At 33.7% G+C, this 144,179-nt stretch overlaps 2 protein-coding genes across 10 annotated transcripts; one reads left to right on the forward strand and one right to left on the reverse strand.

Annotated features, from left to right (window-relative positions):
- Positions 1-6,757: 6,757 nt before the first annotated feature.
- Positions 6,758-115,361, reverse strand: LOC106873536 (rab11 family-interacting protein 4A). Of its 9 annotated transcripts, XM_014920940.3 has the most exons (18): positions 114,758-115,353; positions 87,065-87,164; positions 83,948-84,006; positions 75,737-75,936; positions 73,575-73,679; positions 67,741-67,809; positions 56,047-56,082; positions 52,797-52,899; positions 51,777-51,880; positions 50,098-50,112; positions 41,912-42,002; positions 37,913-37,962; positions 34,981-35,062; positions 33,583-33,720; positions 31,837-31,980; positions 24,763-24,774; positions 17,325-17,465; positions 6,758-15,438 (listed from the first exon to the last, which is right to left on the reverse strand). In XM_014920940.3, the coding sequence occupies exons 1-18, from the start codon at positions 114,929-114,931 to the stop codon at positions 15,322-15,324; spliced, it is 1,740 nt and encodes a 579-aa protein (XP_014776426.1). In that variant the 5' UTR covers positions 114,932-115,353; the 3' UTR covers positions 6,758-15,321. The 9 variants fall into 9 exon arrangements, with proteins under 9 accessions (XP_014776426.1, XP_052824825.1, XP_052824827.1 ...); XM_052968865.2 differs by lacking the exon at positions 50,098-50,112 and having other exon boundaries at positions 114,758-115,361; XM_052968867.2 differs by lacking the exon at positions 67,741-67,809.
- Positions 93,391-94,260, forward strand: LOC149135045 (biogenesis of lysosome-related organelles complex 1 subunit 2-like). Its single transcript, XM_089353830.1, has one exon. It carries the CDS (start codon positions 93,394-93,396, stop codon positions 93,778-93,780), a length of 387 nt encoding a protein of 128 aa, XP_089209956.1. The 5' UTR covers positions 93,391-93,393; the 3' UTR covers positions 93,781-94,260.
- Positions 115,362-144,179: the final 28,818 nt, after the last annotated feature.

A 144,179-nucleotide genomic window follows, 5' to 3' on the forward strand; every position in this document is an offset into this window, starting at 1 on the left:
ATTTTATAATAAAAAATATATATTATAAAATTCAGTTTGGTATTACTAAATTGAATATCCTTGTAAGTTTGGATTTTGACATTCCTTAATATTATAATATGTCCCTCACCACCGCTTGACAACTGGTGTTGGTATGTTTACGTCTCGGTAACTTAGTGGTTTGGTAAAAGAAGCTGATAGAATGAATAGCAAGATTAAAACAAATAAGCACTGGTGTTGATTTGTTCAACTAAACTTCTTCAAGGTGGTGCCCCATCATGGCTGCAGTCTAAAGACTGAAACAAGTAAATGACTAAAAGACTAATATATATATACACACACTGTGGCAAGAAGCTTGCTTCCCAACCACATGGTGCCAGGTTCAGTCCCACTGTGTGGCACCTTAGCAGGTGTGTTCTACTATAGCCTTGGGCTGACCAAAGCCTTGTGAGTTGATTTGGTAGACAGAAACTGAAAGAAGTCCGTAGTGTATGTACATATACAAATGTGTGTGTGTGTGTCTTCTGTCTGTCTTTGTCCTCCCACCTTTGCTTGATGACCGATGTTGATGTGTTTACGTCCCTAAAACTTAGTCGTTCGGTAAAAGAGAACGACAGAATAAGTCCTGGAGTCGATTTATTCAACTAAAACTCTTTAAGGTGGTGCTCCAGCATGGCCTCAGTCAAATGACTGAAACATGTAAAAGAATGAATATATATTGGGGTAGACTTGGAAAGGAAAAAAAAACCAATCCAAGGGACATAACTCTGTAGGACTAATTAAACCAATCTCTTTCATTTTGCATTTGATGTGTGTGCTTTCAACTGATTACCGTTTCGATTTTTTTTACGTCTCTCTAACCCATTAACTGGATATGATGCATTCAGTCCAGGCTGCACTGTTTCATTCAGCTATTCCTGTTAAATGCTGGATTTGCTTCTTCATTTCTGACATGAAATCGTTATCACGAGACTATAGTATTCCGACGGGCAAAATGTTTAGCAAAATTTCGTCCAGCCTTATGCTCTGAGTTCAAATTCCGTTGAGGTCGACTTTGCCTTTCATCCTTTCGGGGCTGATAAAATAAGTAACTGGGGTCGATGTATCCCCTCCACTGAAATTGCTGGCCTTGTGCCAAAATCTGAAACCAGTATTATACAAATAATAACATACCCATTCTATTACTTAATATATGAGTATTTGTTTTTTTTTAGTCAGAATTTTGCACAACTGTGTGTGTGCGTGCGTATTCCTCACATTCAACTGCTGTAATGATCTGATAGCGGAATATATACATATTTATTTCCCTTTATACCACTAGTTATCTCCTCCTCTCCCTGGAGCCTGGAACCTGGACTCTTATCCAAACAGCAAAGATATTAGTATGCATTTAACATCCATTCCTCTTTCTCAATGTTATTCCTTCCCAAGGCAGCTAGCTGGCAGAGAGGTTAGCACGCCGGGCGAAATGCTTAGTGATATTTCGTCTGTCTTCTGAGTTTAAATTCCACCGAGGTCGACTTTGCCATTCATCCTTTCGAGGTCGATAAAATAAGTACAAGTTTACGTACTGGGGTCGATCTAATCGACTGGCCCCTCCCCCAAAATTTCGAGCCTTGTGCCTAGAGTAGAAAAGAATATAATCCCTTCCCACTTTGTTTTCCACTGCTCACCTCTTTCTCTGCCTCCAAGTATTTCTCCCTCTCTACTGAACAACATCTTAGGACTGCCATACTTCATCTTTAAAAGCTTCTTTTCACTTATTTACTATTGACCACACCTCCACCCTTGTACACCATTAACAATATTAACTTCTGACCCCATCCATAACTACCTGTCACTCTCCTCTCACACTCCTATGAACTTATTCACTCACACCCCCCATCCCAATTGGATATTCTCTCTTATCACTTTTTTGTACTGACACCTGACACCTAATCACCACCATCTTCATCTTCTTTCCACCGATTCCTACCCATTCCTGTATAATATGAGGTAGCCACCTATGTCTTCTATAGCAAGACAACTGGGTCAGTCCTGCCATCATACTTTAGCTTTTTAACACCTGGCCTAAAGTAGTTTTACATCACTTGTTAAAATTATCTCTACAGAGATTCTATAGAAATTATAGCCAGCACTAATTTTTGTTACTATGTTTCATATCTGAATACAAAATGTAGTAACAAAAGTCAGTGATGGCTATAATTTCTATACAATATCTGTACAGATAACCTTAACAAAATTTGCCTATGGTTTCAGCTTGGATATTAATGTCATACATGATTTGCAATATTAGCTGCTCAGTCCAATCTATGCATCTTTTCTACATTTGATACTACAACTTCTGCTCATTTACACATCCTGACTGTATAATAGCTTCCACCTCAATCCTGTAGTTTAACAACTCACCATGTAGGCAATTGTGTTTGCTTCATTCAATACCAAAAGTACTTTTTTTACCCAGCTTTTCCTTTATAAACGTATTTTTTTCTATGAACGTCTGTATATGTTAAGTAATGTTTAGACATAGGTGCAGGCATGGGTGTGTGGTAAGAGGCTTACTTTCCAGCCATTTAGTTTTAGGTTCAGTCTCACTCCCTGACACATTGAGCAAGTGTCTTCTACTATAGTCTCAGGTTGATCAAAGCCTTGTGTGTGGATTTGGTAGGCAGAAACAGAAAGAAGCCCATTGTATATATATATATATATATATCATCATCATCATCGTTTAACATCTTCTTTCCATGCTGGCATGGGTTGGACGGCTTGACTGAGGACTGGCAAGCCAGTCTGATCTGGATGCACTTCCTAACACCAACCACTCTGAGAGTGTAGTGGGTGCTTAATACGGGCCCACTAGCACGGGGACAAGTCAGGCAGCACTGGCATCGGCCATGTTCGAATGCTGCTTGTTACATGCCACCAACATGGGAGCCAGTCAGGCGGCACTGGCATCGACTACACTTGAATGGTACTTTTTACATGCCACTGGCACTGGCATTGGCCACACTTGAATGGTGCTTTTTACATGCCATCGGCATGGGTACCAGCCAGGTGGCACTGCTATCGGCCATGACTACGGTTGCATTTGACTCAACAGGTCTTCTCAAGCACAGCATATTGCTCGACAATTGAAGGGTAGTTTTAAACAGGCCGGTTATGCAACACTGGCATCAGCCGCAGGTATGATCTCACTTGGCTTAACGAGTCTTCTCAAGCACAGCATATCTCCAAAGGTCTCAATCGCTTATCATTGTCTCTGTGAGGCCCAACATTCAAAGGCTGTGCTTCACCACTTCATCCCATGTCTTCCTGGGTTTATCTCTTCCACAGGTTCCCTCCACTGTTAGGGTGTGACACTTCTTCATACAGTTGTTCTCATCCATATGCAACACATGACCATTCCAGCACAGTCGTCTCTCTTGCACACCACTTCTGATGCTTCTTATGTCCAACTTTTCTCTCAGGGCGCTTATACTCTGTCGTATATACACACTGACATTACACATCCAGCAGAGCATACTAGCTTCATTTCTTTCAAGCCTACACATGTCCTCAGCAGTCACAGCCCCTGTTTCACTGCCATGTAGCATGGCTGTTTGTACACAAGCGTCATGCAGTGTACCTTTCACTCTGAGCAAGAGACCATCAGTCAACAGCAGAAGTAGGAGCTCTCTGAACTTTGGCCAGGCTATTTTTATTCTAGCAGCAACGCTCTCAGAACACCCACTTCCACTCCTGACTTTTCTACCATTGTAACTCTTCATTTTAATGGGAGATAACTCTAGTCAAAATAATTTGTATGCAGTTATTGTTCTTTACCTTTTTACTTTTAGTTTCGACATCTGTTATAGTTTAGCTCTCATCCAACAAACCCACGATTAAAGATGATTAAGCTGTCTTTATGTTCTGAGTGCAAATTCTGCCGAGGTCAACTTTGCCTTTCATCCTTCCGGAGTCAATAAAATAAGTACTTGTTGAGCCCTGGAGTAGATGTTATGAACTTACCTCCCCTGAAATTGCTGGCCTTGTGCCAAAATTTACAACTAATATGGTCGGCTAAAAAGTTCATAGGCTGACCAAATGACTCTCATGGAAAGTGAACAAATGAGGTTTCTTTTTTAACATAGTCCCCCACGCAGTCTACATACTTCTTACATCGGTGTTGCAGTACTTCGGTCCCATTAGTGAGGAAGCTTTCATCCTGTTGCTCAAAAAAAAAATCATCAACAATAAATTATGTCACCATCACTGTGATACTGGTTCTCAGTCAAGTGTGTTTTCATGTTGGGGAATAGATGATAGTAAGATGGGACCAAATAAGAAGAATAGGGAGGATGATCAGTCAGTTCAAAGCCAGTCATTTACAGCACCCATTGAGACCATGAAGAAATCAAGGATTTGTGTGCTGGAGTATTGTGCTGATGAAACAAGACCACTTCCATCAGTTTTCCCAAGCATTTGGTTTAGTTAGCCTTTTGTAACTGCCTCAGCAGTTGGCATAGTACTCTCCATTAATGGTGTAGCTCTACTAAGATAGTCTGTAAACTCAATATCTTTTGCAACCCAAAAACCTGAGGCCATCATCTTTCCTGCAGATGAAACCACCTTGCACTTCTTTGGAGCAGGTAAAGAGAGGTGTTTCCACTGAATGTATTGTCTCTGGCTCAACACTCATCCTGAGTTAGGAAATGTTCAAGGAAACCAGCTGTATCTGCCTCAAACAATATCAAATTTTCCTGTAATGTGATCAGCCTGGTGCACTTTTGATCAGGTGTCATGAGATGCAGAACCCATCGCACAGAAACCTTTGCCATATCAAGTTCATTGCACAGAATATTCTCAGTTCTCTCACGGGATATGCTAATAGCATTGGCTATTTGATTTGTAGTCAATCGCCTATTTCCCATCGATATGTGGTTTACATGATCAACGTTTTCCTCACTGGTTGCAATTTCAGGACGTCCAGACTTTGGTTCATCATGAAGATTCTCTCTTCCCCTTCTAAATTCAGCTGCTCATTTTTTCACCATGGAGAAAGATGGAGCATCATCCCTAATGTAGCAACCATGACAGCATGAATCTCCTTAGGGACAAAACCATTTTTCTGTTGGTACTTGATAACACCACAATGCCCAATTTTGCCCATTTTCAAGAAAAGTTGCCACTAGTTACTTATGAAATCTTCTTTGAACACTCAGATGTTAGTTTAGTAGGAAATAAACAATGCAGTTATTAATAAGTAGGGTTGAAATTAATGCATGTAAGATTTCCCAGCTCTAGTATCACTCCTTCATAATCAGCCTATGAACTTTTCAGCCCACCCTCATCATCATCATCATCATCGTTTAACGTCCGCTCTCCATGCTAGCATGGGTTGGACGATTTGACTGAGGACTGGTGAAACCGGATGGCAACACCAGGCTCCAATCTAATTTGGCAGAGTTTCCACAGCTGGATGCCCTTCCCAACGCCAACCACTCAGAGAGTGTAGTGGGTGCTTTTACGTGTCACCCGCATGAAAACGGCCAAGCTCGAAATGGTGTCTTTTATGTGCCACCCGCACAAGCCAGTCCAGGGGCACTGGCAACGATCTCACTCGAAAATCCTACGGGAGCCAGTCAGGCGGTACTGGCAACGGCCATGCTCAAAATGGTGCATCTCATGTGCCACCCACACAAGAGCCAGTCCAGGGGCACTGGCAACGATCTTACTTGGCTTGCCGGGTCTTCTCTCATGTATTATGAAATAAAACACTTCTTATATTTTGCAATAGTATTTTGCAACAGTTCTGAAATCATCTACCCAAACTATTTATCATGTCATATATATGTACACTGTTTCCACTGCTAAAGTGCCTAATATTTTTTGACTACATAACAGAAAACAAAAGTTCGACCTTTGCATGACTCTTGGAACAGACAACTAAATAATCATAGAGATCAGACCAATAAAACATTGTATGCATGCAATATGAACAGACATTTTATATAGTTCAAACTCTTTGCACAATATCTATTCTCTAAGGCAGCGAGCTAGCAGAAATGTTAGCAGGCCAGGCGCAATGCTTAGCGTTATTTCGTCTATTTTTATGTTGAATTAAAATTCCACTGAGGTCAACTTTGCCTTTCATCCTTTCGGAGTCAATAGATTAAGTACTAGTTGCATACCGAGGTCAATCTGATCGACTACCCCGCCTCCCCCAAAATTTCAGGCTTTTTGCCTTGAGTGGAAAAGAATATCTATTCTCTGACAATCTCTGAAGATTATCTTAACATTATGAATGCATTTTGTTTATCTTTTACTTGTTTGTCATTGCACTACAATGATGTTGGGCACCACCTTTAGGGGGTTTACTCATACAGATCAACCTCAGTATTTATCTTTTAAGACTGGTACTTATTCTATTGGTCTCTTTCACCAAACTGATAAACTACTAAGTTACAGGGATGTAAATAAACCAATACTGATTGTCAAATAGTGGTGGTGGACAAACATTATAAAGACAATCATCATATATATATATATATATATATATATATACACACACACATACATACATACACACACACACACACACACACAATGTCAGTTTCCACTTAACAAATTCATCCTCAAGGCTTTAGTCTGCCTGTGGCTATTAGTACAAGATACTAGCCCAAAGTGCCACGAAATAAATCTGAAACCAGAGCCTGTGCATATGTTGAAACATAATCACAAATGGTAATATAAAAATAAAATAGGAGTAAAGGTGGAGAATAAAAAAACAAAGATCAACTTTCTTCTTAGCAATTTATTTGAAAACAATGAAATTTAACAATGATGAAGTAATGTCAGTAACAATATATTTCATAGGTTCTATAAATGAGTTATATAACAAATCAAATTGTTTGATGCTTTTCAACATAATTAAAAATGTCACATTCAAGCAATCAAATTTTTTTCAAGTATTTAAAAGAAGCAGAAAGTATATATTGTTAAAAAAACAAAACAAAACAAAACAAGGCTTCATTTGCTAACTTAGAATAAAAATGAAATCAAATAAAAACGTGGGTCGACATTGGTTTAAATAAATGTTTAAATTAAATCCACTTTATAAAAATGTATGACTGGTCAATATAATTTAATTGGATCTAAAATTAAAAACACTTTTAACATGACACACATGTATAGATTGATTATATGTGTATATATATATATATATATATATATATATATATCACAATTTATAGAAATTTGCTTTTGCGAGAATTTTATAACCTCAAATTCACAAATATATGAAAATATTCTATAAATTTTGGCAGACCAATTCATAGCAGGATATGGAATATGAGTTATCAAATGTACATTCTTAGATATATCAGAACTAAAATAGATCTTGAAGAAATAACTTGTATATCACAGTCTGGATGTTAAAAGATGTTAAAATAAAGAATAGTGTATATCTCATAGGCTTACATCAAATCAAAACATATACCACGCATATTTAGCAATTAAAGTATCATTTTATGTTTCACAATCTCTCATTTTGGTTTTAATGTTTACATTATTAAATTGTTGAAAATTTATTTCATTTTCTTTTAATAAAAAAAAAAAAAAAAAAAATCACCTGAGAACTGTTTGGTACCTAAATTCAACATTGTCAGAAAATGCTATTAAAAAATATAGAATGTGATTATTTGATAATTTCCATGTCATTAACTAAAATTACTTTATGTTTATTTACTAATTATCTTTAATTAATGTTAATATACAAGAGACTAATTAATCATGAAATTATTTCATAACATTTTAACATAATAAACTGAAGGATTTAAATGAAAGATAGTCTGCAAACTTGAGAAAAATTCTAATTTCTGTGATGAATTATGAAGAATCTCTTCATAATGTCATCTACTATCTGAAGAAATATTAATCATCTCAACATATTGTCTGAAAAGAAAATTCATATTTATCTTTTAAATTGTAAAAAGTATTATTTACTAATTTTAAAGATGAAAGTCTACACAGTATCTATATACATACATACACACACACACACACACACGTTTAAGAATGAACCATTTTTACAAGCTAAAAAAAGAACAAAGTGCTATCTAAAAATTCCTTAAAAGATTTCAATGGACAAGAGAAAAATATATTTTGTTGAAGAGACTGGCCAGAAAATTGGATTGGCAGTCTGTAAGTCTGACCCTATTACCTTTTAATCGTTTTGATATCAACATGACTGAAATCACCCCTGGTTCTATAGTACAAACTCCCTGTTTTAAAATGACCTAAATTAAAACCTTCCAATAAATTTTCATGTTATGTTCCATCATGAGGTTAACCATTTTTACAATCTAAAAACAGAACAAAAGTGCTATCTAAAAATGTAATTTTATTAAATTTCCCAATATCTTTAATGCTAACTGAAACAAACAGTGTATTTCAACAGAAATATGGTAATGAAAGAGTTAAGGATTAAAAAACATCCTATTTCTAAATTTCCTTGACTATTTAATGCAAGCAAAGTTTGTTGCTTTGACAGAAGAAGGCAATAACAAAGGAGATTTATTTTTGACCTGTCAACCACATCTCATTTTATCAACTACTCTCCTTATATATATATATATATATATAATGGAGGCGCATGGCTCAGTGGTTAGAGCGCTGAACTTACAACTGTGAGGCTGTGAGTTCGATTCCCGGACAGGGCTGCGTATTGTGTTCTTGAGCAAGACACTTTATTTCATGTTGCTCCAGTTTACTCAGCTGTAGAAATGAGTTGTGACATCACTGATGCCAAGCTGTCTCAGCCTTTGCCTTTCCCTTGGATAACATCGGTGGCATGGAGAGGGGAGGCTGGTATGCATGGGTGACTGCTGGTCTTCCATAAACAACCTTGCCCAGACTTGTGCCTTGGAGGGTAACTTTCTAGGTGCAATCCCATGGTCATTCTTGACCGAAGGGCATCTCCGTATATATATATATATATATATATATATATATATATATCTGTGTTTTTTTTTTAAAGATATATTTTATCCTTCATCTAAGCAATTTCAAAGAATTTTTTTGTTCAGTTTCCATTGGAAACATTAATTAATAAATTAGGTGAAATGTAGACCTTTCAGAAAAGGAGTGTGACATTAACAAAAATTTAAAATCAAAACATGAAAATAAATTATGTTAGTATTTCTTTCTCACATTCACACAGTTAAAGAAAATATGTATATACAGAAGATAATGATAATCAGCATATAATGTTTGACTTTCTTATAAATGAAAGCAAAGCCAAGTGTTTAATTATATATATTCAAATAGGACAAACTCTTCATTGGAATATGGCAAATATGTTTAGAGGAGAGGTATAGTTTGATAAACATCAACCCCAGTATATGCCTGGTATTTGTATTATCAATCTTAGAGGAATGAAAGACAATATTGAGTTCAGTAAAATTTGAATTTGAGACATGAATGCCAATTGTGAGTTTATCTTTTTGTTGCTAGTCATATATACTGGTGGAAACAAGACAAAGTTAATTTTTCTGAACTACCATTTTGTTTGCAGGAAATTACAGCCAAACAATAATATATTTTTGCTGATTTAATTGTTACTTTAATGTAGATTTCTATTTAGGTCTAATTACAGAGGGTTAGATTGTGGAGTGTTCATAGCTTTCTCAGGAGCATTAGCCAATATAAAATGTCTTTAATTGGGAAATTGAAATTTATTTGCAAAGTCAGTTAGGATCCCTGCATAAATTACATTGTTGCTATAATACAGCAATCTGTTCTAAATAAGAGGGAGAGAGAGAGAACACTGTAGGATATCAGAAGTATTTTTGAAAACATCTTTAGGTAATAATTAGATTTAAATGATGTAACCGAAATGAAAATCTTTTCTTTTACTTATATATATAGGTGCAGGAGTGGCTGTGTGGTAAGTAGCTTGCTTACCAACCACATGGTTCCGGGTTCAATCCCACTGTGTGGCACCTTGGGTAAGTGTCTTCAACTATAGCCTTGGGCCAACTAAAGCCTTGTAAGTGGATTTGGTAGACGGAAACTGAAAAAAGCTTGTCATATATATATAATGTGTGCGTGTGTGTGTGTGTGTGTGTATGTCTGTGTTTGTCCCCTCACCATCGCTTGATAACCGATGTTGGTCTGTTCACGTCTCCGTAACTTAGCAGTTTGGCAAAAGAGACCGATAGAATAAGTACTAGGCTTACAAAGAATAAATACTGGGGTCGATTTGTTCGACTAAAGGCAGTGCTCCAGCATGGCCGCAGTCAAATGACTGAAACAAATAAAAGAATATATATATATATATATATATATATATATATATATATATATATTGTCATCATTGTTTGACATTTGTTTTCCATGCTCGCAATTGGTTGGACCATATTCCATGGCTCTCAAAATTATTACAAATCAGAAACCACTATTACCTATTAATTGCTAGCAAGGATGCGCTAATGATATGTTCATGTAGTGTGAAAAGTCTACCAGACAGTAGAAAGAGGGAAGGCAAGTGTGTATGTGAGAGCCAGGGAGAGAGGGATTAAAATTAACGTTAATGGCATGTGTGCACATAAACTTACATGAATGCTATTGATATATACACAAATGACAATTAGCTGTGTCTGAGAGTGGGGTGGGTGCATATATATGTGCACATGCAATTAGTATTTGTATGTGTGTGTGTGTGTGTATGTTTATGCCAACTATATAATATCAAGTATTTCTTAAATTATTTTATTATTGAAACAGAGTTTGGAGTGTGACAGTGGACGATGATCATCACATATGACAACAAGGATTGAGTTGAGAAAAGCAGAGAAGATACAGGGAAAGATTGGGGAAAGGCTAAAGAGAAGAAATAAGAAGTAGGAACAAAGAAAGGAGAGTCAAGAATGATGAGAAGCATTAATCAGGAGGAAAGGAATAAAATTACTGTAAGAAATGAAACTAGGTGTTGTAAGATGAACAATGAAGCTGAAGTTAATAGGGAAAGAATGAGAATTGCTAATCAAGAAAGAAGGTAAAATATCAACAAAGATGACAGGCAAGAATATTTTGCATAAGCCAGAAGACAAAAAACAAGATTTCCAAGAAATTAATTGAAGTTATTTATGAAGGAAATGACAAAATATTATTATTGAATGGGGAGATGTTTATGCCAGACAGAACCACAAAATGGGTCGTGTAATTTCCATGGGTATTACTAATTATTAAAGTTCTTGTACTCATCTAAGTTGTTACCATGACCCAGCTCTTTTCTTTTTTTTTTGTCTAGATTCACAAAATTTCAATTTCAAATTACATTTCTTGAAAATTAATGTTTTAACTAAAAGTGTTATGCTACTTTAAGCTAATCTTCAATATAGAAAGTTTAGCAGATGTTGTTGTGATATGATTCCAGTTAAATAGAAAATATCAGAGGTCATCAATTCAAAAGATAACATTAAGTTCAAGAAGCTGTTTCAGATCTGAAATAAATACCATCTACAAATATAAAGTAGTTATGATAATTAATTCAATTAAAAAGTGAAACTAAACTTAAGAATCTCTAAGAAAATCCTCTTTTTGGAGATTTAAACCAGAGAAAACTTTTTTACAGCATTTTTCAGTTATACAGTTACTTTCTATGAAAACAATATTTCACTACGTATTTCTTAAAACCAATTTTTAGAGGATTTTATTTGCACATGACAATAACAACTATTTCTAGATTTGTTTACAAGGTACATTTTTTGATAAACTATTTTCTCAAACAGTTGGTTTGAAACTAAATGATAAAAGTTACAGTTTACAAACTTTAATTGAAAGCTTAATTTGTACATATGTAACGAAATATACTCCATATATTTGCACTAATTTTGTAACTAATCAAGAACTTGGAGGGATTTAGTAAAATAAAATTCTTATTATCAAATTATTATTTGAAACAAAACTTAATCAAACAGTTCTTTACAGGACATAAAGTGATGTACAAGAAGGCACCATGGGATGGTGATAAGAAGCTAGACTTGTGGCTTGTTTAATTCTGGTTGAACTATATCTGATAGTGTATAACACCAACTTTTACAGGAACTTATCACATCAACCTTACATGTCTTTACTACATTAACTTCATATGTCCTTATTTAAGTAAATAAGAAAGAAAGGGGGGTAAAATGGAATGATTTGTTTGCATGATGATCATGAACTTATAAAACTACTGAAAATATTTTCTATTGGGGTAGAAATGCACACTTCTAAAGCAGAAAATTTTTTTCTGTTTGGCTGCCAAGGTAAATTTATGTTTGAATTGATTTCATATTCAGCGTAATGAAACACTTTCATATGCTAATCAATGCCATGAAAATCATTTTTGCCATAAATCAATAAATAAAGAGTTATTAGTTATTAAAGCTTGAAAATTTTGGGTAATCTTAGCCAATTGTAAGCCACAGACACATTCATGCCTGTTTCCATAGTAACAAGTCAAACATGAAAACTCTTTTGTCTGTGAGAAAGCATGTGTTGACTAATATGTTCCAGTCATTGAGATGGTTGTCATATATACTAAAAATAGCAGCCAAAGAGGCCTTAAATCATGCACTAGAGGAGGATGCGGTTTCGTACTTGCAAGAAAAGGCTATTATACCCAAAAGAGAATTATGCAAAATGAAGAAGCATTTTATGAGCACAAGAAAACGTAGGAATATGTATTGGTGATGCATGTGCCAAGGATGCATAGAGTCTGTATCAGTAAAGAAAGACACATGGTCTGAAGGTGGCACCCTTCCTCTTATGACTGTAGTGTTTTTCCTTTTCTCATGGGTTAAAGAATTGACTTTAGTCCGGTTTTGTGTTGAAAAACTGGGGATGAGTCATTGACCAGCTGTTGATTATAACAGCTATGTTAAGGAAGTATGTGCAGAGGACTTGCTCCATTATCCAGGTAAGATGGTTGGAGATGTTTGTTTTTTAAAAATATTTAATTTGTAATGTACTATTTTGTTTTTGGATAAATCTTTTAAGTTTGTGCCATAAGTTTCTCATTTTGAAAAATATTTTATTTGTAATGTGCTGTTTATCGCATTAAATGCATATTGAATGCTTAAAACTACAAAATACGTGTTGTTTACTTGTCTTTTTTTTTGTCATTGAGGTGGTTGTGAGGTGTGCTAAAAATAACAGCTAAATTGGCCTTAAATCACGCACCACCACAGTTTTATTTTTTTTTTTGGTATAATCATATGAAATCCTGTGTGTAGAATATAAATTTGCAAAATTTTCTGAAAACTCAAGAAAATAAAAAAGTTATGAGTGGTTATATGTCGTGCATAATTCATTTGTTCACAGTTTTATATAAAAACACAAGTGCTATTTTTAGGACATTGACAAAATATGCAGTCAATGCATATGCACAAAATGACAGCTTCCAAATCCTGTTTCCCGACTGGGTGAAAATGATCAAACTTTAAACCTCTATAACTTTTTAAAAATATTTTTCTGGTAAAAGTGAAATAACTCCAGCAATTCAGCTTGGAAAACTACATTAATATACCAAATTTTAAAATTTTCAATAAATTTTGATTTTTGAAATCTTGGCAGCCAAACAGAAAAGATTCCTGGTATTCAACTTAGTAACTTCACAACTTTTGATCTTCTAACATTTTCTGTTTAAAATATTTATAGCTAGACTATATTACCACTTAGAGTTTGAAAATGATTTAGCTTATTTCAAGAGTAGGATTTAAAGATATAATGCAGAACAAAATGTTATGTTTGTAAAATAATAGAAATTAAAAATAAAATAAAATAAAAGAGAAAGCAACTATATAAAAAACAACAACATTTTACAAAAAAAAAAATCTAAAAAAAATTAAGAATTACTAAGAACTTCTCTTAGTATCTCAAAATAACTGTTTTGATTAAAATTAAAACCTAATTATTATCCATTATATTTTTTGAGGAAAAATAATAAAAATTATAAGTATATTCACCAAAGGATATACATGACAGTAAAATTATATAAAAGTATCTAAAAACAATTAACAATGAAAGACTTTGTATACACAAATGGTATAAAATACATACATCTTTAGTACATGTGTGATATATATATATATATATATATATATGCAGACACAATATATACACATATCCATATGCACACAAACATACATACTACGTATTTACACAAACATACACAGGAGATACTGCAACTTCACATAACATTTAAGGATTTTTAATTGAAAAATAAAAATTGAAAAAATGTTTTTAATTTTTGAAAGATGAGGTCAATGTAATTTATAGACGGAAAGATCACATTCAACCACTGCAACCTGTTCATGTTTTACATTCTTAATTTATGTTGGTTTAAAAAAAAAATGATCTCACTAAATAAAACCAGGGATTCTGATTTTCTATGAAAACAACTATGATTCATAAGGCAGGATAGAAATCAATAAATTTTCTCTTTCCAAGAATTTGTATTTTAAATAAATGAAGTAGCATTTTTCATTAATAAATGAAAGTTTATACACTATATATGACTAGACATAAAAAAATGTGCTTTAACTGAAAAGCTAGCTAAATCAAAACCAGAAAGCCTGAGAAAGTACTTTGGAAACAGTATGTGTGCGTATATATACATATATAATATATATAAAATACCCACATACACTCTATACACTTACAAACAATAACTAAAAATAAAGCATTCCAAATAAGTTATGAAAGTTGATAATTAATCACACTGCCTGAAAAGTATTCTGATCAACATAGCATTTGTCCAACTGAAAGACAGAGTATGCCAGTGCTAGAGAGCAGCATTTGTTTTATTTAGGCCTTTGTGAAGCTTAATACCAACTATTATCCAATACCAACAGTTTCAAAATTACATACACACACATACATACACTTTTCATACACGTTACTCGTGAATAAAATTCAAATTATATTTTTTTTTGCTTATGCTCACCAAGGAAAAGAATTGAAAGTGGAACAAATCCAAGTACCTATTTTGTTTTCTTAATAACGAGCAGTAATTTTCTTTCAGAATAATAGTTCCTGAAGGTAAAGTCTTTATTGAATGCAGTTTAGGGATTTTTTTTTAAAAAAAAATAACCCTGATTTGAAAATTCTTTATGAAAAATTTAAAGCATTTTCTCTTATCTGAGTATCGATGTTTTAAAATTTCAAGATAAAGGAGAGAATGAAGAAATGCTGAAAATGAGTAAATTTGGAGGGCTATTTTTTGGTATGTGCTGCAGTTGTGTTGAAGTTGGAGATGTTGGTACCATTGTCTCAACATTATTCATGGTGAAAATAAAGATAAAATAAAGACCATTTTAATCATTGGTTGATTTCAAGTAAAGACTGGTTCTTCTCTAATATCTTAAGGATGATTTTATCAACATACTTCTTGAGGCGATCATTCACATCTTGTTGTTCTTTCAAAGCATTCATTAGCTGAAATAAAATTAAACCAGACAATGTAAACAGAATAAAAATTGTTAATACCAAATGGTATTTGCTAGGTCTTGCCGAACACACACACATATTATATATATACTGATTTCAAATTTCGGCACAAAGCCAGCAATTTCAGTGGAAGTGGGTTAGTCAATTACATTGATCCTCAGTACTCAATAGGTACTTATTTTATTGAGTCTGAAAGGATGAAGGTCAAAGCTGACCTTGGTGGAATTTGAACTCAGAACACAAAGACAGATGAAATTCCACTAAGCATTTCACCTGGCGTGCTAACAATTCTACTAGTGCACTGCCTTTATCTCTCTACATATGCCCCGTTATAATAAAAAGAATTTTACTTTAAACTGAAGGATTACTCATTAGCTTTTGTAGAATACATGTTTATCATTCTTTAACAAATAGTGTTGATAGTAATTTCGAAGTTTTGGTCTGCTTAACCTTCACTGGACTCAGATGAAGGCCGAAACTTCAAAGTCAGTGACAACACTATACAGGATGCGATTGGTAAATTGTCGCTATTTTATATTTTTAGTTTTGTCAACTACACAGTATAGTATGGTCAGTTGGGCACCATGTGTGAGAAAAACAACACCATGATGGAATTCACTCTGCCAGAAATTTGGAAACAACATGTACTGCTTGGCAATCACACTGGAAGCTCCAATGCAAACATTTCAGAGTGTTTGGGGGTCAATCTCAGGACAGTGCAATCAGAGGACTTATGCTGAGAGTAATAAAAATCAAACATCCAGACATCATGGTGTTTGGAGTGATCACTAGTGATGGTGACATTATGCCTCCATTCATCTTCCCACATGGTGTCAGACTCAACATGGAGGTCTACATCAAGTGCCTGGAGGAAGTAGTGCTGCCCTGGGTCAAGAGGGTGGCTGCTGGAAGACCACCACACAAGCAAGAGAACCCAGTTGTGGCTGTCAGACAGTTTCTGCAACCACATCACCCCTAACATCTGACCACCTAACTCCCCAGACTGCAATCCCCTTGATTATCATGTGTGGGGTGCTGTTGAGCAAGAGACCAATAAAACTTCTTGTAAAACCAAAGATGAACTGAAGGCAAGGATTATGGCAGCATTCAGCTATTTAAACAAGAAGACCATCCACAAGAATTTCAGGAGATTCCAAAGTTGGTAGGAGGCTGTGGTTGAAGCCAATGACAATTTTATCGAATAAATTTACTCTTTACTATTTCAAGATATTTTTATGTAATTTTGGTAAATATATCTGTTAAAATGAGATGTCAGTGTTATTTTCATTTTTGTATAATTTAGACAACAGTTTATTCACTGCACCCTGTATATATTAAATCACATTCCTTTCTCTCTATATATATATATCTTGAAGGTGCATGGTTTAGTGCTTAAGGTATTCAGCTCACAATTGTAAGGTCATGAATTCGATTCCCAGCAGTGCATTGTGTCCTTGAGCAAGACACTTTGTTTTATGTTGCTTGGCTTGCAAAAATGAGTTGCAAGCCATGTCACATTCTGTGTCACACTGAATCTCCCTGAGAAGTATGTTAAGGATACATGTGTTTGCGAAGTGCTCAGCAACTTGCACATTAATTTCATAAGCAGGCTGTTCCTTTGACCAGGTCAACTGGAACCCTTGTCTTTGTAACTGATGGAGTGCTACTTACATATGAATAAATGCAAGAAGAAACACAATTTAAAATTTAGCATTATTATATAACTTGTCCAAGTGTTAAGTATTAGCTTCTCTGGTAGAAAAACAAAGATTAACAGTACAAATTTGTTGATCTACAACTTCAGACTAATTAGCAGTTTCATAACTCTATTCTTATAGCTGTTTTTCTTATTTGGATTTATAATCAGTACATACCTCTTCTTTACTTAAGTTATCAATTTCATCTGCTAGTGAAATGGCTCCATTATACTTAAGTAGTCGTCGACCTTCCTCCATACAACGATTTAATAACTGAACATTTAAATCATCATTAGAATCCCGAAGAGTACGATTCTCCTAAAAAAGAATGGAAAAGCATTAAAGAAACTTTTGTCACATTTGAAGATCTAAAAAACATATGAAATATAAAACTTTATATCAAATTTGATCCTATTATTTAATATTTTTGCAATAGACAGTCTCACTGTAGCACTGTATAGCTCTGTCCACATGAATTTTTTTGGTTTCAGAGCTTCAAATGAAGACCAGTTTTCTTTAAAACGACAATTTGTAATGTTGACAATACTAATTCATTCAAAAATACAATACTAATTCACTCAAACATAACATAAAATATTTAGTTACTAAAGATTTACATTGCATAATTTGAAAATCAAATATTTCTTTTTCTAATTAATAATTATGTACAAGTATGCAGTCTGTGGATGTTCTCAATTAGCATTACATAATTAGACAAACCAGCAAAATGAACATGCCATGCATTAAAACTGATTGACAGAACAACTAAATTGGGGTTAAAAAGTGCAGATGGCAATGGTCTGGAACATGCTCCAAGACTGTAAGTGGTTACCACTTAAGAAAAGGAAGAAAAAACAATCAAATTCTGCTTGGATGAAGAGATAATTGCAGGATTTGAGATGAACTAGGGGAGGAGGAGTAAAGAGGGAGGGAGGAACAAAAAAGTGTAAAAAAGTCATAACTGGAAACTGAGAACAAAAAATAAGGTATTGTAAAAGCTCCATTTTTAAAAAAACTTTTGATGGGACACAAACAGGAGAAAATTAGAAAAAAAATTTATGTAACTCTGGAAAATACAAGGCATGTTAGAAACCAACAAGTTGCTGAATTACAGACAATTTCTTGATATATAAGAAGGGGAAAAAAAAAAAGAGATTATGATACTTCTTTTTCCTTAATTACAAAGCTGGTATGAAACACTTGTTTATCCCCAAGTCAACCTTTTCTAATGACTTTATTTTTAAGACAGTTAAGTTTGATTTCAGAGAGATTTGGTTGCTATGTTTAGCAGATCAAGTGACCACATAGAGGCTCCTTCATTGGTTCAACAAAACTAGACTATTTATAGATATGTATAAAAGCTAATTTTACCTTGCAAACTGTTGAAAAGATTTCAAAATTAAATCCCAGAAAAACATCTCCATTTTGTTCTATCCTTACATTCCCATCTTAAACTCATCTTTTCCATCATATTTAACCATGTATTTCTCGTTTTTTTCCCTTTCCTCTACTTTTTTTTTCACATTTATTTTCATCACTCCTTGACTCAGTTACTTTCATCCCTTCTCAGCATGACCTGACTCTGTCATTTCATTCCATTTCTCTATATAATGTCAATCACAGATCTATCTCATTTCTCTTAGTTTGTTGTCTTCATCTCTCTCTCAGCAAAACTCTACTCATCCACTAAACAATTCACATTTTTTTCTAGGCTTCTATGCTGCTCTACATTCATTACTCATGTCTATCTCCCGTAAGTCATAGCACTTCACACATGCAGCATACACCTTCCCCTCCTCATCATCAAGCTCAATCTATCTTCTCCTAGGTAACAAAATGCTTTCACACCTTCCATCTTCACATCATTTCCTAGATCTGGCATAACATTCCCTCTATCTGCAGCTCCCTCAATACACACCTTATATTTAACAGTAGCTGCCACCTTGGATAATAATCCTCTACCATCACTACACTTTTGATAGACCCCACCAGTAGATATTGTACATTTAATGGAATTTACTCCAAAACATTTCCTGCATACTGCACATACCACTTCCCTATTCTCTCTCCTTCACCACATGCCACCACCTTTGTCATTCTAGAGACATTCATCTTCATACCTCTTACTTCATTAAATTCTTTTCATTTGTTCATCTTTTCCTTCAATCCATCCATACTCTCTTATTAACACCAGATCATCTGCATACAGCAACCCACAGGGTAAACCCTCCTTTACACTTTGAATCAGTACTTCCATCACGATTACAAATGATTCCCTGAACTATTCTAATCAACTATTTCTGTTGTTTATAGCTGATTTATGAGAGTATGAGTGCTATATATCAAATTTTATCAATAATTATGCAAAATCAGGGAACCTCTCTAGGTCAAGCAGCTGCCCCTCTGCATTGAGAGGTCACAACTCTGATACTATGGACATGTAATGACAATGTTGCAGAAAAGAGTTGCAAGATAAATTCAAGCCAAGCCAGCTTGCAGGAGACCTAAAGGTAGACCAAAGACAATAAGGTTGGATAATATCCACAGTCTTAGTCGGGCACACTTGGGAATCCAGCCAGAAAGTGTAATGATGGTTGCGTCTGATGGATCCTGTAGAGATGCCTGAGGGTTCTATTTCGATGACCTACCCAGCAATAGTGGGAAGAGAAGATGAATGGACAGATAGTCTAACAATTGAACCATGAAAAAGAACAGAAAAATAGCGTAAGATGAACAAATTTTGTCCAAGTAAAGAACCTATACCAATCTATGACAGAATGAAGACAACAAAAAAAAGAGAAGGGTACAGAAAACTTCTCCTCCCTATCCCAATACATGCCTGGTATTTCATAAACCCAGGAAGTAAGAGATTTAAAATTGACCCAAGTACTATTTTAGCTTGGGTTACAGAAGAATAAAACAAAATCTTTTAAGCATTTAGACCAGTAAAAGACATTGAAGATGGTAGAGACATCTGGTCCAGAGTTGCAACATGTGACTCAACAAAGCTTGCATGGTTGTGAGGGAGTTTTGTTGCCTACATCTGTCAGTGGCCCTGGGCAGCTCTGGTGTCACAGTGGAAAGGGCTGAAACAACTACAGAGCTGTTTCACCGTCTAGTGGGACATCGACTCCTGCATTTGGAGATGGAGTACATCAGCAGCTTCAATACACAAGTGATTATCCTAAATGCTTTCTATTTTGTAGTAAAAGAATGTACGTTGACATACAAAACTGAATCCATACCCCATCCCACCACCAATCATTAGTAAAGCAACAATACATTAAAAGAAAGAACGGGTGGGTCTCATTTACTATTTCTAATTTTTTTTTATATATTTCATATATTTATACTTGTATTATGTTTAGAACATAATATTAAAGTTGAGCCACTGAGAGAATCTTTATAGGGTTGCTTAACTTGTTAAAAATAGCAGCTATATTTCCTTTAAATTACATTTTGCAGGCATGACTAGAGACACAAGCATAGCTGCATAATTACAAAGTTCCAGGTTTGGTCACACAGAGTGACACATTGAACAATTGTCTTTTATTATAGCCTTGAGCTGACCAATGCTTTGCGAGAGAAATTGGTAGATGGAAGCTTACTGTGTTTGTGTGTGAATTGTTACCAGTGTCCTCATTAACAACACATAAAAATGGGTGTAAAAATGGTGATGACTATATTGATATAAAAAGAGTCAGGATGGTCACGGCTGGTATTGTTTGGATGATCAGTGTTGATCAAGGACTAAACAACAGCCATATCTGTGTTGCTATTCTCATAAACAGAATTATTTTCTCTAAGATTAATAAAATATATAACAATAATATTCCGTTGTTAATTCAGTCAGCCATGACACTTTCTAACAAAACTTGGACTTGCATCTAAGAGAGACTTATCATTGTGGGTTTTTTTTTTTCCGTCTTCACATTCTGAGTTCAAATTCTAAGATCGACTTTGCCTTTCATCTTTTTGGAGTTGATGAAATAAGTACCAGTCAAGCACTGAGGTTTATGTACTCAACTAGCCTCCTCCCACCAAATTTCAGGCCTTGTGCCTATACTAAAAAGCATTATTATTATTATTATTATTAGGCAGAGTCATCAGAGCATGAGACAAAATGCCTAGTGGTATTTGTTCTGACTTATTACATTCTGAGTTCAAATTCTGCTGGGGTCAACTTTCCCGTTCATCTTTCTGGAAGTGCTGCGGTTTATCATGCCAATTAACCTCCTTCTCAGAATTACAGGCCTTGTGTCAAAAGTTTGAAACCAGGGCTACTGTTATTAAGGTGGAGAGCTGGCAGAATTGTTAGTACACAAGACAAAATGCTTAGTGGCATTTCTTCTGGCTTTATGTTCTGAGATAAAATTTCACCGTGATCAGTTTTGTCTTTCATTCTTTTGAGGTCGATAAAATAAGTACCAGTCAAGTACCAATGTCAATGTAATCAACAGACCCCTTCCCCTAAAATTGTTGGCCTTGTGTCAGAATTTGAAACTATTAATGATATTCTTCTTTTGGGATCAATAAAATAAGTACTGGGGTCATGGCAACTGACTTGCCCCATCCCTCAAAGTTGCTGGCCTTGTATTATTATTATTATTATTATTATCATCATTATTAAGATGACAAACTGGTAGAATAGGTAATGCATTGAACAAAATGCTGAGTGGCATTTCTTCTCATTATTTATATTCTGAGTTCAATGTTACCTTTCATTCATTTGAAGTTAATAAAATACTTTCCCCTTCCCCTCAAAATAGCTGGCTTTGAAGCAAAATTAAAAAGATTTATTTATGAAACCTGTATTATTTACAGATTTCAATTAGCTAGAGAGCCAATTTAAAGCAGATTTAATTAACATTAGTGTATAGCTGGTATTATTTTTATTAACCCCAAAGTATGAAAAGGCTGAGTAACTCAGTCTAGTTTCAACTCAACAGTAAAGTGTTCTGTCAGATATTATCTTAGGCTTTCCATCTCTGTTCAATATAATTAAATTTAAGACTCATCATTCAGAAATTTTAAACCTATATGAGGTGTTTTCAAGTAAAACATTCCCTGAAATGCTTAGCAGTAACTTATAGGCTTTGCATACCATATATGTTGTTGGTTATAACTATCTAACCCCAGGCTGATCTGATTAAGCAGCTTGTGATCAAAAACTCAAAAGGTATGCCAAGACAAGACCATTTTGTCTTATCCAGGAGTGTTTTAGGACTACACTGTCTAATGGGTATCTTAAGATAGTAGGGTGTAATTTCAAGGAGATTTGGTTGAATAACCATATACAGACTCCCTCATTGTCGTGTTAGTCTGGCATTTTGCTGCACACCATGCACTGGTCATCCTGTAAGGCTTATTAATGTGGCTGTCATTTAAACTTTTTGGATTTGTTTTATCCATTTTGTGTCTGTTTTCATTTTTATGAAACAGTATCCACAGTAAAAATCAAGGCAACTCAGCAAATGTATAGTGATTCAAATAATCAAAATTCAGAATCTGAGTTTAGTTTAACTTTCAATGTTGAAGTTTGGTGTATTTTGGTCTAAATCCTGTAACAAAGATATCTTTTTGAAAGTAGTTAGGTACTTGTTCATATTAAAATACATACGAGGGTTATAACAAACATGTGCTCACCACATGTCTAAATAACATTTTGATTTAAGCATTTTTGATTTGGTGTAGGTGGGTCATGGGGTATGCAGTGTGCAGACAGTGATAACACAGATCATGCTGTTTTAGTTTAATTTGCTGTATTTTCTTTATTCTAGGAGAAATAACTTGCAGGGAAAAAAGATGTTTCTTTTAATGAGTTCACCAGACATAACAGTTACAGAAAATAAATCATGACTTAACAGGACTTGGATCATTTTGTAAAGCAGGAATAATGCTACTGAGGATATGATTTAGCCATTTGCTAAAGCAGAATGTGAATATAATGAAAGGAACTTTAATTATTACAATATTCTTGCAGATAGCCAGAAAGGTGGTAAAGCACTTAATTGTATATAGGGAAGTCAAGGATGACTAGAAAAATGAACAATAACAAAAGCATGCAAAAGGATTGTCACAAAACAAAATACAAGCTCAAATATGCAACAGTATAAAAGCAGATGTAGCATTCACAAAATTGTTGGTTTCAAACATGCAAAAATTGAAATAAAATAAATAAAACTAATAAAATATTTTTTTCTAAATTAGATGTTAAGATGCCTTACCTTATAAAAAAGTTATAAAAACAAAAACTTCTAGAGTAAGGTATGAACTAATGCACCAGGAGTTCAATATTTGTTATATTCAATCATCACATCTCACTCATTAATGTAATGAATATTCACAGTAATACTTATGGAATTCAAATTAGATTAATACAGATATAGTCTATGAAACTAAAACTCCCTCCAAAGAGCATCCACACAGTTTCTATCAAATAAATTCCACTAACAAAGTTTTGGTGAATTCAAAGTTATAATGGAAGAAACTTATTCAAGGTGTCACATAAGGGGCATTGGATTTGAAACTGTAGAGTTGTAAGCAAGTCAATCTAAAGCAAAATTAATTTTCACAAGAAATTGAACTCCTAATATATTAATTCAACTTAGCCTGCTGCTCTAACACTAAACTATCATCTTATGATACCAAGAAGATTATAACAGCATGTAAAATAACATGTGAATGAAGTGTTCTTATATGAAAAAAATATGGTTAAATTTAGTTTCAACAGTTTATTTAAATGAAACCATATTCTTCAATGTTTTAATCAGATTCTATCTTATAATGAATGGTATTTCACTGTCATATAAGTGCTATCTTTTGTATAGTGTAAGAAATACTTTGTGCTCACTACACTAGTATTGGTTCTATCCCCATTATTAACTAAAATACTTAGAAGATCTACTCACATCTTATCTTTAATCTTGGTTTAATGAAGTTGTTATAATATAATGAAATACTAAATAACAAAATCTTTTCAATTTCACTAGATGTTAAAAGTGAAATGAAATTGAAAATGTAAAAAACATTTTTTTTTGTACAAATTCTATCTTATTATCAGGCACCAGTTTTTATAAAAATTGGTTAAACTACTCTTACCTTTCTAGAAATTAAATTTTACTATTAAACCCTTTTGAAGTCATAACAACTTGATATGAAAGCTTGTGTTGAAATTGAAACAATTACATTGCAGCGGAGACGTTTTAATCATCTAAGATTACAATGCCCACCAATGTATTTACTTTCCATTTATTTCTTGATAGTACTGTTTATTATTATGAAATGTCAAAAAGTTTTTTTGTGCCTTGGGACCTGTCATTGATACACTTCCATTATACAGTGGTACTGTATCAGTGATACTGTTCCAGAAGAGTACAAAAACTTTTTGACACTTCTTAATAGGCAGTACTATTTAGAAATACATGGAAAGTGAATTATACAGGAGTGGGGTTGTACTTTTGGATGGCTAAAAGGACTTTACCAAGATATAATTTAATTCTTTTGCAATCTATCAGACTAAAGTTTAATATTTATACAAAACCAACAATCATGAGTGTGCCCAATCCATTATGCTGATGTTTGGTGCCATTCAGATAAAATTAGGATTACTAACCTGCCGTAAAACCTTTGAAGCAAAGTAAATATAAACAATTATTTTAAACAGAAATTGTAATTACTTTGAATAAAACAGAGATTAACAAAAATAACATACCTGTACCTAAACAAATTCATATTGACTATGTATGTATATTGATATATATTGTATATATATAAATATAGATATATTGTGTATGGGTGTCTGTATGCATATGTATATATATATATATATATATATATATATATATATATATATATATATATATATATATATATATATATATTGTGGTTCTTTGAAAATAAAATATTATCCATGTTATTTCAATGAATATGTAGAATAAGAAGACAAATGTCACAATAAACATTTGTTTTATTTTAAATTCAGTTTGCCTTTTTTAATAATTTTCTTTATATATAAGGCTGTTATGTAAATTATATATAAAATAAGTAGACCTTTTGCTACAATTGTTTCATATTGCCAACCATAGCTGTATAAAGGATACTTTGATACAAGAAAATCCAATTCTTTTTACACTTCACATGTATAGGTTAGATCATCAAACTGAGGCAATATATGTTATGGGAGCATATGGGTGTTTCCTCACAGCATGAAACACCATTGAAAACTGGTTAAGGATACATTTTCTAACATAGACAGGCTTATGCAATGCCTGCAATATTTAAGTCCACTGCATCTTACCTTCCAAGATTACAACTAACTTCTTTACTCCAAAATATATTGGATCTAAGTCTGCTTTTTTAAATTTTTTTATTATAAACACTTATCAAACAAAACCTAACAAATTCCAGCTCAAATATTAATATCAGTATTTTTACAGCCCATCTGCTTTGGAGCTAACATATTTCAACTTTCTCAACAATTCTGGTGTAATGCTGTTTTTCAAATCTCAACTCCCTTAATCAAATTCTACACTATAACAAGTAATGTTTTACTGACACATAATGAAAACTTATCTTTTGTTTGGTGCAAGAAAGACTTTGTGTCCACTACACTGGTATTCATTCTAACCCCAACATTAATTAAAATACTTAATTCATCTATTCACGTTTGTCACTTTTAATCCTAATCATTACTCTGAAGAAATCTTTGTAATGTTTATATCGGACATGTTCATGAAGTAAACTGTAAAACATGACTATAACTCAGTGACTGTCATACTTCCACAGAATACTCATTCAACACAATACTCTTATAGAACTCTCATTGACAACAATGCTCCTACAAAGCACTGATTATAATGCTCTTACAAAACAATACAATACTTGCTTCTGTAAAACATTCGTTCAATACAATAATTTTATAAAACACTCAGTATGACACTCCTATAGACCACTCATTTACTACAATACTCCTTAGTACATCCACTAAAAACAACAACCTATCAGTCCTAAAACATTTCATGTTATGAGAATCAAGAAAATATGATGTAAATATAATAGTTATTAGAGGAGAGAATCGCCGTTTTAAGTAGAAGTCAAAAAATAACTAAGTTGCTACTGAAAATAGTTTGACAATTTTTATTTTTTATACTTATGCCAATTTAAAATTTTTTCTCACACTATTAATGGTTGAATATTTTTACCTAAAGTTTTTTATTTTGGACATGTAAAAATTATTTTTTTTACTAAGTAAAATAAGTCATAAATAAATTTGAATACTTTTGTCCATATTTCTATGTTATGGTCATGAAGTTAAGCATCTTAACCCTGCAACTATTGCATATTTCAACCTATATATATCATCATAGCAAATACAGTGAATGATAGAGCATGCAATTGAAAAGAAAACGAAATGCAACAAAGACAAAGGGACTGAAACATAACAGAGATAAGTGGTAAAACAAAAACAAAATATTGCAGATGATGTTAATGGAATGCCAATGGAACACCTTAAATTTTTCAACATAAAAGAGTTGTTATTTATTTATAAGTTAATGAATGGCAATACATGTGTGTATGTATGAATGTGCATATGTATGTACAGGTATGCATATATGTGCGTGAACAATGTGTAAACATTACGTCTAGTTTGAAAACAGAAATTAAGAAATAGTTGTGTTATTTCTCTATTCCATGAAAGCACAATTATATTTACACATCATCAATTAACATCTGGCTTCCAAGCTGGTAAGAGTAGGACAATGTGACAAGATCTGATGAATCAGCGGACTGTGCCATACTCAAACATCTGCTTTTGTAAGGTTTCTTTAGCTGGATGCCCTTCTTAATAACCACTTCCCAGAGTGTACCAAGTGCTTTTTGTTTTACATGGTACTAGCACTGGTGAAAATCACCTCATATCTTGCAAGGTTAAAGGCCTAAAGTGGATCTATAACTGAGGGAAAATAAAGGAGAGTGGGCAATAGTCCTAGGCAAGGGGATGGAGGGTGATTAAAGATGATGAAAGGAACAGATTTATAATTATTCTCAATTACAATTATTGTGGTAAAATAAAAGTGAAAAACAAAAAACAAATAAAAGAAATATCAAATTTTCAAATATTAAAGAAATTTCTTTTTCATTGTATGAATGTTTACCTTTTAGCATATGTAGAAATATACAAAAGCTAAAAAATTAGGAAAATAAAGTAACTCTCATAAGTGGTCTATAAATCTTAACTTCATCATCGCTTTCCTAAAAATATGCTATAATTTATTGCACATTTACAAAAACACAGTTTATTTAAACTGACTTTTGTTTGTCACTGTTCTACAACCAACATTTTGGGAGAGGGGCCAGTCAATTAGATCGACCCCAATATGCAACTGGTACTTATTTTATCAACCCTGAAAGAATGAAAGGCAAAGTCGACCTCGGCAGAATTTGAACTCAGAATGTAAGGACAGATGAATACAGCTAAGCATTTTGCTAATGATTCTACCTGCTTGCCTGGTAACAAAAGTGGACTTGGACCACATAACATCCATGTCTGCTGACATAGACAGGTTTCAAATCCACATTTAGAATTTTAGAAAATTATCTAAAATTTTTTTTGTTATAAAAATTATTAAAAGAAATCTAATTGAAAATATTAATCAAAACACACTTCACAATATTTCATTACTGAAAAATGCAAATTCACACGAAACATTAAGCAAAAAGTTGTTTTTTCTCCCTCAATTTAATCATATGCTTGTGTTGTATTTTGCATACATAAAAAGAAGAAACAAATTTCCGTAAAATTCCTCTTACTTGTCAACTTATTTAAATATGAATTAAAAATTTAAACATAAAACCTTATTTTAATGACATTGGTTCTGTAAAAATATTCAAGATAATGATCAAACAATAACAGTCAAGAAATGAAAAACAATACATTCTCTTTAAAGAGTTATGGCAAAACAAACAGGCCATGCATTAAATACTATAATGGTTTCTGAATATATTTAGGAATAGATAACCCTTCATTATTATTTATTATTAATATGAGAACCTTTATGAATGACTAATATGAGAAGCTAGTGAGGAAATCCATTAGAATCCCATTTCAAGGACAACTAAAATAAAGATTTAGCATATTAGTTTAATACCTTCTCTACAAACAGAATATTAAAGGTGAACAGAATGCTCCATTTCATATTTTAACTGAAAATCAAATTGCTTGAATCCCAACTATAACCTAGAACAGCCCTATGATAAAAATCACGATGAGGAATTTTTAGCATGATTGTTATTGTATGTTGTCTATTATATCAACATTCTTAAGTCTTTTTCTAGTGTGTTAGGGACTCAGTCTGCATAACCAGCTAGAGACATCCATAAAAGTACTAGCAGTAATAAATTAATGATCCTGAAGACTTATATATGGTGAAGTCTAACACATGATTTTGGAGAGTTGATAAATTTTACCTCATGGTGGCTATGAAAATGTACCATAAGTATGAATCCTTCAAGCTGGCTAAGCCAATTTAGTAAAGCTACCTCAAGCTAGCTATAACCCAGTTCTCTAATATAGGTACAACATTGACTTTCTGGACACTGATGGTCCAGAACCTCTTGTAATCTGCACTCATTTACAGCCAGAAACTTCAGATTCCTGTGGCCACCAGAGTAGTTTATTTGTACCTTGCACAGTAAAGTATTAACTGACTTGTATCATTTACACTAATGTAGAAGCATCTGTCATTCATTTAATTATTTAAGTAAACTGAATACTTGTTAAATTTAGACTGTGTTGATCAAGGTGACCAACCCTGGTTTGGAAGAATCAGTGATCTGAAAAGACCTTGAAACTGAAGGTGCCTGAAAATCGATGTTGCATTTATATGAAATGAGAAATGTGTGCCCACATGTATCCCGTTCTCCAACCTTTCTTTTCCTTTATAACTTCTCTCATACTTATATGTCATAGTGAGAACTTATTTTGTGCAACACCATTGACTGTGAGGAAATAGATTTGTGTGTAAGCACATATGCATGCATATTTATGCACATCTTCATTTGGATATGTGTGTGTGTATACATGGGTTTCATATATATACATGTATGTATTCCTGCAGAGAGCTTATACAGATGGACAAACTCCAAGGTGATCAAAGGTTCTTTGACTGTATGAGTTTCTTGGCATTCTTTATAAGTTCAACAATGATAGTGGTGGTAGTAGTACCACTGCCAAAAGGATGGTCATTATTGGAATGCTTTTGAACATAAACAATAGTAGAGGATGACACAAAGGATGCTTTACTTATATTTTAACATTGTTAAGTATGTGTGGTGCAGATCACAAGACATCAACTATCACTACTGCAATCACCATCATTATTGGTATTGGTGGGAGTGTAAGTGAAAGAGAGCATACATTTGTTTTATACATCCTTTGATCTTTTATTTTAATTCTCTCACATTGTCTTTTCCTCTTAAATATACACAAACATATACAAATGTGCATGCAATTTGTTTGATCTTATGTTCTTAATAACACACATTTGCTCTTTCTCTCTCTTCTTTCCTGATCTATTTTATCCTTGTTGCTGTGATATACATGAGGGGAAATAAAATAGCTGTACATTATAGACATGTGGGTGGGGTGTATACATAGACAGATAAAAACTTATATATATCTACAAATTTCTTAACCATAAGATCTTCATAAATTCCAGTAATATATTTGTAGACATACTCAACTACAAGTAAATAAATGTGTCTTATGTACAAAATGTTTAAGATGGAGGGGAGCCTCAGCTAAATTTCTCACAGAGAAGAAACACCAATGCAAATTCTTCTGGGTGGATAAAAGCGCTAGGATGAGTGCAGGAAGCATGATGTTGGCTGAGAAATGAATAAAGTAATAAAGGTAGTAAGAATATGTGAAAGAATAATTTAATTTAGATGAGTCATAGGTAACATAATGACAACAATTACCTCTGCATCTACAGCATAATCTACTAACAGACAAAGAAAAAGACCATTTTTATAAGGAGTTCTTACAGAGTACTTTGATAACAGATGACAACTGTCTTGTAATCATAATTGAATACAACAATGGCTATTCCAGTAAACAAAGAAGCTGTGGATATGATACAAGGAATAAAAAGGAATCTAGGCTCTTGAGTTTTCTTTAACTGGAAAGAAGGCAGAATTCAACGGGGAGACAACTATGTTTCAAATGCAGAAAAAGAGTGGTGAAAAACTCTGTACTGTGTACTCAAAGTAAATTATGAGTGCACAAGAAGTGTAATGAGATCACAGGCAGGCTGGTAAAATAGAAAGACTTTGTTTGTAGTAAATGTGTAGGAGTAGTTAGCAGTAAGAACATTCATAAAATAGTTTCTTGCAAATACTTGTAAGACTTCCTTGCAACAGTTGATAGCTTTGTTATGTAGTAACCTCATTAGCAATGGAGGCAAGTGCTCCAAAAGTATAGTAGCCAGAGTAAGACTGAGGGAGCTGTTAGCTTTGCTGACAACAAAAAGATTATCTCTCCAAATGAAAAGCAGATTGTATGATACTTATGATAGCTGGAAAGAAATTAAGCAAGTAAGCTCTTCTGGATGTGAAATTTCAGTGTACATAAATGACAGAGCACAAACAGCTGAGAGAAAAATTGCATATAAAAAGATTAAGATGTACCAGATTAGAGAGGAGACTGCACTGGTGTGTACATATATATATATATATATATAAATATAATTAAGGGATCAGCAAAATATTTGCTTCACCATATACCGAAGTTCAGAAAATAGCAGCTAAAAAAGCTGAGAATCTCACAGATAGCATCACTTGTAACTCACTTGCCTTTGTGAGTTACAAGTGATGCTATCTGTGAGATTCTCAGCTTTTTTAGCTGCTATTTTCTGAACTTCGGTATATGGTGAAGCAAATATTTTGCTGATCCCTTAATTATATTTATAAATATATGAGCTTTTGAATAAGTTCTCCACCAATAAATGGTGCTTTCATACCGATGGGCTTGGTAAAAATTATTAATTGTAAATTGATTTATTAATTAATAAATTAATAATCCTTTACCCTTTTAATTTGTAATTAATTTGTAATAATTATATATATATATATATATATATATATATATATATATATATATATATATATATATATGACAAAGAGGTCTTGGGCCAATAGGTTTTGGAATCTGACAATACACCATAAAGCTAAACTCTTTATGGATGGGAAACCTAAAGTAATCCCATAAACTGGCCTTCCCCATTTTAAAAATATATATATATATATCTTTACTTGGGTGTCAAGCAATCTAGTGGAAGAAATTTGTGGAAGGGAAAGTAGACATAAGAAGAAACGGTAAACGCTGATTTCAAGAGGCTTAACCTGAAGGAGGATATGACAAAGAACTGGAATAAATGGTATAACGCTGTATTAACAAAGAAAAAGGGAAAAAATCTGTCCAACCTATGCAAGTATGGAAACATGAATATAAAAATGATGATGATTTAAAATTACTGCTGCAAGAAGACTTGTTTCATTTTTCTAAGTACTTATAAAAATGAGAATATTTAGAAAAAATATATTTGCATTCCTAATATTTTAAACATAGAGTGCACTTTAGTGTTTTGTAAATCTCAGTATCATTTTCAAATCACTCAAAGATACTAACCTCTTGCAATTTCTTTATTTCTTCTTCTAATTCTCGACATTTGTCTGGCAATTCTAATGCATTTTTCTGTGTTTGACGAATATGCTCAGTTTCAATTTTATATTGCCTAAGTTCTTTTAATTCTTTCCCTAATTCGTCAAGAAGCTGAAATATAGTAAAAATATGAATAAGTGTTTCTTTAATACACAAAGTAATTTATACAGCGAATATGATTATAATCAATATTTACAAAAGTGCAACCAACGCTATAGCCATAATAAAATTGCTTTCATTCATTCATTAAGTGTTCATCAGTCAACATAGTTTAATTTTCTTTGAAAAGTTAAGTTGACCCTGACAGGATCTGAACTCAATGCACAAAGATATGTTCATCATTTGTTGGTAAGACTGAATCATAACATTTCTTCTCAATGACTTCAGCTCATTCACTCCTGCAAACATTTATTTTGTAGAAATCCATCCATTCTTTAATTAAAATACAATGCCAGCTTTCTCTTGCATCATAAAGCTGGCTTCCCATAAGAAGTAATTCCTTAAACTGCTCTTGTTCATCTTATAATACAGACATTACTCTCATGTCTAATACTAATTATATCATATAATTAACAAATTCAATTAAAACATATTTAGAATTGTTCATCATAGATTCACGAGAATTACCATTTTTGCATTTCATTTTGTCAGAATGACTCTTTAATATATCATCTCTATATGCATCTCATAAAAAATCCCAGTATTTTCAGGTTCATTGTAACTATTACTATCTGATCTTTCTCACATTGCATTTCATGTCCATACTAACATAGTTATCTCTTCTGCATACATCTGCCAACATTTAATGGTCAACTGATTTGTCAACATGTTTGTATTCAGGTTTACTTGTAAGTTAATACGATATATCCAATAACATACATACTTACAACCAGTCCTTAATTGAAACCCTTCATATTTCAGGGTTATAAACCAGCATGTTATCTCAAGAAGATTATAACACTAACATTGTTTTACAACTACACTAAAAGATACTTTTTGTAATGTAGAAAGACTAAACCCTTTTTTTAATGAGGGAAATAAAACCAAGTAAAGAAAGCATCTTGTTTAAGGACAAAATATTTGAAACAGAATGAGAACATTACTAAAGAGTTCAACATTTTGAACAGTTGATCATTGCTATTTAATTCAACATGAAAATTGTTATAGTTTTGGAAAGAAGCAAATATTATTGCAAGCTATAAAATTCATTGTTTTCATTGACTTTATTTTTTTTCAGTCTTTTATTTAAAAGGGAAGGCTGTGCCCTTAACTCTTCAAAGGGTCTCTGAGTCTGGTGAGAGAAAAGGAAGGGGGGGGGGTATTGTCAAACTGAATATCAGACCTGAATGGTAGCAAAAAGACTGGTCTAACAAAGATATCCAAGGTACCAAATAATGGTGTTAAACCAACTGGACAATGGATTAAATAAACTACCCTAGTGAGTCACAGTGGGATTTGAAGTCAGAATGCAAATAACCAGAACAAATACTCCAAGTCATCCAATCTGACATTTCTGCCAATTCATTACCCAAGTCTGGAATTTTTTATCAACCTTTCAAGGTTGAAATATAAAGCTGACCTCTGCAGGATCTGAACTCAAAGCACCAAGAGTTAGAAAAATACTGTGAGGCATTCTAGCTGTCACTCTACTGTTTCTGCCAATTCCAGAAAGAAAGACAATGAAACGACAAAAGTTACGAAATAATGTTCTACCTGAGCAGTTGCTTTACGTTCATGTTCAAAATTGTCACTTTGTGTTGCCATTTCAGCCTGCTGCTTTTCATTGTCTTCCAGTAATGTGGCATAAGAGTATTGAGTTTCAGCTAATTTATCATGTAATTCTAACTTTTCCTAAAATAAACAAAATATATATTATTTAGCTTCAAATAACACAGAAATGTTAAAAAAAAAAAGTAAATTCAGAGTTCCTCAATTTTAAGATATTTACAATGCAAGAGAAATCTAACTAATTTTAAGCAATATCTACTTTTCTTCTAATTATTACAAATTACCTTTTGGAAAACTTAGATACAATTAAAATTAAAGAGTAAATTAAATTTATAAGAACAAATTTAAGGAAAAGTATTTTCTGACAAAGCGTATCACTATCAAATGTAGGAACTTTGTAGTTGTGATGTAACATCATCTATACAAATATGATATATAGCAACATAAATTTATATAATAATTAGCAGTCCAGAAATATAATAAAAAAAAAGACACATTCAATAACAACCTCATTAAATCAATGCAACATTATAATATAGCACCAACATTTTTTCATAATTTCTCTGGGATAAGAATATATTAGTCTTAAATGATTTAAAAATATTTTTGATACAATGTCAGTTCTTAGTAACCTTTAAACATTTGAAGTTTAAAGTAGACTGCCAGATGAGAAAACTTTCTATTATGATTGTACTGTCAACATTTTTAAAAATCACAGAACAAATACAAGTATCTAAATTGATCCAGTAATGTTATACTTCACATTTATGATTCTGCAGTTTCAGTTTTAGGCTCACAGAAATTGTTGAATTTAGAAAGGATTCAACAGAAGTACCATGAGGAGAAACATAACCAAGAATTAACTGGAGTTAAGTAGTTCATGGAATGGCTTCAGAATCGGATTTGGTGAAATTGTTCAAATATTTCTTTCCATTTAAATAAAGAAATAAAGTATTGTCTCAAATTCAAATTTCTGTTTTTTTTTTCTTTAGAAAAAGAAATTCTTTTGTATTTTTTTTGTTAATTATATAATCCAAAATGAACAAGAGCATTCTGCATCATCAGATTTCAAAAGTTTAGTTTCTTTGACTTTCTTTCTGTGCCAGTATGTTTCAAACACTTCCACCAACTGTAATCCATTCTAATATTCAATCATTCGTTATGACAACAAGTTTCATAATAGTACAACAACAATTACTTCATACAGAACTACCTCATGTTCCTGGGATGAAAGGAAGTATTTAATTGAGAAATTCTTATTTGAACAAATACATGGGATGCTAACAATTATATTAGCCAAATATACTATTTAAAACTAATCCTTTGATTAATTAGGTAGAGTTTACTTTATTTTATCAGAAAATATAGTTACTATCTCCATACCGATTTTAATTTCTCTACTTCACTTCTAAGTCGGGCGGCTTCTTCCTTGGTGGTTTCATAATGTCGATCTACATCTTGTAATCTGCGAGATATCAGAAAAATATTAAGTTAACTAATAGAAGGTGTTACAATCATTTCCCTAAGTATCTAGTTTTAAAAAAAAATGAATGTATTTGATGAAAATATATATATAAAAATTATTTATACATTTCAATTCAAATACATTTCTTAGAACATAAAATACAGGGTGTCCCAGAATTAACAATTTATTTCAGTGAAATCAGACAATTAAAAAAAAAAAAATTCACTTTTATTTATGTTTATCATATCTTAAAAAGTGTATAAATTTTTAATTTTATTTATAATTTTATAACTTAAACAACCTTTAATAATTTTATTTTCATTTCTGTTGAAACCTACTTATCTGTCCACGACAGCTTTTTTTTCAATTTGGCTGCAATCATTTTCTCTACCCCACCCCCAGATTGGAGCAATAGTTTAGCTGAACTTAAAAGAATGCATTCAGTTAGCAGTGCAGGAGCTAACTCCTGAAATGCTTCAATATGTGTTTTGCAATGCTAAGGACAGTTTTGAAATTTGCAGGGATATAGATGGAGAACCTGTTGAAAATTTTCAATAAAGTTTTGACCTAAGGTTTATAAATCTATATGTTTTGGTATGCATAATTAAGTAATAAATGTAAAATTCTGTCAGTTTTTTTTTTAAATCTGCCTAATTTTATTGAAATAGATAATTAATTCTGGGACACCCTGTATTAATAGAAAAAACCCAGTTAATTTGTGTGGCAGTATAAACTGATAAAACATAAATAGCAGAAACAGAGTTGTAACCGTTAATTCAATTATGGCACTTTACTTTTTTTTCTATTCAATAAAACTGAAAATCGGTCGTTATGCATGGACACACTGAATATTTCCCTGGGGACTTCACAGGTTTTGAGGCTGAATGCAAACCAATGTATGCTTTAGTTAAATATGGATAAAGTGATTCCCTAGTGCATTGCTTTACTCAGATGTCTATATAGCTGTTAAGATAGGCCTGCCAAAGATATGAATTAATACTGACCTTCAATTGAATAACTGGCAGACATCCTTTCAAATATTTAGAACTAATCATGTAAATATTGCTGTTGATAACAGTAATGATAATAATGGTTTCAAAATTTAGCATAGAGCCAGCAGTTTTAAGAAGAGTGGGCAAGTTGACTGTATCAACCCTAGTGCTCAGACTCCAAAAGGATGGAAGACAAAGTCAACCTGAGAAGAATTTGAACACCAAACATAATGAGTCTTTAATAACTGTGCTAGCTTGTTGCCTTAATATTACTACTACTACTACTCCTACTACTACTAATAATAATAATAATCCTCTCCACTATAGGCACAAGGCCTGAAATTTGAGGGAGGTGAATAGTCAATTACACTGACCCCAGTACTCAACTGGTATTTATTTTATTGACCCTGAAAGGATGAAAGGCAAAGTTGACCTCGGTATAATGATGATGATGATAATAATAATAATAATAATCCTTTCTACTATAGGCATAAAGCCTGAAATTACATTGACTCCCAATGCTCAACTGGTATTATTCAATTGACCCTGAATGGATGAAATACAAAATCGATCTTGGTAGAATTTGAACTTAGAACATAAATCTGGAAGAAATGCTGTGAGGTACTTTTTTTTTTCACTGTGTGCTAAAGGTTCTGCCAGCTTACCACCTTAATAAAAATTCATTCAAATTTTGGCACAAGGACAACAATTTTAGTGGGGAGTTAAGTTGGCTACATTGATTCTAGTATCTTAATTTTATTGACCAGGAAAAGTTGAATGGTAAAGTTGACTTCAGCAGGACTTGCACTCAGAATGCAAAAAGCCAGTACAAATTCCACATAACATTCTTTCCAAAGCTCTAACTGTCTTCTTAATGGTTTCTAATTTAGGTACAAGAGTAGCAATTCTGAGGGGAGGGGTAAATTAATTACACTTACTCCAGTACATGAATGATACATTATTTTATCAACCATGACAGATGAAAAGGAAAACTGACCTTGGCGGGATTTCAACTCAGAATGTAAAAGTAGGAACAAATATAACAAGGCATTTTGTCAGGTGTGTTAACAATTATGTCTGCTCACCATCTCTTAATGATTTCTATTTTAGGTAAAAGCCAGGAATTTTGAGGCGATGGGTTAGTCGATTATATCAATTCCAGCTGTGATTTATAGATACTGGACCATGCAAGGCGAAGTATACACTAAAGGGATTTGAATTTAGGATGCTACAGAAAGTTATGAAATATATGGCATTTTATCCAGTAATCCACAACTATTGCTTGTCTTTTATAATAAAAAATTAGGATTTGGGAAATTTAGAAGTAATTAAATAATAGTTTCCATCATATTAATGTCTGACTCAATGAATGTTAAAATTGTAATAACTATTAAAGAGCAATAAAAGCTATCAGAAATACACATTACAATTTCTATGCACTTTTGTCACCATCATCATATTTAGTGTCCACTTTTTCCATGCTTGCATTGATCAGACAGAGTTTATTGAAGCAAGAGAGGGTTGGTGACAAGAAGAGCATCAAACCATAGAATGTCTGCTGCCATTCCAGTCACACTATAAGGAACCACACTTTCAACCAATATACATTTATTCCTATTTAATTCATACAAGCTTATTACTTGTATTGTGGACATTAGCACTGAGTATTTCTATTTCATTCTAGCTTCTTTCATTCCTTTTGGCTATCACAACTTAGGCCACATAGGACCATTACCTTCAATAGCCTTTTCTTTCATTTGTAAGTTCAATAGTGCACTATCAAAAGTCATGGTATATTAAATGATTCAGTTTATATATCTATTAAATATCAAAGATTAAAAAAAAAAAAAATACTGACCTGTGACTTAAGTATAGTAACTGTTCAGCTTTATCTCGGTCATGCCGACCCTAGAATATGACAAAATATATTGTATATTTTACAACAAATCTTTTTTGTGAATAAAGTACTGACATAAAGATTTATTTCTTTATTTATAAAAATATTGCTTTTAATAAATACGTTATGCAAGAAGATGAAAATTTATGTTGTCATAAAAGTAAAGGAAAAAAAACAGCTTTATTTTAATTTGGAAGAATAGAGCAAGTAAATAGCTCAACTGTTTTTTGCTCTAATTTAAAGAAAGGAGAGGTTAATGATTTAAAATTTAAAATTCACTTCCTTGTTCATTTATTATTATATCAAATGGAAAATGTTTTATCTGAGATTAAAATTAAAAATAAAATGGAGTATATAATTAAGCAAATGGGGGAAAAACTTGTAAAGCTAGTAGTGTATATAGCACATGAAATATATGTGAACAACAAAGTCATTTCATGAAGCACAGCAATCACAAGTTATAACATGATGTTAATATATGTTCCCATATGCAATCTGACAACATATATTCTAATGATATAGAGATACTAACAATTTACAAGAAATATCCTTTATTTATTCATATATGCATTTAATCATTTACTAATTTAAAAGAAGTAATCTTATTTATGAAATTTACATACTGATAAAATAACAGTATTTCTTAATTAAAAGAGAACCCTGAACTTATAAATGACTGAATAATTAGAACTTCTTTTTAATAACAGTTTTTTTCTTCATTATTTTTCTTTAAAATTTAAATTCATTTTATTATACTGATACATTCTCTTTGTTAAACGGATACTAATCTAAAACGAGCTAAACCAATATGTTTTCTTTAAAGTTTTATACAGCCAAATATGTAAACACTAATACATACAAACACAAAATGTACCAACAAAGCAGTGTGAAAGAAAAAAATATATAGTAAAAACAAATCCCTGAATTATAGAAATATCTGTAAAACATGTTTAAATAAATAAGAGCCAGAATAAAATGTAAAGAGTAGTAAGTAAAGAATATTCATAAAAAGAAATGTCTAATAATATCAGAAATGGTTACCAGATACGGTATCCTGTATAGGTTGTGGAGAGTTTCAAACATATTGACAATTTCGTAATTAAATGTCAACCTGACTAGAAGCAAGCTTACAATAAACAGATTAAAGCCAAAACTAATCTACAACTAAACAGATTTAGTTGGGTTATATAAGGGATTTAATGTCAGTATAATATCAATCCATCCAATTTACCATGATATAAGCTTTAACACATAGATCTAATAAGTGCTAAACACAAACAAGTGCTTCAGCTTACCTGTCTCTATCAAATGATGTATTAGATGAAAAGTAAGGAAAAATATCTTATAATATTTTATTAAAATACACTCATTAACCCTTTAGCATTTAGACCGGTATATCTGGCCAAAGTATTCTACCTGTTTAATATTCAAACTGGCCATATCTGGCCTCCTAGAAAAACCCTACAATATCATTCTAAAAATCAACAGTTGCCTCATCAAAATTTCAGAGCTACAAGATACTGCATGATTAATTCAAAACAAAACGATTTAAAAAGCATTACTTTTAAGAGAATAATGTGAATGCTAAAGGGTTAAGTCAATGTTAATCAATAATTACTAACTTTGATGAATTAAAAACTATGATAAATTACTTCACTCAAATGTTTGATGACAGCTTTGAAATGAGTACAAAGATTTTAATGATGCAGATCATATTTTAAGATGTTAGTGGATAAGATAAAAATGTTTACAAAATGAAATCTGATTTTCTAAAATATTTGAAAAAAGTATTTGTTGTAGAAATGAGAGTAGATGTTTCTGATTGGATCCTGTGGAGAAGGTACCTGGAAACTCCAGTCCACCATCTCAGGAATAGCAGATGGTAAAGATGGATGGATGGAAATGAAAGTAACAAAGGGAACTTTATAATCAAATACAAAAAGTAAAAGAGATAAAAATGAATACTCATACTGAGATTGAAATGTCAAATTTTGAGAATCCACAGATTTGTTTATATAAAGATGCATTTCAAACTATGCATTGATAAGGCAATTTTTTAAAGACAATAAAAACAGAATCAGTAACATATTGTCAGTTAAATTCCATAAAGAGAAACTCTTATTTTGAGCTGCTACATTAATTCAGAAATGAACAATAAAGCAACATTAATAAAAAAAAATTTTTTTTAAAAAGAGACCAAAACCCACAAAGAAAATTATGGTATGCCACTGATAAGATCAGCTTTTGATATAACGTAGTGCTAACTGATGAGACAGAAGTATATGTACTTAGATAGATTAGTATCACCATGTGCATAGAATAGACTAAGCATACTTTTAAGAAGCTAATTTATTTAATAAATATACAAGTTAAGGTATGTATCACTCATGTGTCTAAGTTTCACTGACCAAAGTTTACTTAAATGATTTGCAATAACATTTTTATCACCATTCAAGACTGATTGATATTTGTCATGTGTGACTCATAATCAATGACATTAAAAAGGCTGACTCATACTGAAGGGAAATAACTTTCATTTACATGTATCTTGTTTCATTTCAATATTGCTGAATTTTTTTTTATTTCATGAATGGCACACATTAAAATCAGTTCAACAGAACTAGGGTGAACTTAAAGCTAACTTTACATTTAAATCAGCAGATTGATAAATATGTTGTTTGTTGATTAAAAGTTTTAATTTTCTTGCTTTGTCAAGTTTTTCTTCATATAGTTTCAAAACTATTTTCATTATTCAAAAAAGATGCAAAATTTTTATATTATTTTTAGGAATCAAAACAATTAAACAAGGTTGAAACATATAAAAACGAGTGCAAAATTGTTTCGGTTTAGTAGTAAATAACTAGTATGTGAGAAGCCAAAATAAACATTTTTATAAAGTTATTTTGTGTGATATGTGTATCACATATCACACAAATTGTGCAGTTTGGCACACACGAACACATTGCCTATGTGTGTCAGTCATACACACACAAAACACTGTATGTATACGAATGCAAACATGCTCATATTTAGATTTAATATAAACCCAAGTCTATATGATGTTCCTCACAGTACAGTTATTTAACAGCTTTATTTTGTAGATAACATTTTTTGATTAATCTTTCAAGATGTATAGGACTGGACAACATTTGAAGATGGACTTGTGAGAAGGAAGCTATTTTTACTAAAATTAAGAACTTTCACTGTTGGTGTTCTAGAAAAATGATCAATAAATTTGTCTATTTCTAATGCAATATCTGTTTGATTATTAGAAATCTCCAAGTTAGCATCATTTAGCTGTTTGTTAGAGTCAATATTTAGATTTCATTCAGCCATGTTGAAGCAAATGAAATTTCATTGATTAAAAACTCATTTTCTGTTAATTTGCTGTTGACTGATAGGCTTTTGATGCCTGTCATATTCTTTCCTTATATATCAGCATCATAGTCATCATTTAAATGTTGATTTTTCCATGCTTGCATGGGTTAGATAGAATTCATTGAGGCACATTTTCTCTTCTTGTTGCTAACCCCCACTTGTTTCCAAGCAAGCTAATCATCCTCTCGTCTGTTAAACAATGAACAGCCTGGACGTAGTTACACAGTGAACTGGAAACAAACAACACTGTTTGAATGAGCCTATTGTGTGTTTACAATCAGTGAGCACATTCCACAAATGCACACAAAATTCATTAAAGTGGTGAATTCAAGGATTTAAAATTTAAAAAAAAAAAGACTAACAAAAACAATTTTAAAATAGCAATTAAAAATTGTTTTCATCATTCAAAAGGGACATAATATTGTAAAGAGATACAGTTAACAACAAACATGATGGCTGACTGACTCTAAGCAATTTACAAAAATATTTTTTTAAATTGCTTCAACTATGCGAAAGGTGACAGTAAATAGTAGATTCTGTCCCATCAAAAATAGGGAAAGAAATATATATGCATATACACACTGTATATTCCTTGTGTTTCCTTTGCTCAACTTTTACTTGTTCATCAGACCGAATTTCCATCTCCCGGAGCTGCTCCTCCAAAATGTGAACCCTGTGAAAGAAAACAATACAATTCAGGTATAAACATAAAGAGATGTATAGATGTTTACTTTTTATTCAGTGATGCAACAATTTTGATCAGAAATAGAAATTTTTAATATAATTCTACCTTTCTCAAATAAATTTTAGCTTGATAAAAAGTTTCCACCAACCTACATACCAGAGACTTGAAAGATGTAAAAACTAAAACTGACTTGGATACATTATTTTGGTGTACAAATTTGTTTTTTTTTTCACTGATTTCAATTAGAGTTTGAGGTTCTATTTCAGATATTTCACCCCTGTTTAACCTCTCCAATGCCAGCCATTGGGAGATCAGCCTTCAGTGTGCTGCCTGTCTGCCATGAACCGCTCATATTAAACTGTTTGTATCTTAAATGAAATTTATTATATGAAAATGAACTTGAAATTTTAGTTGAAAGTTTCATCATTTTATCTAAGAACTTTTTCCTTCTGAAACTGTATTTCTAATACCAACTCAATAGATAAATATTTTTTTTCTATATCTTGAATATTTCATTATTATTTTCATCATTCTGAAAGGTATGTTCTATCAGTTAGGACGTGATAGTACATCAGTGTGACTGAAAAATGACCTCAGTTTGATTGAGATATGTTAATATGACTGATGATATGCCAATGTGACTAAGAGAATACTGTATGACTAAGATAACATGAGGCCAAGACAGGGACACACACACAAAATGAGCTTTTTCTCAGTTTCCATCAACCAAATCCACTAACAAGGCTTTGGTTGAAGGTATAAGCCCAAGGTGTCTTTCAGGGGGACTGAATCCAAAAACCACATGTGATTGGGAAGCAAACATAGCTACACAACCACATTTATGTGTTAATATATACTATATGGTCTGGTCACGAGTCAAAATTTGGAAAAAAATATATATAGTATAGAGCATAATATTATATATATATATATATATATATATATATATATATATATACATACACAAACTAGATATACTACACAATACTATATATACTAACTCAAGATAATAAATTTTATTAGAATGTATTAAAAGTTTTACAGCTATCAAGCAAAAATTGTGTCAGGCTAGATTACAGAAATACTTTTGCCTGTGAGGTAATATTTAAACAAAAACAAACTGTGACTATTTCTGGAATGATCAAATTATAGCCATGAAGTAGGTATGCAGAGAAAGATGTCGGCAAACTAGTTGAACATCTTTTAAATCATAGTAGTAGAAGAGCTTTTGAACCATTTACACATTCTCCACTATAATTACTTTAAGTAGGCAAAGTATTTCACAGAAAGAGAATTTTAAAAGGTAGGATATCAAAATAATTTTATTGATAATCAGTTCAGTCTTATAAGACAAAAATGAAACTAATCTTTTCTAGAATAATATTTGATTGTAGCCAAACTAAATATGTGTGAATATGCATGTGGATGTGGATATATGTGTGTGAGAGTGAGAAAGAAACTAATGTTTGAAGGTTGTTTGAGTTTTCTGAGTCTAAGCAGGAAAACTTGCTAAAGTTTGTACAGTAATACATGAGAATTTGAAATCAAATACAAAGAAAAGATAAGAAAAAAAACTGAAGCAAACTTTTGCCAACCACAACACCACTCATAATTTCAGAAGTTAAAACATATTTTGTAATGCGTTTTATTTTTAGCAGTTCTTAATAAAAATAAGATGAACAATATATATATATATATATATATATATATATATATGTATATATATATACATATATAAAACCAGAGTTAAATGTTCTAGTTTATACCAAAATATGCATATAATAAAACATTTCTAATACACATACATTACAATGAACTGAATATATAAACTGTTTAAACAAACCTTTGTCCCACCATAATTTAAACTTTTTCTATCTACCTGTTTCCTATACCAAAGCAACAGCCAATGCAGAAAGCTAGTGTACTTCAACTGTACTGATTGTACTTAAAGTAATTTTCTTCTTTAAATACCTTTTTCAAAATCTCACCGCATACTTTCTAACAACCCACTACATACAGCGAGCAGTCAGCTACTATTTTGGAGCAGTTTATTTTTCAAAATTAAACTACTGTCCTATCTAATTTAACTATGACAGTGAAAGATACATGCATTACAGCAGTCTAATATCTCATGTGCAGGTAACTTAATACACATATAACATTACATAGATAACAGGTAGTAAATAGTAAAAGGGTAATTAAAATAATGGAAAAAGATAAAATTCTCAGATATTTTGTTACTTAAAATGTTAAATTATATGAGTATTTAAAAAATGCTTTCTAAATTAGGAATGAAGACCAGCTAGATGAGATGGAAAACTATAGCATTCATATTTTCCCAATGATATTAACACACACCATTTAAATAATACAGTACAAGTAAGGTAAATAAAGTAACTAACTGTAGCTACCAATAATTGAAAAGCTCCTTTAAACTCTATTACTTATGTCAGTAACATTTTGTGGACTCTAATCAGATACAAATTAACAAAGTATTTATTATGAAAACAAGGAAATTTCTTTAATACATTTATCATTGGCCAATCTTTAACTCATTAATAAATTTATCATCAACCAACCTTAATCAATTTTATAAAGTTGATAACGAGGATCTATTATTAACCCCAATATTCAGTTAGTTTATCAATAACCTGTCAATTACTATCAACACCAAACACTTTTATTCTGATAAATTATCTCCATTTCTTCAAGATCATACTTTGCTTCTTGCAAGTAATAATTGATTCTACCAGCTATTCATCTTTATCAATAAAAATCCTTCATGGTAATCTCCAACTGAAATTTGACCAAATGATAGCATTCAACTACACAAAACTGCATGTGTTCTTTTCCACCTTAACCTTCAGAATGACAATATCACTCTGAACACTTTGAATTCTAATGTTGTTCTCATATTAACATTGGTCGAATTTCTTCACAATTTAACTTGTACTTAATAGCCAAGAAGTGTTTCAGTTGATACAGTTATGGTTAAATTACAAACCAGAACAGAGTACTGCATACATATTGAAAACATCTTAAATAATATTCAAATTAATTCATCAGCCTGGTTGATTCAACCCATGCGAGCATGGAAAAAGGACACTGAACACTGATGATGATGATTTATTCTCAACTTTATCTCATAGCCACCAACTATCTTAATTTTGCATCTTCTCCAAATACAATTATGAACCTAGGTACATGCCATTCATGCTCAAATCTATCCATTCCTTCTACTTATTGCTCTTCACAATATATTTTTCTTCCTATTTACATTTAATCTATTCCTATAACTATTGCATTGTTGGATTCCCTTCAATGCTATGTATTTCAACCAAGTACTAACTTCACTAATTTTTTATAAGCCACAAATTAAGTGCACCAATCTAAAGCTTTCTACTTCTGAGCCATAACATGAAATGTACCTTGTTATATATAATATCAATTTTTCTTAGAGATACCACTTAGCAATACTTAATTTCTATTTCAACTATAAATTTCTAAACTTAACTACCACATTTTATACATACTTGTTTTATAATGAGTAAAATTACAATACAGAGTGTCTTTAAAATTATATTACATATGATTAATTGAAAGTGTAGTTAAGCAAATCTTTAAGAAAAAGATTAAGTTTTCAAACTTTTCTAGTTCAAAACATCTCTTTTCAAGATTTGTTTTATTTACACTACAAGTTTATTTATATTTCAACTATACCATAAATAAAAGTATCTTAAAAACTATCTATTTACATTATATTTTGCCAAAGCTTTAAGCTTAGCAATCTGTTATATCTAAAGAGGTAATAAAACAAATAATTTGTGACATTAAAAGATATAGCAACAAAGCCAAACCTAGTAATTTCATCCAATTAAATAAATAGAATGAGTAATTCCCTGTATACTCATAACCCTCCAATTCTACAAAAAATTTAGTATTTATTCAATATCACAAGCTAATAGTAGCCTTTTAGCACTCAAAATGCTCTATTCAGAATTTATATGCTAAGTTTTTAAAGCAGCTAATTTTAATGGAAATGTTGATTTTCACTAATAAAAATGACTCATAAATATAATTTAGGCTTTGTTAATTTTTTTTTTTTTTAGTATTTCCAGATAACTGTTTTCCTATTGGGGAAGCATTCTTGTTGGTAAATTGTGAACAGGAGTAGAAAAGTTACAATAGAGTTTCTTTACCTGGAGTTCTTTTGAAAACTTTATTTATGAAACATTTGCACAAAGAAATGTATTTAGTTGTGGCTGACTGATTAGAAAGTGATACATTCAAATATTGGTTTCAAAATTTGGCACAAGACTAACAAGTTTGAGAGAGGGGGTAAGCCCAGTGCTCAACTGGTACTTATTTTATCAACCCCAAAAAGATGAAAGGCAAAGTTGACCTTGGCAAAATTTGAACTCAGAATGTAAAGGCAGATGAAATGCTGCTAAGTATTTTGCCTGATGATACATTCAAATATTGATACCAATTTGATATTGTGTCAGACAAAACAGAGAACTGCTTAATATCATAGTTTTGACATCGCAGTCAAGTTCGCATAAAAATTAAAAAAATAAATCACAAAACAAATATATGAAGGACTTTATAATTTAGAGAAGCTGAATTGAGCAAATCCTTTAAAATATTCTAGATATAAATGTCAAAAAAACTTTAAATTTAAGCTACAGTTAAGAGATTGCTGTTAAAAGTTGTTGACTTTTACAAAAGAAGAAAATACTATTATACCAAACAATTAGAAATTATTAAACAACCAAATGTGAAGAAAAAAAATCCTTAAAAATAATTATGTTCCACAAAAGGAACATATAACTGAATGCCTGACATTAATCACATTAAATATAAAATACATATAAAAAAATGTGATTTATCAAAAATACTTTAGAGAGCTGTTTTTGAGGAGACTATAGACTCATTTCAATTACCATAATCCTAATTTGAAGAGATACTGCTGGAAGTCAAATTAACTATATTTTATGTAGACTAAAATCAATCTATCTTCTATCATAATACAACAGTTAAAAATAGAAAACAATTTTACATTGATATCAAGACTGTTTATTTCTGCAACTAAAATCAGGATCTTGGTTTTATTTAATATCATTATTATGGAGAAAATATGTGAAATGTTAGCAGTAAACAAAGGGAATAAAATGAACCTTAATTATAAGAAATTTCTTCAATAATAAGGTGGGTCATTTCTTTTTTTTTAAACTTAACTAATTCCAAAGTTATTACCTTCTAGGTTTGGCTCTTTCATCCCATACAAACATTTGATAGAAGTATTAACCTAATTCATGTGACAAATGCTATAATATATTGATTGAAACCCATACACAGGTGTATTAAACTGCATGAATATTTACTATATAATGTTAGGCTTAGCCATACTGACTACTGATAACGAATGACTCATTCATCACATAACAGTAGAAAGAAAGAAAACAGCGGAAGAGGCTTGAACTAAATATAAAGTTTTACTAAGCGTTCACTGAGATCAACAGCCAGAAGTGAAAATATGTTATTTAGCTGAGTATAAGGAGTAAAATAGAATTACTTTATGTAAATAAATAGGATCATAAAGTTGGAAAGGGATACAATTGTCTAAAAGAATATGAATAAAATTTTAGAAAAGTAAATCATTTAACATAGTTTTAACAATAAATGAATTAAGAAAGTATGATCCTAAGGAAAGGATAAAATATTGAATTATCATTATTATTTCCTACAATGAAACGCTAAATCTCAAGAGTAAATAGTCTTGTTTTATTAACATTTCCTTTTAGTGACATTAAATATTACAAGATTTTAACAATACTTTGAAGCTAAAGGAAATCTAATAAAATCATTTCAACAGCAGACTAGACACTATTAAGTAAATATATTGGAAACCACAACACATGGTGAAATACTATACAACCCATACTAGCATGAAAATGATGATGCAGTGTATGAATATGGTTAGACAAAATGAAATATATAACAACAAGATACAAAAATGTTTATTACAAAGAACATATACAATGTTTTTACTGAAGACACCTTCATGCAGACAAATATACATAAGAATTGAAAGAAAAAAAAAGGTTTTAACTTCTCTGTTTTAAAATGTTTTAATTTATTGAACTGGTTAACCTCATCTTATACTCCCTTTTTTTACTTTTTTTTTTGTGGACAGAATTTTCCATTTTTATGATTCTAATACTTTACAAACTAGGTATTATCCTTTGAAAAATAGTAAGGTAAGTCTATAGGTGAAAAACAAATAATTGTTGTCCTTATTTTCTCTTCCTCTTACAACTACTTTTACCTCATCAACAACAGTAAATTTAAACATTTTAAAGTTTAAAAGATATGTAGAACCATACATAGCAGTTTAACAGATTTACAAAATTTTATTAAAGTACCTCAGAACAAACTGTTTCACTTTGAGAAACTATTAGTTAAACAACTACTTTGGAACTAACTGTTTTATGTGATTGATAACCCAATACATTAAACTACTTCAGAGTTAAGTGTTTTATGTGAAAAACAAACATGGAAATAATTGATTCAGCTAGTTACTAATGTAAAATCATCGACTCTTGTCACTTAAGGAGATTTATATAGAAAAACACGAGTAACCCGTAATCATATAATTAAAGATGAATATGTTATTGAGGCATTGTTTTACAGTTGGATGCCCTCCCTGTCATGAACCCATTTTCAGACAGTGTATCTAAGACTTCATTATCTTTCATTATCCAGTGTCTTTCTTTTTTTAAGACGTCAGGTTGTGATTTGAGAGAATTGGTTACTCTTTTTAGCAGGTCAAACAACTACATAAAAGGTTCCTTGTCGGCTCCAAATCACAACTGTACAAGACAAGAAATGGTAGTATAATTTGAATACAACTAGACAGAATATTTCATGTTTAACTGACTTTCTTAAGGCCAACTACCAGATTATTTTATATTAAAGATGTAAAAAACATTGGATTAACTTGATTACATAACTAACTCCCTATCATTTACAAGATAACACATTGAGATGAAATTGCAAACTGAAAATAGCCAGATATATATATATCTAAAGTGAAAAAGAGAAAAGAGAAAAAAAAACGAGCAGATCATATTACATTAACTATACTGTTTTCCTTGTACAAGGATAGCCTTATTTGTAGAAAAATAAAAAGAAAGAAACCAGTATGTTATGAAGAAAACTTTTGAGGGGAGGAGGTGATATTTAGTTTGATTTTATTCTATTTGTAGAGAAAATCAGCATTTTTTAAAACCAATTTCAGGAAAAAGAATTCAAAAAAGTAGATTCAAAAAAGAAAGAAACAAAGACAAATTTCACTGCTAATAGAAAATGTATTCTAATACACATTGCTTGATAATTGACCAGGGTGGCCATCAGGGTACGATTGTATTATCCTGTTAGTCAAGAAAGTAATTAATACTTATTTCCAACAGAAAAGCTCTATGTTCTTTAGTTAGCAATTTCACTCATTGTCAACAGAGGGGGGAAAAAAAACAAAAAAAAAAAACAAGCAGCCTCAGTTCTTTAAGCTTTAGATATTACAAGAAGCTAAATCTAAGTTTTATTTATAAACAAGAAAGAAAAATCATGCAATTATATGATACATCTTCAAAATATTTGATTCAAGTAAAAAAGTAACAACAACAGGTGAAGTAACAACAACACTTATAAGTTGAAAACACATGCGTATATGTTTAATTCTCAAGTGAGGCTAACATTTAAAAACCATAATTATTTTCAAATTAATAGAAAGGACAAAAAAAAAAAGAGAAAACATTCAATATTTTGGCAAAGACTTCCTTCATGCTTTTGTCTTGAAGATTGAAACACAGTCATGATGCATTAGATAATTAACTATTTTGTAATTGCAATAAATTAGCTAAAGTATTTTTAGATTTTACTATAACACCATCCATGCAATTTATGCCAGGAAAATTAATATGCATATTCACTCAAGATGCAGCTACAAAACAAAAAAGAAATTTGAAATCAAATTTCTCATTCAGAACATACATAATTTCCAGGCAAAAATTCTTTAACTTACCGATAAACGATATCACTAAAAATAGTGAGGGGAAAAAAATCACAGCTTTTTTGTTTTTTCAAATAAATTTTAAATTATATATGTATATGCTAACAGATCTTAAAGTGCAAACAGAATAGGAAAATATTGAAACATAGTGAGTCCTTTACATGGATCTTATTACAATAAAGCATTTATAGTGCACAGATACTATTATGTTAACTAATCAAAGGGTAATTCTAAAATAGTATATACTTATGCTAGATGCAGGAGCACATTATTTTAGTGAAAAAGAAAAAAAGGCCCTTGGGACATTGCTATCCTGAACCTATGACCCAGGGTTGTTACCCAATTTTCAAGATGTATAAGTGATTGAGATCACAATATTGCCCCTGAAAAAGAGGTCAGTCTATCACAGGGTCACTCATTTACAGCTGAGTGGACTGGAGTAATGTGAAATGAAGTATTTTGCTCAAGAACACAATACACCACCTGTATAGGAAACTGAAACCACAATTTTGCAATCGTGAGTGTAACACCCTAGCCATTAGGCCACATGCTTTCGGAGTTATAAAATTATATTCAGAATCTACACAAAAGCTCTTCAATGCTTCTTATTTTAGCTCCTTTTATCTTATTTAATAATTAAAAAGCCTTGATCATAAAAAAAATTATAAAAACAGAAAGGCATTTCTTCAAATTAAAACTTTATTTTTATATTAAATGACTTTTGCCATCTTAATTGTTGTTTCTTGATAAGGTCTGTGGTGCTCTATCATCCACATAAATTATTACAGCAGTTGTAATTCTGTCTGATATTGAAAAGCAAATCAAATGTAAATTCAATTAACAAGAATGCAAGTTTGATTATTAAGTTTCCACAATACATGATGTATTTGATGTTTAGCAAAGACCAACAAATACATGATTTCATTGATTGTCATATCTATTTATTCATGTCAAATTTTGCTGGTTCTAATCAAAGATATAAGTATGAATTATTGAACAAAGATTTGACAATACTAACCCCTCAACAGTGAACTGAAAGGGAACACATTTTCAAATAGTCTTACTGAGTAAGCAAAGTAATAAACATGTCCAATATTTTAACTACAGTAACCAACTAAATAAAATCATTTTCACAAACATCTATATAAATATCCATCATTATCCAACTATACAATAACAGAAAGTTCAAACTACTTATTCTCATCATGTGCTTCATTTTGGTCACTGTATGTAAATTGAGGAAACTGAATCAAATTAACTCGTCCTCTTTTCTTTATGCATATCAATGATTATTTTACTTTTGGTACAATGAATTCTACTGCTGCTATGTGCATTTTTGAATTATCATTAGCTCTCCAAATAACAAACAGAACGACAAGAGATAAGATTTACACTTGTAGCCATAGGTCAAAGATAAAATTCAGAAAACTTCCAGCTATAGTTTTTTTTATACAATAAAATTTTACAAAGATTTCTGATTGGCATCCTTGCATTTTACAGATTCTCAAAAAAAAGTAAGCATCAATATATTCAGTCTCATATATTATTCTTATAGACTCACCAATTTTTGTTACATTAATAAAAAAAAAACTAAAAAATTTATTGTACTTTTGACATTATTTTGATTTAATGATCTGTTGGTTACTGGACATTTTTTAATATTAATTATATAAAATGTTTTAATGACTTACTTTTGAATAAGACTACAGTTTTCTTCTTTTAATCTCTGATGCTTATCATCATTCTTCATTTGGCTTTCAGTCAAAAGTGAAATTTGCTTTTCAAGACTTCTTACCTAGAAAGCAAAAGTAATTAAAAATCAAATCTATAGAAATATCTTTAGATATCATCAACACCATCATCGTTATCATTATTAGAGTTTTTCTACTGAATCCATTCTATATTTTAATTTAAGGGTCAGTAAAACTGATTATTAAGAGAGGAAATTGATTAATAATTCCATCACAAATTTGGAACCAATAAAATATCTTTTATTTTTTACTTATTTCAGTCATTAAACTGTTATCTTGAGGCAACACCTTGAAGGGTTTAGTCAAACAAATCGGTCCCAGTACTTTGTTTTTTTCCAAGCCTGGTACTTACACTACTGGTCTCTTTTTACTAAACCATTAAGTTACAGAGAAGTAAACAAAGCAACAATGGTTGTCATGTGGGGGGGGGGGGACAAACATGAACACACCACCATCATCATCATTTAACATTTGTTTTCTATGCTGGTGTGGGTTAGGCAGTTTCTAGTTGTCTATTTCGGCTTGGCTTCTATGGTTGGATGCCCTTCCTAATGCCAACCACTTTACATAGTATGCAGGGTGTTTTTTATATATCATTGGCACAAACACACACACACATGATAGGATTTCTTCAGTTTCCATTTACCAAATACACTCACTTCATGAGGCTATGGAAGAGAACACTTGTTCAAGGTGCCCTGCAGTGGGACTGAACCAGAAGTAAACTTCTTGCCACACAAGTTGTAGGTGGTAATTGTGGTTAAGACAAAAAGAGAAAGTACAAAGCAGAAAAAAAAAACATTGTTACACTAAAGTTGGGTCAAAGAAGTATTTGTATATGATAAGAAAGCTTACACAATAGTGGACCAAAGAGAAATTTAGACAAAGACAATACTGTAAACATTAATAGTGATTTATCACTACAAATATAGTGGCTACAAGAAATGTATATGTACTTACTTTGTCATTTAATACTTCAAAATTCCCATCAATATCATCAATAAGTTCATCAGAACCTATACTATTTCTTCTAGATGGGCTACGACTAGCTCGTTGTAATTGACTAGAAATAGAAAAGAAATCCTCAATTTTCTTCAATGCTTTTCAACATCAAACATAAAGATAAGAATAAAAGGAAGCTAACCTGTTATGGTGGCTCTATATGTTCATAAACGGTATGTATCTAGGTGCACTAAAGTAAAATTGAGACATTTCTCATAAATATTCATTATTCTAGCAAAAATTATTTTGTCTTGTCTGTTTATTCCCTACTGAATTTCATCAAACTCAGTCAATATTATTCCAAACTAATCAATAATTGTAATTTTTGACTATTCACTAGAATCCATACTTTTTCATTTAACTACATCACCAGAAAATAATGATATAATTAATTATTCTTAGGTGGTTCCTAATGTTTCAGGTAACCATTAGAATATGTATAGTTCCCAACTCTCTGACCATTTATAGTAGATCCTCTTCTTTCATTGCTTTTTAACTGATATATAGGAAATCTTATTGATGTCAATATGAGTAAAGATTCTCTGAACTTCTTCCCAGTGAGCAAAACTTTTTGACCATTTCTGTGTAAAGTAAATCCAAAACTTTAAAAGCTTCATGGCTAATTAATTAATCAATTAAAATAGATTCACATTAGATATGAGCTTAATAATATTTTGAAGTTTAACTTAATAGAGGTGAAAAAGGAGAAATGTAAGTAAATTTCAAGTACAAATGTTTTGCAGAAAATTTTTTTTTAAATATAGAAGTAAATTATATCAGGACAGATCACTGTTTTCAAAGAATTTAAGCTTTCATGCAAAAGATTGGCAGCAAATCAACATCAGTCAACAGATTATTCAATGCACCACATTAAGCAAGAACCTTTTCAATTTGTGTCAAGTATGCCAGTAATTTAATTTCCTTAATATTAATCTTATCCTTGCAATAAAATAGACCAAAGATCTTAAGGCAAGCGATCTTAAATAATCCTCAATCTCACAATCCAAATATAAGATTTATAACTTGGTTTTGAAAACTATCTTTTAAATCATATACATATTTCATAACTTTTTATTCATAAATCAATAAAATAATTTAGTGCTTTAAGATATGCTCATTAAATTTATTGTTTCAAACATAAAGTGTATATTATATCTGTCACAAACAGTTTATATCAGAATTACTCCATTTAGTTATTTACTGATTTGAATTTTTCATTGAATATAAGTGCTTCTGTACGTTTGGTTAGTCTTTCATTGTCTTTTAGATGGTAAACATGAGATGCTCATTCCTCATTTTTAGCTACCAGCACTTTTGTTCATTGCCCCCTGCTCCAATGAATTACCTTTCATATTCATTGCTGTTTTTTTTTTATTATTGTTAATATTAATACTATTAATACATTTATCTCTCTTTTCCTTTCCTACTTAAACTATCTCCTTTTATCCTACCAACCATCTCTCTTAGTAAATTGAAAAAAAAATTTTCCTCTACCTAGATTTACAAACAATAAAGTTGTTCTAAAGCTATTCTCTTTCCTCTTAGAAATCCTTCTTCCCCCACCCCACCCAAATTCACCTTCTGGGATTTGGGTGTTGAAAATACATGTAATTTCTAACCGCCACCACCAATGTATGTACTAGCCCAACACCCTCTATCACAATTTCCAAGAAGCCTCTCATGATACACTCCCTTGAAAATGCTATTATGCAGCTTCACTTTGAAAATGTCTAGAGACCCCAGTGGCTCATATTTTCAAACTCATGATATTAAGTTACTATCAATTTTCTCTCTGCCTCTCATATTTTCACCTTTTGTGTCTCAACCCATACATAGTCACAATACATGTTTATTCAATATTTGTGCATATGTCAAAGTTAACATCAGTCTACATCTAACACATCCCTTGCATCACTTATCAAAATAGACTGAGCTAATTGGATGAAATTCTATGCTAAGCATTGATAATGGCTTCAAATTTTGGCACAATGCCAGGAATTTGTGGAGAGGAGGTAAGTGCTAAACTGGTGCTTATTTTATTGATCCCCACAAAAAAATTGAAGGCAAAGATGACTTTGGCAGCATTTGAACTTAGAATGTAAAGAGCTGGAAGAAATGCCACTAGCATTTTGTCTGGCATGATAGCGAATTTTCCAGCTCCTCATCCTATGTTTAATGGTAATAATAATAACAATGATAATAGTAAAAACAGCTATGTCAGAAACTTAGAATTAAAGGCAAAAATCTGCTGGTTACTGCCAGGCAATTGTGCAAGTGTTTCTCCTACCTTTTCAGGTACTAACTATAGGATCTATTTACAGTATTCTATAATTGAAATAGTCAAGCTATGCAATGGGATAACTAAGTTTAGGCTAGTCACAGACAACATGACAGCAACATTTAACACATACTTGGTAGTTAAGCAGCAGGATTATTAGGAGACCCTTCAGTAGATTACCTCCAAAATGAATGACAGCAACCTGGCTATACCCATTAAAATCATCATGACTGATTTTAATGGATGTAGTGGGCAACAGTGAGGGTTTCTCTGGTATACTTGGAGGTTATAGCGCTAGTACATGAACTGAAGAGTGAGTACTTAGGCACAAATGATCTTACCATTTGTGATACAAACTTCAAGAAACTGGCCAGCCAGCTTATCACTGACCAATCAGATACACACAGAAACCAGATAGACTTTGTACTTGCCAAAAACAAAAGGGATAGCCAGTTATGAATACCAAGTCTATTCCATATGAATAAAGTAGTACTATTTAACACAGACTGGTGACTAGTAACTTTAAAGTAGGAGGTCAATGGATTCAGAGACCTAGAAACAGAAGACAATCTGGAAGCTGAATGTGGTAATAACCAGCAAAAGTTTTCAGAGATGTATTAACTGATTTATATTAAAAGATACAAAAATTTATATCAGAGGACAGCTGCAAGTTTCTATAGTACAACCAACTGAGGGCATGGGACTCAATTTGTTGAGATGCCCACTTCTTTTAGAATTCATATGTAGAGTTGCCTACAATATGAATATTTTGGGGGCTTTTGTACTTGATGGTGGGGGATTAATATTCTTGAAACTAAAGTATAATTGCAGAATATTCTTAAAAGCAATCAGCTTGTCAATTATTTTAAAAACTGGTTTAATGTTAGTAGAGGAAGTATATTAAAAACGTTTTTAAGGGACTATATTTACCTGGCATAAGCAGCTGAACTAAGACGTTTATTGGGCCTATAAAGAAAACAGCAGGCATAATTTAAAATCATTGAAGCCAAAATAACATTTCAAGTATGTATTTCAATCAAAAGAGATATTTCAAAAGATTAGTGAAATAATTTTAAATATGATACCCTCACGAAATGAAGTAAGTATCATATAAACAGTAAGAACAATCTGGTTAATAAAATACAATCTGACTAGACATTTTAGTTATGGAATACTTTAAATCACTTATTAAAGTATTTTAAACATGTGCTCTAGCATGGCCTTAGTCATGATGGCTAAAGCAAATCAAAGAATACAAAATTATTTCAAAATGTTCCAGAAAGATCTAATACCATCTTTCATTTGATAATGAAACATTAACCTAATTATGTAATGTAGGTGGATGCTATGTAGAAAGAAGAAACGATCTGGAGTAAGTGCTGTTTTCAGTAAATTTAGACCATGACTAACTCACAATTGAACCTACTTCATTTACAATTCTAAATTATTTAGGAGATCGCAAAAGACTATATATAAATAACTATCCAATGAGATTTTCATGGTGGTTAATTAAAAAGCCTCGATAATTTTTTTAAATTTTTTTTTTACAGAATTAGAATACAATAACAGGTTAAATAAAACATTAAGTTTTTAACCTGTTGCTTGAAAATTTAAAAGCTGTAGTTCCAATTTTAAATCTAATACAGCTTGTTGAATGAGAGTGATAAGGCTACCACATTGAGCGTGTCCAGTTATGATGATCCTAGATGATATAGCAGACATTGTAAATTCTCTGGGAACCAAATTTACAACTCAGTTTCCTTGTTTTTGTAAAGCACTTTCACATATACCACTAATGGCTGAATGATAGGAACAAACATCACAATGTTCTATTTCCCTATACTTATTAATGTTGAACCAAGGTTTTATAATAGAAATTTTCATCTCAGTGTAGTAAGCGCTCTTCAAATGAAATCTAATATTTGTATTCTAAGTCTTAACTATTTTACTTCACTTGTATTTTTAAATAGTTAGGAAAAGCATGAATTCACAAATCTTATTTCCACCTTCTTGATTAAAAATAAGAAAAAAAAAAACACTGATTAATTAACTTCTTTCTTTGAATAATCATGAATATAAACAACTTCAAAAATGCTATTATCATAGTTATTCTTACAGACAATATGCATAAAAGGAAAAAAAACAAAAACCCTGAAAATTCATTATATTTCTAAAATTTCAAGTAAATCAAAATCAACTAAGTCGAATTCATATATATGTCCAATATCTGGATATTAAAACAAATTGTTAATAGACATAGAATAATATTTTGATATAATATTATTTTAAATATTACTAAACAAATTCAAAACAGAAATAAAATAAAATTGTTTTTTTATTTAAGAAAGAATAGGAACAACTATTATTCAGATACATTCAGGAGTAGGTGAATGTCTGGTATTTCAGGGATTGCATACTAATAGTAATATTCTGAAGTGGTTGAACTAACAACTACTTGTGGTGACCAGCTGCATTTAAATATGTCTCTTGCAAAGACAGTGACTCAGTCACATATCAACAATTTTATAATTAGCAATTCAATGTTTTACACTTTTTACCCCAGCAAACAAACAAACAGACAAAAAGATATTAAAGACATATCTAATTCTAAGTACCAATAAAGTACATTTTACATTGAAGTGTTTAAAAATAATAGGGTAATGAAAGCTTTGAAATAGTTATATCCATCTGAGTTCTATCTTTTAACCTTCCATGGTTAATATTTACCAGCAATATACTAAAATTCAAGTTCATTATACACATCCTCTACAAATATGTGTGCCTGTGTTATGCACAATAATAAATAGGAGACTAAAATGTTTCTTCTTTAGGTATAATTACCATTTACTTGTTTCAGCCTTGAAGAATTTTACTCAAACAAATTGATTCCAAGACAAATTTTTTTAAAGCCTGGTACTTATTCTTTTGGTCTCTTTTGCCAAAGTGTTAAGTTACAGGGGCTTAAATACATCAACATCAAGTGTCAAGTGATGGTTGGGGACACACACACATCAGACTTCTTTCAGTTTCCGTCTACCATAACTACTCACAAAGTTTCAGTTGGCCTGAGGCTATAGTAGAAGACATTTGCCCAAGGTGCCACACAGTGGGACTGAACCTGGAACCATGTGGTTGGGAAGCAAACTTCTTACCACATAGCCACACCTGCACCTATAAGGATAAATTTTGAAGAGGAGGAGATATAGTAAATTGACCCGAGTATATTACTTGTACTTACTGATCCCAGGAGGAACAAAGAAAAAATAAACTTTAAGAATCAACAAACTAAATATCAAAAAAATATTTTAGTTTTAAGGTGTGATTCTGAAAGAAATTCTATATAAAAAATAACCACTGGCACAATATCACATTATAGTAGAAGGATAGTTAACATCAATACTGGGGTTGTTTATTTAGCCTGGGTTGAAGGTGCATGGCTCAGTGGTTAGAGCATCAGGCTTACAATCATGAGGTAGTGAGATCGATTTCCCAGACCAGGCTGTGTGTTGTGTTCTTGAGTAAGACACTTTATTTCATGTTGCTCCTGTTCACTCAACAGTAGAAATGAGTTGTGACATCACTGGTGCCAGGCTGTATCAGCCTTTGTCTTTCCCTTGAATAACACTGGTGGTATGAGGAGGAGAGGCTGGTATGCATGTGTGACTGCTGGTCTTCCATAAACAAATGTGCCTAGACTTGTGCCTCAGAGGGTAACTTTCTAGGTGCAATCCCATGTTCATTCATGATCAAAGGTAGTGTTTACCCTTTAAGTTTGGGAGGATGAAAGACAAAATTAAGCCTAACATGAACTGAACACAGAACATGAAGGATCCTATACAAATGCTGTAAAGTGTTTTGTCTACAATTCACCACCCTTCATAATTATAACTGTAATAGTGACAAGGTCTGAGGTATTTTTTAGTAGGGAGTCTGTGTGGAGGAACAGCATTAGTCAATACTATGAACCTCACTATTTCACAGGTACTTTATTCTATCAACCCTGAAAGGTGGAAGGCAAAGGTGACTTTAGCAGAATATGAATTCAGAATGTAAAGAGCCAGAATAAATATTGAAAGGCATTTCCTGATGCTCTAACAATTCTGCAAGTTTATCACTTTGTGTCAAAGTGTGTCTAATTTTGGCACAAGGCCAGCAATTGGGGTGGGGGTAAGTGATTACATTAACTCTAGTATTTGACTGATACTATATTTCATCAACCCTTTCATCCTTACAGGATGAAAACCAAAGTCAACATCAGGATTTGAACTTACAATGTAAAAAGCTGGAACTATTCAAGCGAGATCATTGCCAGTGCTGCTGGACTGGCTCCTTTGCAGGTGGCACGTAAAATACACCAGTTTGAGCGTGGCTGTTGCCAGTACCACCTGACTGGCCTTCGTGCTGGTGGCACGTAAAAGCACCCACTACACTCTCGGAGTGGTTGGCGTTAGGAAGGGCATCCAGCTGTAGAAACTCTGCCAAATCAGATTGGAGCCTGGTGTAGCCATGTGGTTCACCAGTCCTCAGTCAAATCATCCAACCCATGCTAGCATGGAAAGCGGACATTAAACAATGATGATGATGAATACAGAAAGGAATTTTTTCTGACATTAACATTTCTGCCAACCCTAATAGTAGTGATAGTAGTAGTAGTAGTAGTAGTATGTAATAAGTTTTGGATTTAGACATGCATGCAACAACTTTTAGGAGAGAGGATTGATATCATTGATCCTAATACTAAAATTGTTGACTCTGGAGAGGTGGAGGGCAAAGTTGACTACAGCAGGATTTGAACATAGAATGTATAGACCTGAAAGAAATGTTGAAGGCATTTTTCTAGTGCTCTAATGATTTTACCATATCACTACTTTTAATAATACTAGTAATAACAATTTGAAACATTTCATCCAAGGCAAATATCAGCCATATATGCATGAAACAGAAAATTGGTAATAGAAGACTTAGCATTTCTGATAGTGTGAATGAAGAACAGTTTAAACATGCTGCCAAAGAACTAGGACTTACTTTTGTGGAACTTGAAGAGAAGAAAGCATACTACAGCAGGATAACTTATGAAAGAAATGAAGTGCTAGAAGAAATGCAGTTAAACGGGCAGATCTACATAAACATTAAGAATATGAAAAATCATGACTCCTCATGGGAGTGACTTTGGGTGAAGATTAGAAGAAAGAAACTGAGAGGGTATTTATCCCACTATTTCATGAACAAAGACATCATATGTCTCTTAAGCTTTCCCATCTCCTAAACTGTGGCCAATCCTTTTAGTCTCTGGCCAAAAGGATCTCAACTGACTTGGCTGAATTACTTTTTTTCCTCGTCTTCTAAACAACAATGGCTCTGTAAGTGATACCCTCTTGGAGAACACCTCCACTTTTGTTACTCACTTATCATGCAAATCCACACTACACATAGTCAATCCCCTCCAAAACTTCTCCTTTCCACCTCAAATGATTCCTTGCCCTACTTACACATATGCAAAGTACAAAAATATAACCAGCTTTGTTTAAACAAACAAAGCCACTGGCCCACACAATATCTCTTCCACTGCACTCAATACACCCTAGAAGAACTTGCTTTTATACTCATCAATCTTTAATCTCATTCTCTACTGAGATATGACATTTAGAAGCATGCATCAATGTTATATCCAAATCAAAGCAATTCTCCTTCCATTGCACTTCTAACACCTCCAAGGTGAATCTTCTGCCTTCAGTGACTACCAGTACATCTTCTGCACAACCAGACTCACTGGAGACCACCAGTGGGCAATATTGTTGCACTAGGCATCAGCAAAGCCTTTGATCATATTTGGCATGCAAATCTACCAAACCTTTCCACCAATAGGTTCCATTCATCTCTCATCTCTTGGCTCTACTTTGCTTAAGATAGCAAGGGTTGAATAGCTACATACATTTGTTTATTTATAAAAGAATTTTCTAGTTAGGTTATCACCAGCTACACAATTAATGTGTGAAGTAGAAATACCTTTTTTAACATTAATAATGCATCTCAGTAGGGGTATAGTACAGCACAACATGAGGAAATGTCTCAAAAAGTAATCCCATAAGTAATTCTGGCATTACCAAATAATGTTACCTTCACAAAATTTGTGACTTTACAAACCTAAGAAAGAAGAGCAACTTTTATCAGCAAAAGATCTTTATTGATAATTCAAATTTCTCTTGCATTTTGGACTGAGCTGATATTTTGAAATATAATTTAAGAAAATATTCCTTTCAACTACTCAATTTCAAATTTATTTCAAACTTAGAAGTAACATTTTTCTATAGTATAAAAAACTACTGCAAAGAACAACTGATACCAACTTTGATTAAAACAACTGATATTATTTTCTTTAAGATTAACTTTTAACATATTGGTGCAAGCCAAATCTCCATGACACCACATACGTCAGTCCTATACCAAATGAAACCATATGAATTAGACCATGCAAGTTTACATTTGCTTTAAACCAAGTTATCAACTCTCTAATCTTAAAGAGAAAACTAATTCTTTTCTCAATTTATTTACATTCTCTAACATTGATAACACTAATAACATTGATCCACATGTTAGTGAATTTTTGTAACCTTTAAAAAAATTGTTTTTTTATCGTAACTTTCTTTGTAAAATGGTTGCTAATCATTCTTTGAGCAACAACTTACTTGAAGGTTTATTTAATGAATTAATAGCAGATAAGGAGTTTCATAGATAATCAGAGCAATATATCTATTTCTTCCAAGCACACTATAATGTCTGACTTTGATCTGTTCAGTTTTTTATCAAATGACTTGAATGAAATAATAGTGGAAGAATGGTCAAACACTGAAAATGTTGCAAGTGTTATCCAAAAATATCTCCAGAAGCTGAAGTCAAATCTGTTCAGAACTTTTTCTATTAAGTTTTGATTGGAATGATCACACAACAGACTAATTTGTTTGTAGAACAAAGGGGAACAGTTAATTTTGTTTGTATATGTATTGATGAAATTCCTACATGCCAAGGTTTGTTGTTTCTGAAAGGAGTAATCCAGCTTACCTGTAAATTTCATAAGAAATAAGTTACAAAAAAGATAGAGGGAATTTTTTGTTTGTAATGTTTGTATAAATATGTCTCTAATTCTGCACATGCCCTGCGAGACAGTGTGTAAGAGAGAACCAAGATACAAGTGCCGAAAAGTGTATACGGAATGATGAAGGCTAACTGACTATTGATAGAGACAAAAAAGTCTTGTGAAAGTGCTATTATGAGAGTCTGTTAAATGTGGAAAATGCATGGGATGAAAAGTGATAAAGTGATTAAGGGCATGGAAAAGAGGAAAGACACAGATCAATCGGGAATAGTTGCAGAGATGCTTGAAGTATCTGGTGAGGTAGAAAACATAATTATAAGCTGGATAGTTGATCAAGACATGCAAGGTGTCATGCCATATGATTGGTATAGAAGTATCATTGTAAAGACACTAAAAAAATGTTAACAAAAGTTAAACAAACCCACTTTTAGTTTTGACACAATATTCAAGAAATTAATTTTTTATAATAGCTGGGAAAAAGTTCAGAGAATATTTTAGTCCCTGTATAAGTTTGATATACATAACACGTAATATACATAAACATATACTTAATTTACATAACACTACCATGAAATATATATATATATATATTTATATATGACGTTGACCACTATATATGACGTTGATTTTTACCATTAAGCTGTAATTAGCAGAACCATATACATGCGCACCTATGGCGGTGGACAACTTTGTATGGGGTTCTGATGATTATGGTTCCTTTACAAATCAGGCTGATGAGAAATAGACAGTCGGTAAGATTGTTAATATTCGAAACCGGTTCCTGTTTAATAATGTTCCTTTTCGGTTTTTTTAAATGTCTTGCCCGCTTACGTTTTGGTATCACGCTATATTTCATGTTGAGAACAATTTAGGTCTTTTTAGACACAAGATGTGATCTATTTCTAGCACATTGTATGTCCACGTTAGTGGTCAACGTCATATATAAAAATGTACTTTAATCCCCTGAGATTGCAGATACTGTTTCTGAATCTCTTTGATTCTTTAAATGTGCTAGCTTCCTGGTAATTAATCGATATTAATTAATATATGATTTTTTGCCATTTTTTAAATAATATATTAACCCTTACCGAGTTCTCATACTGGATATATGCGATGCAGTAAATATTCTCTGCAGACATATTCCTGAAATTAGCGCGCCAAAACGAAGACTTTTGAATTTTACCATTAAGCTGTAATTAGCAGAACCATATACACGCGCACCTATGGTGGTGGACAACTTTGCATGGGGTTCTGATGATTATGGTTCCTTTACAAATCAGGCTGATGAGAAATAGACAGTCGGTAAGATTGTTAAAATTCGAAACCGGTCCCTGTTTAATAATGTTCCTTTTCGGTTTTTTTAAATGTCTTGCCCGCTTACGTTTTGGTATCACGCTATATTTCATGTTGAGAACAATTTAGGTCTTTTTAGACACAAGATGTGATCTATTTCTAGCACATTGTATGTCCACGTTAGTAGTCAACGTCATATATAAAAATGTACTTTAATCTCCTGAGATTGCAGATACTGTTTCTGAATCTCTTTGATTCTTTAAATGTGCTAGCTTCCTGGTAATTAATCGATATTAATTAATATATGATTTTTTTGCCATTTTTTTAATAATATATATATATATATAGATAGATAGATACTACCAATTCTTAATATACATACACACTATCAATTCTTAGGCTAACAGCATCATTACATATAACCATGAGTAATAACAAGTAAAGAAGAGGATCTAAACAGTTAAATATACAAATAACATATTCTGAAAGGAAAATGAAATATCAAAATATTTAATAATCAATAATTGGAACTGTTATAATTTTTTCTGGAACAGTAGATCTCAAAGTACATAAAGTATATAATATATACATAAGTATATAATATATACATAAGCATATAATATATACATAAGCATATAATATTAGGTTCAAAAACCCTTTTGGATAGAACAAGTCAAAGGTTTCTTACATATTATTATTTATAGCTTTATGTGCTTTGAAGCCCGCTATTCCAAAATAGAACTGTTATATTTAAAGGAAAGTTTTAAGTCATCAATTTTAAAAGGCAAGAAACTGATATCTCTTTAGTTTGATTAATATAATAAATATTTAAAATGATGAAGAATTATATATTAAATCTAGAAATGAAAAGCAAATCATGACAATTTACTATTTCTGATATAGGTTTGTTGAATGTTATCTTGAAAACATTGAAGTTAAAAAAGATTTCATCCACGTTTTGATATAAACTGAATCAAATGTTCTTAGGGTTTGTTTGAACCAAGAACTCAATGTCTGGACATCATTCACAGATGGAACAATTATAATTTTAATTTAACTGCATTAATGAATGAGCAATTATTGTGGTAATTGTCTCAAATAAAGAACCTTCTTTCTGTCTTGATTTATTTAATGTCATTTACAATAATATTTATATAAGACTGAGATCTTTGAGATAGTTTAACATATAGAAGAAAATAAGAAAACATGCATGCCTTTGACAAGAAACTTATTACCATTTATATAATTGACCAAGAAAAAGTAGGTGTGTACTGAAGAAAATATATATAAAAAAAGCTCATAATAAAAAATAGAGCAAACAAATCATACTTTGTTCTATCATGCTTCTTTATGTTTTATCATGCTCCCTTATGTTTTGTTGTACTGAATGTCTCAAATTACCTCAATCCTGATCAATCTTAATTCTGAGATTTAACTCCTGAGATCAATCCTCCTCTCTTTCTACATGCATAATAATCTTCATCTATTTGATCACTTCAGAGCCAATGAAGTCATGTCTCTCACATTACGTTGGCTGATGTCTTTTATCAACAACTGCTTTCTTAGCACAATTGTGGTCCACTTTTTCAGTTAACGTTCTACTCCCAACAGATTATACTTTATTACTCTCTAAGTTCAAAAGATCTATATCCAATGATTGTCTCATGACCATGTAACATCCCACTATTTACATAAACTTCATAGAGTTTGCCTTTACACACAGAGATAGGAGCTTCCACCTCTTTTTTTCACTTCAGCAACCATACTTTTACTCAAACAGTGGGATCTCTGATAGATGACAACCCATCATTGGCTACATTATTTAATGTAGCAGTTTTTTTTGTTTGTTTTTTGCTCTGGGATGTGATGAGGAATATTTGGCTGCTATTCTTAGCTAATGCAACAACCATGTAAAGCAGGCATGAGTAACCTTTTCTGAGAAGCAGGCTAAACGAGATATGGCTCATCACCAGACAGATTACGCTATTAAAAAATTTTACGGTAATTTTTCATTAGGTGTGCCATTTAGAAGGTCCTGTGGGCTACAGTTTACTCTTGATTGACTTAGAGGCTCCAATATTGGCTCATGAAATCCTTTTGTTTTTTGCATTGTCAGCATTTTGTCCAAATTAACATTATCCTCTGCCAGTTTCAAGGAATTCACTTTAAACTTGGCCCATCAACAATTTCCTAAGACCTTTTGGTTTAGGAGAGCAGTGTTACACAAAATCATTGTGTTGAATGTAACACTTATCTACACTTAATAACTAAACAATGAACATATTTACAAAGCCTGGTAGTTTCAAACTCACAGCAACGAGTCCTTTTTGACCTGAAGCTTTCTCTATTTTCATGATTAAATATGATTAAAGTAACTTTAATAACCCATTTTTTTGGTTGCACCAGCAGTACATTTTCACTTCCACTCATATTTCTCATAGTAATTATTTTGCATCTCTTTCTTCACACTGTGACTAAGTACAAGACTGCCAATGATGCTTCAGACAAAATTCTTCTTAACCATTTTGAAACCACCCTACCTGAGATTACTGACTCTGGTTTTATGATAAAAACTTCTTGTTTTAAATTGATCTAAATTAAAACTTTCCAGATTTCATGTTAATTCATGTTCCCAACACCAAATGGTTACAGTTATTTCATTAAATTTTTTTATTATTCTTTAAAAATTAACTGAAACAAAGGCTGTGTATTTCAATAGAAATATGGTAACAAATGGGTTAATGACATCCTGCTTCATATAGCCAATACTTTAAAGTTTCCATTCTTACATGGCAGAATATCAACAAACCTCCTGCTCTGAGCTTCTTTTCACTTATAGTTGATTATTGTGTGCTTACTGATAAGGTAGGGATTCAGCTGGAAAAATCATACTTGTGCCACCATTGGAAATAAACCAAAGCATTGTTAGAACAATTGCTTTACAGTTTGATACTCTTACTACTGCTAATTTTTGAACTATGAAGTAGGAGGAATCTGATGTCAGGTATACAAAAACAAATAATGTTTTGAAGTCATAACATTGTCTGTAGTTCAGTACTTTAAACTCACAACTGCATTCAACAGAAGAAATTTAAAAAAAAAAAGTATCCACAGCAAAGAAAAATAGCCAGAGGCTGAGGAAACAAGTGAGTGCAGTCATCAACAAAACAATTTATAAATCTTGTGAAATAAAATAAATTTATGTAGAGTAAGGTGTATTCTGGTCTTTCAGATGAGACTTTTCTTTGAATAAAAAATATGTTGGATGACAAATAAAGCTGGAGATTTTTAAAAATTCATTTATTTCAAAGAAGAATACTGTTATCTTCATAGCAATTTCAACAGTACCCAATTTCCCAACCTACAAGTCCTTTTTAATCTATTCTTTCCTCTTTGGATAACTATAAGAAAAAATATTTCAATCCCTTTAACCTTTAGCTAACATTTTTTTGCAAAGAATCCTCAGAACATGTAATATAATTACCTTGGGTAAGAAATAAAGATTAAAAGTTTGAAAATTCTGTCATATAAATATGATTTAAAATTATTTTTAAATTGGTTATACAGTAACAAAAATGTTAAAAAAATTTGCATTAATGTGCCTACATGTTAATGACATCTACTTAATATTAAGCAGCAGATTCATTTAAAAACAAAACAAATTTTGAGTAACAGTTATAATATAGTAATCTTATGAACAATCTCAGTTGTATTTTGTTACTAAAAAATTAAATGTGTAAAGAAAAAAAAACTTAAATTTTAATTATTCTGTCATCTAAAAAGTTAAGAAATAAAAATGAAATTTTCATAGGGAAATAGAAGTATGAACAGGAAAAAAAAAAAAAAAAAAATCAAGTAAAAGCAATGAAAAATATAATCGTTATGCATCAAGAAAAACTGCAAGGGAGTGGATCTACATGGAACCATTTTACACCATGCAATATATCTTGTACTATGTGAAAAGTTCTAGAAAAAAGTCAGAAAAAGCAAAATGAATAAGCAAATTCACAAAGAAAAAGTGCAGAAACAAATAGATTGAAGACACAATATTGAAAAACCATCTAATCATAAATTGATTTCTGGTAATCAATCTCATCCAATAATTCCAAGGAAGTAAGAATTAAAGCTTGCAACAAAAAAAGAGAGTGTGAAATAAAAGGTGTATTTTTTTAAGGGGAGGTCTAAGCATAAAGCAAACTATACACAGCATGGCCTTAAAATAAGGGAGATTTAAGTACCAGATTCGCTTGTGATGACGAGGCAAAAGTTCTCTTCGATGACGAGCTTTTTTACAGTTAACACAGTTACTGAAAAAAAAAGTAGTTAATCACATCAACTGAATTGTTTAAACTTCTAAACTTTTTATTGAAATAGAGACAGATCAAAAGAAATTAGAATGATGCTAGTTTATATACTAAAACCATTTTAAAAGTTTATTAGCTAATTTTAAGACAGAATTTAATATCAAGATGTCTGATGCAGAACAAAATTAAAATTTTTTGCAAGAATCTATCAAGCTGTCATACTTTTAACATTAAACAATTATTTGTGACTTATTTTCTATTTATCTCTTTGAATTTCCAAAATTGACAGTAACTGAAAGTATTCATTGCATATAAATCAGAATCTTGCCAGGATTATCTAGATTACAGGTCATATTTCCAAAGTTCATAAAATGGGTACCAGTTGTTTAACCCCACATCAACCTTAATCTAGCAGACCTATGATCAAACCTGTTCAAGCTGTAACCAACCAGTCTATCTAGAGATATCTAGAACTTTTTAATTTAAAATTATCCAATGTCTTTCCATTTCTGAGGTAACATGTGATTTTAGAGAGGTTGAGTAACTATGAAGAGGCTTCCTTGTTGGTTCAAACAAGTATTATACAGGGTATGTATCAGTAAAAATTGCATCTTTCCTTACAAAATTTAGTTGCATAAAAACATAACTAGTTATCATCATATACAAAAATCTACTGTCCCAAATATCTATTAGTTTAGCATTCCAAAATTTCACATTAAAAGAATGCATATCGTACTTTAAAAATTCTTTTAAATATAAATTGATATAATTAGATAAAAGATATAAACACTTTAAGTAAAACGCTTTTTTCCTAGATTAAAATCTATACAGAAGAAAGTTTTAAAATCTCAAATGTAGTATTTAAAATAAAAATCAGTTAAACTTGAAGTTTTCCACTGAATATATTTTTCAATGATTTATAGTAATTTTTCCATGCTGCACAATTGAATAATTCATCCCACTGAAATATTTTAGACATATTCAATTTGTTGAGATCAGAATAATTTATTTTCCAAAATTGAAATAGATTTTCAGTGGAGATATTAAAATCTACATATTTTCAGTAAGTAAGCAAGTGTTTTAACTGTTTAGCTATAATGTATGCACATTTCTCTTATTAGAATAAATCTATTAATGAAAGAGCTAAATTGAAATTACACCATAACATATCCTAGAGTATTATATTAACTAATCCTAAATCGCTATTAGTTAGAGATTACACCATATATCAAACTGTTTGTGCCTTATTAATTATCCATCAGTATGAATAATTAAACAATGGCTGTCAACTGTCTAGGTTAGAAAGATATGCAGCTCCCTATATATGCTAAGCTCCCACCATGTAGCAGAATTAGGTTAAGCCTGTAACAATAGACAAACTAATCCACTCAAAGAGTGATATTTAATAAATAGGTAAATAAGGAGATTTTCTGAAAGAAAATAGATTTTGCTGAGAAAAAAATTTTTTTTTTTTTATCTTTACTGTAAATTTTTGTATAACAGAAAATATTTTCTAAGCAAAATTATTTTAAAAGCATATACAGGTGAAATCATGTTATAACAAATACCAATAAAAATGATTTCTGATAATTACATTTGTTTCAATCCCTGGTCATAACTCTTTTGAAACAACACTCAGAAAGAGAGATTCATAATGACAAATATTTAACAGATTGAAGCAAAAATCAAGCTCCTAGTAACCAAAATTTGTTGCTATATACAAAAATAAATTTAAAAAATCCCAAAAAGCTAAATTTATTTTTGATATGACAATCCTGTTAAATCAGACATTAAGACAATCTAGAATATTAATTTGGACACAGACAATTTCAGTTTGAAGGTTAGAAGTCCAGTCATCTTAACAATGAGTGAAACGCTATAACACAGACTTGTGTTAGGTGAGTGCTCTAAATACAAAGTTTTTTGTGTTTTTGTTGCTATTTGTTAGTGTATGTTACTGTCCAAAAATAGAAATATTGCAAAATCAAAACACAACAGTCCAGTTAACTTTGTTCTTTGCATATTCAGTCAAAATATGCAAATTTCAACTTTCAGGTCAATAAAGGATCAAAATTTATTTATCAATTTATCAAACATTACTAAAAGCAAAAGGATTTCAACTGTGATCATTTGGTCTCTTTTTTATGAAATCAGAAATTCTATTTTTTTTTTTTTTTTTACATTATAACAACAGTTTCTATTAAAAAAAATAGGATGGTCACAGTTCAAAAATTGGAAAGAAAAATCTCTTGATTAAAAAAAACAGACTGGTCAGTCATGGCTGGAATGCTTTTGTTCTTAGTAATGAATATGGTTGCAAAATCTGAAAAAATTCTGATCCATTGAAATGAGACAGGATGGTTTTTTTTTTTGTTTTCTTTAAAGTTTGTTAACTTGAATACATTCTAATTCTTTGCTGAGCTAACTGTTGAAATATGTAGGAAATATGTAGGAAATGTGCAAAGAATGAAGTATCATTGCATTTTGCTTTTTTTTTCATTTTAGCAAACTCATTATATTGAATTTTTTCATACCATATCAGTTTCAATTGAATAGAATTTTACCTATAATTTCAAAATGTTCCTTTGTTGTTTTTGTTCAGCCTCAAGTTAGCCTATGAAGTGCAGACTACTCAGACCCAAATTATCTAACATATTCTTTTCTTATTGGAATATAATTTGAGGGAGGTTTGTTTGCTATTTCTGGCAGTTTGTGCAGCTTTGTAAAAACTCTCTCACTGGTGACCCATTCTCCTGTTATCCATCAGTAAGCTCTTTCCTCAGATGAATTTGGTGAAAGCATTGTGGTTCTGAACATCAAAACTTTCAGCTGTGTCTGACATGCAAATATCCAATCAAAACTTCCTGTCTATGAGCCCCACTTGTCTCTTAGTAGCTTTTTATCAGAGTACACTATTGCTATGCTTGCTGATGGAGCTCTTTCTGACGAGTTTGATTTTGTTCTTACTATCTTCTTTCTATACATCAGTAACTTACCTGCTGTCACAATAACACCAAAATAGATGACATAACCCTTTATTCTCCAATCATGCCTTATTCACTCACAACCTAAACAAGACACCAAACATACTGCAAAACAAAAGAGGATCTTCACTACTGAATATTGTCTCTGTTTAGGGCAAAATAACCAAATGAGTGGATAGGATAGAGAGTGACTGTAGATAATGCATAAAGAGTGAAGAGGAAACAGTAACAGTAGAGAAACAATAACAGCAGAGAGAGAGAGAGAGAATGAAAGAGAGAGATGAATAGACATAGAAATGGTTGGTAGTGAGTGTAGTACATTTCAATAACGAGTGATCTGGAAGAGAGGGAACAATGACTAACAGTATAGAAGAGTAAAATTAAGAGAGTAAGTGGTATCAATAAAGAGGTGGCCTGAGAGGAGTGTAGTGGTGAGCAATACACATTTGTTGGTAGAGGATAGAGTAGATGGGGGTGGTATAAGATTCCTTCAGATTTAATTCAATCTGCATTACTCAGGCATTGCAATAGGAGAAAGACACCAAAGCAGTTGGATGCTAATAGTGACCAGAGGGAGAAGGGGATCGGGGTCCGCTGCAGAGAAGGGCAATGTTTGCTGGTAAGAAAGTGACAGATCTTAGTAAAGTGATTTGAGGTGGTGGGTTGTATCTGGAGCTAAAAGCTCTGCTGCAATGTCTCGTTAATCAAATGTCATAATTAGGAAGAAGAGAAGAATAGCAAAGTACAGGTGGTGGTAGGAGAGGGAATTATTGAGTGTAAACAGATCAAACATTTTCTCTATGTTCACAGGTGGTATGGTACAATGAATAGGAGTAGTGACAGAGAGATGAGAAAGGTATTGATTAAGTAAGAAAGGTGGCAAAAAGTGACTTAGAAGATACTAATAAGTAAAAAACCTAAAAGTAGAGATGAATATATACATATATATATATCCTAGTCTCCATTAATTCATCTCCAACTCTATTTTAACACAAGTTTTGTCAAGCTTGTATGGGTGGTTCTGTTTTCTTCAGCACTGTATACCATCAACTGACATGGTCTTTTGTCATCTCCTTCATGAGATCAGTCTTCAACACTTCATCCCAAGTCTTCTTGGGTCTCTCTTTTCCACTGATTTCATGGACTTTGAACTCTCTGCACTCTCCTCACACAGCTGTCACTCTATACATGAATGTTTGTACAAGTACAGTCTCAAGCACACTCTATGTTTTTTTTTCTTATACTCAGTATTTTTCTCAGCTAATTTGTACTCTAAAGTCCATGCACACTGATATCAGATACCCAGCAAAGCATGCCTATTTCATTTCTTTCAAGTTTTTACAAGTCTTCTGTATTCAATCCTCATACCTCACTTATGAAGCTTTGCATTTTGCACACAAACTTTGAGGGAGAAGCCTTTTTGTTGCCAGCATAGGTAATAGCTTCCTTAATTTCTTTTGCCTTGTTCATATTCTGGCTACTACATTTTCTGAATGGCCAACCTGCTGCTAATTTGATCATTTAAGAAACAAAAGTTATCAATTACTATAAGGGGGCCATCTGGACATTTGAGAAACACTATTTCTCAAATTCTCTCAATACTGAGCATAGTAATTCCTTTCATTGTATCAGGTCCTATCTTCCATTGAACTTACTAAAAGATTTTTGTTTTTGTTTTAAAGCCCTTCAATATGAGTTTCTGTTTCTATTTCGAAAATTTCTGTTCCAAATTTTTACAGTCTGTTATAAGAGCATTATCATACAGGAAATAGCTAGAACTGAGCTTATGAACTACCTGCATGCTAAGTTAATCATTAAGCTCATTGCTCACAACACCCCTATACATGACTCTCACAAGCCAATCATGATATCACAAGATAGCACAAAAGGGGCACTTAACTGAGGATATACAAGGGCTGCAAAGAAATGATACAAGCATGCTCTGCTGGCTGTTTAATGTTGGTGTGCATGAGCAATGGAACATAATTAAGCTGAGGTGAAAAACTAGGAATCAGATGTATGTATGAGAGAAGACAGAGCTGATATGGATGTGATGTATAAAGTGTATATGGACAGTTGAATAAAGAAGATATCCAAAATGGAAGGAGTTCGCAGAAAAGGAAGCCATGAGAAGAAGTGGTGAAAACTGACCTCAAGAGGCTGAGCCTTATAAAGGAGATGACAAAAGATAACAAATGGTATAATGCAGTGTCAGAGGAAACTCCTTCAACCCACACAAGCATGGAATAACAGACAAAATAAAGATGATGACATATATGCACACATACACACTTTCTGTAAAACTCTTTGCTACGAATAAATTAATATTAACATTGTGGAAAAGAAAAAAAACAAAAACAAAAATAGAATAAATAGAGAAAACAAAAAAAATGTAGAGAAGTCTTAAATGAAAATTTATTGACAGCTATGCCAAATTTTGCAGACATAACCATTAACTCGCTGGAAGAAAGTAAATTGAAGTGGTGTTTACAGTGTTTTTAGTCTACTGCATGTGACCTTTATCATTACTTCTTTGAAAGCAAATTATTCTGGAAAAAGAAAACTAAATTTTACAAGAGTGATTGAATATACTATTAGGATTCCTATGAAGTAAATTAAATTCTTACTTATTTTAAACTATGTGACCATTCTGTAAACAAAGAGTGAAGAATAAACATTCTAGCTTCTCATGTCAAAAGATTTCAGTTGAGTTTTATGTTATTCTGTATTAAAAATCCATATTAATTCAAAATGAAAATCAAAATGGTAAATTCAAATTCTTACATATGTCCTCTAGTGTGAGATGGGATGTCGGCTTCTGATTGAGACTCTAACTCTTCTCCTTCACCAAAATCTTCATAGTTATCTTCATCTGTTATGTCATGACGACTAAAATATACATTAAAAGAATTGTATCAAAATTTGAATTTAGTCTTCATTAAAATCCTAATTTAATTTGGTATTCTGCAGTACAATATTCAACCAATTTATAAATAACAGTATTATCAAATTTGATCTCATGATATAATAAATTACTGCTATATTGATCATTTCAATAAGTTACTAGTTCAATGTTGCATAAAACTTCTGACAGCATTTTTTTTTTTTCTTTCTTCTTAATGTCAGAAGAAATATATAAAATTTAACAACCTGATTAATGGATAACACAAATAATGTCTTAGGAAAAAAACAATTATGCACAAATAAAAGATCGATAAACAGCTTTTGTCATCAACTACCGAAAATAAATTAGTTCACTATTTGAATAACTTATCCAAGCTAGAACTTGTTTCATAATGGATTATACAAAACTTTGGAAATATAATTACCATATTACTAAAAAAATTTTATCAAGTTATGTAAATCTTGTAAAATAACTAAATTCTTATGAATATTACAATTTCATTGATTCACCACCTTAAGGCAGCAAATTGGCAGAATTGCTAGAACTGGACAAATTACCTTGCAGTATTTAGTTACATCCATTCTGAGTTCAAATCCTGCCAGAGTGCATTCTAACTTCCCTTCCTCTCAGGTTTATAAAGTAAGCACCAATCAAGAACTGGTGTTGATTTAATAGACTGTATCCACTCCTCCAATAATTGTGCAGTCAAATTCATAGCATTATAAATAGTGTAGTCTTTATTGTAGCAAGTATTGTAATACAGCAGAAAGTTTGCAGTCAGGTTTAATTCTCATTGAGGTACTACACGTTAATGCGCAGTTGAAACTATAGGTAGTGCATATGCTAATGCTCAAAAGCGAACATCCAACATTTTTGCTATTCCCACTTTTCTATAGCACTAATGTTTTTTATGATTAATTTGGATTCTTCATCAGCACTTCACTAAATACACAAACACTTAAGAAATGAACCAAAGAGGAGGAGCCTAATAATGGTTGCATGACCCACTTGAAATAGCAGTCACATTTTCCTCAAATTACATCCTATTATAGACACATTGAATAATGAATTCTAAGATTCAGAGCTGAGAAAAAAAAAAGATGAGATCACAGCTGGAACATCCTTGATCACAGGTCTGTTCAGTGGCAGTTCACAACAGTGAAGAAAGAATTATTTGATAAAGATTGGTTTTATCTTCTATCCTAATAAATCTGACAAGATAAGTACCTGTTATATATTGGTTCACAATATAAAACTACTCTTTCTACAAAGGAAAACAAAATCATATGATTTAATAAGAGGGAAAAATAGCAGACATTAGACTTTAGTAGTGTCTCTGAGACTGAAAGAGAAAAAGGAAGATACCTCAACCCACAGTTTATCCTCAGACTAAAGACTTGGTGAAAACACTTACAATAGAGCAAACTTCACTAAAGGCACCCAAGATAGCTTTTAAAATGTCTACAGCGTATTTTGTCATGGTATGGATAGCTGTAGACAACTTAGAGTTGCTAAAGATAGCTTCTTAAAAATAATCCTTTTGACAATAATCAAAAGCAGCACTGATAAAGCAGTTGTACCTGTAAATACAACTAACAGCCTAAGCAGAAGTTTTGCTTTATGGTGGTGTACTCTAAATTCAGTAAAGAGTGTGCACCCTGGTTATTTAGAATAAGCACACCATATCCCAGTATATCATAAGAGCAGATTAAATCACTTAGTATTAGGAAGTGCATTTAGCTGTTAAAAACTCCCTGAGAGAGTCCCAACTCATGTTAGCAAGGGGCAGGAGCTTTATAATTATCTTTCTATGCCAGCATGAGAAGACTGGGAGGAAAACCGATGCTTATCATCATAATGTGCATCACAAGTGGTAATGACCATCATCATTAAGTCCATTCCCTTCAACACTCAAAAACTTTGATATGAAAAATAATTTTAAATTACTTGCATAACAGAATTGAATTAAAATGCAAACAAGTGATACTCAAAAGTTTATAACATTTAAAAGAAAAAAAAAAAAAAATCTGAATTAATTTACCTATTTTCAGTTACTTCAGATGATCGGCCACTGATAAAACTATCTCTGTCATCTTCTGAAGCCACTTGTAATTGTACATCAAAATTGCCAACAGGAGTTGGAAAAAATTCAGTATTCAGTGAAGTGCATGCATCTTCATCTGTATTGATATCATATTCAGCATAAGTATTTGTACTGGTCTCAGAAGATTCAGCGTTTTTCTAAAATATAAAATATTTTTATAATCTTAAGAATATAGAAATATACTTCATTCTTAAAATTGCTTTTTTGCCTTAAAAAATAACGTATACAGAAAACAATATAATAATTAACAAAATTTGAGCTGCATTAAGATGTTAATTTTTTAAAACTTTTTGAGAAACTAAACTACTCACCCTCACATAAATATTAAAAAAAAAGCAGTTCAATTTAATAGTAAAACCATAGATAAATACATGTACTCTTTATTACTAATTACTGAGTGAGGAAAAAGTTTTATTTACATGCAATAGAAATTATGACAGTAAAATATATCAGATGATTTAAGAATACAATTGACTAATGTTTATCATTCACTGTTATGACTAACATTTTTAGAGTTCTATCTGCACAACTTCCTTGCAGAACATTCCTTGCTTTGCAAGAAGTGGTCATTTTGACAGTATCAACACTAACAATTTTTTAAAAATCATGTATAGCAAGTGGTTTTCCCATTTTGAACATCTTATTTGTTAGTGAGAAACTAACTCACAAACAGATAAGCAGTTTAGTGACTTTCAGTCCAGAGTTAAAAATCAAATCAAAAACTTGGTTTCACTTTCCACTCCCCACAATCGGGAGCATGTCACTGATCTGATCTCCCAATAATTTCGGGTCACAAGAGAATGCTTGCTCCATAATTTCTTTTGAATTTAGATTGTATTTGTATTTATTGAACTGACAAGGAAGAAAGAAAACCACTCCAGAGAAGACAAATCAAATGTACAAGAAAAATCATGAAATCATTAAACCCAAGACAAATATTCTCCATAACTTTCTTTATTCTCTAACAGTTTTATGCATTAAAAAAAAACAAAAATCTCAATTTTCAATTTTAAAAATATCATCACATTTCTAGAAGTTGTTATTGGATCACTGTTAACATATATCATTACCTATAAAGAGTAAAAAAACCCAAACAAAACTAGGCATTCAGGAAAATAATCATGCATTTTGCTTCCTTCTGAGAGAAGTAAAAATCAATTTGTATTTATTAGCTTTGAAATTACTAATGCAGATTAATATTTAAAACCATGTCTTTTTTAAGTAATTAATCATAATAACTAAAACCTGTATCGTGAACATTTTAGAAATGTTTCAAATCATCAGTATATAAAAATTATGAATATATAGGTATTGAACTATGAAAAGTTACTAACACCTCTATTTCATTTGATGATTTATTCACTTACAAAAAAAAAAAAAATTATTACATTTCACTGGAATTAATTAACTAGTGATTCAACTTTCATATAAATTATAACTGACTGATTATTTCGAAAAATTTGTCAAAAAATCTAAACCTCAGTAGTTAAAATCCACGATGTCAATTATTGTTCCAATATATGAAAGTAATCATTAGTTTTTCATACAGGTTTTAGTTGAAATGACTTGCTTTGCTCAAACACGGAATGTACCAAAACAATATAGATTTAAAAAGAATATTTTGTCACAGTAGGTATAATTTGCATTAGAAGAGTATAGAGAAGAAATTGATGTGTATTGCATTAAGCAGGATTGTTTCACTTTTTGTTTATTGGAAGATAAATTAAAAAATTTAAAAAATCAACTGAATTTCATTTCTACAATATACTAAAGTAAAATATTCTTTACAATAATTTCTTAAACAAAATCATGCAACATACTAACAGAATACTACATTCTTTCTTAAGCACAGCTGCAATTTTTGTAAGAGAGGGATAAACGCCAATTGAAATCACACCAATATAATGGTATGATTTCAATTGCCTTTATTTCTCACTTAAACTTATTTTATCATTCCCAATCAAGGTTGAAAGACAAAGCTGACCCTGGTGGAATTTAAGTATACAACTCAAAAGAGAGACTACTGGTAGGTGGGTTCTCTTTTGAATTTGATGACGAGCAGTCAATCGGTCAATCAACTGAATGCTCATCATGGAATTAAGATGTAAGTGGCAAAGTATTCCTCAAACACATAACCTTAATGTAATTCTGAGGTTAAATCAATGCAACACATTGTGACAAGGTTGGACCTTTGAATTACAGCCATAATAGAGAGATGTGGGAGGAGAAGAGCTTTCCCAGCACTAGACTGAGACTTTATCACCACTAAAAGTATAAAAGCAAAGTTGACTTCGGTGAGATTTTAATTCAGAAAACAAAGAGCCAGAATGAATACTACAAGGCATTCTATCTAGCATTCTAACAACTCTGTCAATTCTCCACCTCAGACAATACTATATACTGTATGTCAATTACACCAGCATAAGATATTCCCAATGTATTTACATCCATAACATTATTATAGGTGTATTAACAACTATTCAAAATACACATGAGAATAGAATAAAGCAAAGTACATATTAATTTCAAAATTTTTTTTAAGGTGGGTTGTTAATGCAATAATATTTTTAGTGCTTAAGTTTACAGGAAATTATTTGCCATTTAAGATTAAATCTAACATTATATAATCATTTGTTCAAATTACAATTTGTAAAAGAAAGAACAGCTGTTTGAAAATGTTAAAAACATTGCCATTAAAATATAAAGAAATAAGGAAAAGTTGAAAAGAGAAAGTGGAGGAGGAAAGGGGAAGAAGTACAACTATGATCAGTTCATTAGTGATAAAATCATTCTTTGAACAAGTGAAAAGTTCTGCTCCAATAATTTGGAATTACATCTCTTTCCATTTTGGAATATCCACTGACTGCATGGCTATTGCAATAATAACAGTTGCAACGGTGTATTTCTGGAATAATTTAATGATATACTCCATTCTGAGTTGAAATGTAATGTCTTCTGTCTTGACAATTAGTAAATACTTTTCCCTGAGTATAGATGCAACGTTCAGAAAATGTGCATAAGAAAATTTTTTCATTAAATTTGTATTGCACTATTAAATAATAATTTCGTAAAATCCAGAAAATGAAGTCCATAAATCGATATTTAATCACAGATTATTTCTCCATGTATTTTTACAAACAAAATTTAGATAGTTCCGGTGCAAATTCAGATTGAATGCAAGTGTATCTTTTATCCAAAGTAACTCTTCCAATTGCACTTCAATGTAATGAATTAATTAGATTAACAATTAAAAGAAGTGGTTTTCATAAACTATTCATTGAACGAATATAACAGCAAACACAGTTTTGGTTTCTCTTAACACGTGAACTTCATTATAAACAAAATCATTAGATGATGTAATCCAACTGATTTGAAAGTTTCTGTCTTATTTACTTACTGAGGATTGATCAACTAATCTAATTTGATATTAGAAATAATCCATCAAAAGGTCATATTAATTAGAATTCATCAATAAACAACCAAATATTACTGATGATTATTTATATTCACGAGGTTTATCAGTTTCTACATGACGACATTATTTAAAGCTACAAAACTATAAGATAAAGGCTCTTTCTCAAGCAAATTTTCAGTATATTTAGATATTACCAAGTACACCAAATGAATAATTTAAAAAAAAAAATCAGATTCAAAATAACTTGATAAACGGTATATTTAAATATAAAACAACTTGTTAGTTTGTTAAGCAGAAGTATCTTTTCTAATGGGAGAATGACAACTGACATACTCAACACATTATGCTACAAGTGCTTACAGCATTGAGCTTGCAGAAGCAGCATTTTGTCTGTCTTTACATCTTGAGTTCAAATGTCATTGAGGATGCTTTTGCTTTTTACCCTTTCAGGGTTCATGAAATAAGAACCAGTCAAGTACTGAAGTCGATATAATGAACTAACCCCCTCCTCCAAAATTTCAAGCCTCGTGCCAATAATTGAAAGGATTATACAAGAAGTGCTTATTTTATAAAGAAATGTAGAATTAAGAAAATAACAAAAACAGAAAAAGACAAAACAAAGAAGGAAATCAACCGAAACCAACAAGAGAGTCTAAAACCTCATAGCCAACTTTATATCTAATCCCCCCCACCACTGCTGTCATTTTCCTGCTCTGATACAACAAAAAATTATGGTGACAAAATAACCGGATTAAGTTCTATCCAGTTCTATAGATATGTTACATTTGAAATATATCTAAAAATATATATGTAAAGAAATATCCAGAACTTACTTTTCAGCTCAATAAACTGGAAACTGAAATTCAGTAAAGTGAAAAATGCCTTCCGCTTGGTCACAAACAAACTCCAAAAGAATTTGTTGTTTCACAATTATTAATCAACTTCATATTATATTTGGGGACATAAGTAAATGTAGGAATATATGTTGTGTATACATATGAATATGTGTGCTACTACTGCTGTTGCCATCGCCACTACTATCGTCATCATCATCATCATTTAAGATATGTCTTCTGTACAGGTATGAATTCAACAATTTCAGATCTGATAAAACAGAGGAGTGCACTGAGCTCTAATGTCTACTTTAGTATGGTTCCTATGGATGGATGTCCTTCCTAACATCAACCATTTTACAGTGTTCCAGATGGTTTTCCATGGCACCAGCACTTGTGAAGTCACCATGTTGATTCACAAGATTATAAAATACTCCTCAACTGAGTGTAAGAAGAGAGGGAAGGGGCTTTATGCTAAGTATTGAGAGGTTAAAGTATAATAGAGGGATCAAAAGTAGCCCTTTTTTTTTTTGCTGAAGAAGATCATAGCTACCTTGCATTATATAAAGGGAAGGTGGTAGCAACTGGGATGGAGCTGGAAAGAAAGTAAAAGATGGTGGTAATGAGGCATCAGTGCATACCCTTAGGGTACAATAAGATGAATAAAAGAGAGTGGCGAAAGAAGATCAGAAAGGGTGGGTGGGTAAAATTTGAAAGTGAGGGAGGAGAATGAGAGATGGTTAGAAATGGGATTAGAAGAGAAATGGTGTCAAGGTGATAATAGAAATGTTGTCAAGGTGATAATAGAAGTACAGAAAGGATGAAGAGCAGCAGAATAAACCTGTAGACAGGGTAAGGATAAGAGATAAAAAGATTACAGGTTTGGTGAGTGGGTGGATAAAGGTTGTATAAGCATGGGGGTGGAGAGAGAGAGATATGTTGAGTGATAGAGATGGAGGAGATCAGAGTTATGTAAGGGTAAATATGAGTGGTGAACAAAGGTGGGATGTGGTCAATGGCAGATTTGAGACAGTGTTAAGATTGAATTAGAGGTGAATATAATGCATGGTGAGGGTGACTGTTAGCAGAAATTGAAATGGTGTTAAGAATGAAGTATGTTTGCCAAAGAGGATGTAGCTCAGGGGAGAGGGAAATATAACTGCTAGTACAGAAAGGGTGCTCAGTGGAAAATAAAAGTGGTGAGTGACAATGTTGATGATGAGGGATGGGTGTTTAAAAGGAAGTGATTCTAGAGAGACAACTTGTAGCACAGAAAGGAAAATGGAATTTTCAGTTCTACTTTCATTAAGTTCATTACATCAGAATAATAAAGTAGTTAGAAGAGTGATTGTGGGATGAAAGAGTGTTGGGGAAGGTTTGACAAGAACAAATAGGGTGCAGAGCCCAGTTGTATGTATACTTAATACTTTTAGAACCATAGTGGTGAGCACAGCATATTACCAATCATCTTAGTTATTAACATCTACTCCATGAGACTCAATGTCTTGCAATTGGCCTTCCCTACTTCATCTCATGTCTTCCTAGGTAGTTTTCTTCCCCGGATTCCATCCGCATTAAACGATTTGCATTTCTTTATACAACTGACCTCATCCACATATCTCACATGTCCATAACCACATAGTCTTCTTTCTTGCACACCACATCTGATTCCTCTTATGTGCAGTTTTCCTCCCAACACGTGTGTACTCCATCATTCATGCATACTGACAATGCACATCTGGCAGAGCATGCTTGCTTCATTTCTTTCTAGTCTTTAGTTTGTTAGCAACTATCATACAGTTTGCCTTTCATCCTGAGAGAGAAGCCTTTTGTTATCAACAATGGTAATAGCTCTCTGAACTTTCTCTCGCCAGGCTATTATACTTTCAGAACATCCGCCTTCACTGCTAATTATGTCAGATAGCAGATGGATCCTTTTGGCAATTTGATAATATCTATTTCCTGTGTGTTCTTAGTGTTTATAGCTCCAGCACATAAACTCATACAAAATCTACTAAATCTGTTAAACTGCCTATAGCACACCTTGTGTGTCCTTAGCTTAAGGAAAATAGAATCCTGTCGGTTTTCTTGCTTACTAACATTTGGTCTTTGCTAAGTTAACTATATAAATGAAAAAAATTTGAAATAAATATTTATGTATAGCACATTAATGAATCTTACATAAATATTGTATAAATAACAAAGGAAGTAATTATTTAAATTTAGTACATTAGGATTAAATGTTCTTAATTTTCTCTATATTACCTACTTCTATAGGAAATGAGCATTCAAAAATGTCCAGTTTGAATCTTTACTTTTCTTAAATATTAGCTTCGGTAATTTTCCACTGCCATCTACTTCAGCATACTTGATAGATAAACAGCATTACAGTGGTGATAGTCATTTAACCTCAGGCTAGACTACATTGAGATGACATAGTACTAATAGCAGCAGAAGTAATTTTCTTTATATAACATTAGTCCAGTTATATAATACAATGAAAATCAAAGTAATTAAAATCTATTTTCACTATCCTTATGTAGGATCTAGATTTGTCTGAATACTCAAACTAAGAAGAACCTGTAAGCCATACAAAAGTTATTTGAGCAACAGACTATTTAGCAGATGTTTATATGCTTTCTTTTGATTTATATTCCAACAAAAATATTTTTCCATTTTTACTGCTTTCAGTCCTTTGACTGTAGCTGTGCTGAGACACTGCCATTTGGTAAGGAGGATGAAAGAAAAACAAAACTGCACACAACATGAACCAACAACAAATATAGAAAAAAGTTAAGAATTGGAAAACTAAATACTTTTGATACACCAAATTATGGTGTTAATGCTGAAACTAAAATAGCAATGCATTGTGCACTATTGCACCTCAGAAGAAATAAAATCCAAAAGTCCAGGTCTATTTTGGAAGAATTACATTTATAATATCCATCTACCTAACATCATCACTAAAGAGGAAACCTCAATGTAGTCACTTGAGTTACAAAAGATAGCAGCTAAATCTCTCTTAATCACACCATACTGTCTTGAAAATTAGGACATATTGCATAATACAACCCTAGATACACTGTATCTAAAAAAAAATGAGATGGTAGAAGTTGGAATGTTTTTGTTTTTTTTATCATACAACTACTCAAAATCAACATGAGACACCAATACAAATTACAAGAAAGGCTTTTTGAAGAATGTTTTAACTTAAACCACTGTTAATTCTAATAGCTGAAATTATTTAGTTTCAAAGAAGATAAAAGGAGAATAAATAGTTATTGAGTTCTCAGACCTTATGAATTTGTATATATTTACATAATTGACAAAAGCTCAAGCATCGACCATGATACATTGCAATCATCATCATCCACAAATTAAAAGCTATTGGAGAAGCAACACTGACTTAATATTTAAAAGGAAATATGATCGTTTAACCAATTATTTCATGGTATATCATCAACAATTTTACAGGTACTACTAATATCTTTGATGTTAACTGTAGGAAGTTCAATAGCAAAACAGCTGAAGCATCTAGAACATAAACACTTATGAAAAACAAATTAGTATGGTAACTCAGTATTTTAAGTACTTTTAATAATTGACTAGAACATTAACTCTTTAGCATTCAGATTACTCTGTCAAATGTTATGCTTATTTGCATTGTTTTGAATTAATCATGCATTATCTCATAGCTTTGCAATTCTGATGATGTGATTGCTTATTTTTAGAATGATATTGTATGTTCAAACCAGCCAGATTTGAGAAGCCAGATCTGGCTAGTTTGAATGTAAAACAGGTATGATATCTGGGCTGGATATGGCTGGCTGGTTTAAATGTAAAAGGGTTAAGTAATTTTAGAAATATTATTTTGATAATTGTTATTATAATTTAACTTACTTCAAAATTCAATTCATCATCAGATACATCTGACCAACTCCTTTTTATAAGATTGTTACCTAAAAGAATAAGAAACAAAACCTTCAATTATATCCTTGAAACACAAATTTACCAAATTATTTGATAAAATTATAATGTAAACATTTTGTAGCTTGTAAAAGATTACACAACAGCTCTTTCTATCTACAGTTTGTTTGGAAGTACATAGCATCTCAAATTTTCAATAAAATTTACCTAGTATGAGAGGAGGAAGAAAGAGAGGACAAGCTCACAACTGTGTACATGTATGTGCACAATAGTGAGCTAGCTCACTCTCTGTATGCACACACATGTGTATTTAGGAGTGCATGTATGTGTGTGTGTAAATTGTTTTGTTCTTCCAAAAATGTATGGAAAACATAATGTATACTTAAACAGTAGATTTGTAGTGTTCTAACTTATTTCTAAATAAGGGTCTATTCATATATTATTTTCTGAACAATAACAATTACTAGTTATCCAACATTAACAATTTCTAGATATTCAACGTTTATTTAATGCAGGTAGGTATATACTGTTCAAATACTACTGTTCTATGTTATCTTTTCTGTTATATATGTACAGTAATGTATTGCTCCTTTACTTTTGGTAAATGGCAAAAGTAAAATATTGGAGCTTTTTTTTTTATTTTTCAATGCTTATTTTTGATTTCATATTAAAAAAAAGATAATAATCAAAAGGTTTTATCCCTACCATTTATCATGCATGTGTTAGAGAAGTGTACATTGTCCATTTTCTGAGGACTGTACATCTGAACAATATATAAACATTCAAATATTTACAATTCTCATGAGAAACTAAGTTTACACAAAATATTGATTGGCCTTCTTAAAATTTTCTTCTTCCTCTCTGCTGCAGTTTTTGACAGGTTTTTAACAATTGCTTTATATTACACAGTAACTTATAATTTCTTATTGAAACTACTCTATAGAGGGTTTTATTTGAGGATCTTTTTTTCCAGATGTAGTTTTACCAAATTTCTATATGCTACAGTTTTCAGGGGTGGTGGTGGTGCTATTCTTACTTTTAGTTCTTTACTAATATCTTGACATTTTGGTAGATATATGGTTCAATAAACCTCTGTGTTTCATGACTGTTTTTAGTATTGACAAATTAATCAAAGATGTGTGTGGTCATTCTAATACATATTTAATAACATAACAGGTTCTCAAGATGTATAATGAAGTAGGGTGCAGAGGAGTTTAATGCAGATAACTTTAGTGCATGCGTAGGTGTGTGAATGAGAGAGAGAGAGAGAGAGAAAGAAAGCAAATGTGTGTGTATGTGATTTCCATTGGCTGAGCTAATATGTAGTTCTAGTAAGTAGAGATTTATTACTGGTTTATTTTTCTTCATATGATATTCTGTCTTGAATAGCCACCAGTTCTTTTCTGTTTGCTGTGTGTCCTTTGCAAACATTTATTTCACCAAATGCAAATTTAACATCATTTGTGAATTGTGATGGCAAACAGAAGTAAAGTTTTTACTTTACACAGATAAAAAAAAGAAAAACATTGAAGAAAGTACTGAAGTTATTGTTTGATTATAGAGCTGTCTCTTGAATGGTATTTTAACGGTTCAAGTTTTAAACAGTACTTCTCAATGCTTCAAAATACATATTTCTACCTTCATTCTTGCAGCACACATATTTCTACCTTCATTCTTGATCACTTGCTCTCTCTCTCTCCTCCTCTTGTGTTTCCTCTGACTAGGTAACCAAGTATCTCCTTTACATCAGCACACCAGTTTCTGGCCCTTTTTTGTACTTCTCTCTCTCTCTCTCTCTCTTCCTCTCACTCTATCTTTCTTCTCTCTTTCTCTGTCACTCTAATCTTCTTGCTGTCTCTCTGCCACTCTAATCTTTTATCCTCTGACACAAGTTCCCCTCCTCAAATGCTCCTGCCTCTCTCACAATTCCTTGTCTTGTGAGTTTACTTGGTGACCCTGCCAGTGCTGGTGCCACAGAAGAAGCATTCTGTCCACACTGTAAAGTGGTTGGCATTTGGACGGCCATCCAGCTGTAAAAATCATACCAAAACTAACCTCACCTGTACTAGTGCCATGTAAAAAGCACCGAGTCCACTCTGTAGAGTGGTTGGTGTTAGGAAGGGCATCCAGTCATAAAAATCCTGCCAAAACAGACACAGTAGTCTAGAGTAGTTTTCTACCTGGCCCGCTACTGTCAACTGTCCTACCCATGCACGCATAGAAGACGGACATTAAATGACGATGATAATGATAGTGTTGATATGCATGTTATTAATGCAATCAGTTGTCTGCCAGACCACAAGGGCTTCATGGAGAATACTTAATTAGCTGAGGTTTTATTGTATGAAGTACAGGAAAGAAATCTCCATTAGAAGGGATACTAGTCTAAATAGAGTATAACATTCAGGCAATGAATAAAAAGAATGTTTTGTTGGAGTGTAACTGAAGAAAAGTGTATCATCATCTGATGAATAGGCTGTTGCTCAAATAACTCATTGTAGAGAATAGGATGATTGTATTCCAAGATGCATGGGGTCAATGTTAGCCAACAGCATTCACACAGTGGGATTGAAACCTTAACCACGTGGTTCTGAAGCAAATTTTTTAGCAACACAGCTATGCCTGCACTTATATATACACACATGCTTTTCTTGGGCTATGTTTTTTCCATTTCTCCAGACCTTTCTTCTCTCCTCTTTCTGATGAAGAGTCATGCTTGAAAAGTTACACCCCCACTTTTTTACCATCTTAAACTGAGTGTTAACATAATACTTTCACTATGTGTGTCCTTTTGACTTTTGTTGTTTTTGCTTTTATTTTTGATTTGCCTGAGAGAGAGAGAGAGAGAGAGAGAGAGAAAGAGAGAGAGAGAGAGAGAGAGAGAGAGAGAGAGAGTGAGAGGGAGTATGATGTATGAATATAAAAAATATACCCATGGTAATTAAGAGCTTAATAATACATCATTAAACTCCAATACATTATTACAATGCATACATCCAGACAGAAGCTACATAATCAACTGTAACATTCTGGAAATGAGATTTATATCTACATCATAAACCAATATTAAAAGCTGTAAAAATCCCTTACCTTGTAATGATAATATCCGTTGTACACCTTGACAGAAGTCACTAAAGTTAATTTTGCCCTTTTTCTCAGGGTCTAAGAATTGAATAATTCCGTGTAATTCCTGAAAAATATAATTTTGTATATACTAATTCGGTGAAAAAATACTTTTGTATTATTATTATTTAATTTATTTAAATTATTCTGAGTAAATGAAGCAATGTCAATTGTCTCAAAAGACTTGACTAATTTCAAATGTTGACTATGTTGTAATATTTGAAACAGAAAAAGAACACAGTTTGATAGTTAACCAGATAAAGAGTGTTGATGTGCATAATTAGGGAGGTCTGGATGTATATACAAGCTATTTTGTTCCAAACATAAGCTGTATGCTAAATTAGGTAACATTGTAGAAAAAAATGTACAAAAAGATACATACACTTTCAAAGATATCAATAAGTTTACATTCCTAATTAATAAAAAACATCACACTTGCATTACATTTTGTTATTCTATTAATAATCTTCAATAATACTTCCCTGAGTACATGTACCCACTAAACAAAATGAAATTTTAAATTATCAGCATAAAAATTCTTCTCTTCAAAATTCTTCTTTCAAATGTTTTCCCATTCTTTTTAGTATTGTCATTAAATCTTTAAGACCTGACATATCTGGTTCTTTTAGAAGATTTCCATCTCAAACACTTGTTTATATCATCACTCTACTTCATATCTAAAATGCTAAACTTATACTACCAATTAAATTATGCCAGAATCATTAGCTATAATAAGTAGAGTACTGTGTCCTATACACTTCAACATATAAATTTACTTCAAAAAGCTTGGTTTCACTACATGTGGCCATACAGAAGCATCTGCATGTCATTTTACATCTCTGACTAAATTAAAACAGTTAAAATAGATTTATGTGCTACTCAAAGAACAAAGAATAAAAGTTGCAACACCAGAAATAATAATTTTCTTTCTTAATAAACTCAAGATTATAGACAAACCTATTTATCTTGCAAGAGATAAATCAATTTTGTTATAGTGGACTAACACATAATTATCAACCAACATATAAACCAAATGGTAAATTACTCCTATAGTTATGATTTGCATAAGGAATAAAAAAATTCCTAACCTTTATAGTGGACTAACACATAATTATCAACCAACATATTAACCAAATGGCAAATTACTCCTATAGGTATGATTTGCATAAGGAAAAAGAAATTCCTAACCTTTAATTAGGCTCAAGTTCTTGTTTATTTCACTGTAGTTTCCATCACTGAAACTTATGGTTCTCTCCATTCTTCAATATCAGTCCCAAATCATCAGAAGATACAAACATTTCAGAACAAATGTGCTCATGCTATTTCTAAGGTTCTTTTCAAAATCATCCTGATTGTTAAGAGTGTCAACTTCTGGGCCTCTTATTTGATTGACTTTTCCTAATATATATTCCTAGGAACTGCTTTAATTCTTATTAGCAGCATTCATTGAAGAAATATATATATAAAACATTACAGGTAGTGGTAAATTATTGCATATTCTAAGTTTCCAATCATTATAAACATTAAATAAAGGCTAAAAAATTTTCATTGGCTATGTATATTATTTTCTGGACTGATGAAAGTATACTTTTCATTGGTTTTGGAATGACTGAGTAGTAACTATACAATGTAAATGTTTGATAATCAACACCATAGTCATCCTGTATTTTGTTTATTGATCTCAAGAGTTACTAAACTCATGCATTCTGCTATCCAATCACTCTCAAAAAAGTCTCTACAAATTATAAATTGATTTTTTTTCACCAACAGGTCTATACAAAACTGTACATAAGGTAAGTTGTAAACAATTAGTCTACAATAAACATAATAGTCAACAATTGGGTTTGGATGACCATACAACCTAGTCATAACAGACATTAAGTCACAAGCATATCCCATTAGAGACAGACAAAATAGATATTTCACTGCAAGATTGCACACCTTAAATACGTTAGTCAGCATATATAAAACAGGAGGCTTTAAAAACTTTGTTTCAGAATAAATGTTGTTTATAAAGTATCATTAGACATGACAATAAATTGGTGATATAATTCTTAAGTATCAAGAAAATTATTTTCCTCTATTATCAAAAAGAAAACAAAAAACAAAAAAAAACTTCTAAATAAGATGGAGGTAAAAGTGAGTGCAGGTATGGTGGTGTGGTTAAAGCTGGTTTCACAACCATGTTATTCTGAGTTTGATCCCACTGTGTGATACCTTGGCTACATATAACTTTACCAACTCAGCTTTTTTCATTGTCTGCCTCTCATTTGCTTCTTCAATACAAATGGAGAATTTTAACAGAACCATCTGCTTGGCCACTGTAATCAAGCACAGAAAAAGGTTATCTCATCCCTCCTCCTATGGCATCCTGCTGGAAGTGTTTTCTCCAGGAAACTGACATTTCCAGATACTGTATCTCGGGACTCAGGGCTGGATATTAGAGATCGGAACACAGTAGACGACCGTGTAGTGTGGAAGGGGATTGTCAATGGAGTTGGTTGAAGGATGATGATGATGAATGGTATTAACATCAGAGTTTCTAGGAACTTCAACTGCTTCGCCAGGTCAACTTTCAGCTCTTAGTCTTGCACCGTTGCAAATAAGCCTAAGAAGGTGGACATCAAGAGCAGCCAAAGAGATTTTGGGGTTGCAGGAGTTTAGTTATTGCAGCACTTCCACAGTCACCATGAATTTGTCCCTTAGGCTGTGGACAGGGAGCTTGAACTTGCTATTCTATTCCTACAAGACAAGGCTGCTCATGCTCCAAGGAAGTCATTTGTAGTCATTTGCACTGTACTTCAACAGACTTTACCCATATATTCATTGCAAACGTGAAAGGGTCACTGAAATGGAACATCCAACGATAAATCCCCTCTCTGGCCTGCACCATCTTAGAATGCTGAAGATGCAGGAGAGACTCTCAGACTGAAGCTGACAACAATAAACCAGAATGAGGTTCCTGAATCTGTCAGAGAATGGCAACTTGTTCAAAGCCTCTTTAACTAGTATATAGATAATGAATCTATAAAGTATTTGCAAAATCCAGCCACATCACTGCCAGGTCTCCTAGGTTCTTACAGCTTCCTCAATCAACTGGGTTACCACACCTAAGTGTTCTAAACACATGATATCTTTAGGAGACCTTTCTGAATTGAGGTATCAATATAAGAATTCCTCAAGAGGTAGACTGTCACATACTTAGCAAGTGTTGAAGAATATATTCCCATCAACAAAGTAGTGAGATCATTCTAAAATAACTAATGATCTTTGATTCTTCCACCTTTGGAATTCACTCTACTAATAAGTCACCTTGTCTCTCTTCCAAATCACTCACAAGATTCTCCAGAGCCTGTGGAGTATCCTTAGGCAGTTCTTATACACTTTATTAAGTACTCCACTTGATTCTAGGGCAGAACCTTGCCTTCTTGACTACCTGGTTTCTGTCTTAACTCACAGTGGTCCCAATTTCACGCCGAAGATTATGGTAAGCCTGTATACAGCAAACTTTTGAGATGATAAAACACTAATGATTACAAAAATTCTATTAGACATCAGAAAGAAAAAACTATTCTGGACAATTAATTAGAAAAAAAAAAGGTTTACAGAGATCTTTTAATGGGAAAATAAATAGGAAGAAAGGAAGAGGAAAACCAAAATTGACACATATCAAGAATAGGACATACTGTGAATGAATAAGGACAATACAGGAAAGACCAAGATAGTGATCTATGTCATTCAAACTTCCTGTTATGTGTGTCAAATATGGTTGTGTGGTTTATAAATTCACTTCCAATTACATGGTTTCAGGTTTAGCCCTATTTTGCAGGACCTTAGATAAGTGCCTTCTAAATCACTAAACCAAGCAAAGCCTTGTGAATAGCTTTGGTAGATGGAAAGAAGTCTGATATATATGTGTTTGTGTGTGTGTGTCACACCTTGACTTAACATCACTGAATAGTTGTAAATAAGTATCACCATCATACAGGCAATGTTATTTGTTTACAACCTTCTGTGAAAACATGTCCAGTTACAGTGGAATATTTCCTTGCTTGGAAACAAGAGAGAGTTGGCTACAGGAAGGGCATCTACTCATAGAAAATCTGCCACAATGAATTCCATCTAATCTATGAAACATGGAAGCATGGACATTACAATAATAAAGATCAATGATCCAATCACATTACATTTTATATCATTGTCTCACTTTGGTATACCATATAATAACGATTGAGTGGTATGTTTATACCACTGTCTCTCTCTGATGTTAAGGAGCTTCAGTCATATATCAGTGTTCTATTTGTTCCATATAACATCAATGTGACCCAAAACTGACATGTGATACTGAATGATGTTCATTAGACAATTTTTCTGTTTGTTGTATCATCTAGGTAAATGTAAAGGTGACTAATACTGAAAGATAGTAAAATGTAAAATGGCGTAAACAAAGAACATTGATGTGTAACACATTTCAAAAGATCATAGATATACATCCACTTAGATATCTGAATATAGATACACTTGCAGAAAAGATAAAAACTGTAATTGGGACAATCAATGCTATTATTCTAAAGCAGAAAACATGGTAATGACTGTAGTTTCCATAGCTGTTCAATAAATCAGGTTAACAGAGACAAGATACAATTTTATATAAGACTACTCTGAAGGTTAAGTAACTAAAAAAAAAATGAAGAAAACTCAAAGCAGGGTTTCTGTGGCCATATTAACAGGCATGAGTGCAACTATTCTGATAAACATGAAGGTTATGGCTACTGTAGTACACAGAATGGCAAAAGAGTATGCTATTAGTTTTGTGGTGAAAATATTTTCCATAAAAGATTTTTCTGGAAACTAGTGACCTAGTTAATTACAAAAAAAAAAAAAGTCACAGGTGATGCCCTTCCGCATATGACTCAGCCTTAATAAATGAATAAATAAATAAAACAAGAACTAGAATAAGCTTCAAGGAAACAGGCAAATCTCACTTAAAATGTCTAATCATTTCTATTGAAATCCATCACAATATGTATAATATTTAACAATGCAGTTTTTAAAAATTTCTTCCTGTTGTATTTTATAAGAAGACAGTATTTATGCATGAAATGATTTAATAATCACTTTTATCAGCATAGCAACAAAATACATTAGTGAGTAACCTAAAATTTCTGTTGAATAGTAATAACTTGAATCTTTTTAGACACATTGATTTAATGTAAAATATATACCTTAATTGTACCTTTAAACACACTTATATTCCATTTGTTATAGTTTGTAGCAGTTCATATTACTACTACTATATACTATGCTAATACTAATATGTATTTTTGGAGCAAAAATAATATATCATTATAAGTGTATTCCAGTTTTCAAATAGATGTACTGTATCTTTACTTGTTGTAAGAGGTAACTGAAAGAGTCAACAACAGGAAGAGTATTGTGTTATAAAAAAACTGTCAGAGAAAATTCATCCAACCATTGTCAACATGGAGAAACATGTAAAACAACATTATTGTGAGTGCATGTGGGTGTGTACGTATGCTTCATATGTTTAAATAACTCCAACATGATGTAACAATCTTCATTTACATGGTTGTCAGACAAGTTTCTTTTCTAAATGATCTAACAAATTATTCTATTCATTTTTAATGATCTTCTAATGATGACCTACAAACATATCCTGCTTAAAATAGACATGTTAAATGTGATATAAAAATACAACTATTTTAAAGCATTAAATGAAACTTAGCTTGGCATGAAATACAGGGGTTGATTATATATAGATATTAATAATGATATATAATTGTAAGATCCAGGATGTAGGTGTAGGAAGTTAGTAAGCTTTGTATAGTCTGTAGTAGGGTATAAAAAACAACTTTCAGGAACAATAATAGTTTATTGACATAGAAGGTTACAGGTTTTTCCCACAAGCTGAAAAAAGTTTTTTCATAGTTCATGGTTAGCAACTAGGATTGCTATGAAAGTGAATAAAAATCCAAATTGAGGGAATGGAGCAGGTAAAAATCAAGGCTACAAATGATTCCTAGATAGCAGAACCTCAGAAGTAATAATTACTCAACTAGGAGTACTTCACTAGCTACTCATTAGGCTGAAGATACCTTAGTTAAAATGAAGGTTGTTGGTCAGGAGATCCCAAGTTAACTTGTTGGAGATGTAATTTAAAATGAGTGGTGAGGCTGGAAGAACGGGGTGAAAAAACAAAATAGAAAAACATATGTATGAAGAAATAAATGTTGTGATAGGCATATGCTTTTCTGTTTTCTTCATACATGTAAATAATGGCAGGCCATGAAAGTATGAAGAGTAAAAAGGACCAAGAAAATCGCATGAAAAACGAAGACGAAGCTAGCAGGATGGAAGATAGCAACAAGGTAGAGGACCTGTCAGAATCAAAAGATGAACCGCCAGCTGATGTAGTGCGCCTCTGCCAGGAAACTATGAGTAAAACTGCAATCTATTTGAGGGGTGAACTTGAAGGGACTGCTGAGGAGTACAAACTTTTGGAGCAGATGAATCAAGTGACGATCAATAAATATTCTGAGATGAAACATATTGCCATGAATATCAGTCGTGCCATGGTTGAACTGGACGACAAATATCGCAGTCTACAACCATACCTGGATCAAATAGACCAAATAGAAGAGAGTGTTAGTAATCTGGAGTAAGCAGCCTACCGACTGGATGCCTATTCTAAGAGATTATAATCCAAGTTCAAAATGCTCCAGAAACGATGAAATGGTGATCTGTCATGGGTGTAGGCACTAACAGTCTTTCTGCTTCTTTTTAATTCTCATCTTTTCATTTAACCAAAACAACTCTGTGATGTCTCCATTTGAATTTACTAACCCTATTGAGGCTTGGTTTACAGCCCTAATTTAATATACTTCTGTTATGGCTTCCTTTGTTTTATCAGTCAAACAGTTTTACTGTATATTTAATTCTACAATCCTTTCATGTCATCATAATGACTGATAATATAGGTGTGTGTGTGTGTGTGTGTGTGTGTGTGTAAACAGGTTGACTTAGCTCCTCATGTTATTTAAAACTGGTCATGTTTTTTTCACATTCACAAAACTTTAATAAACACGAGGAACTAAGTCAACCTATTACTCAATAAATACAATTCCAACTATATGTATTGAGTACTTCCATTTGTTTGTTCACTCATTTGTATATGTATGTGTGCTTGTGTGTGTGTGTATATATATATATATATATATATATATATATATATATATTCCTACACTCTGAATGGTTGGCGTTAGGAAGGGCATCCAGCTGTAGAAACTCTGCCAAATTAGATTGGAGCCTGGTGTTGCCATCCGGTTTCACCAGTCCTCAGTCAAATCGTCCAACCCATGCTAGCATGGAAAGCGGACGTTAAACGACGATGATGATGATGATGATGATGATGTTTTTCTATTTTGTTTTTTCACTCTATTCTTCCAGCTTCACCACTCATTTTAAATTACATCTCTGGCAAGTTAACTTAGAATCCCTTGACAACAATGTAACCTTCATTTAACTAAGGGATCTTCAGCCTGATGAGTAGCTAGTGGAGTACTTATGTTCCAAATACAAGCTTAGATTAAATTAAATTTTCAGTAGCTGTGTGGTAAGATGTTTGCTTCCCAACAACATGGCACTTTGGACAAGTGTCTTCTACTATAGTCTTGGGCTGACTAAAACTTTGTGAGTGGATTTGTTAGATGGAAACTGAAAGAAGCCCACTGTATATATATCTGTGTGTATGTGTGTGTGTCTTTGTGCATGTGTTGTTGCCCCAACTGCTTGACAACTAGTATTGGTGTGTTCACATCTCTGTAACTTAGTTGTTCCTCAAAACACGCTGATAGAATAAGTACCAGGCTTCACAAAAAGAAAATAAAAAGCACTGAGGTTGATCTGTTTGACTAAAATTCAATGTGGTGTCCCAGCATGGCCGCAGTCTAAATATTGAAACAAGAGAAAAACAAAAAGATGGTAATGTTAAAGCCACTGCATTATTTCTCCCACTAGACATAATTCTACTTAAAATATTATCGTGAAACATTTCAGTACATGACATTTAATTCATATTTGGTATGTTATGATGTGATTGAATTCAAGCAAAGTTAATTATACAGTTAATCCCAAGTCACAAATGTCCAGCTTATGAAAATCCATAATTATGGGCCAACATCTGTGGAGCCTACATAAAAAATTCAATAGTTAGTCAAAACAAACAGGTAGTTTATTTTGTAAGGCATATCAACATACTAAATGCTTCAGTGGTTAAAGGAAGGAAATGTCAATCCATTAGCGTTTTAAACTAGGTGACATAAACACTGCATATTTCCTGTTCAAGTGATAGTGAAGCATTAAGGAAAAAGACTGTCTATGATAAAGTGGAAATACCAATGAACAGTAGAAAAGCATTAGGTTATATATACAGGTGATCCAAGATCAGGACAATGTCGAAAGAAAAAATGAGAATAACTGAACGTGTAAAAAAACTGTGTGTAAGTAAAAACATATTGACTAACTGAAAAGTATGCTATTAAAAAAATTTTGTCTTGAAAATTTATGATTTTTTTTCACTTAGCCCCTTTTATTTCTGTGGAGAGACTGAGAAGGTCATTGCTGGGATTTATTCACAGTGATTTAAAAAAAGGTTTGTAAAAAATAATTTATTCTAACAGCATACTTTTTATGTTAGTAAATATGTTTTTTGTCACACACACGCTTGGTGTGGTGGGGGTGGAGGAGAATTAAAAAATTTAAATTACAAAATCTTTTTCTTTTTGTTGCTTAAATCCCAGCAATGGATCATCCCTGGGTTAAACAAAACTGTGTGCTATTTCCGCATTATCATTCCATAAAATGTATTTTTTGTGGGGAGAAAAATATTGAAAAACATCATTGCATGTCAGAGTGACAAAGAAACAAAGACAGTACCAGGTAGTCAAAAGAAAATCTACCTTAAATCACATCTTTTCATCGGAAACTATTTTTGGATATGTTTTTTTTTTAAACCAAAAAAGGCTTCTCCCATTGTTTTGAAGTGCATTGTGCAAACAGAATTGGCCAAAATCAGGTTGGAGGCAGGGGGGGAGGAAGGAGTGTGAGAAAAATCATAAATTTTCAAAAGTTTCCATCATTTCCAAGGGTGTAGTGAAAAAAAAATTGGAAAAATCCCTGTCACAATGAAGAAAATCCAACTTATGTGGGCATCCTGATCCAAAACTCTGCTATTCAAATGACAATGATTAAAGGCCGTCACAAGCTTTCCATACATGGCTAAATCGTGACCTGTTATCTGTAAGGGGCTCAGTTTTAATACACTGGTAAGGGATATAAAACTGAATCCTTTCTATAAGTTTGGAGTTTTATGATACATTTAATAGGTATCCCTGTAGAACTCTGAAGAGAGCCAACATGCACAGTTTGATCATGCAAAAGCCCACCTTTTGCTTGATCATTTTCATATCAAAATATATTTTTTCTAAGGACATCTATATATCAGTTGAAAGCTCTGGATGCGAATTTTCTTCGCGTCTACTTTTGATCAAAATCAAACTCCTTCATATCATGCCAGGTCATCTCAAACACCCTAATATTTCCACTTATTCATAATGTTTGTCCCAATGTTTGATCAAGCAAAAAGTAGGTTTTTGTGTGGTCAAACTGTGCTCATCGCCCCTTCTATGGAGCTCTACAATGATACCTATTAATAGTACCATTTCTTCTATTACATCATCCAATTAATGTCATCATCAACATTATCATTTTAATGTCTACTTTCCATTGCTTGTATGGGTTTACTGAGGCAGATTTTCTACATCCAGATGCCTTTGCAGTCACCAACTTTTACCTGTTTCCAAGTAAGGTAATATTTTCCCATAGATATATTTTTACAGCATATCGAGAATTAATATCACTATTTGTATGGCATTCATTTACAACAATCATTCAATGTCAAAACAAGGGGAGACACACACACATGTATGCAATGGGCTTCTTTCAATTTCCATCTATCAAATCCACCAACCTGGGACTATAGCAGAAGACATTTGCCCAAGGTGCCATGCAGTGGGACTGAACCTGAAACTATGGTTAAGAAGCAAAGTTTGGAGGAAATTTGCTGTATTAATGGAAGCTAATAGGAAAAGTGTAAAAAAAAAAAGAAAAATTCTTGGCTCAGTCAAATGCAGATAGTTCAACATTAATTCATACAAATGAACTCCCAAGATAATTTGAAAGAGTAAGATGCTTTAAGGCTAATATTCTGCTCAGAGGAAATATTAGATGAAATTCTTATAATGCAAGATCATTCTTTATACACATTTAATCATGAATCATAGTGAGGCAGGAGAAAATAATTAATGAAGAACTTTTAGAAGTTTATGCCAGTAGCAGTAAATGGGTTTCTCTTTAAGTGGTTGTTCAACAGGTAGAGAAATCTCCAAATATATGGAGACAATGAAATTGATGTAAATGGAAGTGTTTCTTCAGATTCTTACCTAAATCCCTGTACTGAATCAATATTTCATTCGCTATCTGGCATGAATTATTTTGCTTAATTGGATTTAAAGGAGGCATATCTTCTACTAGAAATTATTTATATCCTGAAGTAAGAGAATTTTTTTACAATAAACAGACAAATTGGTCTTTAATTTGGACATATCTTCTGTAAGAAATTAAAATGTCAATACTATGTGTTAGAGAGTAACTGAACATTTTGGAAATAACATCGATAATGTTTCTGTTTACAAAATAATACATCACAGTAGTGCTTAAACAAATTTACTTACAAAGATAGATAAATCATAAAAAGGTTGAAATAAATAAGTGTGGTGATCAATCACCAATCAAGCTAAATTTGTGTTAGAGATTTATAAATTGTCTTTCGGTGAGAGACAAAGGGTATATCATTGTTTAAGAGTGAGAATTGTGGATGTAGAACTGCCAAAGAAGCAATTCAAATCTTTTCTCAGACTTGTTAATTTCTATGGAAGACTTACAGACCATTATTCAGATTGTATATCACTGCTTGCATCAGTTTGTAAACATGGTATCTCATTTTTAAAGGCAGTCAACAACAAAAGACATTTGAACATAAAAAGCTGATGTAAGTATCAAAGCCAGTAGTCCATATTTCTAATGCTGCAAAAGAGTTACCTTACATGATCGATGCAAATAAAAAGGCTGTATCATATATGTCAACAGAAAGAAAATACTCAAAAATTAAAAGAAAAGTCTTACTCTCAAAGACAATGGCACTTTTGGCTTGACTGAAAATTTTTATTGTTCTCAAATAAGCCACTAGAATTATCTAGATAACTTTGTTTCCCAAAATTAACATTTGCTTCTATTATCAAATGAGCCTTATAACCAACATAAGTTGATTATGAGTATGTTAAAGGATACTCAAATATCATATGTTGATGTACAATTGGAATTCATTAATGATGTTGGTTAGAATAGAGAGGGTCATGAAAATGTATCTTTTCATCAGTCATGCAAAAACTGATGTCATAAAATATGAAAATATAAAGTTGGAAACTACCAATGTTATTTCACCACGGAGGAGGATTTGAATGTTAGAACTGCAGCGCTGGCACAGAAATGTGTAAGCTTCAACATTTGTTCCTCAGAAGAGGAGAGGTTGATAAAACAGCCAGACTTGCTATCTTCAATTCAGTTTCTATGCCAATCTTCATCTATGGTCAAGAATGGTGGGTAATGACTGAAAGAGTATGATCATGAATACAAGCAGTCAAAAAGAGGTCTTCTGAAGTTACTTGATGGGGTGCATAGCTTGGAGATCAAGGAGTAATTCCAGAATGAGCTGTTCTCTGCATTGAGAGGTCACAACTCTGGTACTTGGACATGTAGTTAGAAACATAGGAAAGGACTGCAACACAGATTCTTCAAGCTAAGCAACTGGTAGGAGACCCAGGGATAGACCAAGAGTGAGATGGTTCGATACTATCTATTGTCTCAGTTGATCATGCTTGGGAATCCAGAAAGAAAGTGTAATTTTAGTTGTGTCTGATGGAGGAAGTGTGCAAGGACTCTACCTCATAACCCATCCAGGAATAGTGGGCAGTAAAAATGAGTAGATGGATAGATATTTAGGATTTTTAATAATAATTGATGCAATTTTTCTGTTGCTGACAGACAATTGCAGTTATTAAGCTAACAGTTGAAAATGGTATAACCTGTTTTGAAACACAAATGATAAAATGTGTGCATCATGATGTACATTGTAGCTCAACACCAATGAGGAATTGATTGAAATAAAAAAAAAAGCAATGTGACCAGGTTACAATATTTGATATGTGTCAGAATAAAACTAGGATTACCTCACACAATGCACACATAAATTAAAAGGAAATTAAGCATGGATACACTTGCATATGAACAACCCTTATGTCAAGAATTATGGACTCTTCTTAATATTTATGATGCACATCCTGGACGGCCAGAAGTAATGATATAATAAGAGAGAGGGAGACAGATATTAAGAACTGTGTTTGCTTATAAATTTTGAGATAATGACTTATGTACACAGCTTTATAAGATATGATGTAAACTCATGAAAATGCCTCTGTACATTCCAAAATCAAATGAAATTGCTGAAAGACTGGTCACATTTTTGAGTTATTGGAGAATTCCTCACTCAAAAAACCTGTTTTGTTCATCTGTTTTATTGGGCAGATGAGTACAATCACCAAGTACAGTGTTTTATGAAACTGCAGTTCCAGTTTGGTATCAATGCCAGAATAAAAAAGGGGTAAAAAAAAAAACCAAGCCACATTTATATGCTATATTTATATAGCAAACAGGAAATAAGACAGCTGTGATTTTTAAGGGCTGAACAGTGTATATTAGGTCATGCAGAGCAAATAATGACACAAATATTGATAGTGATCCAAATACAAAAACCAGTCTCTCAAGTTTTGAATGATATTCTAGAACCTATAAATAATGATTGATTTGACAACTGTTAAAGGACAAAGATAGCAATTAATATTAAGCAAGGTTCTTGAATAAAAAAGAAAAAACGTATTAAATCAATCTATTTTTAGGCTACATGATGTCATTGTTGTGTTAATACTATCACATGTGCTTTGTGTGATTGCAAGAGATTAGGTCTGTTTAAGGTGGCAGCTAGTTTGACGTAACAGCTTGGTTATTCAGATAGGTAAAACTTCTGACTGTAAAGGATTGTATGTGATTACGACCATATTTGAATAAACACTATAGGACAGGATGATTTTTATACTGACACATCCAAGTACACACACATTACATCACTCTTTCAATTATAAATACTGTAGCTACATTTATCATTTTTACTACTTGCTGTCAATGTGTTCAGACTTGCTTTCTTATTGATCATGAAGATTATGGATTTACTAAGTGAAAGTAAATTGCAAAATATTTCTTTTTGAATTTATCCTCATACAGGAAGTCTTTTGATAGCTTGGAAGTTTGCTCATAGGAGGTTCAAAAAAAAAAAAAAGGTTAATTTTCAGGCATTGGGGGTGGGGCTACACACACATATATATACATGCACACAACATGGTGATGTAGAACATCTACCTAAACAAAAAAATAAGGAAGCTGAACATAAACAATTAATATGGAAACTTAAACATAAAAAATCACAAAGAAAACTAACAAGAATAGTTTAGCAGCAATTGCACTTTCAGAAAACAAAAAATGTATGTTGTTGCTGTTAAGTCATTATTAAAATTCTTCACATCAATGAAAAATTAATTACACATTTGACAACACTGCATTTTGCCAAATGAAAATAATTTTGGACTTTTCAAGTCAGCAACAAAAGTGCAGGTCTGGCCTTGTCCTTTGTTGATATTACCTGCAATTGATAAGCAATAAATACTGTTTAGATGAAAGAAAAAAGTTTGGCTACACTATGTAATGAAAAAAAAATGTCTTTGCTTTAAAACATACAAATAAAGCTAAGTAAATAAATATTTCCTATGTGAAGCAAAGGTCTCTTTTATGTAAGCTGTAATGTTGTGTTATGTGTTGTAAAATGTGTACGAATGGATAAAAACAAGAGGAGAGGCAAGGATGCCTCTCTATGTGGTAAGATTTTCAACAAGTAGTATATCATTCAATCAGTTAAGAGAGTAAAAATATAATTATACTAAAAACCACAAAAAACCTTGTGAAATACAGCTACTCAGAGTTTCCTGGCCAAAACGGTAATTTATTTCACCATGTATCAAGCTGGTAAAACAAGACAGTTTAGCTGGGTGGGTATCTCTATAGGTTATGATAACTCCATCCTTCACACCAAGACTACAAAATGATTCCAGAGCTGTGCTCCATAAAGGATATGTAGAGAAGGGTTATAACACTGGTCATGTAGGGCAGAAAACTTAGTTGTGTCACATGTAAGGGTCACGTGCATGCAACACAACTTTCTAGCCTTAAGGTCTTGAAAGGCAAATGTGGAGAGAAAGCAACTAATAGTAGCTGATCCTATTCAAACAACTTAGATAGTTGCATCACTGGTTGCAGCTACAAAGATGACTAAAAAATTCACTTCATCCTCAGTCTCGAGCTATCATCACTGAATATCTGCCCATGTTGTGCCACATAAGTAAAGAATTAAGAGTTGACATAATCTTGTCTTTCACAATGGCCCTTGTATTTCTTCTAATTTATTGGGCGAGATGACTATGTGCAGATATGTGACACACTCTGTCAGCTTGTCTCTTTGCCCCATCCTCAGTTTAAAACACAGTACAAGTAGACTCACCCCACTTCATATAGGAAATCTCTCTTTACCTATCAGAAGTTACCTCTATTTGTATAATAGCTTCAGGCAAACACATGTCTTCGTTACAGGGTTGGCAAACAGTTTTCCTTTCAGCAAGAATGTCAATATTCATTGTTTGATATTTGCAAGTAATACTGACAAAGGAGGACAAGGCCAGACCTGCACTTCTATTGCAGACTTGAAAATTCCAAAATTCAGGTTCCCTTTCCATCCATACTTACTCTTATGTGGGATAGCTTAGCTACTCACCCCCACTACTACAACGTAACACCCCCTTATCACCCTCACCATTACCATTCTGTCCCTATCTTGTTCACAAACACCTGATACTAATTCCTTTCCTTTCTCATGTTCTTCCCACTTCTCTCTCCTGATAGTATCCACTTTATTACTTTCTCTACTACCATGCTCTCACAACTATAAATCTGTTGCTCATCATACTTTACCTCTCTTTCATCAACCTGCCTAAAATAATTCAGCTCTCTCTCTCTCTCTCTCTCTCTCCCCCATCCTCCTTCAGTTAAGGGGACCCCTTTAAGTCTTTCAATCTTTCAAGTTTTATGGTGACTTCACTAGTGCAGGTACCACAAAAAGAAAAAAAAAAAATTCCAAGTATGCTTTGTAAAGTGGGTGATGTTAAGCAGGGCATGTAGAAACCATGCCATAGCAGACATTAGAACATGACATATTTCTCAAACACATCGGATTCTGTTGAACTACCCCAATCCATACTAGTATAAAAAATGGATGATAAATGATGATAATGAGGAAGATTCAAATAACATTTGAGAACTAAGAATCTGAAATTCATAAATGTGTGTACAATTAAAATCTCCAGATATCAAAGGGCTTATAATGTCACAACTAGAAACACGTTAAAAGGCATTCTATTCACTGTCAGTAGATAAAATGTGTACATAACTAGGTTGAAAAATTAAATCCAGCATTACCAAATCTTCATGCAAATATTCAATTCAACTATGTTTCTAAACCCAAGATAGCAACAATATTGACAAGTTCATGAAATTAGCTAACAACTATCATACAAATCAGCCATACAGTTTCCTAAATGAGAATACTACAAGTTCTTTCATGCATCATTCATATCTGAGGTATCTATCTATATAGTGAAAGGGGTCAGTTACTTTGAAGAATAATAACTTCAAATTTTGGCATAAGGCTAGCATTTGGTGGGATGGGGACCAGTTGATTACATCAACTCCAGTACTTGGCTAGTACTTATTTCATTGACTCTGAAAGGATGAAAGGAAAAGTTGACCTTGACTGATTTTAAACCTGGAAGAAATGCTGCTAAGCATTTCAACTAGTGTGCTAACAATTTTGCCAGCCCACCATTTTTGATGAATAATATTGTAGTAAATAGAATGAAAACAAAAGTAACTGAAAATGAAGCCTAACTATGAAACAGACATGAACTTTCAGAAGTTTTAGTGAATCTTTAAAATAGTATAGGTGTCCTTGCTGACATCACATTTAAGTTAACAAAACAGTAACTACACACTAAACCCTTTTGATACCAACCTGCCTGAGATTGCCCCTTGTTCTACGCTACAAACTTCATGTTATAAAGAGAGCTAAATTAAAATCTTCCATCAAAATTCCATTTAATTTATGTTCCAAATATTAACCTGAAGACAAATACACAATCATTGTTTAACATCCGTTTTCCATGCTGTACCAGTGGCATGTAAAATTCACCATCAAAATGTGGCCAATGCCAGTACCCCCTGACTGGCTCCTATGCCAGTGGCATGTAAAAACCACCATCCAAACATGGCCAATGCCAGTACTCCCTGGCTGGCCCTGTGCCGGTGGCACGTAAAAAGCACTATCCGAACGTGATCGATGCCAGGTCTACCTGACTGGCTCCTGTGGAAGATAACTTTGCCATTTTAGCAGTAGTTTAAGGATTCATCAAAGAACTCCAGCAAGGATGTTCTATTCATTGCTCTCCATAAAATTGTATTTTGTTTGAAACACTTGATTCTTTATATGGTGTAAAACTTCACATAGGTAGTATTAAATGAATAAGCTTAGTGGACAACATCTCTGAAAGCTATATTCTTTGTAATAAACTTGTTGCCACTTCATCAAGAAGGAAATGAAGATATAATTTATCTATAATAATATTCAGATAATGTACAACTGCCATTGTAAAGCTTTAATGAATCTTAACACAATGTATTAGTCTTATTTTCATATTGAAGTTCATATGGTTAGACTTGAATCTAGTTCAAATGAGCAAAGTATAGAAGCTACCCCACATATCAGTAAATATAGGTACAGGCAAGACTGTATCTTTTACTTGTTTCAACCACTAGAGGCATAAATAATCTTGTTGACTGATGGCAGAAAAGCATAGATGTTCACGGCTCATACTTTGAGTAATCAAAACATTTCTATTGTTAATTTTTTCCAGAATAAAATCAATGTTTCTGAAATCGGCCATTTTTTTTCAGAACAACCTAATATCAATCTCAGCCTATCAAATGTTGTTACCCATTGCTGATCACAATGTGCCAACCAGTCGAGAATCAAACTCACGAGCTTGAGTGCAACAGCCTAACCACCAGGCCATGTGCCTTCATGTATGGAAACATATGTATGCATGTATGTATGTATGTATATATATATATATCATCATCATCATCGTTTAACGTCCGCTTTCCATGCTAGCATGGGTTGGACGATTTGACTGAGGACTGGCGAAACCGGATGGCAACACCAGGCTCCAATCTAATTTGGCAGAGTTTCTACAGCTGGATGCCCTTCCTAACGCCAACCACTCAGAGAGTGTAGTGGGTGCTTTTACGTGTCACCCGCACGAAAACGGCCACGCTCGAAATGGTGTCTTTTATGTGCCACCCGCACAAGAGCCAGTCCAGGGGCACTGGCAACGATCTCGCTTGAATCAATATAATATATAATATAGATCAATGGTGATTAATACTGGCAAGAGATCAGACAAGATATTTCCTGAGATCAAGCTGACTGTTACCAAATGGTACCAAGACGGTAATTCTCATGACACCAAAGGTCTCCAAGAGTTTTCTTTAAAACTCATGCTTTAAGACTAAGGAAGGACACAAGAGTGGAATCTGTCAAATGCAATCATTATCATCACAACTGCCAATATCATCCACTTTTCCATATTAGTGTAGATTGAATACACTGGCATGAAGGCAAATTCTTACACCACTTGATTTTGAATCAACCTGTTGGGAGAGGTGGGGGACACACAAAACCCCCAGAGCCCTCTTCTTATGTCTTTCTCTCTCCCAGATACCTTTTACTGCCAGTACACAGCAGTTTACATGTCCAAGCACCTACCTCTCCTGCATAATGCCTAACCATATTCTTATCTCCCTCGTCCTCAGTAAAATGTTGCACATCTAATGGTTGATACTGAACACTTCTGTTCAGCAACAAATATTAAAGAACAGGAGATACATTAGAAGTACAAGCAGACACACCTGCACACAAACAACACATCAAAAGTCTTTGGACACCACCAAAGAAGGTGAGTAGATCTCAGTTGGAAGAAATGGTAATGTAGATAGTTCATCTGTGCCCACTGCAACATTTGACATCATGGGAATGTAGGAATGAAGAAAATAAAAAGACTGTTAAGCACATAAAATTTCTAAATTTCCTAAAATTACTTATGAGTTACTAATTATATATATATATATATATATATATATATATATATATATAAGTATATATAAATGCGTGCTTATATGCATACCACTTAAAACTAGTAATGTTGTTGATGTACTATAACCTGGTGGTTCTACAAAATTCACATTGATAAAAATAAGTACCAAACTTAAATCCTTGAAAGTAATTTCCCAGCATGGTTGCAATCCAATAAACAGTAAAAAAGGAAATGAATAAAAATATTAAATATACCATACTTCATTAAATTTATTAATATCATAAGTGTAACAATTACTTCATGACATTTACAAATATGCTTGACACAACCTTGTCTTTAGTCCCACACTCACTCCTTAACTTCTACATTGTTCTAGTACGTGTAGATATAAATATGTAGTAGTTCCTGTATGAAGTTAGATGTATGAATGTTACTGGTGACATGTGCAGAGCGAACTGCATGTTGTGTTTATCCTATTTTTTCCTCTCACTGTATGTCTGTATATTTGTGTGTGTGTGTTTTATATATATATATATATATATATATATATATATATATATATATATATATATATATGTATATATATATATATATAGGTGAAAATGCACAACAATGTTAGAAAATTGTCATAATCTTTTTAGAAAGATTAAAACAAAAACTGGTGTAATATTTCATTTACATATATTAAATCTTTTTACCTTATATTCCAACTGGTTTCGCTCATCAAGAGCTTATTAAAGGAAAATGAGAAAGTAGCTACAGCAATAGAAATATATAGAGTCGAAACTGTTGTGGGTGGATAGCAAATTAAGTGAAAGGCTATTATTTTTAAATAGTAAGGTAAGGAGTGTTAAGTCTGGAATTAAATGACAGGTTAAGATTTTTTGAACAATAGACTGACTCAGAGAGATTGACAGACACATACAGTAATGGAAATCAAATAGATAGATAAATAGAGGTGAGAGTGTTGAGGTTGGGAAAAGACTGAGGGTGTCAGTTTAAAAGATAAGGAGTGGTTAGTTGAATTTTGGCTCTAGGTAGATTGTAAATATTTAAGTACTTAGTGGTCATCTAGCACAAGCTAGAAAGAAGGATATGTAGATAATTTTTTAAAAAAATTGAATATCCTTTATATGATATACAAAGACACACATTCATAGATTAGTGATATATTGTATACATCTAACTAGTATGTGAATATATGTATGCCTACATGTATGTTGGTGTTCTTTCTGTTGTAATTCACAGAAATCATTTGTCAGCCATTCAAATGGAATTTATATTTCATAATAAATTGTCTTTGTTCATCTGTTGTTACTACATGGCTGAGTTTGAGCATTTGTAAGGCAATTCCATTCTCTTACATATTGCTATATGTCCACTTAATGGATTTTAAAACATTTTTCAGTACTTATCTGTTTATATACCTTCATTCTTCTGTGTAGTGATACGCAAGTCTGTCCAATGTAGTTTTCCAAACATCAACATGTCATGGCATATATCAAATTTTGGGAACTGCAAGTGAAGTCGTCTTTCATTGTAAATACTTGTTCATCCTTAAGTTTGAATTTCGAGTCTTCAGTTAAATACAGACACAAAACAGTTTGTTCTAACACATTTAGTAACCATGGGGTCAAGAACCCCATGATTGAAAACCTTTGCCTAAGTTGGAATATTTTTCCCAGTCTTTAGACTGTTTTTGCTCTTGATTTACTCTTTTACTCGTTTCAGTCATTTGGCTGCGGCCATGCTGGAGCACTGCCTTTAGTCAAGCAAATCGCCCCCAGAGCTTATTCTTTGTAAGTCTAGTACTTATTCTATCAGTCTCTTTTACCGAACCACTAAGTTACAGGGACGTAAATACACTAGCATCGGTTGTCAAGTGATGTGGGGGGGGGGGGCAAACAGACACACACACATGCATATATATATATATATATATATATATATATATATATATATATATATATATACATATATATATATACATACATATACGACAGGCTTCTTTCAGTTTCCATCTACCAAATCCACTCACAAGGCTTTGGTTGGTCCAAAGTTATAGTAGAAGATACTTGCCCAAGGTGCCACACAGTGGGACTGAACCCGGGACCATGTGGTTGGTAAGCAAGCTACTTACCACACAGCCACTCCTGCACCTATTTGTTGATTTTCTAGAATTTTTTTCAATTTTTGATGAAGTGGAATAAGCAAGCTACTTTGTATGTATCTTTAAAAACTCTTAATATGACGTAATTCATTAGTATTTTCATATAAGAGAAAAGTTTGTGTAGCTAGACTTGAATCCACACTCGCAGTGAATTCTCCAAAAACTAAAAAGAATGCAAACACAGGCAAATTTATGTGGTTAAAAAGCAAAGGATAGCATCTTGGATAAGAGTGTTCAGTTATGACTTCAAATTCATTAATGCTTTGAGTGAAATTTGGGAGTTTAGGATGAAATCAATTTCATCTAGCTTCGATGATTTCAGATCACCCCTCAAATCCTGAGCTACATCTTATGCTGCCATACGTCATCTTTAAAACCTTCACATATCTGCTGTCAAGACCCCCACCACCACCACCTTTGTCTGCCATTCACTATGTTCACCCCTTTATACTTCTGAATACCATCACTATCATTGAACATCTCTTTCTTCTACACTCTCCCACCCTGCACATCACCTCCTTATGTTTGAGTTATCTACAGGTTTATTATACTACTGCTCCCCACCCTTCCACTTGTCATCTCCTCCTCAAAACTGATATTTACCATGGACCCCACTTACACCCTTGTTCGTCATTTACTACATTCACCTCTAGCCTCATCTCTAACCATCTATCACTCTCCTCTTACACCTTTACGGACTTAACCATCCACCCTTTCAAATACTCTGACCATATTCTCGCTTACACTCACCTCCTTGTACCTTGAGATTATGATGACATCTCATCACTACCATCTTAATCTTGCTTTCCAGCTACTCAGTTACCCTTATATAATGTGGGATAACCACATATCTCCTCTACAGTAATGCTTTTCCCTCTATCATACTTTCACCTCTCAACATCAGGCATAATGTCACCTCCCTCTTTACAACCCTACCCCCACTTAGTTGAGGGATGCTTCTTTCTTCTTTTGTCTTGCAAGTTATTTGGTGAACTAGTATTAGGAAGGGCATCCAGCTGTAGAAATCATGCTGAAGCAGACAGTGAAACCCAATAGTCCATCTTGTTGAATCCTGTCAAACCACTTAGCCATGCCGGTAGGGAAAATGGACATTAAATAAAAACAATGTGTGTGTGCATTACACACACATACATATTAAACTTTTACACCTCTCCATGTAAAAGTTTAAAAGAAAAGTATTGAGTACTTCTTCAGTTTAATGTTTTTTATATATAACTTGACTTAAAAACAAAAAATATAAGAACCTGGTATCTTCAAGAAAATGGCCTTGCTCAATATAAAGAAAATGAGTGGGTATAATCTTCATATGCTGTACCAAATATAACCTTAAGACACACCAGAAATATAGTGGAACCACTGGCAAACTAAGAGAGAATGTAAGCTTTGTATATCAGATACATTGGAGTAGTATATGCAATGAGCACCAGTAATAGATTCTCTTAAATGCCTGGATGGCTCACAAGAATCAGTTGATAGCTTTCGCTGTTGAGATGTAATTAGTAAGAAAGGTGGTTGTTTGGAAAGTATAGTAACCAGAGTAAGAAAAGGTTGGAGAAAGTTCAGGGAGTTACAACTGCTGTTGGCAACAAAGGTCTTTTCTCTCAGAGTGAATGCTGCACGGAAGTGAGAAATGGGCTTTAAATGCAAAGGACGGGAGAAGACTGGAAAGAAATGAAGCTTGCACACTCCATCAGATGTGTGGTGTAAGTGTGCATGACTGACAGTACAAACGTGTTGAGAGAAAATCTTAGCATAAGAGGAATCACATGTAGTATGCAAGAAAATACTTCATGGTATGGACATGTAATGCATATGGATAAGGACAGCTGTAGAATGATGTGCTGATCACTTCATGAGGAAGGAGTGGTGGATGCTGATCTCAGAACTTTGAATCTCATGGTGAAGATGATAAAGGACCACAGTGACAGCAATGTCATTGCTACCAACTGTTTACTTGTTACTTTATTTGAGTTATGTTTCTTAGCTTTAACAAAAGCTATCGGAATTGGTTTGAATTCAATAAACTCAATAAAATTCTTTTCTTTTGTTCTTTAAACTTCACTTGAGTAATATAAAGTTTGCAAAATGGAAATATGAAAAAAAAAAAAAATTTTACTGTAACATATTTCCAAATGATCATTTAATAGGGTGCCTAATTTGCTGCCAGTGTATTTGCGTGTCCTCAAATAATGAATTTCCAGTCTGGCTAATATATATCTCTTCAAGATTTGGGCATTTGATACAGTATATTGGATTTCTGCTTTTACATTCACACTTGCACTTGTAAATATTTTCCTGATGGTTTTTGTGTGGATATAATGACCAGCATGCACACATTGACACATACCACCAATAATAGTCATTGCAGTTAGATACTGTGAAGTGTTCTCGCTGTTTAGATCAAACTTTGTCTTTGTCAACAAATGAGTTTTTTGGTTGTTTGCTTTGAACAAGAAATCTATTTTCTTTTATCTTTTACTTGTTTCAATCATTAGACTGCAGCCATGCTGGGGCACTGCCTTGAAGAATTTTTAGCCAAATGAATCAACCCCAGTACTTATTTTATTTCTCTTAAGTCTAGTACATATTCTATTTGCTTCTTTTGGTGAACCACTAAGTTATGGGAATGTAAACACACCAACACCAGTTATCAAGCAGTGGTGAGGGACAAACAGATACAAAGACACACATATATACACAATGGGCTTTTTTCAATTTCGATTCACCAAATCCACCCACAAGGTTTAAGTTGGTCTGAGGCTATAGTAGAAAGCCCTTATCCAAGGTGCCACACAGTAGGACTGAACCTGGAACCATGCCTCTTACCACAGTCATGCCTTGGTGACAAAAAAAAAAAAATACCATAATTAAATGGATTATATGTCACTACAAGTATTATAAATACTATAGGTATTTGTTTTGTAAGTTCTATACAATTTTGTTTAAGTAGGGGCAGATATTTTTGTCTGAGTGAAAATCCTTTTTGTTTTGGGAATCATTCTTGTATGACATTTACATCATCAACAATAGTACAAATTTATCTGGTTAGACAGTATGGATGTTATGCTTTATGTGTTAGGTGATATGATCTGAAGATCAGGTATTGATGTATCTTTATAATTTATATGTTGTGATATTATTATCATCACTATTTTGAGAAATGGTAATTTTGTGGTGCTTGTCCAAATTAGAAAACAGTGAGCAAAAAAGAAAGAAAATCCGTCTTCTGAACACAGTACCATACTTTTCTTCTACTTTTTTGATATAGTTTTGTTCTAAGCATCTCATTACCAAGTTTGCATATACTAGAGCAAATTTGATTATCATAGCTGTCACTCAAATCTGTAGTGTTTTCCATAAAACAGCATATAATTAAGACTAATAGCAACTAACAAAGTCTATGATACAATCTACTAGGAATTGGTTCCCTATGTTTTTTTTTTATTGCTGTTATTCTTAAATCATGAGGGATATATGTAGAGGCTTACACGAATACAGGTTATGTCAAAATTAACCAACAACGAACTCAGTTCTGTTGTTTGGATAGGTAAATGGTATTACTGAGAGAGTGTTTATATCTGCTCATGAGTACATAGGAACCTAAACCAATTAGCAAGAGAAAAAACCCACAATCATCACTCACAAATGAGTCTGACTTAGTAGTATGTACCATGTTTGTGCTAATTGTTTTAGGTGTATATGTAGTTATGAGCAGATATATATTACATACACATTTGTAATATCATTCTATTACTCACTGGATTGCAGCCATGCTGGGATACTACTTTGAATGATTTAGTTGACCAAACTGGCCCCAATTTTTAAGTCTGGTGCTTGTTCTATTGGCCTCTTTTTGCCAAATCAATAAATTACAAAGACATGTACAAAATTACATCAGTTGTGAAGCAATGAGGAACAAACACAAAGAATGGCACACACATGAGTTTCTGGTTACAACTCCAAGTTGACTATGAAGCTTTGGTCAACTCAGGGCCATACCAGAAGGCATTTTCCCAAGGTGCTACACATTGGCACTGAACCCAAAACTACAGGGTTGCAAAGAAATATATATATATATTCATATATCATCATCATCAAATTAATGTCCACTTTTTAATACTGGCATGGATATTTGTGATTTCAAATCTCACCAGTTTCCAAGCAAAGCAATATTTCCCCATATGGTCAAACATATTTTCATGGAAGATTGGAAATAAATGACAAAATTTGTTTACAACTAGGCATGACATCAAGACAAAGAGACACATATATATAAAAGTCTTCTTTCAGTTTCTGCCTACCAAATACACTCACAAGGCTCTGAGGCAACAGTAGAAGACATTTGCACAAGGTACCATAAAGTAGGACTGAACCCAAAACTATGTAGCTGGGAACTTCTTAACCATACATCCATACCTATGCCCAAATATGTTGGTAATGTGTGTGTGTGTGTGTGTGTATAAAATATGTATACTTAATAAGAGTTTGACTCAGATCTACATTACTTGAAGTTTCATGGGTGTAGAAGACATTCACATCATTAGAAAGAGTGAAGAGAGTATTACTCTCCTGTGTGTGTGAAAGAGAGAACAATAAAACCAGTATTAAATTAAAGTAGATATCTATGTATTGTACTTAATATGAATACATCCATTGGACAGCAAATTATTGTGGTATTCATCTAGAGAGAACATCGCTTATGGACGTATTCTGTATAAAAACATTATACATATCAGGGGAGATGAAAATCATCTAGCAAGGGCTACCGAGAATATCAGATGCATTTCGGCCTTGTTGCGCTTAATCAATATCCATCCACGTAGTGCCCAAATAAAATCTAGGCACTGTAAAACTCAAATTTTAAATGAATTTCAACTCGACGCTCCAAGATTCGTTCTTGTATTTTCAAAACCAGTCCTTTTGACAATTAAATGACATGTAACCTAGTATTTTGACCAGATTCGTACATTGTTCCATACAATGCCAAATGATGAGTTATGAACTAGCAACCTTCCAACCTCGAGACCAACTTTACAACCAACTCAACCATTGTGAGTGAATCGGTGTTAATCAGCTGATAACGCTCTTTTAACTTACTAAATATTGAAAACGCCTCATTTGACAACATAAACTAAATATTGAAAACGCCTCATTCGACAATATACAACATTTAGTCATCTAAGTTAACAGAATACGTAGATTCTCTATATTTTTACAGACTTTTAAAATTAATATCTCATTTTATTTGAATTCTAGGGTAACCTTGCAAAGTAGACAAGCTTTTCATTGTAAAAACAGTTAATCCATACAATAACATCAAAAATAAAATTATCTTCTGTACCATAAATATACGCATGTAACAATCTCGAAGTAGAAACACATTAACATCATACAAATACTGTGTTTGATTTTCTTTTAAGTTGTGCTCACATCAAGAATGTTCACCGTTTGTTGCACGTCCGTGAAATGGTATTCAACAGCAGGCTGACACGGGCGGAAATATGACAAGACATTTCAGCAGTGACCAGCCCATTTTTATGGACATCGAGCACTACTTCATTCAATGCGTCGTTTTTTTTTGGGGGGGGGGGGGATCATTTTATTTTATTTTTTCTTTGGAAGCGGAAGATTAGAGTATGAGTTGAGCGAGGGGCTGGCTGTTATTCCTAGCAGATCGAGCGACCATATAGAGGCTTTGTCGTGTACTGTATAAGGCAGTAAAAATACAACCTTACCTCTCGAAAATTTAAGTATGAATTGAAATATATATATATATGCATTGTTATACATACATACATACATACATACATACATACATACGCGCGTGTGTAATTTGGAAGTGCACAGGAATGTGAAGGTTATCACATTTTGTAGTTTTGGGTTTTTTTTTAAACTTTTAAACGGGTGAAAGTTTACAATTCTTATTTATCTAATTCCATGTATTTTAATTTCCCTTTCATTCAAAGAAGAAAAAACTATTTAGAAATATTACAATCCTGAAACTATATTTTAACATATGAAATAAAATCTGGCACTTAGTACAAAAGTATAAAAGAAGACTATGTCCACCTTTATAAACTGTAAAAATAAAAATAAAACTTCTAAATATTTCCTTATTTCTTTCAGCAACAATTAAAAATTACTTTTGACAGTTGTTGTTTAGCCCCAAGTCAGCGCAGGTCGAGAAGACCCAGACCTATGATCAGACGGTAGGGTACGATATGATGGCTATTTGACAGAGAGAATTAGAGTTTTTAACATTTGGAATACATTTACAACTTCTGAGGTGAAGGGGCGTCTTCTACTTTTTAACAGACTCTTTTAAAAGACAACCAGCCTAAAAATAATGACGCTAAATTATGTTTGTTTTTATATGTCAACTAAATTAAAAAAGGATCGGTCTGCTTTAAAGTAGAGATAGTTAATAATCAAAATAAACCATGTCGACGATCGTCGTGAGGTTTCCGTTAAAACTAACCTAGACGCTTGCAAAAAAACAAAAACGAAAAACAGAAACTCCACTTTATTCTTTGCACACACTCAATCAATGCAAGTGTTAAATCGGATAATTCAGAGATAAGATACACCTGAAAAGTGATGTAAGGACTTTTATTAAATAAATTATAACGCCACCAGAGTAATAAAACGTTGTGAGAAAATTATTAAAAAGAAACTATTTAATGGTTATTACTTGCTAAAAGATATGTACAGTCGGTTAAATAATATTTAACCAACTATATGAATAAAAAAAGAAACGAGAAAGAAGTGGATATTTCGATGAATCATACATATTCAAAGATTATCAAAAAAGTACATGACACTTGTACAGCTTGTTAATTGATATTAAAAATACAGATGAAGAGAAATATCTTTCTCTAGTAACACTGAACAGTTCTATTCTTGGATATATTTATTATATTACTTTTACTTCTCCATTTAAGACACACACACACAAAATAAACAACTTACCTCACTTTCTCCCTCTCCAAAATGTTCGCGAATCAAGTTTTCGAAATGCTCGATTGTAATGTATCCATCGTTTTTCTCATCACACACTTCAAACACAGTCTTAAGTCTGTTCAAAGATTCTGAACTACCGGCGCTAGAAATAGTTTGGTTGTCCATATCATGTATGCATAACATTGGGTTAACGTGCTATTACTAAACAGTTGTTTAGCCAGACACAGCAGCTGCTGCCAGTGATGGCTGTTTCCGTTTCACTACGTACCTAATCGACAGATTCCGCTATCCCATTATTATGACGACACCTCATGACGACAGAGTGCCCACTGATGTTCACAACGAAACGGAAATAAGCGGAGAGTTCCGGAAGATATATTATTTACTCACTAGTTCACAACCTTTAATTACATATGGTCCAATATAAGGTTTATTTATACTTCTGAGATCTTTTTCGACGCGACCTTTCAGACATGAGATCTCACTTCACCCGAATAATATAACGTAAGACAGTTACATACCCACGCGTAACAAGAAAACAACACGCGGTACTACTAAAGCAGCACGGTCCCGAACGCGCAGCTGTGTAGTCGCGTGTCCGCGCTAGCTAGTCGTGAGTGGTCGATCCTAGCCCTGACCCTGTCCCTAACCCTAACCCTAAACACGTATTCATTTGCATACGCGGGTTAGGGTTAGGGACAGGGTCAGGGCTAGGATCGACCACTCACGACTGGCTAGCGCGGACGCGCGACCGCGCGCTCGGGACCGTGCTGCTTTAGTAGTACCCAACACGCAACTGGAACCCTCACTATAAATACTAGCCCTCGTCGTTATTGTTGATACCACCAGATCACACATCCACAACAACAGTTTCTGTATGTAAAAGGCTAGCCTTCCTCATCAGGAGCAGAAGATACTTCCACTCATTATTAACCCTTTGTAAAGCGCATGTAAGACTCAATGACATACTGCTCTCACATCTAGATCGCATCACAAAAAGGACCTCCCGATCATGGGCATAAAATCGCTAACCAATACAGACATATTACTTATTTTTCTCTCTTCTAACATTTTTACGACGACCTATACTTCTCGGAGCTGACTGATCGCTTATCACTTACACTTATTTACTTTCGTCTCACTTTTCTCTCCCCCTCTCATCGCCATATTGTGTTCACCCTTCATACATTCCTTAGAGTAACCCCGACTCCCCTGTTTCCAAAACATCATTCCTCAGGAATTCTCTCCCTGTCCTTATTTTTCCTGCAGCCTTTAACATGATGTCGAAGAGCATCAACAGGAAATCTCACACGGTTTGAGAAGGCTACAGGCACAGCCCTTCCTTTAGACCAGACCATCAACACACGCACACACACAGAGGGTGCGGTGAATAAATTGTCGTCTAAGTAAAAATGAAAATAATAATGACATCTCATTTTAGCATATATTTTTCCAAAATTACATAAAAATACGGCCTCCAGACAACTTCAGAATCTCCTGCAACTCTTCTGGACTGTCTCCCTGCTTGAGTTGGTGAATGCTGCCATAATCCTTGCCTTCAGCTCATCTTTGGTGTTATAAGGAGTTTTCTTGGTCTTTTGCTCAACTGTGCCCCACACATAATAGTCAAGGGAGTTGCAGTGTGGGGAGTTAGGTGGCCAGATGTTAGGGGTGATGTGGTCGCAGAAATTGTCCCACAGCTACGATTGGGTTCTCCTGCTTGTGTGGCATGATGTAGAGTCCTGTTGCCAGACATAGGGTGTTCCAGCAACCACCCCCTTGACCTAGGCTAACACTACCTCCTTCAGGCACTTGATGTAGGCCGTGTGGGAAGGTGAATGGAGGCATAACGTTGTCATCACTAGTGATCACTCCAAACACCATGATGTTGACTAGATGTTTGATTTTTATCACTCTTGGTACATGTTTTGGGGACACAGTTGTTCTGTGTGTTCACCATCTCATCCTGGCAGAAATTTTTCTTGTCTGAGAAAAGCCAAAGCATGTTCAGTTAAAAGGGATGCTTGAGTTTGTTCAAAAGCTTCATAGTACAGTCTTTCCTCTTGTCCTTGATGGCTTGTATGAAGGAATACCGAATGTCTTCATGCACTACCTGCCTGATAAGAAACTGAGATACTCCCATGTCCTTAGTGATAGACCTGATTGACTTTGAGGCATCTTTGTCAATCATGGCCTGGATCTCAACACTAGCTTTTTAGGGTGCAATGGTGGGTTTGAGTAGTGTTTAGATGATTCTCCTGCATCTAATCACTGTCCTGTTCACCTGTTGTTATTAAAGCGTATCCATTTCTCATCACAAGTAATGATTCGATGCAAAAATGGACTTTTTCCAGTCAAGAAAGCAATAAGGAGCACACTTTGAGGCATAAAGTAGAATATTGCCAAATATGCTTCTTTGTCACTTCCATTATAGCTTTGAAAAAGTAACTTTTAAAATCGAATTGCACTCTTCAAAACTTGCACTAAGAATAAGTACAAGGTAAAATTACCACCTGCTTTTATAGCAAGTTGATGTAGATAGTTTATCCCATCTCCCTCTGACTTTTAGTTCATACAGTTGAAAAAACTGCATTATTTATGGGATGACCCAATATTTTGATTTAGAAAATGTTCCTTCTATTTCAGTATGTTTTACCATATTTTGTTTGATTCTTTTCTGAATACATTCCTATATTTCAATGAAACAAAGTGTAACTTATTCCAGTTATAAAACAACAGGTCATGCATTAGTTAGGGTAAAGGGTAAAGACCTTCGGTCATGAATGACCATGAGATTGCACCTAGAAAGTTCCTCTCCAGGGCACAAGTCTAGGCAAGGTTGTTTATGGAAGACTAGTAGTCACCCATGCATATCAGCCTACCCTCTCCATGCCACCAATGTTATCCAAGGGAAAGGCAAAGACCAATACAGCTGGGCACCAATGATGATGTAACTCATTTCTACATCTGAGTGAACTGGACCAATGTGAAATAAAGTGTCTTGCTCAAAAACACAACACTCAGCCTGATCTGGGTATTGAACTCACTATTTCATGCTTTGTGAACCTGACATTCTAACGATTGAGCCATGCACCTTCACAGTTATATATCTAGTTATACATCTAAAGTATACTTGTTTGCATAATTTTGTAAGTAATTTCCCAGTCACGGTTTATTATCAAAACAATCAAAGATATTTACTTGTATTTTCCAGTATTGGCAGGTATATGCATGTTTATGATATTGACATGAATGTGTTTTCCAGTATTTTGTATGAATAGGCGTATTTAAGGATGTGAGTTCATGTGTTTGTGTTGTTAGTGTTGTACTGGTTTATGGATTAGCCAAAACAATGAAGTGTGACCCAGATATGCAGCTTCCTTGTAATACAATGTCTGTCAAGGCTCAGGTGTTTTTAAGTATAACATTTGTGATTTTGCAATTTGAATTTTTACGTTTTTATGTTTCCATGCTATTTTTGGAGTATCTTTCATCTTTTATCATTTATCTTTTACTTGTTTCAGTCATTGGACTATGGCCATACAGAGGCATTGCCTTGAAAGGTTTTTACTCTAACCAATCAACCTGAGTACTTATTTTTTAAGTCTGTTGATTATTCTATTTATATTTTTGCTGAACTGCTAAGCTATGAGGGACAAACACAGACACAAAAACGCACACACATGCATGCACACCTGCACACACACACACACACACACACATGCATGCACACACGCATATACACATATGCATGCACGTGCGCACGCACACACACACACACACAAACATATACATGTGATGGGCTTCCATGCAGGTTCTCCTTACAAAATTTACTCACAAGTTGCATGCAGTGTGATTGAACCTGAAAACATGTAGTTGGAAGTGAGCTTCTTAACCACACAGCCATACCTAAAAAGGTGGAGGTGGAGGTGCAAAATCATGGTTTAGGAGGAAGATGCATAACTTTTGTTTTATGTCCCTGTGTTCTCCATATAGTTTTAGTACTTGATTTTCAAGAAATGTCTGATACAATATAGGCATATTACTTGAGGTTGTTATTGTGACATAGGGTGTGGTGTCACTGTTGTTGTTGTTGTTAATAATGATGGTGGTGTATGGTTAGCAGTTGTTAATGCTACTTAATTACTCTATATATAGTTTGTCTGAGCTGTTAGTTTTGTGGTTTGTGTTGGATACAAATGTTTGTTAGTTTTCTGTTTTGTTTTATCTTATTTTTATATATATTGCCTGGTTTAGTTATTTAATACTGAGTTTCAGTTGCATGTAGTTTTGGTATATTGTTTGAGGCAAGCACTGGATTTCATGATGTTGTTATTTTGGTGGGTATAATTGAGGTCCTATGATGTTTGTTGCCTTGTAGGATATGGTTGAATGTATGGATTGCAATGTTGATACAAGTGCCTCTGTGCATATGTGTGTGTGTGTATCTTCTAATTCTTTCTTTTAACTTGTTTTTGACAGTGGATTGCAGCCATACTGGGGTATTGTCTTGAAGGGTATAGTCAAATATATCAACCCCAGCAGTACCTATTCTGTTGGCCTCTTTTACCAAACCGTTAAGTTACAGGGATGTAAACAAACCAAAACCAGTACAAGACACATAACTCTTGCCCAAGAGTAGGACTAATTGTGAAACAACATGGTTGTGAAGTGTTGCAGAGCAAACTTCTTGAACAAACAGCCTATGTCTACACCATTGTGTGTGGGTGTGGGGTGTTTATGTGAGTGTACTGGGTTGGCCAAAAAGTCAGTTTGGTTTTTATTTATTATATATATATATATATATATATATATATATATATATTCATTTAAAGCCTTGTAGATTAAGAAATTTCTTGCTTGAAAAACAGGTAAGGGTTAGTCTGAGAAAGGGCATCCAGCAATGAAACATTTTCATCTAATCCATGATGGTGTAAAAAAATGGATTTAAAATGCAAATGATGTTCAGTAAAAATGTGTTTTTTATGGTAGTCTGACCTTAGAGTCCCTCATAGCATGAGGCATTATTGTATAGTAATGCCCTTATATAAATAAATAAATATATATATATATATATATATATATATATATATATATATATATATATATATATATATATATATATATATATATATGTAGATATAGTTGAAATTTACAGAAAACAAAAGATAACGGAGACAGGTGCTAGGAACAACAAGTAGGTGTATTAGTTTAACGCTTGGGAAGAATAAAAAAGTCTTTTATATTTCGAGTTGATGCTCTTCGACAGAAAAGATTAAGAGGAAAAAAAAAGAGAGAATGAAAAAATATGTGTAGGGATTAATGGTTCAACATGATGAAAAAAAAGAATTATATATGTATATATGTACGTATGTATAATACTCTCCAAGCTTTTCACTATTCATTTGTTTCTACCAGAACAAAAATGGCAGCTACTTAATACCAGTAATGTATGACCTAAAACTTAAATATCAATAAACATAAATTACCCAGACTTTTGTTGAAAAGAAATCTATTTAAGTGACTTCCTCTTTCTGTGTTATTTTCAATTCTTTTTATAGAATTTGCTTTCTTTAATTTTGTTTATATTTCAAAATGAAATGTTTTTAAAATATATTTATAACTGAATTACAATTCTTCACTAGATTTTAATTTAATCCTTATAGACATTTATATTTATGTATTGGAAAAAAATTACCTTGTGTGCTTGTTACTGTTGTAATTATCATATAACTCCTGTACATTTTTAGAGTATTGATATTACAGACAATAAGATTGGTAGTTGACAATAAGGAGTATTGATATTATAGACGATAAGCCAAGTAGTTGACAGCTCATATCATATGATTACAAACATATTGTGTCCTTGACTAACATATTTAAGTCTCATCTCACTGAATTCACCTAGCTATAAGTAGGCAACATTGAATAATGTTATCTCAATGCTATAATAAGTGGTCATACTGTAAAACTAATACCTTATTTTGATAGTTAAGTGTTGTGTCCAAATCATCAGCCAGTAAAGGAAACTATGTTTCTTTCCTTTGATTAATATCTTCAAATTGGAGTTTCAGTCTAAGAAACCTCAATGGCATATTAGATTAAACACCATTATTCTACAAATTGTTTAATATATAATGTATATGAAAATGTGTGTGTGTATGTGTGTGTGCATGCATGTACATGTTGTAGTCCTTGTCGTCATCATCATCATCATCATTTAGTGTGTTTTTCCATGCCGACATAGATAAGATAGTTTGATAGGATCCAGTGAGTTGCAGGACTGTGTTGAACTCCAGTTACAGCTTTGGCATGGTTTCTACGTCTGGATACCCTTCTGAACACCAGCTACTTCACAGTGTGTACTGGGTGCTTTTTCTGTGACACTGGCACTAGTGAGATTGCTATGTAACTTGCAAGACAAGAAAAGAAAAAGCTCCCTTGATTGAGTGGGAGTGTATTTGAGAGAGAGAGAGAGAGAGAAAGAAAAGGTGGCTTTATGCCAGGTGTGGAATGGCTAAAGTATGATAGAGAGACAAGCACAGGTGTCTTCCTATAGAGGAGATAGATGACTACTTTGCATTATATAAGGATGGGAGAAAGTATCTGGAAAGAAGATAAGGATGGTGGCGATGAGGTCTCAGACAAAAGCTACAGCTGTATGTCTTTCTAAGCTGTACATACATTTAATATGATACACTGTGATCTATTTTAATCTAATGCTATTTCATTTGCATTTGCTGTGTTCTTTACAGCCCAGCAAGCATTCCACAATATCAGTGAATGTATTATTTACTATTTCTCATATATCAAGACCCAAATTTTGTTCAAGCATCTGACAAATTGGTACCTGTTATTGATGAGCTCCAAGAAGGGGAAAACTGTCCAATGAGCCACTGCTGCAATGATGTTAATTTTGCTTTACTGTACATTGTGTTTTTAACTCAGTTTGCCTATGAAGAGATTTTCTCTTTTGACAAAAACTACAACAACAAACCATTCTTATGTGTGTGTATATGTATATATATATATATATATATATATATATATATATATATATATATATATATATATATTTAATATGAAACACTGATAACTAATATATCTATATGCATGTGTGTGTAATAACTGTTTGTTTGTCTACAGGGTGGCCCAAAAGTAGGTTTACAGTTATCATGTAGGCACTTTAAATTTCTTTTAAAACATATTATTACCTTTAAATTTCTATCTTACAATTAACTAAATTAGCATAGAATAATGGTTTCATATTTTTTTATAATTAAGATCTAAACTGTTGATATATGAATGCGAAAGAGATAGTTGAATTACTGTAAACCTACTTTTGGGTCACCCTGTGTGTGTGTGTGTGTGTGTGCACGTGCATAGTGGTTGAGTAGTGTGATCTGAAAAGATCTTAGCAGTGGTAGTTAGTAAGCATCAAGCATGTGCATAATTTGTATAGATGAAGTAAAGCAGATGATACCCAATCAACATATGTTATACACTTTGTTTTATGTCAAATTAGATGGAGATTTCAATATGATAATTGTCACTATACAATTCATGGTCTAGCAATGAAGGTTGCTAATTATGCACCCTTTAATATATAACATAATGGAGAAGGCATATCCATACTATTTGTGTTTCAAAGCCAATATGAACTTCTCTTACATAACTCAAATGTGTAACACACCTGCTGTGCTGAAATTGGTAGATTTTTCACTTCTCTACTTGCAACAATTAATTACACTCACATTCACACTTACACTCACGTAATTGGACCTGAAGCAAAGCTAAGCTTTATGTGTATATATAGGCACAGGAGTGGCTGTGTGGTAAGTAGCTTGCTTACCAACCACATGGCTCCAGGTTCAGTCCCACTGCATGGCACCTTGGGCAAGTGTCTTCTACTATAGCCTAGGGCTGACCAAAGCCTTGTGAGTGGATTTGGTAGACGGAAACTGAAAGAAGCCTGTCATATGTGTGTGTTTTTTTTTACTACCCACAAGGGGCTACACACAGAGGGGACAAACAAGGACAGACAAACGGATTAAGTCGATTATATCGACCCCAGTGCGTGACTGGTACTTATTTAATCGACCCCGAAAGGATGAAAGGCAAAATAGACCTCAGCGGAATTTGAACTCAGAACGTAGTGGCAGACGAAATACCGTTAAGCATTTCGCCCGGTGTCATATGTGTGTGTGTGAGTGTATCTGTGTTTGTCCCCCACACCACCATCACTTGACAACCGATGTTGGTGTGTTTACGTCCCCATAACTTAGCAGTTCAGCAAAAGAACCCGATAGGATAAATACTAGGCTTACAAAGAATAAGTCCTGGGATCAATTTGTTTGATTAAAGGCAGTGCTCCAGTATGGCCACAGTCAAATGAATGAAACAAATAAAAGAACAAAAGAAAAAAAGAATATATATATGTAGTGAAACTACTTATCGCCATTAGACACAAAACTGCTATCGCCATTCTTCTCATTTAAATATAAACAAGCGCGGGCGTAGCGGAGAACCCATCTCCTTGTCATCACGTGACTGATTATTATTTGAAGCGGCAACTTCTTCGAACCATTCCCACCAGAACGCAAACTGACCAATCACGGCCCCTAATAAGGTCACGTGATAGAGTATTTTTCTGAAGCCTTCGGGAGCTGATAATTCGCTATAAATAGATCAACTCATACCCAGCAAATTTGTCTCGGTTCAGTTTCTCTTTGAGATCTGTTCCGTGTACCACACCACAGCAGCAGCAGCGGCAGCCAGCGACACATCAACAGCTTCGTCCAACGATGACCACCAACAACGCCCCCACATTCAGCAACACGAGTCTACGACTACTAACTAGCATCATCGTCATGACCAACACAATTCTACAATTACTACTAACCAGCATCAATCTCCACCAGCATCTACACGACTTTCTATGTACACCAAACTAAACCACCGTGGCACATCTCTCTCTTCGATTCTGTTAGGTGACTCAGCTTCACCACGATAAATAAACAGACAAGAGATCTCAGCCAGCGACGAACATCTGTATAACAAGAATCACGGCCCGGCATGGAAGCCACAACATCACAACTAGTGATCGCACTGCCACACTCACAGCCTCAACTACTTTCACATACAGACTTTTCCTATAGTGTACTCAGAACTGGTATAAATGCTCACGGTTACTGACTCTTTCTATCTGCTGTAATACCTCACATACACATACATGTATCACTCACATACACACTTTTCTTTGTACGACGGCCTGTCTTTGATTATGTTCTTATATGTCACATTCACACTCTCACACAGACATACACTTTAATGCTACAATAAATATCTCTGTTATTCATTTCATACGGTTGCCTTCTATCGTCTCTTCATTACTGGTATTTACGAATACACTAATGTTATCGAAGCATAACATATTTGTATATCATCTTTGATATATATTATTTTGTGTTCGACCGTGTGACACGTTTAAATAAAAGGAGTCCTCTGTTTTTCCATTCGTCACCATTTCTCCTTTTTGAGTTTGCACGGTCGTCCTTACATATATATATATGTATGGGCAAGGGAAAAGACTCTTTGGTCATAAATGACCATGGGATTGCACCTAGAAATTTCCCCTCCGAGGCACAAGTCTGGGCAAGGTTGTTTATGGAAGACCAGCAGTTGCCTATGCATACCGGCTTCCCCTCTCCGTACCACCAGAATTGTCCAAGGGCTGATACAGCTTGGCACCAGTGACATCACAACTCATTCCTACAGCTGAATGAACTGGATCAACGTGAAATATAGTACCTTGCTTTTAAGAACACAGCACACAGCCTGATCTAACTCACTATCTCACTCTAACCACTGAGCCATGCACCTATACGAGGTCTAATCAATAAGTATCCGGACTGTTGCTATAGTAACAAAGCTAAAACATGCAGAAACACTTGGCAAAGATTGATCTTGAACTCTGCTCTACATGCGCACTAAGTTTTAACATTCTAGTTCACTTCTGCTGTTTACACCAGTGCTTGGAAAGAAGGTGTGTAGCATGTGATCGTCACATTGACCATGACAGAGAAAGTTGTCTTGGCGATATTTGCTCAGAGGCCTGTGCAAAGCTGCAAAAAGTGTATGGAAAGGAGTGTATGAGGTGTACACAAGTGTACGAGTGGTTCAGATGTTTCCAAGCTGGCCGAATAAATGTCGATATTGATAAACATTCTGGGCGACCTGATCCAGCAGAACTGAGAAAAACATTGCAGATATACATGCAGCTGTGAGGGGAAATTGTCAAATCACCATCCATGAGTTATCAAAGGATGTGCAGATTAGTTACAGTCCAGTTCAGTCCCATTATCACTGAAGATTTGGGTATGGGACATGTGTCTGCCAAGTTTGTGCCAAAACTGTTTTCAGCTGACCAAAAAGACATTTGGGTTTCAGTTGCACAAGATTTCCTTGACTGTGTCGAGAATGATGCAAACTTTTTGAAAATTTTGCATAGGCCTCTCAGCAGGTATTGCCAAGCTTTTGGCAAAATTTGATGCAGATTCTCTGCTCAATTGTGTCTGTCATGGTGAATGTGATGATCACACGCTACACAGCTTCCCTCCAAGCACTACTGTAAACAGCTGAAGTAAGCTAGAATGTTAAAACTTAGTCTGCATGCACAGAAGTGTTCAACGTCACTGTGAGCTTTAGCATTCTTACTATGGCAACAGTCTGGATACTTATTGATCAGACCATGTTTTTGTATGTGAGTATGTGTGTTACACCTTTGAGTTTTGTAAAACATGTTCAGATTGGCTTGAAAACATATGTAGCATAGATTGGCCTCTTCCATTCCCTACACTGTTTAATTTGTATGTGTATACATAATATGTATGTATGTATGTATGTATGTATATGGCAAGAGAGAAAGAGAGTCGGTAGAGAGGGAAAAAGAGAGATTATTTCTGTTAGTACTCTTCTTATGACTTGGTATTATCAATAATTTTTTTTCATGTAAGCAAACTTCTTGTCTCAAAGACTTTTCAAAAGCCAGTTGTAATCTCCACTTTCTTAAGCATTAAGAAGATAAGACAAAAATCTCACCACCTGGATAGGATAAAAGTCTATCACAAATAACTCTCTAAATTTATCTGGGGCATTTTCTTGATAACAAAAGAAACTAAGAAATGTAATATTAACTGTTCAGTTCGTGTTTATAATGAAGCACTTAAGTATTCCATTATCAAAATCAATTCAACCATTTTGTTTCTATCATCAATACTCAATCAATATTAATATTGATTTTTAACCTAAGCACAAAGCTACGTTTAAAAAGAAAGAAAATGTGAAATTGTAATGTTCGTTCTGTTCTAAAAAGCATTAACAATGTAAGTAAAATAGAATAGCTGTAATCAAGAAGTAAAATTAGGCCACAGACTTGATTCACCCAGAATTCATCCTTTGAAGAAGAATATTATATTAATAATGCTATATTACTATTGATATACCTAACATATGGTCAAGGTTTCTTTTGAGTGTGTGTGTGTGTGTGTGTGTGTGTGTGTGAGTGTCCAGTGTGTGTGTACTTTTAATGTAGAATTATGACTTACTGAAAACCCTCGTCCACATGAAAAATATGTTGAATTACATTAGCAATAAAATTATATTTCTCTTTCTCTCTCTCATTAAACCTGACATATTGCTGAATACAAACCTTAATCTACTTTCTCCAGCTTTAAACAAATTGTGTGTGAGAGACAGGTATTTTTATTTTAATCTCCACTGTTCTATGACGTATCCATTCATTCAGCTGTCTGTCCATCCATTTGTCCTGTCTGTCAGTCTTTTTAAAAAAAATTATTTGAATTCTTACAAGGAAGAAGCCAGTTTCTGACAAAGAAACAAAGTTCTATTGCCAGAATTTAAATTACAACAGTAAGTGTTACATGTTGAATTCTTGAAAAACCTTGCACATTTTTACTGTTTTGCTAACAGACTGTATTTATAAAGTGTATGCTAGCTAGTTGCTTTCTTTGCCTGAAAATCCTAACTTTTTGAGATTGTTACTTATGTATTTACCAACATAGCAAAGCAAACTTCCTAACTTCACAGCCATGCTGTATGGTTTCAGGTTCAGTCTCACAGCACAGCATCTTGGGCAAATGTCTTTACTACTGTTGTAAGCCAATTAACTCTTCAGCATTCAGATTACTCTGTCAAATGTTGTTGTTGTTGGCACTCCATCGCTTACGACGTTGAGGGTTCCAGTTGATCCGATCAATGGAACAGCCTGCTCGTGAAATTAACGTGCAAGTGGCTGAGCACTCCACAGACACGTGTACCCTGAACGTAGTTCTCGGGGATATTCAGCGTGACACAGTGTGACACAGTGTGACAAGGCTGACCCTTTGAATTACAGGCACAACAGAAACAGGAAGTAAGAGTGAGAGAAAGCTGTGGTGAAAGAGTACAGCAGGGTTCGCCACCATCCCTTGCCGGAGCCTCGTGGAGCTTTAGGTGTTTTCGCTCAATAAACACTCACAACAACCGGTCTCGGAATCGAAGCCGCGATCCTATGACCGCGAGTCCGCTGCTCTAACCACTGGGCCATTGCACCTCCACTCTGTCAAATGTAATGCTTATTTATTCTCATTACTTTAACTTTTATCATTCCTTATCTTATAGCTTCAAGATTTTAATGATGTGATTGTTTATTTTTAGAATGTCATTGTAGGATACATGTGAGAAGCCAGATCTATCTGGTCTGAACATATAACAAGTAGAATATTTGGGCCGGATATGGCCGGTTTAAATGCTAATGGATTAAAGCCTTTAGAATGGATTTAGTAGATAGAAACTGAAATACAACCATCTGTCTGCATGTACATGTGTGTGCGTGCATGTGTGTGTGTGTACATATGTGTATTTGTACCGGTTTAACTCTATGCATGCCTCTACAAATAAACTTCAGTTAGTTACTAAAAATATATCCTTTTTTATTTAGATTGGAATAGAAAAAGTCTGACCCATCAATACTCAGGGCAGAATCAGGTATCTTTAACTAAGAAAACTGGAGAGGAAACGTTTGAGTTTTATAGCTAATATACTTTCAGAACCGGGATGGGCTCAACACTGCTAGTCATGAAAGATGATAATATTCCCAACCCCCACCCAGTCTTTCGAACAACAAACAACTCAATGGATGGACATCATTTAATGGAGAATTGCCAGCAAATGACACTGCCTGAAGAACTAGGAGAAATATTATCTTACTAAAAATCAAGTGGGGGTTAGTGGTAGGAAGATCATGCAGCCATAAAGAAATCTGTCTCAACAAAGTTTTGTCTGACCAATATAAATAAGTATGAAAAAGTGGACATTAAAGTGATAGTGGTGGCGCTGCTGCTGGTGCTGGTGGCTGTAACAGTGGTGGTGATTACATTTTGTACATAACACTCTCAGCAATTCTATATATACCTATCTACCATAATTTAAAATGATGTTGAAAATAATAATAATAATAATAATAATAATAATAATAATAATAATAATAATAATAATAATAATAATTATCAGTGATAAACCCTTAATCTTTAAATGCTATCTGATATTAAAAAAGAACTTAATTTATTGAGTCTTTATCAATTTTTTACCAATTTGTATTAAATTACTTAGTATTGAAAGTAGCTACTCTATTTAAAATATATGCATGGAATATGTAAAAACTTGCTAGAAGTACTAGCCAAATCTCTTTCAATGCACACACTATTTTATCTTTAAAAGAAGGTACATTAGATAGTAGAGTCCAAGACACATTCTGCCAGTGAAATCAACTGGATTGCCATAAAAGGAAAAATTTCATCATATGTCTTTTCTATTCAAGCTAACCAGAGATTAAATAATGACTTCTGGTAAATAACGAGTCAAACTTATGGAACCAATGCTTTATTAATTAATATAAAGAATAAGTTCTAATCTTGAGTTGATAGTTTCTATTTTAATTTCTTATGTCCATGGTAGCTTCTTCTTGCAAGTAAGCTTGATTGACAAGTGAGGCAGGAAAACACTTGAAAGGAAAACAAACACTTGAAAATAATCCAACTTGCTACTATATTGTATGACCCATTGTGATAAATGTTTTATAAGAGCTTGTGTTGAATAACGGAATACTTTATATTTATGACAGACGTAGCTGACATCAATAAACGGTTTTAAAAACTTTTGTTTTAAGAAATTAATAATTTATAAGAGAAATGTAGGTATGGGTAGGTATGCCATGATTCTCTATTATGTGTATGTGAATATGTGTGAATGTGTTTGTGTGTGTGTGTGTGCATGTATTTGTATATTTGGTGTAAGCACTATGTCTGTGTTGTTGTTATTGCTGTGTGTGTGTGTATTTGGTGTCAGCAGTATGTCTGCGTTGCAGTGTGGGAGAGAGAATGTATGTGTGAAGCTGCATTGAAGTTGTATGTCTCCACATGAGGAAGAGAACACAATTGAAATTGATAAAGAGAGGAATGTGTAAGAGAATGAGATAGAGCATGTGAAAGAAAGAGAGAGAGAGAGACACACACACACACACACATACACATGTGCATATATGATAGGCTTTTCCCAGTTTCTGTTTGCTTAATTTCATATGATCTATAGTAGAAAGCACCAATCAACAGTTTCCATGTAGTGAGAGAGAATCCTAACCCCTGTGGCTCTGAAATGAATTCCTTAACCTCATGGCTATGCATGCACTTATAAGTGTATAAAAAGTTTTCTGTACAATTCCTTCTTTGAAACTAAACAAGTTGATAGCAAAATCATTCTCCACCATTTCATCCATCCATCCGTCCATCTTCTCCACCCACTATTCTTGGGAGGAGGGTCATTGGGGTAGAGTCTTCAGACACCTCTTTCATTGGGTCCTATCAGAAGTAACTGTCATTACGCCTTCCAGCTGGATTCCCAATCACGACCAACTGAAACTGGATATTAACCCTAAGTCTCTTACCAATTAGATAGGCTTGAAGAATTTGTCTTGTGATTCTTTCCCCTCTAGTCTGTTAACTTTTTCAGTATGGTCATCTTTCACTTCTAACTTCATTCACATATTTACTGACAAAATAATTGTATGTGAGCCAAAGTAGAGGCCCTTTTAAGGTCACTTGATCTGCTAGAAATAGGTTAGGATTCTCTCTCACTGCATGGAAACTGTTGAGTGGAATAAACAAGTCATATGCTCATTTCAATGCTATTCACATTATTTCTGGATGTTGTAAGGTGGCAAACTGGCAAAACTGTTATCACATCAGACAAAATGTTTAACAGCATTTTGTGTCTTTGTGTTCTGAGTTTGACTTTACCTTTCAGCCTTTTGGGCTGATAAAATAAATACCAGTCAAGTACTGGGGTCATTGTAATCAACCTCCCTCTCTTCTGGAAAACTGTTGGCCTTGTGTCAAAATTTGAAACCATTATTTCTGGGTATTGTAACTGAAAGAATGACCAGTGAACTCACATGTAGAGTGTAGATCTGCACAAGAGAAGATGGTGAACTGCTGAATATATCTAAACTAAAGAACCACCATGATATGTGCATTTGCAAACTCATTTTTGCTGATGACTAATCTCTAGTAACTCATTTCCTAGAAGATACTCAGAAAACTTGCACTATTTTGAATATATAGTGTCAGCTTTCTGTTTGTCATTAAATGCAAAACAGACTGAAGTTATGTACCATCCTGAATCTGGAGTGCTGAAAACATGAACCTCTGACAATCAGGATTGTGAATATGCCTCTAAAAGAGGTGTAGAAGCTCACACATTTGGAAAACATGGTTTCTGATAATGACAGCCTGGATGTAGAGATGGATCACTGAATACACTCAGCTGCACTCACTTTGAGAAGCTCAATGATTGATTAAGAAAACAATATGGCATAAAACTGTCAGTGAAACACCAAGTACGCCAAGCAATAGCAATATTCTGTCTGTTGTATTCTACTAAGACCTAAACACTATCATTGGTATTCCAAGAAAACTGATGTGCTGCCAAGGGGTCCTTCAGTGTGCAAAAATGCTTAGTGGTATCCTGTTGCAATTTCAGTACTGGGTGGTATATATGATCCAAATGGAGGACACTAATATCTCCAAGACTTGTACTCTTAGTAGTTGAAATGTAGAAGCCATCAAAGAGTTTGTCATAACCTCCATTATAAGGATGTTATCAAATAACATCTCAATGAAAAACTGGTCAGATTGTAACTGCATGGGAGAAGGCAGTAACCAATTACAAATAGTGACTGTTGGCTACTAAGAAAGGAATAAAAGTTGCAAAGTCAAATTAGATGAAATAACAGTAAGAAAAGAGAGAAAAGGCTATTGTAAGATGCACTACAACATGCAGTTAGAGTTCTCCCAGCACCTTTGGTCTATAGTCATTTGAAAGAGCAAAACACCATTGAAGAAGTTTCTTCACTGTACTTAGAGAGAAAAAAAGAGACCTGTGTGAAGGTAAACACTATCAGCTGATGTTCCAAAAGCATGCTTCAACTTAACATCAGAGAAGATGCCAAACCAAGTGGACGGTGGTGGTGGGTATGCATGTAGCCCTGCTTCACTCCTCTGAGAATGCTGAAAAATTTCAAGGAAAACTCATCAAACTGAATGATACTTTTCATGTCTGTGTGGAATGGCTGAAAGGTTCTGAGTAATAATAGAGGGCATCCAGTCTTAGCAAGGATTTTGAATAAGATGTCTCAACTCACAAAGTTAAATCCTTTCAGGACATCAATTAAGTGATATAAAGTGGTTGTCTTTGCTCTTTGCATTTTCTTGCAGTTGTTGAAATGAGAAAATCATGTTAATTGTGGAGTATTCTAAACTGAAGCCAAACTGAGACCTGGGTTAAACTCTTTCAGTGATTTTCTGTAGTCTGTTTAGGATCACATGAGAGAAGTCCTTTCCAACATTGCTCTGGAAGAAAATCCTTCTGTAGTTATTGCAATTACCTCAATCCTGTTTGTTCTTGTACAGGGTAAAAATATTATATAGACATTTTATATTAGCAACTGGTCTTATGATTCTAACTTTATTCTTTCTTTAATGTTCCCAGTGTAATGAAACTTCAGTTTATCCATTTAAATCCTTCTGTTTTAAACCAACTTTAAAATGGTATGCTATTAACATATATATATATATATATATATATATATATATATATATTTATATGTCCTTGTCTGTGTTTACATATATGTACATGTGTCTTTGTTGGTATTTACATGCATGGTTTATGAATGCCACACCAAATGGTTAAACCACTTCCACATGAACTGTCTGAGAAAGCTGTTGAAAATCACCTGGTAAGACAAGGTCCCAGTCATGGAAATCCTCTCTCAAGTTGATCTGCTAAGCATTTACACACTCATGAGGAGAGCATAGGTCAGGTGGGCAGGTCTGACACATAAATAACAAAAAACTGTTTAACAATGAATTGGCGGAAGACAAGTGCACACAAAGTGGGCAGAAAAAGTGCTTCTCAAAGCCTCACTGAAGTGCTTTCAAATCAACCCTACTCAAAGCCTCACTGAAGTGCTTTCAAATCAACCCTGACACCTAGGAAATGCAAGCACAGGATCATCCTGTCTGGTGTAGCTGCACCAACAGAGCTGCCACCTCCTATGAACAGAATAGAATTGCAAGAGCACAAAGAAAACGTGAGCTGCCGAAGTCCAGAGCTAACTCTTTGCTTTCATTCCTGGCAGACCAATAGTGCTTGACCTGTTGCAGAACCTTCTTAGCACACTGTGGTATGACGTCAGTGTCTGGGGAGGCTGACCGGAAGGGCGAATTGACCGGAAGAGGAAAAAGGGCAGAGGGAGCCTCAATCGGGATTTGTGCCCTTTTTGAATGGGGTCGTGGTCAGGACAAGACGTGTTAAGCGACGGTCTAGGTTTGGGAGAAGCAGCTGCTATTCTTGGTGTTGTTTGGGTCGGGGCAAGCTTCAAGGATTGGATACCGCAAGACAGACTCGCAGTCGACGAAAGGAAAACCGAGGTAAGGCGATTACATCTACTCGCACGCATACACCACAAGCTATTTCGGCCCCACGTGTAGAAATTCGCCGTGATGGCAGCCAAGATTAGAATCGCCAGCGATGCGATCAGGCCTTTTAATGGCGAAGGAGATGTGATGGCTTGGATGCGAAAAATTAGGCTCGTTGCCAAGCTACAAGGAATAAGTGATGTCGCGAGTCTCATGGCACTATACTTGGAAGGGAGCACCCTGACCCTGTATTTAGAAATGGACGCGGAAGAGAGGTTAAATGCGGAGAATATCGAACGGAGGTTGAGAGAAGCGTATACGGAAAGCGATTACGCTGCCTTCGTTAAACTAGGAACTATTAGATAGCGGGGGGGAGAACAGGTGGATGAGTATGCGGCGGAAGTGCGTAGACTGGCCACGCTGGCTGGGTTTCCAGGAGAAGGCCTGGACAGAGCGGCGCGGCTGGCGTTTGTGAATGGATTTCCCGACGACGTAGGGATTTGATTACAGCAGTTGCCTGGCGGGAGAAAGATGGCGCTCAGCGAGCTAGTAGCACAAGCTCGCGTGTTGACACAGCACGTCGGACGGAAGCCGATAGCGATGGCGGCGACGGAGGTGCATTGCGACAGACGACAGCCTGAGAAAAGTGTGAGGAAGCTTACCGAGCAACGACAGCGGCCGTTCTCAGGCCGGTGTTTCAAATGTCAGGGGCCGCACATGGCGAAGGAATGCGCCAAATCGGGGCCTGTCTGCTATCGATGCAGGAAGACTGGGCACATCGCCCGTGATTGCGACCAGGGAAACGACCGTGGGGAAGTTGCTGCCTCTCAAACTTTCCCCGCAACCAAGTAGAGGCGCTTGTGGAGGCGCTGCCCGTGGTCGAAGTCGAGGCCAAGGGGAAGAAGTTCAAGGCCCTCGTGGACACGGGTTGCACGACTACCCTCGTGACGCCAAGGGTGGCGAAAAAATGGGATGGGACCAGTAGCGTCCGGGTGGTCAACGGTAGAGAGATCTGTTGCAGGAGCAGCTCCAGTCTGGAGATAGCGTTACCGAGCGCGGCGCTGAGGTTACGGGTGATCGTGATCGACTATGTGATAGACGGGGTTGATGTCGTGTTGGGGATGGACGCCATCAACCGTCTTGGTGGTGTTAGGATTGCAGGAGATGAGGTCACGTTCGGAAGCGTGGGGGCATCGTGCGTCGTGAGTCGGGACCGTCAGGGAGAGCAGAGCCCCGTCGGGGACAGCGCCGCTTACACCATCGAAGGCAAAGATTTTCAGACGGCGTTTGATGGTCGGAGGTGGACGATAGAGTGGCGATGGAAGGACGAGCCCCCCACTACTAAAGAACAGGGTGAGCTGCTACCAGCATACGTTGAAAGGTCACGCCGGTGTCGAGTTCGACGAGGAGGTAGAGAGATGGATCAAGGAAGGAATCCTTGTCCCGTGGAAAGAGGAGGTGGTGAATGGAGTGCTGCCTCTGATGGCGGTGGTGCAGCCGACAAAAGGAAAAGTCAGACCGGTGCTGGACTTTAGGGAGCTGAACGACCATATATCGTGCCACATGGGAATCGAGCGGTGAGACGTTACGTGTGTGGAGACAGTCAACCGGGGCAGCGACGATTGTCGACTTGAAGTCGGCATATTTACTGCTCCGTGTGAGTGACAAGCTGTGGCGATACCAGCTGGTGCGGTACAAGGGCCGGACGTACTGTTTAACCAGGCTGGGTTTCGGGCTGAATTCCGCTCCGAAAATTATGGCGATGGTGCTCAAGTCCATCCTAGGGAAAGAGGAGAGGATAAGGAAGGGCACCAGTTCCTACATCGATGACATTTTGGTTGACGAGACTGTAGTGCCAGCCACCGAGGTAGTGAGACACCTAGAGAGGTTCGGGCTGATTGCGAAGCCACCTGAGTCGATGGTGGGGAGAGCTGCGCTGGGGCTGAAGCTACAAAAAGACAGATCGGGCAAGCTGGTGTTCCGGAGAGGAAACGAGATCCCAGAGCTGAGTTCCAGCGTCAGCAGGAGAGAGTTGTTCTCGGTTTGTGGGAAGTTGATTGGACACTACCCGATCGCTGGTTGGTTGCGCATTGCATGCAGTTACACCAAGAGACGAGCAGAGGGGGAGAGTTGGAGTGACAAGGTGGGAGAGGCAACGGTGGCGATGATGCGAGAAATCCTGGAGGGAACGAGAGTAGAAGACCCGGTCAGAGGAAACTGGTATGTGCCCAAGACGGAGTGCGGGACGGTTTGGTGTGATGCTAGCAGTATAGTGATAGGGGTTGTGTTGGAGATCGAAGATGCTGAGGTGGAGGATGCGGCCTGGCTACGGAAAGCGGACGACTTCATCCACATCAATGTCGCCGAACTAGATGCGGTGCTGAAAGGGGTGAACTTGGCCCTGAGATGGGGGCTGCGCTCGATCGAGATCCGGACGGATTCGGCCACCGTGGTCGGCTGGGTAGGAACAGTAATTACCAGCGAGAAGAGAGTCCGGACGAAAGGTGCCACGGAGATGTTGGTGAAACGCCGCCTAGGAGTTCTGGGAGAGCTGATCGCCGAGTTCGGACTGAAGCTGAACGTGGTTTTCGTGCCTTCGGAAAGAAACAGGGCGGACGCACTGACCAGGGTGAAAAGGGTGTGGCTGGAGGAACCAGAGGAAGCAAGGAAAGGGATAGCGGCAGCGTGTCGGCTGGGTGACTCCGAACTGAAGGAGCTACATGCTATGCACCACTTGGGGGTGGTTAGGACACTGTATCTGGCGAAAATGATTGATGCTGACGTCACTAGGAGAAACGTCAAGAAAGTGGTCGCGAAATGTGACAGATGCCAGTCCATTGGGCATGAGCAGGTGGGCATGAGCAGGGGAACCTCTCAGTAGAGCACAACTGGAGGAGACTGGCTGTGGATGTGACGCACTACCGTCAGGAAATGTATCTCAGCATGGTCGACTGCGGGCCGGGCCGGCTGGCCATTTGAAGGGAGCTGAAGACAGGCATTGCCGATGAGATTGCCCGCATTCTGAACGGGATATTCTTGGAGAGGGGTCCCGTGGAAGAACTGCTAATGGACAACGGGGCGGCGTTTCGTTCGGAAGCGTTGAGAGAGATGCTTGACCAGTGGAAGGTGCGACGATTATTTAGAGCGGCGTATAGGCCGAGTGGCAACGGAATCGTTAAGAGGCACCATCGGACGATCAAGGCCATGGATGAAAGGGGGCACATTTCGCCCCTGGAAGCAGTCTACTGGTACAACATGTCTCCCCGATCCGGACAAGCGGAAGAGTCTGTGCCGCACAGAGCGGTGTTCAAATATGAATGGAGGCATCCCAGTAAGACGCCAGAGTTCTGCGAGGAAGAGAAGGGACCCGCCGGCGTGAAGGTAGGGGAGGAAGTTTGGGTCAAGCCGCCGAAGGCACGCTGCACATCACAATGGGGCAGGGGAACAGTGACAGCGGTCAATTCCGGAAACAATGTATCTGTGGATGGAATGGCGCGTCACGTGCTGGACCTGCGCAGGATAGCCACTTTGTCGAATGAAGAGCGCGATGGAAATGAGCCACCTAGCTTGAGAAGATCTCGACGTGTAGGGCGCCTGCCTGGTTGGATGGCGGACTTCGAATTGGAGTAGGGGTGAATGTGATCTTTAAGATCAGGGTGGCGTGTGGTATGACGTCAGTGTCTGGGGAGGCTGACCGGAAGGGCGAGTTGACCGGAAGAGGAAAAAGGGCAGAGGGAGCCTCGATCGGGATTCGTGCCCTTTTTGAATGGGGTCGTGGTCAGGACAAGACGTGTTAAGCGACAGTCTAGGTTTGGGAGAAGCAGCTGCTATTCCTGGTGTTGTTTGGGTTGGGGCAAGCTTCAAGGATTGGATACCGCAAGACAGACTCGCAGTCGACGAAAGGAAAACCGAGGTAAGGCGATTACATCTACTCGCACGCATACACCACACACACATCAGTCTGAATGACCACAGCTAGTTGCACCATGACCCATCTTTTTCTCCCATGTGATGTCCTTGGTCATTGTCTACAATGACAGACGAACATTATTATTATCATTATTTACATATATGTATAGTGATTTTGTCTATTGTATCATTTTTTTGTCTTGTAACTTAGCAGCTCATCGATTAGAGAATTGTAAAATACAAGATTTATATAAGTCCTGAGGTTCATGTTCTTGACAAAACTCTTGAAAGTGGTGCCCCAGCATGGCCACAAGAATAAAAAGAAGAAAAGAAGTATTTATGCAATTTTGTGCTTGTTGCTGACTTGTGATCCAGCAGCCAATAGTACACAAGTAATCAGATAAACAACTTAGCAAACTCACTTCTGTTGCTTCAGTTATCCAAACCTTTACCTTGCTGATAACTATGCTGTACACTGAAATATGCAGTGATGAATTGTGATCTGCTATATGCAGCAACCAAATTTCTTTCGAACTGTATCTTAACATTTTTAAAAGTGTATGATTATATATCAGAAGCAATATTTTTTTTTACTTGCTTCTGTAACTCCTTGAAGGGTTTGACAGTTTGGCAAAAAAGAGATCTTCCACTATTGCTAAGTTACAGGGATGTAAACAAACCAACATTGGTTGTCAAGCACTTGTGGGGAGACAAACACAAAGACAAGCATGCATGTATCTATCTATCTATCTATCTGTCTGTCTGTCTGTCTATCTATCTGTCTGTCTATCACACACGTACATGCGCACGTGCACACACACACACACACACACACACACACACACACACACACATACGCACACACAAATATATATGATGAGCTTCTTTCAGTTTTCAGTGACCAAATCCACTCACAAGGCTTTAGTTGGCCTGAGGCTATAAAGAAAGACATGTGCCCAAGGTGTCATGTGGTTGAGAAGCAAACTTTTTACCTCACAGCTGCCATGCCAACACCTACACATACATACATACATACATACATACATACAGACGTAATAGTCAAATCTTGAATGCTAGACCAATGAGGTGGTTCAACACGCAGAAACAAATATTTACATTGCAGAGAACATGATAACAAAACACTTTTTTAAAACCATTCATACAATAACAAAACCTGTTTCTCCGCTTTAAAACCTAATGAGTTCTCTATGTTTTTGTAATTATATCAATATTTGATGAACTGTGGCATACTAAGAATAGCACAATATAACAATTTTCCTTTTTAGGAACATATAGCCAAGACAACTAGACAATCATTCCGGTAACTAAGGACTTATTCCACCCTATAAGGAATATTGTGTAAGTTAACCATGAATTCATGCAAAATGAATAAATGAAATGAAATTCAAATTACTTTAAAAAGAACAAAATAAACATGAAATGAAACCTGAAAAATTATTAAGGAGAGAATTGCGAGTTGTGATGTTTTTACCTTTCCCAAAGACAATAAATTCAATAAGAGATCAAAACCGAGAGTCATCAGGAAAACAATAATAGCAATAATAAAATTGTTGTCAAAGATTTAATATATTCAGAGATTAGCAGAAACTTTATGTCATAGTCCACCTAGGCATAAAAGGTATGTTGACAGCAGTAGTCATAGTAGCAACTTGTGAGTTCTGGTAGGATATAAATCATTCATAATTAATCTAACTTTTAACTTACATATTAAACTGTTCTTTTTTTCTTTTTCTTTTTTTTATCAGTAAACATATGCATTAAAGTTTTATGATGTATAATCACAGCTATGGCTGGGTGGTTAAGAAACTTTCTTCACAACCATATGGTTTCAAGTTCAGTTCTTTTGTACAACCTCTTCAGCAAGTGACATCTACTATAGCCTCTGGTTGATCAATGCCCTGTGAGTGAATTTCGCACATACATACACACATACATGCATACATACATACATACATACTGGAAAATTAGGGTTCTCAAAACCTGAAAGAAAAAGGCTGATTAGAAGATTACAGATTCAAGCCATCAATGGAACTGTAAAGATATGTAAAACTTTCCAAAAATTTAGCACATAAATACATATGCATGCATCTAGACATGAAAATATATACATAAAAACGCATCCATAAAACAAACATACAAATCTGTGCATACACTAACACCAAATACTGCACACACACACATATGCACAAATACATAGATGATGTTGATAAAAGTTCCAATGAAGGAGCCTTGAATCTATGTTAGAGTCCGGCTCTTTCTCTATTGACAAGAAATACAGAAATGAAACTGATTGATAACATACATACATACATACATACATACATACATACATACATACATACATACATACAAACATACACACATACATATGTTGTCATCATCATTTCATGTCTGGCTTTTATACTGGCATGGGTTGGTCAGTTTGACAGGAGCTGGCAAGCTAGAGCCAAATTCTACAGTCTCCTTTGGCATGATTCTACAGCTGCATGCCCTTCCTAAGTACATGTGTGTGTGTGTGTGTGGCTTTGTGCTTGTATTTGTATTTGTCCCCCATCATCTGACAACTGGTGTAGGTTTGTTTACATCCTCATAATTTAGTTTGGCAAAAGAGACTCATAGAATTAGTAGCAGACTTTAAAAAATAAGCACTGAGGTCAATTTGTTCAATGAAAAGTGCCCCAGCATGGTCACAGTCTAATGATTGAAACAGGTAAAAGATAAAAGATCTATTTTGCTTAGTATTTCTCAACTATCTTTTTCTTAAGCAACTATTTAGACCACTTTGAGCTAAATCCTTAAACAAGTCTTTCAACCACTATTTTATTGTCCTAAGTTCTATGCAAGATATTATTTTACTTGTAGTGAATTTCGGTAACATATGAAAATGGTGGGTCAATGATATGGCTTTTGAATATGTATCGATATTTATTTATATTGAAGTGTGGTATTTTCTGTTAAATTTGGAATAAAAATCAAGGGAACATAATTGCATGTCTACCAGATATATAGCCATATTAGAGGGCAAATCCACTCAAAAGCAAAACTTGTATAAATCAATTTATTTCCTTCACAAAAGAATAAAATGTCTCTGCAAAAAGAAAGAGATGTATGTGCAGTGATGTGTGAGTGCATGTGTGTGTGTGTGTGTGCGCACATGTGTGCATATGTGTATATGTATGTATGCATGTGGGTAAGTGTATGTGTGCGTGTGTATGTACATATATATGTGTGTGCATATGTATGTGTATGCATGTGTGTGCAAATGTGTGTTGTGTGCCTGTGTATGCATATGTATGTATGTGCAAGTAAGTGTTATGTGTGTATGTATGTGCATGTGTGTACAAGTGTGTTATGTGTGTTTGTGTGTGCATGTACCTGGAAGTGTGTGTATGTGTGTATGTGTTGTGTGTGTGTGCATGCATGTAGTGACTATGTGTGTGTATATGTAAGAAAATACTCAGAAAAAAGTGCATAACTAAATCAATAATATTTATTTCAACCAGACTTTTCAGTTCAGAAAGCAGAATCTTATAATGTTGCAGTTCTCCAAGTGGTATTGTACAAAAAAAAATACAAAATATATAAATGAATATATAAATGAAACACTGGATAAATAAATAAATAAATATTCTCATTAAATATATTTGATGTGTATCTCATATTTAGTATCTGTACTGTTTTTGACATCAATTACTTGTAATAATGGCAGCACCTCTGAAACCGAACATATTTTCTCATTCCCATAAAAAGTGTAGTTAAATGTAAGGTTATTTTCATCTTTTAAGTATAAGTTAAGTTAAAAAATGGAAATGATGAAAATTGTGGTTAAGAAGCTCACTTTGCTGTTGTTGTAGTTTCAGATTCAATTACACTGCGCAACACCTTGGACAAGTATCTTCTATTATAGTCCTGGTCAATTAATGCCTTTTGAATGAAATTTGACTTACCAGCCACATGGTTCCGGGTTCAGTCCCACTGCGTGGCACCTTGGGCAAGTGTCTTCTACTATAACCTCGGGCCGACCAAAGCCTTGTGAGTGGATTTGGTAGACGGAAACTGAAAGAAGCCCGTCGTATATATGTATATATATATGTGTATGTTTGTGTTTGCGTGTCTGTGTTTGTCCCCCCAACATCGCTTGACAACCGATGCTGGTGTGTTTACATCCCCGTAACTTAGCGGTTCGGCAAAAGAGACCAATAGAATAAGTACTAGGCTTCCAAAAAATAAGTCCTGGGGTTGATTTGCTCGACTAAAGGTGGTGCTCCACCATGGCCGCAGTCAAATGACTGAAACAAGTAAAAGAGTAAAAGAGTAAAAGTTATGTGAAAGGCCATCAAACCTATCTGTCTGTATGTCTGTCTATCCATTTATCCATCCATTCATCCATGTGTATGTGTGTATGTGTCTTTGTGTCTGTGTTTGGGCCCACCCTACCACTTGATAACCTGTATTGGTTCGTTCACATTTCCGTAATTTAGCAGTTTAGCAAAAGACACCAATGGAATAAATGCCAGATCTCAAAATATAAGTACTGGGGTCAATTTGTTCAACTAAATCCCTTCAAGGTAATGACTGACTCAAGTAAAAGGTAAAAGATAAATTGTGTCACCAGAAGATTGAATGGTTAATGATAAGGAAAGGGTAAAGGGCAAACACCCCCTTCGGTCATGAATGACCATGGGATTGCACCTAGAGAGTTCCCCTCCAAGGCACAAGTCTGGGCAAGGTTGTTTATGGAAGACCGACAGTTGCCTATGCATACCAGCCTCCACTCTCCATGCCACTGATGTGATCCAAGGGAAAGGCAAAGGCCAATACAGCTTGGCACCAGTGATGTCGTATCTCATTTCTACAGCTGAGTGAACTGGAGCAACATGAAATAAATTGTCTTGCTCGATAATGCAACACACAGCCCAGTCTGAGAATTGAACTCACTACCTCATGATTGAGAACCCAACTCTCTAACCACTGAACCATGAATAAATAACTAATGGCTGATTTATTACAGCTTCATCTAGATTATTCTGGTAACAGGAATGATCTGCAGTATATAAAAAATTCATTAATCTGTAAATTAGGTACTGTATACTTATATTTTCTTGTGCACCATCACATCTGAACATTTGCAAAACCATACTGGTAATTATTTCAGAATATGTATGTTTGTCTTTACATTATATTTGTTCTCATAGCACGTTTTTCACTCCCAAATGTTTATTGCTTAGCTTAATATGAAACTGAAGTAATATTTCAGTCTGATTGCTCATAATTTGTAGGTGTAATAAATAAATCTTCCCCAAAAGAAAAGCTGAAGAAAATAGTTTATATCTTTGTTTTGTTTCTTTTAGTAAATTTAAAAATTAGTTTTATCTTTATATATACTATAATATTTTACAAATGATGTATCTGACTAAGAAATGTATGTTTTAAACAATGCACATTGTCTAGGCAGTAAATTTGCTCTTTTGTGTTTGAGAACATGTAATCATGAAATACTTGTAGTTCAAATTCTCATATAAAAATACAAACAAGAAACAAATTTCATTTTAAATTTTTCCTGTGCTTCTTCTGCACCAGAAAAAAAAAAAATTTTCCTGCTGAAAAGTCAAAATCAATATTTTACTAACCATAAGAAATTTGGAGTTGTACACAAAATATTGAATTGCTTACAAAGTACATTGTTATTCACATCACAGTTCAAGCGGAATTTTTTTCCTTCATTATTTAGAAGAAATACTTTCTGATTTTAAAATTTTTATAATAACAATACTGCACTGACAAAGATTAATTTTCATCATCCTCTATATCAGGTATGGGTAACCTTTACTGAAAAGTAAGCCCATGTGAGACACACCTCACCATAAGGCAGCTAAAAAAAATTCAAAGAAATTCTTATGTGGTATGCTATTCAGGAAAACCTATGGGCTACATGCTGCTTCTGCCCACCACAACAGCTCTATATCATCAGATTACTAATTTTTAAATTAATGAGGGTTCGTGTATGTTTTGATGTCTGCCTTCTCTTCATCTTCTATGTGTCAAAGCTTAGGTTTCAGCTACTCTACTTCTCTTTTTTCTTGATGATTATTCTTCAGATTAAAGACAATAAAAGAAAAAAATTGAATTATATTGTGAAAAATTGCCAATGTTCCTGACAAGAAATTATCTTAGGAATTTATACTAGCAGTTTATTTAAAAAATTTTGCATGTTAAAGTAAGTTTCAATAATAATAATACTACTTTCTAATTTTGGCACAAAGCCAGCAATCTCAGTGGGTGGTACTAGTTGATTACATAATTTCTTACTATATTTGAAGATCATTATGAGTGATCTGAATTTCTTGGTGATATGAATATAAAGAAAACTGATACTCAACTGAACTGTAATATTGAGATGAGTTTATTTTATGCTCTTGTTACAAGGATTTATTCTAAAGTGTTTATTTATATTGATATACGAGGATATGTTTTATAATGCTTATGTTCTATAGCAAAGATATATTTTAAGATGCTTAGAAAAAAATGAATTTCTAAATCAATGATGTATTTTCTTACCAGATTTTTCTACTGAATCTAATGGTATTAACTTGTTTTCTAAAAAGTATGCACTGTTTATCTGTTTTATATGATAACAGGATCAAGAAGTGTTAACTGCTTATTTGAAAGTGTGTAGCTGATTAGAGAGAGAGAGAGAGTGAGAGAGTGAGTGAGTGAGTGAGTGAGTGAGAGAGTGAGAGAGTGAGTGAGTGATTGAGTGAGTGAATGAGAGAGTGAAAGAGAGAAAAGCACTTCCATAAATTAATGATTAATTCTCTAGAACAAACATGGCATAGAGAATTAGAGCAAATATGGCATAGAGAGTGTAATATTGTCTCTTCTTTCTATCTTACTCTGTTTTCAGGAATATTAGAAAGCTTAACATCAAAAAGTGAAAAGCAATATTTCCTCAAAAGGTTTTCCAAAAATTCCAAACAATATGAATTGTTAAAATGGAATCAAAGCATCATTACTCCTTTATTTACAGATAAGTCATAAAAATGACCCAGTGTTGCTTGTCAATCACATATAAAATTTTGAAAAGCAGATTTGATTAGAGTTTATGTAAGAGATTTTCTTTCACTCATTTGTCAAACGATAATTAATGAGGTTAGACCAAAGTGAGATGAAATGTTTTTATAAGGCCAATGACTGCAGCTTGACACTGGTAATCACCATGGAGCTATGCATTGTTTATAGATTTTAATGTAGTTTAAGGACATCATTGATTTCATTTACTAGATCTTAAGCCTATGAACTACAGTTGCTGAACTTTGTTTATGTAAGAATGATGAAACCTACTACTTTAAGAACGTTTTATGGATTGAATAAAAAAGCTTAAGTTATTATTTTTTATTTATGTTTTAAAAATCTGATACAGCCTTATATTCTAAAATGTATTTTCAAACCTTCAATATTTTCATTTTTCC

This window comes from Octopus bimaculoides, chromosome 6, assembly GCF_046866305.1.
Source record: "Octopus bimaculoides isolate indiv1 chromosome 6, ASM4686630v1, whole genome shotgun sequence".
NCBI lineage: Eukaryota > Metazoa > Mollusca > Cephalopoda > Octopoda > Octopodidae > Octopus > Octopus bimaculoides.

Coding starts and splice junctions, on each gene's coding strand:
- LOC149135045 (XM_089353830.1), top strand. CDS start 93,394: ATGGCAGGCCATGAAAGTATGAAGAGTAAAAAGGACCAAGAAAATCGC.
- LOC106873536 (XM_014920940.3), bottom strand. CDS start 114,931: ATGTTATGCATACATGATATGGACAACCAAACTATTTCTAGCGCCGGT. Junction 67,810..73,574: donor TCTCACACTAGAGGACATAT/GTAAGAATTTGA, acceptor TTTTTTTTTCAG/TAACTGTGTTAACTGTAAAA. Junction 37,963..41,911: donor GGAAACACAAGGAATATACA/GTGTGTATATGC, acceptor GTCATATTCTAG/GGTCGGCATGACCGAGATAA.